This window comes from Ictalurus punctatus, chromosome 10, assembly GCF_001660625.3.
Source record: "Ictalurus punctatus breed USDA103 chromosome 10, Coco_2.0, whole genome shotgun sequence".
NCBI classification, from domain to species: Eukaryota; Metazoa; Chordata; class Actinopteri; order Siluriformes; family Ictaluridae; genus Ictalurus; species Ictalurus punctatus.
The window spans coordinates 21319584-21427500 of NC_030425.2; the positions used below are offsets into that span (position 1 = coordinate 21319584).

The following is a 107917-nucleotide window of genomic DNA, read 5'->3' on the forward strand; positions in this document are numbered from 1 at the left end:
AGATGTTCTTCCTATCTAAGGTGACCTGATTACCTCACTTTAAAAACGTTATTTGAAGAATGACTACTCTTGTTCCTCTTGGCTAGTCATCTAAGCTAATGATTCTTTAAGTAACACTAGACAGTACGTGAACAAGGCACATCAAATGATAGGTTTGATAAAAAAAGAGGATGGAACCACAAGAAATGAAAAACAAATAACTTAATTTTGGGCATGCAAAGCTGAAACAGACCAGATTTTGTACTGAAAGAAAATTAAAAGAGTGATGGTCAACAAAAAGTGCACTGTAGTTATAAATCTGACCATTTGGAGGAGCATGTGGGCAATAACAGAATACCACTGTCTGATGTACACATTTACATGCATCTTTTTGCAGGACTGGTGTCCTGTACAGGGTGGATTCCTGGCTGGGATCCACCACAACCCTGACCAGGAGAAATCGATTATTGAAGATGAATGAATATATTAATTCATTCAATTAAATTTTATTTGTATAGCGCTTTTAACAATGGACATTGTCGCGAAGCAGCTTTACAGAAACATATAAACACAGGATACAGATTTTACAGTGTGTGAATTTATCCCTATTGATCAAGCCGGTGGCGACGGTGCAAGGAAAAACTCCCTAATATGATATGAGGAAGAAACCTTGAGAGGAACCAGACTCAGAAGGGAACTCATCTTCATCTGGGTAACAACGGATAGTGTGAAAGTAAAAGAAAGTTCATTATGGTTTTTATATGAAGTCTGTTTGTTGAACTAGTCCACTGTTCACTAAAGGAGACCTGAGTGCAAAACTGCATGTGGTAATTGCAGTCCCAAGGCCATAGTAGCAACCGTAGTCCTAGCAACCACAGTGAGAATGTCCATGTGGAATTGAGGTCCAAAACCATTTCCATGGTATTTCAAGTGGTCCCATCCTAATCAATCTCCAGGCTGTAACCTCCAGTTGATGAGAGTAATTCTAGTTCCATACATTAATATGAAATGTACTATATGGTAAATGTAATATGTAAACATACATTCACTGGATACTTTTTAGGAACACCATACTAATACTGGGTAGGACCCATTTTGCTCTAAGAACATCCTCAATTCTTCATGACATGGGATTCCACAAGATATTGGAAACAATCTGTTGCGATTCTGGTCCATGTTGCTAAATTGCCAGCTGCAGATTCATGCTGAGAATCTCCCATTCTACATCATCTCACAGGTGATCTAATGGCTTCAGATCTGGTGACTGGGAAGGCCATTGAAGTACACTGGACTCTTTCTCATGATCATAGAACCAGTTTGAGATGACCTGTGCTTTGTTACATGACATATCATGCAGGAAGTAGCCAATACAAGGTGGATAAATTGTTGCAATAAAGAGATGCATGTAGTCAGCAGCAATATTCAGATAGGCTGCAGATTTCAGATGATGCTTGACTGGTATTAAGGGGCCCAATGTGTGCCAAGAAAACATTCCCCATACCATTACACTACCACCAGCAGCCTAAGCGGTTGACACACAGGAGGTTGGGTCCAAGGATTCGTGCTTGTTCATCAGGTGACATTCTCCGAGCTTCAGCTGTCCAGTTTCCACAGTGTCCAGGGCCCACAACAGCCTCAGATTCCAGCTCTTGGCTGACAGAGGTGGAACCCAATGTGCATGCTCATCTGCTATTGTAGCCCATCCACCTCAAGGTTTGACATTTGCGTTCTGAGATACTGTTCTGCTTGCCACAGTTGGAAAGAGTGCTTATTTTAGTTTACCATTGCCTTCCCGTCAGCTCGAACCAGTCCGTCCATTCTCCTCTGACCTCTCTCATCAACAAGTCATTTGTGCTCACAGAACCGATTTTTTTTTTTTTTCTGTGTAAACTCTAGAGAATGTTTTGTGTGAAAATTCCAGGGGATCAGCACTTTCTGAAATACTTCAACCAGCCTATCAGGCACCAACAACCATGCCACGGTCAAAGTTACTGAGATCACATTTTTTCCCCCATTCTGATGTTTGATGTGCACATTAAGTGAAGTTCTTGTCCTGTATCTGCATGATTTTATACACTGTGCTGCTGCCACATGATTTAATGATTGGTTAACTGCATGAATGAACAGGTGTACAGGTGTTCCTAATAAAGTGCGTGGTGAGCGTACGTTTCTGTTAAAAATAATTTACCAGTCAGTCATTCAGAGGTCAATTTAAGAACATGCTATGTGGCTATTATAATACTATCCATTAAGTCGATGTGAAAGTGAAAGTTGTTGTCACTGGCCTTACAGAGAAACATGTGATAACATCTGAATAATTTTTTACGCAGTGAATCATTGGCCTGGCAGGCTGTAGAATAACACCAACACAGTGCCACATGATAAATCTGGTGCCTGTATGGAGGGTCCTGTTGTCTGGAGTAGGCTGTGATTAAGACAAGAACAGCTGCCAAACCTCATCTGTGTGTGTTTATTCCACACTTTCATCAAACCCACTTCAGCTTGCATCAAAGCATCTCCTGTGTCCTGCTGTTATTCCGGTTGCATCTAGTAATAGATGACCGAGGATCCCCATCCATAAAAACCACAGTAGCTCCAAAACATTTACCACTTGGGGTATCCAAGTGTGGGAAATAAGGGACAAGATAAATAAAGAAGTCATCCTTAGGGTTCAACATCCAGTCTGTCAAGTCATGGATGCAACCTCATCTGTGACAAAAGAGTTATTCATTCAGGGCACAGTGCTCAAACAGCATGCTTAAAAAGTTCATGATCTCGATGTTTGGCAACAACAAACTTCCGAGAGCCAGCAATTTACCAATGAAAATCCAGATCCAAATTCCAGCTCCAAAAAGGTCACTGAGAGAGTGATGCATTTCTCAAGATGGGGCACAGGGTTTATAGAGAAGAAAAGATACGTTCAACAGAATCTCTTGCTGGTGGCACCAAATCATTTAGTTTATTCCTCCACTCTAACAGAAGCAAATAGTTTAAACATTACATTCACACTCTGGTATGTACAATACTTTCATTGGGGTATTAATTCATCTTTCTTGATAAATGATGCTGCTGAATGTATTTGTTTAAGAGGTTCTTCACTTATTGAAGTTTAAAACAATTAATCTGGCATCATATTCATCAATTCAGCTCAGTGCTGGAAATCGATTTACAGAGGATGCGGCCTCCTCAGCTTATTCTTTCTAATCACGCACAGCTCCCCATCGGAGTATATTCTATAATATCATATTAGAGTAAAAAATAAACCATTTATACATGTACTATATGAAGCTTATAAAACAGACAGCTGTAAAAAAAAAAAAAAAAAAAAAAAAAATCTTATGGCAATCGTATAGCACCCTTTCAGGGTTTTATTGAAATGAGGAGTTTGTTGGGTTTGAATCCACAGATATAAATGGATTAAAAATATACATCAGATAATACAGCCATATTAAAAGAAGTGACCTGTCCTTCTCTCTTTCACTCTCTCTTTATTCATTCATCCTGTCATCAAACAGGTTCTGCAGCAGAACTGCCGGAAGAGTTTCTTCTCACACAGCCGGTTGGACTTCACCATGTCACAGAACACCTCGTCCGCTTATGGAGTAGAGAGGGGAGAGAGAGAGAGAGAGAGAGCACTCATTCAGTTCAGTCAAGGCATGATATAACCTCCTTATACTACCTGCATTTCCAAATTTTCAATCTAAATCTACTATCAGAAGTGTTAATTATTAGTCATTAATTCATTCATTCATTAGTCATTTTAGTGAACATTTGTGTTGGTGGCCATGGTCAGTTTACACGGTGATTTAGTAAAAATATGCAAGTGTAACGTAAATTTTCAATAAAAATTCTATGATCAAAAAAAAAAAAATTGCAAGCAAATACAGGTGCATCTCAAAAAATTGGAATATCGTGGAAAAGTTTTTTTTTTTTTTTCGTAATTAAATTCAAAAATGGAACTTTCATATATTCTACATTCATTACACATAAAGTGAAATATTTCAAGCCTTTTTTTGTTTTAATCTTGATGATTACAGCTTACAGCTCATGGAAATAAAAAATCCAGTATCACAAAATATTAGAATAAATAATTTATAATAAAGAAATGTCGACCTGAGAAGATTTCTAATCAGCTAATTAACTCAAAACACCTGTAAAAGTTTCCTTATCCTTTAATCTCTCAGTCTGGTTCAGTACACACAACCACAATCATGGGGAAGATGAAAGTAAATGTTGCATTTCATTTGGAAATCAAGGTCCCAGAGTCTGGAGGAAGAATGGAGAGGCACAGAATCTAAGATGTCTGAAATCCAGTGTGAAGTCTCCACAGTCAGTGATGATTTGAGGTGTCATGTCATCTGCTGGTGTCGGTCCACTGTGTTTTCTCAAGTCGAGAGTCAGTGCAGTGTCTACCAGGAGATTTTAGAGAACTTCATGCTTCCATCTGCTGACGAGCTTTATGGAGATGCTGATTTCCTTTTCCATCAGGACTTGGCACCTGCCCACAGTGCCAAAACTACTAGTAACTGGTTTGCTGACCGTGGTATTACTATGCTTGATTGGCCAGCCGACTCGCCTGACCTGAACCCCAGAGAGAATCTATGAGAGACACCAGACCCAACAATGCAGACGAGCTGAAGGCCGCTATCAAAGCAACCTGGGCTTCCAAAACACCTCAGCAGTGCCACAGGCTGATTTCCTCCAGGCCAAGCCACATTGATGCAGTAATTCATACAAAAGGATTAAAGCCCCGACCAAGTACTGATTGCATAAATTATCATATTTTTCAGAAGGTCGACATTTCTCGATTATAAATTATTTATTCTAATATTTTGTGATACTGGATTTTTGATTTCTGTGAGCTGTAAGCTGTAATCATCAAGATTAAAACAAAAACGGCTTGAAATATTTCACTTTATGTGTATTGAATCTAAAATATATGGAAGTTCCACTTTTTAAATTAAATTACGGGAAAAAAAAAAAGAACTTTTCCACAATATTAAATTTTTTTTTTAGATGCACCTGTAAATGTCACATCCACCCAAGACATTACACCTCCACCTCAGCAGAGGTCCCCCTCTGTAGAATCCTAACTCCTATATCACTCATCAAACACGTCCTGTTTACATACTATATAATGCCACATTCGATTAAAGGTCATAACTCATAATTTATGACTTCCGACTCTGAAAAACTGAAGAAAATGCACCTTCAACTCGGAATTCCTATTTGGGAACTCTCAATGGCCTCCTCAACTTTGAGTTAAGCAAGTAACGTCAAATCAACATGGCTGCACACAGCATCAGCAGTAAACAAAAGAACACTTCTTACCTTTAAATGAGTTATGCTGTATATAAGAGTATTTGCTTTAGATCAATCAACATACAGTAGAGACATATGAGCTTGTTAAATCTAGAACACTGACTATACAATTCACTATTTTGAGAAAAATAAACATCATTCATCACAGTTAGTTGGCTAGCTTGTTGCTTTTTCTCACTTTGTAGCTCGTATGCATGGTGGTTGAAATTTACTTAATTCAGAGCTTCAACTTCACACTTCTGAAGTAAACCAAAAGCAGCATAAAGCCAGTTCAACCATTCAGTTAGTGCGAAGTCTTGCCAACTTTTAAATTCATGTAAGTCCTGAAACTTAAATTCTGTGATTGCTATTTCTGTGTTTTGACTCTTGCCTTGTCATTCAGTTATTCTTTGCATTTGCCCTTTGTCTGGGCTATTCGTGAATTTCTGTGATTCTCTGGAACTGGATTCTCACGCATGTCCCGAGTCCTGTCACTTTGTTACAAAAACCAAGCGTCATTAACATCTAGCTGGCACTGTATAACCCCATTTACTTTCTGTTAGTGGTATTATGTCTGAAAACTCTGGTTTAATCAATCCCACTTGAGCATATCTCACAACTACTACCATGTGGTATTCAACACAAAAAGCCCTTATTATTCAACACGTAAAGCTCTTAATGAATCGGGACAGTTGTGCTGAGGGTATGGAAATCTTCAAATAGTTCATGGCAGGATGTCATTAGAACTGGAGTTAAGAACCCCTATAATTATGGTTTTTATATGACAAACAACTCAAACTTGCATATGATGTATAACAGTTTAAAAAATAATTAATTTATAGTAATAATGCTTTACATATATAACATATGATGGTCAAAACAAGGTAGACTATATGGCCAAAAGTGTGTGGACACCCGACCCTCACGTTCATATGTTCTTTTTGAATATTCCATTCCAGATTAATTTGTCTTTGTGGTAATAATAACGTCCACTCTTCTGGGAAGGCTTTCCATTAGATTTTGCAGCCACAAGAGAATTAGTGCCATCAGGAGCTGATGTTGAGCGAGGTATTTTGGGTTGCAGTCGACATTCCAGTTCATCTCGAATTACTCAGTGGGGTTGAGGTCAGGGCCTCAGTGAGGTTATCTGCACTTGCGTCCATCCTAATGTCCATTACGTTTATTACGTGACAGTATAACTACAGCATACAAAGACATTCCATGCTTCAAACTTTGTGGCAACATGTGTAACAGTTGATTTTATTACTGCTAAAATGTGGTGTACAGCTGCGTAAAATGTTTGTCTCTTAGAGTCAGACATACTATCTATGCATCTCTGTTATTATATTATGGTAAATAGTCTGCATTTATATAGTGCTTTTTTTTTTTTTTAACTTAGTGGTTCTACAAAGCTCTTTATACTGTTTCTCATTCACCCATTGTTATATGTTCTCTCTGCCCTGCTGCCTGACTGCTATTTACAATAATATTTTGCTATTTACAATCCTCTACTCTTTTGCCTCTTCTCATGCCCATGCCTTTTCTATCTCCCCACTTTCTCGCCTGGCCTGGTCAGCCCAGTTGTTCTGTTATGTAAGCTTTGATAAAAGAGATTTTTGGGTTAATGTGGGATAGAATTTTCTCAAAAGCAGCATTGTTGGCATTCTGCTGTAGGCGTATTCACAACCTCTTATACCCCATACCCCATACTCCCTCTTATCCAAGTCCCTTGGTCCTTCCCAGTCTCTTACTTGTTGCTTTCTAGTCTCTCTCTCTCTCTCTCACTCATTCATACATTTACATTCCTTTTTCTTTACAATAAATTCTCTTTCCCTTCTCCTCTAGTTCACTCTTCTGCCTGCCTGTATCTCTATCTATTTTACTGTTCTTTATTTCTCCTTCTCTCTCTTTCTAATGAATCAAGTCTTACAAGACAAAGCTCCTGCAAGCCATAGTTGAGCTGTCTACAACCAGCTTTGTTAGAGACGATTTAAAACTCGAGTGGCCTCTAAAAGCTCTCTGGTGAAGCAGCCACCAAAACAAAGTTGTGAAAATGGAGTGTCAAAGCATGGGATGACATTGCGGCACTCCTGCGCTGAAGCCATGCCTAGCTCAGCTCTGTGCCAGTAAAATTCTTCCTTACACAATTGCTAAATTCCTTCTCCCTATTGCAGCAAGGGCAAAATCCAACTTCGATATCATTTCTCAGTGATGCATCTAATGTAAAATACTAGTGAGTGCCAATATGTAGTACATCATGACTAACATGTATAATTGAACACATTATTGTTTATATCCAGAAATCTTCGTCATTTTCTACCACAGTGCTGGTGAATTCTCAGTTGTGACTGGTCAGACGTTTTAAATCTGAAGAAATTTCTATAGCTGCATCTCTGACAGCAGTTCTGGCTGTAATACAAATGACAGCTTTATATTATATCACAGCATGGTTGAATGCTCGAAGAAGGTGTGCATTACTTTCGTGCAGCAGCGCAGCGCGAACAGTAGTTCTGGCTGTAACGAACGATAGGATTATATTAATGCGCTCATTCTAATACATTATTATTTGTAGTAACAGCTCATACACAGGGACTTGTATGGCAAATGCTCCACATAATCTAAAATTAATAATAAGATTTTTACAAAGATGTTTAACAAATAAAAACACAGCGTTGATGTGGAGAAGTTTTTTCTTAGGAGGGGTCTCAAGTGTCACTGCTTTGTAACATGGGGCTTGGCAAAGTTTCCCAAAAGTCTTTAGGACGGAGAAGTTTACATTTTCTAGTTTCTCAGTAAAACGATCAGCTGCATTTGTTTTTAGAGAAAGACAGAACAGGAGATGTTGGTAAATGAACATATCACGGACCTTTTGCAACCTTCAATCTCACTTTAAACCATTAAAATGTGCGATGTGTCGTCATTAATAAATCAGACATTGTAATCGTTGGCACACCTGAGCTTTCCTGCTCCAGGTGCACTGTATCAAGGCTGACCCTATTCTCTGACCCCAGCTTCCTAAAAATCTCGGATATGTGGGGGAAAAATAATCACTGTATTGTAATGTATATGTGAAAAATAAATGTATCTATTCTATAATGGGATTCACGTACAGCACACTGAGCCCACATCAACAGCAAGTGACCGATAAAACCAAATAAACTGCCTGAGGACATGGTGGTGTCACTAGCAGCCTTCCCACTGTGTCCTTTCCCTCTATAAAAGCAACATCTAGAGAGTGAGGATTTTTTTTTTAGTGAAGCAAGAGGCACTATGTCCTACAGTGCAAGTGAAAATTAGCAACAAAGCAATGTGGTTTTGCAAAACTTTCCGGCCCTGCTGAATCCGCTGTGCTTACTATTATTACAGGTGGCGTTGATTATGCAGGTACCGCCGACCAGGTTGTATCCACCTCTGCACTGAGTACAGCTTGTTCCAGGCCCACGGCAGCTTAGACAGTTCGCCTCACATCTGCAAAATGCAACAAGAAAACCACACGGTGAGTGTAAAAAAAACAAAAATTTGCAAACAGCACCCACTTCATCACAAATCAAAGTGAGAAACTTTAACTTCCTGTTTTTTTTATGGATGAATGAAGCAAGGCAATAAACTTGGGGCACCATGATATTAATATGTATGAGGGCATCGGCTGGCCGAGGCTGGCACACTGAACCCTTCTGGCTGCTCCACTGATTCTCAGCAATCGGTATGACGCACACATTCTCACACGCTCAGATATAAAGCCAGAAAATACGGATATCATATGATGAGAATGAGCTTATGGGATTGAAAATGTCGAGTTGAATTTGGCAGCGTGGGACAGAAAGTTGGTGTGCAGAATCATTATTCAATAGCATATTTCACCCAAACCTCAAATATTTCTAGTATGTACACTAGTATCAGCCAGATAACTCTATGCAAACATCATTGCATTAAGGATTCCCATTAAACATTCTGTAGGAGATCTCAAGTTGGCCTTCGGCTGAGATTACTTGACATATTAATCAGCATGCTTGTGTAACAACAGTGACACAAAGTTAATGGGAAATTGAGATGTTTGTTTAATAACTAGAACAGAGAAAAGCCATAAAACAGTGGCATAGCTAGGAAGTTATTTCAGTGCGGAGATAGGGAAATATGCTAAATAAAATCACAGTGTGATCTGTACAATTAAACTGATAAGTATGACACGCTCATGCATTTTGGGTGGATGTCATTTTATGGTGGTTTGGATTAATTGGATTAAAATAATACCAGATATAATAACACCAACATAAAGTAAAGGGGTTTATTCAGTGTCAGCTAGATTAAATTAAAATAATGTGTGAGGGGCTCCTAAGTGGCGTAAAAGGAAAGTGTTTACACTATTGTCTGCAGATTACAAGTTTGAATCCTAACAATGCCACAGCCATCTCTGAGGCTAAGGTGAGAGTTTAAGGGTGCAAAATTGGTTATGCTCTCTCCCTGTCAATCACAGTGACACTAGCCATTTGTGGGCATGTGTGGGCTCAAGTATGTGGAAAAGCACAAATAACACTTTCCTTTGAGTGTTATGCTGCCCTGTGATGCTGCATGATGCAGTTGGTTGCTTCACAAGTTTCTGAAGGATGTGATAGCCTTCACCCTGGCTGGTGGGTGGAATTGATCAAGACTAAATTGGGGATGGGGGACGGGATTGAGTGCAAATAAGTAAATAAATAACATGTGCAGGGGAAATGACATCTTACCTTAACATAAATCCAGATCTACTGCGAAAAACACATGTTTCTGGTTGGTTAGTCCTATTTCTCACCATATCAGTTGGTATTGGTAACCAATAAAATGTGATTAAACAAAGTAAAGGAAGTATTCATTTGGCATTGACCTATTATGAATATCATTATAGTACAATTACTGCATAAAACTATGCTATTTTTTTAAAAAAATATATATAATGTATACTGTATAAATAGCAGCACTGATGTGTATGTTAACTACCCATGGATAGGCATTTGGAATGGTCATAAAATATTTCAGGGGCATGCATCTAACCATTTCCTATGTACAGTGAGGAAAGAAGTATTGAACGCGTCAATTTTTTTCAGTAAATATATTTCAAATGAGGTTATTCACATGAAATTTTCACCAGACATCAATATTAACTCAAGAATTCCGCAAATATAAAGAATTCACAACATTAAAGTCCATAAATAAAATTATGTGTAATAAAGTGGAATGACGCTAAGAAAAAGCAGTTCTCCAAGGCAAGGTAAGGCAAGGAACCAGCTGAAATCTGTAAGTAGTCAGAAAGTAATTATACCCCATATCAGTGCAAATTAATATCAGCTGGGTTAGTAAATTGATGGTCTATAAAAAGGCTTTTCATTACCAAGGTGGCACACAAGAAACATCACATGATGGAGTAAAAGCAAAGAGCTCTCCCAAGACCTTCCCAACCTTATTGCTGCTAAACATAGTGATGGAATCAGATACACCCATATTTCAACACTTCTGAATCCTCCAGTAAGCACCATTGGGGCCATTATCCACAAGTGGAAGCAACATCACTCTGTCATCCACCGGCCACGCACAGGAGTTCCTCGCGTTCTGACCGAGGAGTCAGAAGAAGAGTCAGAAGAGTAGCCCAAGAGCCAAGGACCACTCGGAAAGAGCTCCAGAAACACCTGGAGGCAGCAGGTACAATCATCACAGAGAAAACAATAGGCAATGCACTCCACTACTCACGCTCACCCCGCAAGACTCCATTACTAAAGAAAAGGCATGTCGAAGCTCATTTAAAGTTTTCTATAACCCATTTCGACAAGCCTATGAAATACCCGGAGAGTGTAATCTGGTCAGACGAGAGCAAAATTTAACTTTTTGGCTGTCATACTACACACCATGTTTGGAGAAGAAATGGCACTCCACATCACCTTAAAATATCATACCAACAGTGAAGTGTGGAGGTGAAAGCATCATGGTGTAGGACTGTTTTTCATCACATGGTACTGGCAGACTTCATATAATTGAAGGAACGATGAATGGAGCCCTTTAGCGAAAGATTCTTGAGAAGAATCTGCTGCCATCCACCAGGATGAAGATGAGACGTGGGTGGACCTTCAAGCAGGACAATGATCCAAAGCATATAGCAAAGGAAACTCTCAATTGGTTTCAGAGAGAAAAAAAAAAGGTGCTAGAATGGCCCAGTCAGTCACCTGACTTTAAATCAACTGAACAAGATTTAAAGATAATTTATTTAGAAGAATGGGTCAAAATCACACCTGAATACTGCGGCCGATTAATTTCTTCATACAGGAAGCGTCTTGAAGCTGTCATTACAAACAAAGGCTTCTCCAGAAAATATTAAATATATTTCAGTTAGCGTGTTCAATACTTTTTTCCTGTGTTATTCCACTTTATTATACATAACTTCATTTATGTATTTTAATGTGTGGATTTCTTGAGTTAATACCACAGTCTGGTGAAAATTTCATGTGAATAGCCTCATTGGAAATATATTTACTTAAAAAAATGTTCACGTGTTCAATACTTATTTCCCCCACTGTCAATTTTGTAAACATTTATAACAAAGCTCAGTTCTTCTAATAGAGCTCATTTACATAAAACAAACACAGACACTGTGAGGGCACATGATTCAAAAAGCAGCAATTTTTAGGATACACCTGACTAATAGTGTAAGTTATTTTTAATTAATCACATTTTAGCAATAAAATCATTATATATATATATATATATATATATATATATATATATATATATATATATATATATATATATATATATATATATATATAAAATGTATGTATATATGGGGCAGATACACTAGGACAGGCCATATCATTGTTCCATGTTCCAGTGCTCCAGCTTCATTTGTGGGCTCTGAACTCCAGAGAGCATTGTACTTCATATTGATCAGTGAAATAGCAGCAGGAAATAAAACCTCCCACAAAAGACTCTGGCATATACATTAACAAATGCTTTTTCCTCATGACCTTGAGGAACAGTCACACCTTTTACGATGTGTTCGTCACTCCTGCAGTGGTACATGGATTTAACTAATGCCTTTTAGACTGTACATTCTTTCTCAGGGTCAAACTTTGCTTTTATTTTACGGCTGTCTGGTCTTCTTCTTCTTCTTTCTCTCTCTCTCTTACATACACACACCTTCCTACACAATCTTTTCATTCCTCCAGAAGAGAATTCATTCACCAGCCGTGACCACCTTTGAAAGCCTCTATTTGCTTTGAACATCTTTCCCAAAGTAAGAACCTCCTGATTTATAAGCCAGAGGGACAAAGTAGCTGCAGTTCTGTCTGACCCTCTAGTGACACATTACAGACATCTAAAACGTGGTGATAGTGTTGTAAATTCAAACTTTCTGCAGAAGGTGAGCAAGTGGTTTGCTATAGCTGCTCACAAATCTCGAATTCACTATTTTTGGAGAGGAAAAAAAAAAGAAAAAGAGGTGGTGCAGTAGTTAGCCTTGCACCCTCACTGCGCCTGAGTTACTGTCTATATGGGGATTCTGTGCATGTTCTCCATGTGGGTTTCCTTTAGGTTCTCTGTTTCCTCCCACCTCCCAAAAACTGGCAATCAGGTGGATTGAGGACTCTAAATTGTCCTTAAATGTGAATGAGTGTGTGTGTGTGTGAATGTGTGTATGTCTAGTTCCCTGTGATGGATTGACTTCCCATTCAATGTACAGTATACTCCCGCCTCATGTGCAGTGTTCCTGGGATAAGCCATGGATCCACCATGACCCTTACCAGAGTAAAGCAGTTACTAAGGATGAATCAAAGACTGAGCAAAATAAAATAAAAACAAACAAGCAGAAACAATGATTCCACTATGCATTATGTGTGAACAAAGGCTAATAAAGTAAATGTAAAACCTACAAACATATATTTTTGTTAAAATCCTTTTCATATGCTGACATGATAGTAAACAGGCTAAGAGACATCGTGTGCAATGACTGTTGACTCATTCATAGGAAATTCCCATAGGAGTTTGCAGAAGGTGACATCAGTATAGCATATTAATAAAATGCTATAAAAAATGTTATTGGCTTTCAGTTGGTTTAAAGGAAATGTTCAGAGAAGAAAACGACTGTACACAAGTTTCTCCTTACTGCAAATGTAGATGATCAGTCATGGGTGATGTCCAATATTCAGCCCTTTAATACTGCCTGGAGCCACAAGACTAATGTAGCTAACAAGTCGTTTAAGTCCATTTCACCTGAAGCCTTTTCCATAAATACATACACAAATCTTCATAAACTTGCTACAAACAACACCATTAATCTATATTACCTTGTTTTTAGAGAAAACTGTCTCAGCCAATATTTACAAATTTAAGTTCAGTTTCTCCTATAGTGTGTCTGTGTTGTAAACAGGACCACCTATTATTGGTTAACAACGAAGGCTGCTCTGTGGCCGAACTGTTCATCAGAAAATTGAGGAATATTCCTGAATTTAGTTTTTTTACATTCCCTTTTGTCATGCATGTTCTCTTAAAGGTGACACACACCTATACCCTGTATCAGGCTACCACTAGGACACTACTGCTCAGAGACCCTACTTGTGTTTGGTTTGGTCCTTTATGTTCCATTATGAATTTCCCATGTTTGTGGACACATATAAAAAACCAGGATAAAACAATAGCTAAAAAATGGGAAGGTAGTGGTGTTACTATCCCTCCCAGCCTGTGTCATAGTTCCCAGTGTGGCAACTGCTGCTTGTGTGTCATGTTTTGTTCATCGTTCGTCATGTGCTTTTGCTATTGTTTTGTTTTCATTTTTACTTCCCCTCCTATTTCAGTGGTTTTCATTTTTGCCTATTTCTTGTTGTTAGTTTTATATATATATTTTATTTATATTTCTTTTTCATGTTCTTGGTTATTGTATGATCTTGTTTCCTATTTCTCGCCTTCTTAGTTACCTTTGTGTGTGTTTTGCCTGTATTACGGTTCTTCATTAAATCATGTTTATTATTTACGTATTTGCGTATTTGTATGCAGGTACTTCCTTGTTTTGAGTAATTACAGGTGTGGAAAAATGATAAAAAGAAAAGTAAAGCTTTGCTTGCAGACTTATCAGTTCCAAATCAGCTACTGGTGATTGTTATGGTGGGACGAGCAGCGCCGAGCAGGAGCTCTATGGCATAGCCTAATTAAAGATGCTAAATAAAGCCTTTGTTTACAACTGGTCTGTATTTCTCAGAAAATATGCTAATCTACATAAAGGGCCGGTGAGAAATAACTAGCTAATGAAATTAGGCCTGCACCAGTCCTTTGATAATACAGGGCCGTATTCAGAGTCATCAACTTAAGTCCAACAGTTATATCAATATTTATGCAGGCAAAGTTATGCATATTCAGAGATAGGTTTAGCACCTGTTTAAGTCAGCACTCTGGGTGAGCCATTCAGATTATGCAAATTATCTGAATGCCTCAGAGGTTGCCAGAGTAGAACGCTTTTCAATAGCATCTAGACCCCCACCTTTAAACACAAGCACTTGCCTTTAAACCCCCAGAAAATCAGGCATAGATTGCTATCAAACATAATACAATGTAACATAAAAGCAAGAGAGAATTTAAAAATGAAAAATTTAAAAAGACTAATATGATGATGATGAATGAGAAGATGGCAATCATTGAAATAAACCTCTAATAGGAGTATTGTAGTATATTGATAATACAGTATTTTGATGCATAAATAGTTGTATTTGCACAATTGTCAGCACATCCTATAATCATTTTATTGTTTTATATTGTATACCAACAGTTAATTGTGCTCACAACATAATGGAGCAATGGGATACTAAATCCAGGTCATAAAAAATATATTACAATTGATCATACTGTCTTACATAAACTCTCCATTGTGGTTTAACACTACAAGGAAACTGGCAGATATTTATGTTAAAATGTTGGATGAAATAGACTTCCATTACTTCATAGCTCCAGTGCAAAGCAAAGGAAGCAAAACCAGACTTGTCTCGGCTTACTGACTACACTGCAAATAAAACGTGTACAGATCATTTCTCAAACCATTCTTTCAAAAGCTCTGAATTAATAATAAAAATTAAACATCGCTCCAGCAGTTTAAAACATGGTGCTCAATAATTGAGTAGTCCTTAAAAATGGAAGATGAAACACACTGACATAATTATGCTGCAAAGCAAAAAAAGGCATCTTGACTGGGAAACAAATACTCAATCTAGCAATAATGGTGTGTTTCCATTGTCTCAAAGGATTCCTAACCAATAGTCTCACTCCTGATGACCGTTTGAGGCTAAAATAATACCCAATTAGAAAACAAAAATTATAAACTGCCATATCTTAAAAAAAATAAAAAAAATAAACAAGACTGACTTGCGGCACATCTTCTGTGAGAATCCTATGCTGTCACCCTCGTAGTGCCCAGGGCTGCATTTCCGCACACACCGCCATTCCTCCTGCAGGAAGTCACGGGAGCAGTTTAGACACTCCTCCATGCCCGGCCCTATGTAGAAGAATACACAGGAGGGATCAGTGATCTTATGATAACAACACTGATCTCATGATCCTTTGTGTCTTTATTATGTCTTCAGTGAAAATATGATGGAGAACATCATTCAGAGGTCGTCAAGCTTGGGGCTAAATTAGACAGTGGCTTTATTTCTCAGGAAGAAAAATTCCTTAAAGCCCTTTAATCACAGGAGTAAAACCTCTTTCCAAATTACACAGTCTCCAACACACACACACACACACACACACACACACACACACACACACACACACCCAATATACAGCCTCACACACTGTGCACTTCTAGCCAGTGATGTGAGAAATAGTTTCAACTGAACTAATTAAGCTGTACAGTCAGAACATCATCTCAAGGGAACACGCACAGACACACACACACACACACACCACTCAGCTGGTTTAATCTATTGCTATATATTCCCCTCACTGCTCCAGGTCTATCACATCAGCCATGTGTAATACATGCACTCATAAGGAAAAATGCCTCATATCTGTCTGTCTCACGAGCCCATGAGAGTGTAATGATTTAAATTGGCATCTATGTGTCACAGCCAAATATAATAATGCTCTTTGTTTGAGATCAGCCTTTCGTAATGACTTCATCATTATCATAGAAACTCCTTTTTACTGCAGTGGTGAGGAGTATTTCAGTAGATGTCCTTGGGTTGGGAATTTGGGCCTGTGCTACATATTTATAATACTAACAACTCTCTAATCAAAAAAAAAATCCAATCTATTCTGTAGCACCTCAAGTCACGGCATCCATATCTATTCTTTATGTGGCATATTTTCATCAAAACATTTCTTTACATAAATAAATGTGATTTATTCTAAATCGACTCTCCGCCACATGTTCCAGCCAAATACAGAAAGCTCAGTTGCCATGCAACAAAGGCAAGGAAGGATACCCTTTTCTAACAAGCTCACTAACAACTTAGTTAATCTGCATGTCTGCAAAGTAAGACTGCTCCTTCTCTACATGCAGAGCAGTGTTTGGCAGATGTTGATCGCACATTTTGTGAAACTGTTTCTCACCGTAGACATTGCGATGACACTTTGTACATCATTAGGCTTGTGCTGTGCAGCCAATTCTGGCCAATTACCAGGCCTAATATAACACATATTACTTCAGATGGCTGTTCATTACAGATGAACAAACATTTGGAAATTCCATCAGCACCACCAAGCAGGTACAAGAAAAGTCTACATACTTTTTGTGCAATTCTCTGGTACACAATATGAGTATACTTACTGTTGGCTTCTTTACAACTGGAAGTTACTGGCCAGCAATCAAACTCACATGGTACTTAACATCCATGCATTAATTTCTCTCCCCCTGACCCCGAGGGCTTTCATGTCACCACCATGGGACAAAATATTCTTATGGAACATTAGTATAAACCATGGGACAAAATATACATAGGCAATCATCAATATCTGGCTTTGGCACAGCACCAAAACATCACTTACAGTATATGTGAGAAACACTGCATATGGTTAAAATCTTATCAGGATACAATCCAGATACAAAGATGCATGAAATAACCATAAATGTGGTGTGTGGGAAGAGTCTTGAAAACGGGTTTAAAACACTACAATGTCTAAAATGCTTTTAAAATGCTGTACAACATTTTAGTCAATTGACAGCTGAGACAATTTTAAAGATTCCACGCAAAATTTCAACATCTAATCAGTTGCTTCCAGTAACAGTTAGTAATTACTATAATAAATACTGACAATAACCACAATCTCTCAGAAATGTGTACTGTGACATCATTTGTCATAATATTTATTGCTTTATAGTGCTTTATACCACAGCATGGCTGAATTCTCGAATCTGATTTGTCAGAAGGTGTGGATTAATAAACTGTCCAGCAAGCCTCGGAGGAACAAGCCAGTTCCAGCTGTGACATGAACAATACGATAATATTAATGCACTAATTCAAATACGTAGTAACAGTTCATAAGTGGATACGGTACATAATGTAAGACTAATAATAAATGAATTTTGAAAGTCTGTTATTTAACAAAGAAAAATATATAATCATTGATATGGTGACGTTTTTGTTAGGAGACCTTCATTTAATATTTATGGAACAATCATGGTGCTGTATAATATTTTATGCTTTCCAGTTTCACTGTAACAGAACTAGCTGTGGTTTCTGAGAGACAGACAGAGAGAGAGAGAGAGAGAGAGAGAGAGAGAGAGAGAGAGAGAGAGAGAGGATGCTGACGGAAAAATTGTTTAACACGGCTGTAACTTAAGTGATAACTTGTCTTACAGATGTTCCACAACGTTAAATGTTAAGTAATCATTAAATTGTGTGAAATGTCATATATTAACAAATGAAACATTATAATCATTATAATGGCAAATCACTGTGATATAAGTGGAATAGTACACTCCAGACCATGTGGTAATAATAATAATATATAAAATAATAATATTATCCATCCATCCATTTTCTTTACCGCGTATCCTTACCGGGTCGCAGGGAACCTGGAGCCTATCCCAGGGAGCATAGGGCACAAGGCGGGGGACACCCTGGATGGGGTGCCAATCCATTACAGGGAACAATCACACACACATACCCATTCATACACTATGGACACTTTTGGACATGCCAATGAGCCTACCACGCGTGTCTTTGGACTGGGGGAGGAAACCGGAGTACCTGGAGGAAACCCCCGCAGCACGGGATGAACATGCAAACTCAGAACAAACAGGGCTGTGACGGAGGTTAAGGGTCTTAATCAAGGAGGGCTGCCAAAATTGTAGTTTTGTCTAAAAAACTTAATAACTTCAAATAAAGTTGATCTTTCTCTCATATTTTCAGTGAGATTTCACTAATAAAGTTATATAATATAAATAAATACAATTATATTTTTCAGAACTTTTTTTTTTTTTACCCATCTTTACCAATAATTCTGGAGCTGACTGTATTTTCATTTTTACTCCCTTCCTGTTAGAGAGCAGTGGGAGACCTGTGGTGTCTTCTTGGTATCCCCTGGGCAAACTCTGCAGAGGTTCTTTGCCTACATGTCATGCATTAAAATCGTGTAATGCACACCTAGCCATGAATAGAATAAAACAAAACCTGTGCAGGTGGAGCAGGAGACATGGCAGGGGCTGCACTTCATCTCCTCCAAGTTAAAGAAGGTTCCATGTGTGCACTCAGGGACGCAGGTCACTCCTGCTAAACTACAGGAAAAACAAAGGAGAAGTCATTTTTATAACATCTACATAGGAGACAGAGAGATGAAGACAGAAGAGGGCTTTCAAGTTGGGTTGTCACTGTTTTAGGTAATTTAAGTGTCCATTGCCTGCTGCTCTTTGAGTGGTTTAAACTTTAGCACAAAGATTGCAGCATTCTGATGGGGAGCCAAGGTTATGGGGGTTAGTGGTTGAAAATGAGAAGGTAAACATGCTTTCATGTTCTTCTCATTCTCTGAAGCTCAGCATGAAGAGCCTGGGATCTAAAGCTCAAAGATTTCCAAAAGCCTCCAGAAACTACTTCAACGGTGCAAACTAGAACTTTTGAACGAGGCAGATAAAGTGCTATAGGGTCCCCACCAGCTCATGACTCGAAGCATGTGAAGGTTTGCTCTGAATAAGAGAAATAAAGAAAGGATTTTTTTAAAAGTATACAGCTGCAGGAAGTGTAAACCACAGAACAGACAGCACATACTGTATAAAGATGGCCAGATGTACCCTAGACAGTAAACTAACACAGACTGCTCTTTACCTCAGTGTAACCTATTCATGCTTAGACTGGAACTTTTAAATTTCCTTTACTGCAGCTGTTCTCAGAGTTCCACTGAGCACAAATCTGATCAAAATCAAAATCAGTCAAACCATGTGGCTACAATCTTTGCTCCAAAAAGCCTATTTTATCGATTTTATAAATTTAATTCACATATATAATATTTTGGACCAAAGACTAAAAAAATACAATAAAATTACAAAAAGTAGAAAAAAGCTCTTGCAGAAAAAGAAGGACATGTAGAGTCTGGCTGCAGTAATATAAAGGTAATTTGTGTAAATATGTGTGCTTTTAAGGAATGTAATCAAAGTTGATTCAAGTTAAACGTGTGAAACATCAAGCCATGAAAAGCAGTATCGAATGTTCTATGTTTCCTTTTACTGGTCAGGGTTGCGGTGGTACCAGGCTAAGAAGGTTCTTTACCCCCAGACTTTATCCCCAGCCACAGATCACCAGATGTTCATAAGCTAGCTGTGAGACACAAATCTCTGCAGTGGGTCCTGGGAATGCACCAGGGTGTCCTTGCCTGATACAGATCTACCTGGAGCCTCCGGGGGACATCCTTGTAAGGTGCCTAAAACACCTTAACTCGATTCAGAGGAGCAATGGCTTTACTCTGAGGCTCTCTCAGATTGCAAAGCTCATTATCTTATAAGAAAGAGTAGGCCCAGTAAGCCTGCGGAGGAACCGCCACTTGTACTTTCCACCTTATTCTTTCAGTCACTACCCACAGATGAGGAAAAGGATGTAAAATGACCCATAAACAGAGAGCTAGTTCAAAGAAAATGGTTTCATAACCACTAATCCAATTCAGAATTATAATGGGTAGTCCAGAGACTGTCCTGGGCACAGATCCCCCTAACTTAGTCTCATTGCCATATGATCACAACCAGGCTGTCTGGTAAAAAAAAAACTATATATACATTTAAAAGAACTTAAGCTTAAGACATCACCAGTAGCTGAATAATGATTTTCAAACGACGTTTTCAACAGCGTATTTTGACCTTAATTTGTCTTACCTAAAGCCTGTTTTGCATGCCGTACATCTGTCAGAATCCTGCAGGCACTTCATACAGTTCTCGTGACAGCTCAGACAATGTCTCTGAACTGGAGGGTTGCAACGGGACAGTCAGAAAGACATAAAAAAGAGGGAAAAAAACAGCTAAAGTGAGACAAATAGAAAGTGAGAGACAGAAGGGGAGAAAAAAAGGGGTGGAAACTCAGCCTTTTCACATCATCTTGCATTTCACACTGTAAATTAAACACACGGGAATCTGGATACAATATAGTTTACCGGAAGTGCAAATTAAAACCGTTCAAGCAATCTCTGAAAACTCACTTCAGCAGCATCTGCCTGTTCTATGTGTCTATGTGTGTGTGTGTGCTGAGACTAACCTGTCCAAATACTGATAATGCAAGTCAGGCTATTCTCTGCCTCTTTGCGTCAGAGCTCACGATTGCCAAGATGTCCAGTCAACATGCTGATTTGTAGTGACATGAAGGCCACCTCCATCACAAGTGTTTAATCAAAATGGCGCAGAACAATCCAAAAGGCTCCAGATGTCTATTTCAATGTGTATGTGTGCGTGCGTGTGTGTGTAAAAAAATGTGTTTGCTATGTGCAAGTGTGCAAAGTGCTTATTCACTCAATATCCAGAGCCAGTTCAGTTCAGCTCAATTTGACACAGATGGTGTGCATTCGATGCGGCAGCATTTGATGGATTAAGAATCAGATAATAAATATCAGTCTTGGGGCTTAAATCTGTGCACCACTGTTACAAGCTCTCCTTGGAGATGCATTTGTTGAAGAGAAATCCTGGAAAAGAAAAACTTGCACCTTACCATACTGACATATTGAGAGACATGTTGTGCTTTCCAGGTATCCTGTTTCTTTTATCATTTGTCTCTTCAGAACAAAGACAGATATCACAAAGGCAATGCCAGAGCTCAGTTTGTTTATAATTGGACCTCAGTAGTTTCTGATGTTTTTTTTTTTCTTCTGTCAAGTCTCCAGTAACGTTGGCTGATATACCCCACATTAGCTGTGTGGTACATGGCATTTTCACTATATGCTTTTTCAGTAATCACTGAGGAGAAGCAAGAAAGAAAAGGAGAACGAACACATGCATAGAGAAAGTGTCACACATTCCCAGTTTCCCACCCTCACCCTCATCATTGAAGTATCCAGTGGGGCAGCTCTCTACACATGAGCTCTCCTCTGTGTAGAAGAACAATCCTCTCCTGCAGGACAGGCACTCATTTGATCCTCGGCCAACACACTTCTCACAGCCTCGGTGACAACGCCTGCACCTTCGCACCTGAGTGTCCTCAAAGTAACCCAGCGGGCAGTGGCTAACACACCTCCTTTAGAGAGGAGAGAAGTATTTTGTGAACACCAATATGTAGCAAAATAATCCTATAATATATACTCACCATCCACTTTTTTAGGAACACCTGCACATTCATGCAATTATCTAATAAAGCATGTGGCAGCAGCGGAATGCATAAAATCATGCAGATAACACACGGTGCCAGACAGGTTGGTTTAAATATTTCAACAACTGCTGATCTCTCCATTCTAATGTTTCTGAACCTAACCTAGCAATATATACAGTATCTCACAAAAGTGAGTACACCCCTCACATTTTTGTAAATATTTCATTATATCTTTTCATGTGACAACACTGAAGAAATGACACTTTGTAAAGTAGTGAGTGTACAGCTTGTGTAACAGTGTAAATTTGCTGTCCCCTCAAAATAACTCATCACACAGCCATTAATGTCTAAACCTCTGGCCACAAAAGTGAGTACACTCCTAAGTGAAAATGTACAAATTGGGCCCAATTAGTCATTTTCCCTCCATGGTGTCATGTGACTTGTTAATGTTATAAGGTCTCAGGTGTGAATGGGGAGCAGGTGTGTTAAATTTGGTGTCATCGCTCTCACACTCCCTCATACTGGTCACTGGAAGTTCAACATGGCACCTCATGGCAAAGAACTCTCTGAGGATCTGAAAAAAAGAACTGCTGCTCTACATAAAGATGGCCTCAGTTATAAGAAGATTGCCAAGACCCTGACACTGAGCTGCAGCACGGTGGCCAAGACCATACAGCGGTTTAACAGGACAGGTTCCACTCAGAACAGGCCTCGCCATGGTCGACCAAAGAAGTTGAGTGCACATGCTCAGCGTCATATCCAGAGGTTGTCTTTGGGAAACAGACGTATGAGTGCTGCCAGCATTGCTGCAGAGGTTGAAGGGGTGGGGGGTGAGCCTGTCAGTGCTCAGACCATACGCCGCACACTGCATCAAATTGGTCTGCATGGCGTTCGTCCCGGAAGGAAGCCTCTTCTAAAGATGATGCACAATAAAGCCTGCAAATAGTTTGCTGAAGACAAGCAGACTAAGGACATGGATTACTGGAACCATGTCCTGTGGTCTGATGAGACCAAGATAGTTTGGATATTTGGTTGAGATGGTGTCAAGCATGTGTGGCAACAACCAGGTGAGGAGTACAAAGACAAGTGTGTCTTGCTTGCCTACAGTCAAGCATGGTGGTGGGAGTGTCATGGTCTGGGGCTGCATGAGTGCTGCCGGCACTGGGGAGCTACAGTTCATTGAGGGAACCATGAATGCCCCTCCCTTCGGAGACTGGGCCGCAGAGCAGTATTCCAGCATGATAACGACCCCAAACACACCTCCAAGACGACCACTGCCTTGCTAAAGAAGCTGAGGGTGAAGGTGATGGACTGGCCAAGCATGTCTCCAGACCTAAACCCTATTGAGCATCTGTGGGGCATCCTCAAATGGAAGGTGGAGGAGCACAAGGTCTCTAACATCCACCAGCTCCGTGATGTCGTCATGGAGGAGTGGAAGAGGACTCCAGTGGCAACCTGTGAAGCTCTGGTGAACTCCATGCCCAAGAGGGCAGTGCTGGAAAATAATGGTGGCCACACAAAATATTGACACTTTGGGCCCAATTTGGACATTTTCACTTAGGATTGTACTCACTTTTGTTGCCAGCGGTTTAGATATTAATGGCTGTGTGTTGAGTTATTTTGAGGGGACAGCAAATTTACACTGTTATACAAGCTGTACACTCACTGCTTTACATTGTAGCAAAGTGTCATTTATTCAGTGTTGTCACATGAAAAGATATAATCAAATACTTGCACAAAAATGTGAGGGGTGTACTCACTTTTGTGAGATACTGTATATATAATAAACCTAGCCATATAAATGAAACAGAAAGTACTGGGAGAGCAGTGAAATACTAGAATGCTTATTAAAGCTGGAAACACAAGGTCGTCTGATGAAAAACAAAAAGCGGCTTCTCTACGGATTTTAAGTTTGACTGTGGGAATAATGGGAATAAAGCATTCAATAAATGCTCTCTCTCTCTGTGGTCTTAAATCATGACTGCCAAGAAACTCCATTAAGCAGTTTAAAAACCAACAGATTTATTTAAACAAGACGCTTAAGAAGTCAATATTAATTCTATCAAATAATGTAGATCTAAAATCCTCCCTGTGAGAAAAAAAAACACACAAAGGAGTGAATCGAATTCTGACGATTATGAAGGTTAGCATAAGTCTAACTCTCACCATGTGCCTGAGAGGGAAATTATTAATCATTAGAGCTGTATCTATCAATTATTTAGGTTTATGAATATTTTGCCCAAAGTTTTTGATATTCTATAAGGAATAGAAGAGCTGAAATTTTACTTAGTAGATGACATTACTGTGGCTTTCTAAAATTTTCTATTAGAATGAAAAGTTCTTTTTACACCTGACTTAGAGCAAGTTTTCTCAGTGAATCTATAGTGAGTCAATAGTACATCGCTCAAATGAAGTAATTATATGTGTTTTACCTCCCAGTCTTCAGGCTGCCCAGGCTGAAGTGGATGCAGTTTAAGCAGTGGTCAGCATCAGGGCTATCACAGCCCTGATCACCACACTCATGATGGCAAGGCCCTGAAGGCATCATCACAGAAAAGAGCTTCATTCTTGTCCATTAGCAGCAAAAAATGTATGGCTATTAACCAAATTTAGATGTACTGCTTGTGGTAGCATCTATACAGACTTGACATTGCAAACTGACATCCAACTGTAGCTTTGTAAATGCAAATGATGTATTCTGTATTCACCAAAATCTAATACTTTTGCAATTAACAGATTACCTGTAAATATACTCACTAATGTAAGTAGCATCTCCTTTCTCAAACACAAATGTTAACTGTTGTAGGCTCAGTGGAAAATAATGTTCTCATATAATTATCTAAGCAGGAGTTTTGATTTATAATTAACTGGATGAAAAAAGATCAATCAAATACTGTATTACGCTTAAAGCAAAATATCCAAAACAGACCAGATCAGATTTAATATGATTCATAATAACTACTTTCAGAGAGTTTCTGCCATCATTGGAGAGAATATGGGAGAATTATTAATCACAAGGAACATTACTTGTACCAGTGTACTCCTCCTCTTCCTCGTCTTCATGTTGGAGGGCTGTGCTGAGTGAAGGCTCAGGAATTTTAACACTGGGAATCTCCAGCATTCGAGCACGAGAGTGTTGAGAACCGTGAGACTGGTAGGGGTGCTCGGATGTGCCGTAGAGAATCAGTGTCCACTCCTTTAGCTTACCTGAGAAAGCCACCAAGAGAGACAGAGATAGAGACATAGCAAGGAGGATGGGGTTCAGGAGAAAAGATAAAGGAAAAAGATAGTCATGATATAGGCTAGTGCCCAAACTACACCCTGTGGGCAATTTCTGTTTGGGCGACAGCCTGTAAGCCGCTACAGAATAAAATAAGCGTTAGTCCGCTATAACAAAAGAACCTTTATTTATTTTCTGTTCAAGTCTTCAGCCGGTGCTTAAATCTCCTCTTTTATTAATCTACGATATGTGCTTTAGATAGGGATGCAAACTCATCAGGGGTGAAAAAGGTGACAAAGAACCGAGACACCTCACACACTGCTCTACTGAGTGCGCTACAGGAATGCTAGCTCAATCGGTAGACAATGTAAGGTAATAATATAGAGGAAATAATGTAAGAAAGTAATGTAGTGGGACATCAGTTCAGGGTACTTTAAAGAAAAACTGTCATTCTCATGAGTTCATTAACCATGTGACCCTGTCCAAAGACTGTCCTCTTAGACACCCCCAACACCCCCCCAAACCCCCGTTTCAAAAACTCATCTAGACAAATCAGATCTAGATGCATCAGAATAATGACCAATTTTGGATCCAAAATGGCGAATTTTGCCGAAAGGTGACAAGTTTGCATCCCTGTTTAGTTAATGTCACGGCAAAAGTCCCCGGTGTGAAAAGTATGGACACCCCTGATAAGGGAAAATCAAAAACACACCAAATGCCTTCAGCTTCAGCGAATGAAATTCGATAGATCATCAGATACAGAAAGATGACACTGACATGCAACTTAACAGACTGATAAAAGGATGGATCTTTGAGCAGACAAGGAATAAATATAAATGAAAATCTTATGTGTTTTCCAAGCCAAGATGGATGTATTGATGGACCTTCCAACCCTGAAGAGGAGTAATACATAGTTTCTAGTGGGGGCAAGGGGTTGGGTGTATGAAAAGAATTTTTCAGTATCGTCATCACTTGCATAAGGTTGAAGCTTGACTGCACATATACACAGGCATTTACAGTAATCACAGAGCACTTTTGGTGGGTGGGGCTCTGGTGGTAACTGCAAATCCTGTATATACTCACACTCCAGTTTCTACTGCTTCTACTACCTCCTAATTATCATTACCAGAAAAATTATTTGCGAAATGTTAGATCTTACTCTTCTTTTTATGTCTATTTTTATTTCTCTTTTGGCCAAAAAAGTGCCATTTTTGACTATTTTCAGGCAAATGTTTTGATAGAATCACTAATAAATATAGGTAAGTGATGTTAACTACACTCAGCAAAAAAAAAGTCCTCTCACATTCAACTGCTTTTATTTTCAGAAAGTTTTTACCTGTGTGAACATGTGTAAATATTTGTAACATTCAACAACTGAGACATAAGCTGAACAAGTTTCACAGATATTTGACGAACAGAAATGGAATAATGAGTCCCGGGGGGGGGGGTTTGTCAGTTCTTGCTGTGAGATGTTACTCCACTCCTCCCCCAAGGCATTTACAAGTTCTCCATCACGTCTGGGGGGACACACGGTTACATGTAATTTTCCACTGCAAGGACGATCAGCTGTCCTTCCTGTCTCCCTGTAGCACTGTCTTAGGTGTCTTACATTACAGACATTGCAGTTTATTGCTCTGGACACATCTGCAGTCCTCATGCCTCCCTGCAGCAGGTCTATGGCATGTTCACGCAGGTGAGCAGGAACCCTAGACATCTTTCTTCTGGTGTTTTTCAGAGTCAGTAGAAAGGTCTGTTTAGTGTCCTAAGTTACTGTAACTGTGACCTTAATCGCCTACCGCCTGTAAACTGTTCATGTCTTAAGGACTGTTCCACCGGTGAATGTGTAATAATTGTTTATGGTTCACTGAACAAGCATGAAAAACATTGTTTAAACCCTTTCCAATAAAGATCCGTAAAGCTTATTTTGATTTTCCACAATTATCTTTAAAATACAGTCTCCTGAGAAAAGGGACATTTCTTTTTTTGCTGAGTATATATACTTGTTTAATGTTATGTAGGTTGAACATATATTCTACATTCTATTTCACATTTACCTTGAAGAAAGCAAGGGTCAGTGCATCAGTGCACCTTTCAAACAGGAAAATTGAGACCAGATGAGAGATTACACATAATGTGAGATGAAATGAAAGGGGCTTCTATGGTGTCAGTTAATATCAAAGAGTTTAAAACAATAGTTTAAAAGTTTGCAGATCTGCCCAGACCCTTCAGCGATTCTTGTCTTCATTGCTTGATCTGAATGTTTTAAAAGCAGTGTATCACAGACACTGAAAGACTGTGGCAGGAAAAGTACTCAGACACAGTTGCTTAAGAGTCACTCAGGAAAACATTTTCTATCATAACGTTGGTTAAATGAAGAGATTTGGTCTCTCATTTCCAGAGAAACACACAGAAACACATATCTCAACAGTCTCTCAAAAGCTAGGATAGAGCTGTAATCTTTATAGTCCTTACCTAGAACCTCGAGGTTGCTGCGGAGCTGTGAGGGTGAGTCAGATATCTCCAGGGTCCATGTGCCTTCCGCCCGCTCTCCCCAGCAGTGCACCGTCATGAACTCCCAGTTCCTGAAGCCCTCATTAGAGTTATCAAACAACCTGCAACACAGCCGGAGAGGGATCCGAAAATAGAAGGAAACAGGTTATTGAAGAAAAAACACAATGTGGATTTATGTTTTTCTTTGCTGGAAGCTGTTCCCTTGACTAATAATCATAGATATCAGCACTGAGACCAATAATGTATTCTAACAAAACAAGAGAACAAAGAAAAAGCAAATCACAACATTTTTGTACCTGTTGATATTACAACCTCTAAAAGATTTCACTCAGAAAGACCTGATGAGGTGCTTCTGCTCTGTTCACTCTGTTTAATTAGTCATTTCAGCTGACTATGAAGCTGTCACTGTGCATTAAGTGCCAGATGAACTGTTCATACTGTAGCTGATGTCAGCTGTGTAGCTGAATTCTTTTATTGTCATGAACCATTTTCCAAAATGCACTGCACGTGTTTCCGTACATGGCAACAACATATCATCAACAGAATGACTCAAAGAAAGAGCAGACAGAAGGCTAGAATGGTTAGGCTCTAACCAATATCATATGTTCCTATTTTTATTTCATGTCTACATGTCTAATTGTATAGAATCTGAATTTATAAAATTGTTTTTAAAAAAAACAACTTTTACAGTTTAAAAAGTTCAATTACATTTTGAAAAACTTAATTGCTTTCAATCAGAGTTTGTAACTGTTATAAAAAAATATCCTCAATGTCTTAGAAGAATATACTGTGACATAATTTATCACATTATTGATTTTATATTATGATATTTCCCGTCCCTGATCATAGGCTTTGGTCGCATTCAATAAGCAATTGTGAACAAGATTTTAAAAACTGTACAGTGTATACCAGGTTTAAGAATGATGTTAGGACTGGATAAAAATTGTGTGTTAGATGAACATGAATATGTCTGTGTGACATATTGCTTCACCTCATAGGCGTAACTTTTACTGGGGACACTAGGGATGCGGTTTGAAAGTGTAGCCTGTTAAAAATAGTTTACATAATAGCTTGTGATAGAAACAGATCCAAATGTTTCTACAAAATGTTTCTCAGCATGCTGCCTGTAATAAAATAATATTCCTCACATCTAGACGTCTATAAATGTCCAGGCCACAAATTCGTTTCTAGCAGGTTTCCTTTGGCGCAAACCCAGAAGTTTGCATCACACATGGTGATATGATCACACTATTGAATCATTTATTTATTTATGAAAAACAACAATCAGTGAAACACTCTGCTGGTTTTAGTCATCATTATACTGTAATCCAATTGAACCCTTTCTAGCAGTACACTGGCATGTACATCACCTTATCAGACATTTTCAATCAGTATGAACAAATGAATTATTTTATTGCCACAGGCCTGTTATAGTATCAGGATACTGTTGGGTTTCTGTGTGTAGCGTATTGTGTGACTGTATTTAACTGTATACTGTAAAAAACTGCCACAATTATAACATTATTATTATTGTTATATCCCCACCAATTATAACAGATTAAAGCCCTGAGTGTCTACTTTCATATGAGCCATTAACCATGACTGTGGAGTGTGACATCACCAATAAATTCGATGCTGAACACGGGCACTCCATTTTTTGGCTATAAAGAGATTATGCTCTTGGTTTACTTTCACTTTTCCTTGCGATGAAAACCATTACAATTCAATTCTTCCAAAAGATCTATCCTTCTTGATTAAGCATTTAAAAAAAAACAACTGCCGTGTATTTATTCAAAGGCTGGTTAAAATGAAAGTTCATCTGTGAGAAGCTTCAGTGCAATTGGTCTGGTTTCTAACTGATCAGGTTGGAGTTTTTTTGTTTGTTTGTTTACTTAGTCAGCATTCTTGTACTTTTAACCAGCACTTTTCAAAATAGTTTTTTGTGCTTCACCTCCAAATTTAGAATGGTAGATAGTGCATCTAAACATACAAATGAGCTTGCGCTAACTGCTTTGCCCAATTTTATGCATTGTTAGCACATCAGCATTTCTGATTGAAGCACTCACAGAATCTGTCCCTGAAAAAAGAGGTGAAAGCACTCAGAACAAAAGTAACTTGTTTCCAGCAAGCTCCATTCAGTGAGCTGCCAATAGCCAAAAATAACTCTGTTTTGTACTCAGACTGTCACACTGCTGTGCAAAACTAACACTAATGCACTTTACTAATGTACACAAATCATTAGTTTTCACCCTCTGCATCTGTTCAGCATGCTGGATCTTAAACAAACTTCAGGTGTTATCTCCTCAAACAAAATATACAGCAGATGAAATTCAAAGACTCGTGGTGTTTCTGGGGTTGTAGTGAACTTAGATCAAAGAAAACTATGTCTGTTTTTACACTGGGCCTAATTAGTAGTTTGAAAAAGGTCTACAGTTTCTAAAGCTGGCGCTCCAGGCTGCTCACAAATGAGCTGTACACAAATCTCTCGTATTCTCAGCTCACACACACACACACACACACACACACACACACACACACAAACTACACATGCTATTAAGGGATACTCTTTCTCTACAGGTCACTAGGACACAGTGAGTTTACATTTTTCGTAGCATTCATTTTAAATAAGCAGAAATTAACATCTACAAAGGAATAACACATGCAATAAGTGATATGAGCTCGAACATACAGGAACACATTGCATACTTTTTGGTTCTGTTTTTTATTTAAAACATGATGTGCTGCATTTTTTCTACAAAACATTGCTTTCAACAAGGTTGAAGATGCTTGTAGGCAGTGCTGGATGTAACGCCTTTTTCTGATAGCAGTAATGTAATGTATTACATTTTAAATTTATGTAATCTGATTACAGTTACTGATGTCAATAAAATAAAATAAAAAAATCATTTGCGTGACAAATTTATTGTTAAAAAAAACAATACTAAGTAAAATGCATTTGAAAATAAATCATGTTTTGCACCGAAGATTTGTTGTTTAGCCTCGAATAATTCTCCACTTGGAGCGGTTTGTCACTACATAACTGAGCGCCAGTAAAAGAAGACAGCCTGTAATTTTATATCTTCAATGAGCGGAGGCGAGACCAATCAGACAAGGTTTACAGGAAAATACGTAGAAACACTCGTGTCTAATTGGCTGACAGTCTCCCAATTCTGCCAAATGCTAACTCACACAGTCAGTGTGAGGACAGTGGATATATGCCAATTTTTTTTTTTAAACCAGTAAATGGGCTGAACCTGAAACAGTAACATCCTCTGATGCTGAGCAGGAAAACAAGGTGTGTAAATGTCTATATGAGTTCCAGTTTACGTGAAGATGATATGAGCAGAGCATAAGGAAAGATAATGTACTTTGCATGGCTCTGTAGCAGCTAAACCCATACAGTGATAGTTTAGTTGTCCCTCCTCTTGGCTAGCGACACCAAACTAGCCTAGTTAGAAAAGTTTTATATTTTATCTGTCTGGTAGTCCTACAACCAGTGACAACACCCGAGGCAGGTTTTATGACAAATCCAACTTTTTCTGATCATGTCATACATTGGCATGCCAATAAAAAAATCACTGAAAGAACTATGAGTTTTAATTTGTAGTAGGTTTTGAAAGCAACGTGAAAGTAAAATAATTAATAATCTGATTGCTTTTTACATGCAGTAATCAGTAATGTAACCAGATTACAATTTTAAAGTAGGAATTAGTCATCTGTATTGGATTCCTTTTTTGGAGTAACTTACCCAACACTGTTTGTAGGTGATCTTGGTCTGCTCCTCTATGCAGAACATTGAAAGCTTGTATATATTTTTAGGTTTGTATATGTGGACTTCCCTCTTTACACCACATGCTTTGTGTAGGGTTCAAATCTAGAAACATAGATTTTGTGTTTCTTTGACCATTTCTGTGTTGTTTTGAGAGCATGTTTGGCTCATCATCTTGTATAAAGCTCTACTTGTGGCCATGCCTGAACCTCCTGGCAGAGGCAACCAGATTTTGGCCTCAAATATCCTTAGTGAAATAATAATGCTATCAGTCTTCACAAGAGCCCCTGAACCATCAGCAAGAAAACAGCCTCAAAGCATCACAGATCCTCCTCCATATTTTACAGTGGTGTATCAGCTGGTTATGCTCGTGTGCAGTCCTCTTTTGCCTCCAAACATGCTGATTTGGCCTCATCTAACAACGACCGCTAATTGTAGTTCTAATGACACTTGGTGACATTCAGGCACTGCATTTTGTGAGATGCTTTCGGGAAAGGCTTCCCGCAACCCGTCAACAGCTTGTTTGTGAAGTGCCGTTTAACAGCTGATCTAGAAACTTGACACCCACGGGAATCAGTGAAACTGCAATTAAAAAAAAATTATAATAACCTCTTTGAGATCTTTTTTTCCCCTCCTTTACTTTCATCATCCAAACTGTGTGGGGGTACACAGTGCTTATGGTTCCAATTCCTTCTAAATGTCCAACTCTTTCAGTCTTGTTAATTGTGATTAACAGTATATTATCTGCTTGTGTATTTTTTTCATATCCATTACTGGATCTTTGTTGTGTCAACAATGATTTGCCTCTTTTGTGTTTAACGTACTTTTTTCCCCAATAATGATGACTGACAAAAGGATTTAACATGCGTGCAACCACATACTTATACCCAGGGTAACAGGACATGAATAAAGATAACAGAATTTATTTAAAATGGTATTTTAAGCATGTATTTTCTTCAGTGATATAAGTAATTTTGGCATACATTTTGGTCCAAAAGTGTGCGACCACATTGAAAATCAACATTCTGCACTATTTCTAGGCCCCTATTTAAATGTAAGCAAATATGATATTGAACTTGTTGACTGTTTTGTACAAAAGGACAGATCTTCCTCATGCCTAATGTCATCTATTGAAGCATGTGTTCAGACAACACTGGACTTTGGATTTGATCTAAATGGATCAAAAGGTTTTGCACAAACTTGTGGAGTCCATGCCAGCTCGAGTGCACACTGTCATTAAAGCAAAAAGGGGATGTACCAAATACTAAGAAACTCTGAAATTCATGTAAATATTTCAAAGATTCTACTTTTCACTCGTTATTGTCAATAATATCATTTGTAATGAAAATCGCTGTGTTAAATTAGAAAAGAATGTAAAATATAAGCATTTTCGATAGTGGTCTCAGACTTTTGCACCCCCACTGTATATATTTTGAGAGAAAATACTATTATTTAAACAAGTATTCCTAATGAGAATGATTATTAATTGGTTAAAAGATAAATAGTTTCTGTTATTTTTGGAGCGTTAATATGAATTTTATACAATCATTTTCTGTTTACTTTCATAAAAGGTGCAAAGAATTCTGGAGGGCAGAGAATCGAATGCAAATTTAGTGTCACATGAAAAAATGCTCTGGGCTGTAAATAAGAACATCACGCCATACCCTGTGGTGAGATTGTGGCCAAACGAGCGATCACTAATAAATAGACACGAATCACCAGGAGCACCATTAGCTTGTCATCCCTTGCTACATTTGTTATTTCTAAAGTGATCTCTTTGGGGGAGATAACTGCACAAAGGAGGAATTTGACATGTCTCTGTGGTCCTGTGAAGTAAATAATGAGTGGAAGTGTCACAACAAAAAAGCTCAGCTAGGAGCTATAAGGACAGCAGGATATTGAGGCAGCCATTCGAAGTTGACTTGTGTCATTATCATCAGTGGAAGGACAAAGTCACACAGCGCTTTTCATTCCTTCAGCCACTTGTATTGCAATGTAGGAGCCAGCATATTTATCCTGATGTACAAAAAATGATAAAAGATCTAACAACACAATCAAAATAGTCTGTTGTGTGAGTGACAAATAAAAAGGAGTGTGTGTTTTAGCCCTGATGGGCTACCAGAATATCAGTGTCCCGCATAGTTCATAACTGTATCCAGTGACAGTTAAGAGAACACCAAGCCAAGAGATGATGTCAGACAGCACCACAAGAAGTGAAGGGAAGTTGAAAACCATGTGAATGAGTTACATCTGACAGGATCTACATCATAATCTCTAAGCCTGAATAGACACTCTGAATATAATGGAAGTAAGAGGAAAAGGTTTCAACGTCTGACATTGTAAGAGAGAGTGTGAGCGAAGCCAGGACAAAAATACAGTGCAAAACGTGTAGCTTATAGCTTATGTGAGCCTAGAAGGATTAAAGATGCTATATATGATTTAGTAGATACTAAGCACAATATTTCACAGCTCTGGATTTGTTAGGGAAAAAGTATATAACTCACTGAGAACAGCCTCCAGATTTGCACATGACTGAATGCATCCAAGACTGTATATGCCTGGTGGCCTGGGAAAACCCTTCATATGGTCAAATGTGGACATTTTCTGCTATATATACTTCTGTAGACTTTACTGAAGCAACAATGTTTCCCTTTTGCATGTATCTCAACCACAACTTAATTCTAGCATTTAAATATCTGGTCATCCCCAAAAAGTGAAGATTTATGTCTTTTTATTAGGTCATGTTGACATTTGAAAACTTCGTCCACACAGAGTGTGTATGTGCATTTCTCTGTTTTGATGATGATGTGATTGTGCAGGAGCATCATGGACATTTTGACAGTTGGAAACAGATCAAAGCCGGAATTGATTAGGATTCAAAGCGTGAGAAAAGCACACTAGGACGACTGAATGTTTTAGCCCTGCGTCTGTTAAACTAGTTGCTTTCTCAGCATGATTTCTTCAGGCAGACGCTAAAGGCAATGCTAGAAAGCAGACATTATAAATATAAATAATAAATAAATAATATTTTGGTCTGATATAGTGAGTAGTCACGATGTCATGGTATATTATTGGCAAAACATGATTTTTCATCATTTCTGGTTGTTTTCCAGAATTCAGCCACAGCGAAATCGGACAGGTTTTCACAGACCACCACACACATTTTGTTATAATTAAACCATATTTGGCTAGTTAAAGTGTATGTATGACTAATGTACTCACCTTTTGGCCAGGAGCTGGGAGCGTGTTCCTGATGGAGAGACAAGACTGATCTCCAGGTCTCCTCTGCGTGGGTGAATGATCAGCACCCGTACAACTACATGCTCCAGGAAGGCTATATGTTGTTCTGGTTGCCCGCTGCAGCCCGTGCTACTCATAGTGACATTTAGCTTCTGCTCTGGCCGGATGTACCTGCAGTGAGGAAGAGAGGTTCCTGAAATGTGCAGTAACTCTTGCTTTTTTGTGTACACTTGCATTTTCCTGTTCTGTATGCAATTATCTTTAACTAAAGAGCTTTAATCTTACTGTACATAAACTTGTCAAAACATACTGCTGTATTTATTTGGAACGTACATTTCCTAACTCGCATAGTATTTTAAAATGCGTTATATTCATGTTCTATGCACCTTCCTAGCTCTACACTCAGAGGAGGCTTGTCCAGAGCCCCATCATTTATATCACATATTCAACACACATTAGTCTTTATTCCCAACTTCATACAATCAAAATTATGCCTTTTGCATGACCAACTATTAAAAAAATATATGTTGCTATTTGACAGTTATAATCCAATTTCCCATTGATTTGCTTGCCTTTCTAGATCCTGTACAATCCCCATGTACATGCTGCACAATCATGGGGCAGAGTATTCACTGCTCCACTTAGCTTCTATACTGTTTTTATTACACCTAGTGGTCAAACATGGGAACTACAACAAGCACTCCTAGAGGCCCATTGGTGTACGTATTATGCTGCCCCATGCTCAGAGGAGAAGAAGCGGACAAAAGAGTTAATGGGGTTGCCAGCTTGTACTAGCTTAAAAATACTTGAAAAATGTGTATCACAGTGACCTTGTTTCCCAGACAAAGACTGTAAAAATGTTCCCCATTTTCTTGGTCTAGTTTCAAGTCTTCTGTCTTCTAGATTTTTAGACGTAGTTGGGCTAGAAATTTTGAAACCTTGCAACCTTGGTTAACTGTCTTAGCTCTACTGTGTTCATCACACACAGGAATCACACCCGCTGTATCAAACATAATTAAACAAAGACAGCTAGACCGTACGTGACTGTTGTCGGCTCTCAATTGCTTACTACAGGGTTACTCTAAAAATTCATTACATAGTAAGATAAGCCAAGTGTGATAGCCCTTGTCTACTGTTGTTCCGCCCCACCAAAATCTATGGTGATTAGCCACTGCTGTCTACATTGTTACTATTATCACCAGCACCAAAACAGATTAATAGGCATAATACATAATGGCACTTGCTGAAAAACATATCAGCTTCTTATTTTCTGGACAAGTCATAGCTGATTAAAATATACAATGTCCATATCTTTTACCTTCTAATGACTGAAGTACTATAGACTGGAAGCAGGGATTCTACCATTAAAGTGAACATTTAGATCAAAATCACCAGAACATTAAAAGGAGAAAAGTTTCCTGTACTAAATCAAGGCAAAATTTAGTAAAGAAATATCAAAGAGAACAAGTAACACATAACCCTGGGCTTAGTACAGCAGAAATGTAAGAAACAACTAGAAACATAAATCATTATTACCATCTATGCTTGGTTGTGTTGCACAGCTCATTAAGTTCCAGTTGTGCTCATCATTTTCAGACAGTTTGGGACTTATTTGAGTCCAAAGTGTTGTTTTTTGTGAGCATCATCATTTCAATGGCTTTACATCACACACTAGAATAAACACTTTTATGACTGGGTTGAGACACAGCAGAGGACAGATGGAAGCAAAGTGAGTCAATCAAATCTTGGATGCTTATTCAACACACAATTCAGATGCAGGCATCGTCCAGCTCTCCCACATCTCAGTGAGTGGGCTTTCTGAATACACAAACTCCTCTATGAAGTAACAGTACTAAAGCCTTTTGAAACAGAGGCTGGTCACTTGACTCCATCATAAATGCTGGTTCCAAGCCAAATTAGCAAACCTAGCAAGTACTGTAACAAAGCAGCAAAGGGTCATATCATAGAAGATAAACTATTTTGGCTTCCTCAGTCGGATCACATCACAGGTTTATACTTTAATGGGTACTTTCAAATCCACTTTGTTTGCTGTTCCATTTGGAGGAAAACGTTTCCTAAATGTATTTCCATTAACATACACTAGCATAATTTATTTACTTTAAGCTTATTAATAGGATCTACCTAACACCAGTTCATTTCAGATAGAATTAGAGATGTCTCTGATTTGATACCCAGGAATAGTGTCATATCTTACAGTGTTGTGAAAAAGTGATTTATTTTTCCTGATTTTTTCTGTTCTTGTATATATCACTTACTAAATTGTTTCAGAAATGAAAACAAAATCTAAGATAAAACAAAGGCAACCTGAGTAAACACAAAATACAGTTTTTAAATGATAATGTTATTTATTGAAGCAAAAAAGTTATCCAATACCAACTGCACCTGTGTGAAAATGTGTTTGCCCCCATAGTTACTAATTCCCCAAATCTATGAAACTGCATTCATAATGGGGTTCAGCTGGACCAGACACAACCAGACCTGATTACTGCAAACCCTGTTCAGACAAATCAACACTTAAATAGAACTTTTTCAACAGCATGAAGTTAAATGTTCTTACCCAGCAACACACTATGCCAAAATTGAAAGAAATTCCAGAAATTATGAGGAAGAAGGTGATTGAAATACATCAATCTGGGAAGGGTTACAAAGCAGTTTCAAAGGCTCTGGGACTCCAAAGAACCACAGTGAGAGCCATTATCTACAAATGGAAAAACAAGGCACAGTAGTGAACCTTCCCAGAAGTGACCAACCTTCCAAAATTCCTCCAAGAGCACAACAACTACTCATCCAGGAAGTTACAATAGAGCCAAAGACAACACCAAAGGACCTACAGACCTCTGTTGCATCAATAAAGGCTACTGTTCATGACTCCATTATCAGAAAGAAACTGGGCAAAAATGTCATCCAAGTAAGAGTGGCGAAGTGAAAACCACTGCTAGACCCTGAACATTAAGGCTCGTCTGAATTTTGCCAAAACACACCTTCATGAACTTCAAACCTTTTGGGAGAATGTTCTCTGGACTGATGAGTTGAAAGTGGAACTGTTTGGAACACAGGAGTCCTGTTACATCTGGCGTAAACCAAACACTGAATTCCACAAAAAGAACATCATACCTACCGTCAAGCATGGTGGTGGAAGTGTGATGGTGTGGGGCTGCTTTGCTGGCTCAGGGCTTGGGCAGCTTGCAGGAATTGAGGGAAATATAAATTCTGCTCCCTACCAGAAAGTCTTAAAGGAGAATGTCTGGTCTTCAGTCCATAAGTTGAAACTCATGCGCAACTGGATTAGGCAGCAAAACAATGATCCAAAAGTATAGGAGTAAATCCTAGTCCTAGAAGTAAGTGAAAGACTGATCTCCAGTTATCGGAAGTGTTTCATTGCAGTTATTGCTGCTAAAGGAGGCACAACTACAAATAGTTTTTCACATTGGTGATAGGTGTTGGATAGTTTTGTTTTGTTTTGGCTTCAATTAAAAAACAAACAAACAAACAAAAAAAAACCTGTATTGTGTGTTTACTCAGGTGGCCTTTGTTTCATGTTGTACGTCGCTCGAACATCTAAAACAATTTAGTCGAAGATATACACAAAAACAGAAGAAATCAGGATGGGGACAAATACTTTTTCACAGCACTGCATATCACAGAAAAATGCATTCTGTAACAAATACATGCTACAATATCAGAGAACTGCGTGTAGTGCAACAACATGAAGCAGGTTCAAGTAGTTCATGTGTTATCAAGAGTAGCCAAGTTGCTTAATGTTAACAATAACCAGTGAGCTTTTCCGCAAAGCAAACGTGAGGGAGTTGCTCTCACATCACCTGTGTGGCAATACTTCACAAAAAAGGACTCTTTTTTTGGTAAATATGGAATTGTCTTAATAAGGATTACATAAAAAAATATTTTCAACTGTTCATCCACCAATCAAATGATTTACTGTGTTACTTGTACTAATTGTGAAGCGATCTATGTTATATTTTTATATTTTAATTTCATACTTGGATCTCGTGTTCATTATGTGCTGTTTACTAGTCTTTGTCTTTCTCTATGGCCCCATACCTTTTTGAAAACCTGTAAACTATCTGTAACAGCATTATAATCTCATCTCTAACCTGTAAAACCTGTAAACTATCTAAAAATCAAACTGTTATTGTGAATGAATGTGATTGTGTATGAATGTTGTGACATCTGTAACCTCAGAAGGGTGACAATAAGAAAAATCCATTTCATTTTACTGTCCCTTCAAATGAGTAAAACATTATTCTGTGTATATGACACAGTTTGAAGCAGTTATTCAATCCAAAGTACATTAATATGGGTATAAAGAACTAAATCAAATTCTGAAAATACATAATATATACTAAACTGGTATTACATGTAAACATATTAGGCATGACACACATTCCATGGTAGAAGGAAAATGAACAAATCATGAACTTCATCTAATAAACAGCCTTTTGCTTATGGCATGGAGATATTAGATTTTTCACAGGGCTGAAAGCAGCCAATGGAAAATCAATAGGTGGCTGCGCCGGTCTAATGAGATTCAAAGCATGACCTGAGATAAGCTCCCGTCTGTGCCCAACTGCCCCAATAGTCATTCCACCACCATAAATAAAAGCTTAATCATCGATCAATACTGGTGGCAGCAGAAACCTCAGCAAAAAGAAGTAGAAAAATAAAGGTGGTTTACATTTTTCTACAGGTTTTACTATGACAAAATGCAGTTAAACATTATTACAAATAAAATGATTTTAAAAGTGACTCCTTTGCTGAAGTCAATAGAGTTTAAATGTAAGGAAACAGAAAAACAGAACTAGGAAACAGAAAAGGTTCAGAGTCAGGCAGAACCTTTCATTAGTGTCTCAACACCAACGTTTAATCCAAAAGCCTAATACACAAAGGTTAAGCAAAGTTTAATACAATCCAAAAGTAACTCATCTTAATTCCAAAAGCACTCATTGAAAATGATAGCAATAATCTTCCAGACATCACTAAGGCACCAAATAACATGCTTTCATCCCTAATCATTAATGTGGAAAATATAGTGCTGGCAGTTGGTGAACGTATCAAAGTGATCCACTGTTTTACACAATTTCATACATTGTCCTCAAGCATAATATGAATGAATCAGAATGAATGAGATTATTCTCATGTACAGCAACTAGGGATGTACATGAATATGAATATATTATTCAGAATGAACAGGTAATGCGTTCTAAACAGATACAAATACAGATTTTTCCGGAAGACTTGTGCTGATTTTCTTCATACTCATGTGCACATGTTGATAAATGCAAATCACCCGTAAAGTGCAAAGCATTGCAAGCCACAGCTCACAAGCTTTTTAAAGACATCCATAAAACAGCATAAAAGGTAATGCTCACAAGCTGAAAGCATGGAACGAGGAAAAAATGCTGAAAGAAGAGGAATTTCTCAGAGACAAAAGTGGAATTTATTTTCATTCACATGTACACCAAAATTCAGCATGTTGTGCATTCTGAAATGCTTTTTTGCTCCCCATGTTTGTAAAGAGTAGTTATCCAAGTTACCGTATTCTTCCTGTCAGCTTGAACCTTGTCTGGCCATTCTCCTCTGACCTCTGACCAGGTGTTCCTATTAAAATAGCTGTTGAGTGTATCTACTTTTAAAGATCTTAAGTGGTGAGAGGCAGATTTAATTTTCCAGCCTGAAGACACAGTCAAACAGCATGAGAAGACTAGAATCACAAATCAAGCCCTTTGTCAAGATCAAATACAGCACAACAAAACAAAAGAAGGATTTGTTCATCAAATGTTCCACTGACAGGCAGTGTGGATACTGCTAGCAATTGACCCAGACACGGAGTCAAAACACAGGAATTAGTGCCCACAATTTTTTTTCCAATAGTCCACAAGCATATCAACATGACAGATGCACTAAGAAAGAACCTAAACCGCAAGGAGACCAACATACCAACACACTAACTCAAACAATTAAACAAATGTATCAAACAGGGTCAACTAAAAAACAGCAAATACACTTCATATTACATGCAATACCACAGGCTAACTGCTGGAGTTGTGGCTTGATTCGCATTCAAGGAAGTGAATGCTCCAATATTTTTGCCCAGTTACATAGTTGCACAGAAACATCATAGTTAATACCATCCTCAAATGATAAGACATGCCAATATATTTAGCTGATTTAAAATGTCAATAATATTACATACAGCCATGTGTTAATAGCAAGTACATCTTGCACACTAGCAAGGAAAATAAGATAGGATAAAAAATATATATACCTACAGTGGTGCTTGAAAGTTTGTGAACCCTTTAGAATTTTCTACATTTCTGCATAAACCTAAAAATGTGGATAAAGAGAATACAATTAAACAAATGAGATAAAAAAATATCATACTTGGTCATTTATTTATAGAGGAAAATGATCCAATATTACATATCTGTGAGTGGCAAAAGTATGTGAACCTTTGCTTTCAGTATCTGGATTGACCCCCTTGTGTCACTGCAACTAAACGTTTCCGGTAACTGTTGATCAGTCCTGCACATCGGCTTGAGCAGTTTTAGCCCATTCCTTGGTATAGAACAGCTTCAACTCTGGGATGTTGGTGGGTTTATGCACATGAACTGCTTGTTTCAGGTCCTTCCACAACATTTCTATTAGATTAAGGTCAGGACTTTGACTAGGCCATGCCAAGACATTAAATTTATTCTTCTTTAACCTTTTTTGTTAGAATGACTTGTGTGCTTAGGGTCATTGTCTTGCTGCATGATCCACTTTCTCTTGAGATTCAGTTCACAGACAGATGTCCTGACATTTCCCTTCAGAATTTGCTGATTCAGAACTAGAATTCATTAATCCATCAATGATGAAAAACCGACCCGGCCCAGATGCAGCAAAACAGGCCTTCTGAGTGACCGCAAAAGACCTGCAGCAAGACTTGGTGGCAACAGGCACTGAGGTTTCAGTGAGCACAGTAAGGCACATACTAAACACAGACAGTTTCCATGCCAGAACTCCAAGATGTACACCACTACTGACCCAAAGGCACAAGAAAAGTCGCTCAAAATCATAAAAATAAGCCACAGAAGTTTGGGGATTCTGTTCTGAGGAGCGATGAAACAAAACCGGGACTTTTTGACAAGTTGGATCAGCGGTATATCTGGAGGAAGAAGAATGAAGAAAGAACACACTGTCCACAGTCAAGCATGGTGGTGACTCAGTGGTGCTCTGGGTCTGCTTTGCATCCTCTGGCACTGTAAACCTGCAGAGTGTAGAAGGCAAGATGGATTCATTGAAGTATCAGGAAATCCTAGGAGAAAAAGTCATGTCGTCTATGAGGAAGCTGAAGCTTGGACACCACTGCACCTTCCAACAGGACAATGATCCCAAGTATACCTCAAATTCCACCAAGGCTTGGTTGCAGAAGAAGTGTTGGAAGATTCTACCGGGCCATCACAGTCACCTGACATGAACCCAATAGAAAATCTCTGGTGGGATTTGAAGAAGGCAGTTGCAGCACACAAACCCAAGAATATTACTGAACTGGAGGCTCCTGCTCATGAGGAATGAGCTAAGATTCCTCAGGAACGCTGCCAGAAGCTGTGCATCTCGTTTGCAGCAGGTCATAACAGCAAAAGGGTGCTCTACTAAGTACTAAAGATGCTTGCCATGAAGGGGTTGAATAATTTAGAAACTGGAGAAGTCATTATAAGATGCATTTTCAGTTGAATTTGGGGAAACCACTTGAAGCATTCTTTGTGTTGAACTATTTCAATTGCTTTTGTTTGATTTGTTCATTGCAAACAGCTGAAAGTCTGTCCATTTGTACAGTAAGCCTGATTTGCAACGGGGTTGAATAATTTTGATTGTAACTATATGCTGAAATGGAGTGTTTTCCTTTCTCTAAACATAAATGGTCTGTACTTATGTAGCACTTTTTTCCAAAGTGCTTTACACTGTGTCTCATTCACCCATTCACACACACCAATGGTAGCAGAGCTGCCATGCAGCTAACTTGCCATAAGGAGCAACTTGGGGTTCAGTGCCTTGCCCATGGACACTTCGGCATGTGTAGCCACGTGGGCTGGGAATCGAACCACCAACCCTACGATTAGTGGACAACCCGCTCTACCACCTGAGCCACAGCCACCCACATAACACTTCTCATTTAAACCGAAAAGTTATATTTTGGTCTCATCCATCCACAAAACCTTTTATTTCAATAGAATTCTGGCTTATCCACGTAATATTTGAACTGCAGACAGGCAGCAATGTTCTTTTTGGAGAGAGAGGTGGCTTTCTCCTTGCAACCCTGCCATGCAAACCACTGTTCAGCGTTCTCCTGATGGTGGACTCATGAACATTAACATTAGCCAATGTGAGAGAGGTCTTTAGTTGCTTAGAAGTTACCCTGGGTTCCTTTGTGACCTTGTGGACTATTAAAACGTATTGCTCGTGGAGTGATCTTTGTTGGTCGACCACTCCTGGGGAGATTAACAATGGTCTTGAATTTCCTCCATTTGTACACAGTCTGTCTGAATGTGGATTGGTGAAGTCCAAACTCTTTAGAGATGGTTTTGTAACCTTTTCCAGCCCGATGAGCATCAACAACTCTTTTTCTGGGGTCCTCAGAAATCTTCTTTGTTCGTGCCATGATTCACTTCCACAAACATGTGTTGTGAAGATCAGACTTTGATAAATCACTGCTCTTTAAATAAAACAGGGTGCTCACTCACACCTGTTGTCATCCCATTGATTGAAAACAACTGACTCTAATTTCACCTTCAAATTAAACTGCTAATCCTAGAGGTTCACATACTTTTGCTCACAGATGTGTAATATAGGATCATTTTCCTAAATAAATAAATGACCAAGTAGAATATTTTTGTCTCATTTGTTTAATTGTGTTCACTTTATATACTTTTAGGACTTTTGTGAAAATCTGATGATATTTTAGGTCTAAACCCATATGTTACTGTGAATAAGGGCTAAAAAAAAAAAAACTCTTGTAACACAAATATTATACCCTCAATCTGTCCAGTAGAGATATAACACAAAATCTGTGTTTCAAAAGTGTTTCACTTCTTAACTTGATAAAAGGCAACAGCCCTTGAAAAAATAACAAGCAGACAAATCATGTGTAAGTGCAGGGAAATGTGAAATAAGGGTGAAAACTTGAAGTGTTTAGGTCTTTCATGACTGTAAGGAAAATCCATTGTTCCCTGGCGAGTTGTTTTTCTTGACTTCATACTGTGTTCTTACACAGAGTGTGCTTCAGTTGAATGTTTTAGGGATTGTCTCACATTAGTCTGTAGCATGATGCATTCGGGTTGATGTCAGTGGGCTGCAGTGGGCCTACAGAAGGTTGACAAATTAATGGAAACACCCACCATAAAACACCATATGCTCACATTTGTCTTCACAACAGAATCACAGCACAATCATAAATGAGTTTGATGATTGCCAGATGATTTGTACAATGACGATGGAAAAATAGAGTAGATATCAAACTAAAAGGATGACATGATGACACCTTGGTCTGAGAGCACTGCATTTCTAGCTGAAAATAAATAAATAAATAAATAAACAGAAGAGTTCTAGGAATATAACTTTTGACTTAAAATACAAAAGCTCATCAGATGAAGATGACAAGAAAAGGGTTAAGCCAATTTCACAGGAAGCACCATAGCAGGAATGTACAAGTCAATGCAAGCTAGCTAGCCAGCTAGCCGACGGGCTACAAAGTGAGTATAGCTGCTTCGGGATCCATCCATCCCACTTATCCTACACAGGGTCACAGGGGAACCTGGAGCCTATCCCAGGAAACTCTGGGCACAAGGCAGGGGACACCCTGGATGGTGTGCCAACCCATCATAAGTTCACACACCCATTCATAGACTACGGACAATTTGGAAATGCCAATCAGCCTACAACATATGTCTTTGAACTGTGGGAGGAAAATGGATTACCCGGAGGAAACCCACGAAGCACAGGGAGAACATGCAAACTCCACGCAGGATGCAGGAATCGAACCCCCAACCCTGGAGGCGTGAGGCTTTAATTCAACACGAACAGCGCGGGAGTGGGAGGGGGGGTGTATTCGATTCCGCTGCTGGTCACTTCCGGTGTAAAATTTTAGCAGTGCAGAGATTACAGAGATTACAAACTGCAGTTTTGTCGTCATTCCACACAAGAGACATCTTCTTTACACACAGCACAAAATAGATGTGTTTTCCCGCCCTCGTTCGATTGACAGGATATGATCGGCCCTGATCATCGGATGTTTTTAAACTATCGGCAGATAGCCCATAGTGGGAAAAATAGCCTACCCATTATCGGCCGATACATTGGTGCATCTCTAATAAAAATTGTGAACACAGAAACCTTGTACTAAAGAGAAGTTCGAATTACATCATCATTTTGGCCAAGCACCTGGATTGTGGAGCCACAGACAGATGAAACACATGCCTGATACTTGGATATCATCACGTATTTTACATCATCTTATATCAAAACAAGCACCAGATGTGATTTGATTCATTTTGGTAGACTGTTTTTCCATGTTTAGGTCATTTCCTTCACCATTCTGTGTATTAAATTAATGACTTGTTTATTTCAGTCATGCTCCACTTCCATAACACCATATCCCTTTTGGAGCAACCTCTGATGCAAGAAACTCAGGCTCTGTCCACATTAATCCAGATAGATCCAAAAACGGTATCCGAACACTGTCCGTCTACACTGCCGTTTTCAAATGTTTTCCAAAAATTGCATCTGAACTTACACTTACATCCCTATACTGCGCATGTGTAAAATGAATTATGCTGTGGCAAAAAGCATATTTAGCAAGGTTTCAGAGATCATGTCTTTTTTTTTGCTGCTCTCCTAGGCTCTTTACCTTCATCTTCACATTGTTGTGGCAAAATATATTTCTGTTTTCGTAAGGTAGGTATGTCAAAATATATTACTGGGCAAAAAAGACAACAGCTCACATGTAGCAGTGAGGAATGCTGATAATTTACACATGTAATTCACACGTATAATGAAACACACAGTTGTATGCATAAGTTTGGGCACCCCTGATTTTTTTTATGTGAAATGGAGTAAACACAACCTCTGCAGCAAACTATTTTAAATTATTTAAACTATAATAACCTTTTGCACATGCCACAAGTTCATAAAATATAAATTAACTGCAGTTATACTGCAGTTAATTTAACTGCATAAAAATCCATCCAGCCATCCATTTTCTATATTGCCTATCCTACTGGGTCACAGAGAACCTGGAGACTATCCCAGGGAGCATGGGGCATAAGGTGGGGTACACCCTGGACAGGGTGCCAATACATCACAGGGCACACTCACATACACATTCACACACCCATTCATACACTATTATGGACACTTTGGACATGCCAATCAGCCTACCATGCATGTGTTTGGACTGGGGGAGGAAATCGCAGGGCAGGGTTAGAGAATCGTTAGAGTCTCTAACCCCCAACCCTGGAGGTGTGAGGCAAAGATGCTAACCACTAAGCCACCGTGACAATAAATCTTATGTACACACACACACACACACATAAAAACTGACTTCAAGTGATTTACAAAAGGAAAGAATTCTCCTCACCTGGTTCTGCGATCTGACATCTTGGTGCATGTGTGCTGAGGTGGAACACTTCGCCATTTCTTGGCCTCTACCACCATGGCCTCAGCATCCACTAACCCAAATCCATACAGGTGACTAACTACACAAAGGCAAAGTAAATTTACGTTTTGCTAAAGATATCTATACATTTCTACATATCTTACATATTATAACAATCTGTACTATACTAGAGTACAATATACAAACTTATATATATATATGTATATACAGAGAGTATAAATGCACTTATAAATTAATCCTAGCGGAAATGTCCCACTCCGTATAATATTCTACATATAATGAAAGTGTTACCCTTGTGTCCTGCTGCATTGGTTTTCCAGTCACTAGCTTTCAGATGAACAGGTCTTGATGTCTTTACCAAGAGGTGCTGCACATCCCTCCATGTTATTAATGGGCTGAAAGACAAAGTATATTCATACTAATAAACACAACATTTTCATGATTACAACACAGGCACAAAAATAAGACCATAGTGGTGGAACAAGTGGGTGTGGCCAAAATATTTGCAATCGTCATCACAGACAGTAACGCAGCATGACTATAAAAAAAGGGGTTGGGGTCAAACAAATCCATTATCAAGAACTGTGGTTGGTGTGCTGTTGTCGTATCCAAGTACACTCGGATGTCATACAACAGATATTTTGTTCAAGTGTCCCCTTAGCTTTTTGGAATTGGGCTTTGAGGTTTGTACTGTTGTGCCATGAACATCTACTATAATCCGAATAGGGCAGGGGCAGCCGGAAAAGCCGGAAAGGCTTGGTGAGGGTGCAGGTTTTCATTCAAACAAGCAGAAGCCACAGTATTGAAGGCCAAGCTCAACTGACTGTACAGGTGGAATAAGGTATGGCTCCTGCACATGGGAGCTCTTTTTTATTTTTATTTTATTTTTTATTTGTGCTCATGCCCTTGGTATGGTAGAAAGACATTAAAGTATCATAAAAACTTTCTTAAAATCACGTTGCAGACTCCAGTTTGCTTTGCTCTGCTCACAGTCTCACACAGACAACACCCCCCCCCCGCCCCGCCATTTTAAAATATTGAATCGTTGTTCAAAAGAATTAAGATATTGATCTGTGCTGACATTACGGACGGATATGTCTATTCTGTCACAACCAGTACAATTACAACCATACATCCAAACATTTGGATTTTTAATTGGGTCTACATCACAATATTTTCTTTATAATATCCTCTGAACATTTTTGTGTAATACTATACCAAAGTCCATTCATTACTCTCCCTAACTCTATCCAAAAAATAAAACACTGCCATATGAAAGCAATATTATCCACCAATTACAATAACAGATAAAACTTGCTGTGAGACAGTTTTTAGAGCCACATGTTAACAGAGTAACAGTGTGTACAGTTGCCATGGGCCTCACTTGTAAAGCTTTTGTGCGTAAATATTTTCATTGGCCAAAGCAAACAAAAATACCCACCACATTTGCAAAATCTTTGGTAACACAGATTTTCTTCATATTAATTTCGATTAATGCCAATCAGCCACAAATTACCAAGAACATTCACACCCATAAAAGGCAATGTTCACCAGTAGCTGAAAACGTAACACTTCCATGTATGTATAAACACAGCAGAGGGCATTAAAACTGACTACAGAAACACTGACATCTTACATGCTGAATCTCAAGAGCCATGCAGAGAAATGTGAAAAGAAAACTATAGAAGATGCACGGCTCCCTGGGAGTGTACTCTTTTGACTTTGCTGTCGTGCTATGCCACAGTGGAATCGATAGCTGAACGCATAAAAAAACATTATCAAAATCTGATGTCTGATGTCAAGGATTAATAAAACATGGCAATGAAGAAAATGAACTGCGTCGTGCTGCAGAATTTCAATGACTGAATACAAAATCCGACACACACAAAAAAAAAATGTTGGTCTTCCATATTCCTGTCTGATGAGAGCTTTAAAAACAGTGCTTAAATATTTGCAAAGCAAATAATTGAAATAAAACTCTTATTTTCTTGTTAGAAACTGGCCTAGTAAAATACCAGAGTGACTTAGATAAGCTGCTTCATTTATGACAATAAAGCAATGATCACTGATCTACAGCAAAACACAAATTTTAATTGATATGTCTATATATCAGCAATAGCCAAACAACTTGTTAAGCTATGAGAAGTGTGTATCTCATTATGTGAGCTGGAGGATATCCAACAATAAGTTTCTTTCATGAATTCCATGAACACTTGAAACAAAATTGTAAAAAAACAAACAAACAAAAAAAAAAACCATGAAAAAATAGGGATCAAGTCAAGTCAAGTGTCACCCAGAAGAAAAAGAGGCATTAAATCTTGCTAAATAATAAGCAGTTTGTTAGTGCAGACCCCGTTACTACCCCAAAGTTGATTATTTTCCAGTAACAACAGGGCATGACGTGGTTTATTCCTCTTATACTACAGCAATCTGTTCACTCACTCACTTTCAGTAAGTGCTTTATCCTGGTTAAGGCCATGGTGGAGCTGGAGTCCATTTCATGAACAGTGAGCGTGAGCTAGAAATACACTCTGGATGGGATGCCAGTGCATCGCAGGGCACAATGCACACACACATTCACAGCTAGGGGCAATTTACTTTAGACAATCTACCTACTAGCATGTTTTTGGGAGGTAGGAAGAAACCAAATAACCTGGAGGAAACAAAAGTGGACAATCTACCTACAATCAACCTACTAGCATGTTTTTGGGAGGTAGGAGGTTGGGAGGTAGGAAGAAACCAAATAACCTGGAGGAAACAAAAGTGGACAAGACGAGAACATGCAAAGAAACTCCACACAGACACACCTGAGCTCCTGATCAAACCTGGGACTCTGGAGCTACTGTATGAGGCGGCAACACAGTGCACCACCGCACCACACCACCGATCATTTTTTTTTATACATTTATACATGATACATTATTCATTTGTGGAATGTCCACAAGAGAAGTTATACACAGCTACAAACAGTGAATTATTATTAAAAGGAATTTATTTATAATCGAACTATCCAGAGTCACCCAAATGGAGATGGGTTCCCTTCTGAGTCTGGTTCCTCTCACAGTTTCTTCCTCATATCGTCTCAGGGAGTTTTTCCTTGCCACCGTCGCCCCTGTCTTGCTCATTGGGGATAAACTTAGAAATGAAAATTTCTATCCTGAATTTATATATTTCTGTAAAGCTGCTTTGTGACAATGTCCATTGTTAAAGGTGCTATAAATTTTTATTTGTCACATACACAGTCATGTACAGGATATAACTTGTAGTGAAATGAAAAAGCTCATAACAGAAAAAGACATAGCTTTTCCAAGAAACCAGTAAGCATAAAATACTCGCAGTACGTGCAACAGACTTTGCATATGCGCGTTTTGTTAGAGGCAGTCCGAAAACCACAGTCAATGTCCATAGCATGGGTCAGTAAATAGGAGGGCAACATCAGAACAGGATAAGCCCTAATCAGAAACAGTAAGTATCAGCAAACCTGGATCAGAAATACACACCTTATGTAGAGTGTGATATAAACCTGTGATATGAATAACAGTCAGCGCTACAGTCAGAGATGCTGTTATAGGGAATTAATTAACACCTTCTGACCAACCTGTTTTGACAATTCAATAGTGCTGTGGTAGAAGGAACCAAAATGGAGAAGATCTCTGAGGCAGTTTCTGCCTTGCGCCAAACTGCTAGGCGGCCAGACCTTCCACTGACCAGTCGTGGATAGAATATCATGCACAGTGTAGATGACAGATGTGGAGTGAAAGAGAGATACAGAGTAAAGCAGACAAAGTTAATAAAAAGTAACCTCACTTGGCTTCCAGCGCAAGAGCAATGATGCCGGCCACCATTGGTGCAGACACTGATGTGCCAGTGTGTCCATCTGTACAGCGCTGCCGCAGGTCTGTAGTGATCTGACGAAAGCAAAAGCAAGAAAAACAGTGTTATTATGGCACAGCTGGCACTAACATGACTCACAGATGTTTAAACGAACCCTAGTAAGAGCCATTATGCACATGAGATCAAGATGTGTTTCAACAGTTCAAGTTTCTTTTGAATAAATCCATTTTGTGAGACGTAATCCAGATGTTTACATGTCACATGTGCAAATCTATCACTTATTCAACACCTGACAAATTATCTTAGCCAAGCAAACCAACACAGTGTTTATGACAACTGGCACAACCATTTTGTCTTGTGTACAAGTGGGTTTAATTTAGACCCAAGATATTTGTTTGGATGGTAATCTTTTTGTTACTAAAGAGAGGTTTGGGCAAATGGCTGGCTTTATAGGACTGGAATGTTTGTTTACTGCTCTGATGTAATAAGTCATAATCTGTAAACACATCCAGCTCTGAATTATTGGCACCCTTGGTACATTATAAGAAAAGAAGAGCCTTTATTTGGCACGTATACCATGGTGTGTCTGAATACTCGATTCTGACTGGCTGGAAGGTATAAGTTCAAACCATATAATGCACAGGTAATTCCAGTCAGTTTAATAACCATTATAAATGAATGTGCTGCCTATTAACAGTTGTAATCATAGTAATATACAGTTACAGTTGAATACAGTAGTTAAACTCACAGTGACGCAGAAACTTACAGAGACATGGCACAAATGCAGGTAATTCACTCACACAAACTAGAATATCATCACCCTCTCTCTCTCTCTCTCTCTAAAAACTATTTATTATAATTCATTGAAATAAATGTAATTTTATCGCACTACTTTATCTCTGTGTATGATTTAGAGTGGGCAGAATTCTAGACCTAACAACCCATAAGAAAATTAACTGCTATTTTTATCCTTTCAGTCAAATTTTGCACTGCAAACATCAATGACAGCTTTAACTTGTCAATTTAACTTGTCATTGCTCAATGAGTGCCAATAATGTAGTTTTTTCTATTTCTCCCATAGTTTGAGTGCGAGATTACGCTAATGAAGGTAAATAAAAAATAGCTATTTTATAACTTTTTTCTTTTCTTGACTGAAAATACATGACTGCATTTTCATTTTCTCTTCGTCTAAGAGAGCAGTGGGATACCTTTGTTGTCTTGTTGGTATGCCTTGGGCAAATTCTTGGCATGTTTATTTGTGGTGTGTATTTAAGTGTTTAAACCTCATGCTGATTTCACCAGGTTTATTTAACAACGTAAGCATGGATAGGTGAGCTGTCATTCAGAGGCACAGAAAGAAGAATATCCTTAAGCTGTTGGACTGTCTGCATTCAATAATACAAGATTATACACACTTGTACAGTTATCTAAGATTACCCCAGCATTCAAATAAGAAAGCTATGAAGCTTATCATGACTGAAGTTTTGAAAGCCCTTGGGTACAGTCAACCTTAACGAAAGTAAATATGATTTAGCTCATCTTCCTGGATAGTTCTGTAGATCTTTGGTTTTGAATGTCAGCCAGATCAAATATTTAGCCTTCATCTTTGGGTCTTATCTTCTCGTTGCACAAGCAAACAGACAGAGGGGAAAGGGCACAAATCTAACAAAGCATGTGAGACATCTTAGATATGTCTGTTGCAATGCGCCTGGTAAGGAAAGGCTGTATCTGGGGGGTGGGAGGTGTCTGACGGATAGAAGATGACTGCTATTTGGCAGGCAAGCATAATTCCTGATTCCAGCAATCATTAAAAACAATAGGAAACAGACAATACGGAGAGAGAAAAACATGCACGTGCGGGGGGAGTCAGGACAAAAGTAAAGTCAGTTAAAATGAATGTTACAGATATACATGATTTGGTCGTGAAAAAAAAGGAGACCAGAGGAAGTTATGTAAGTACAGAGCCTACTAATAATAGAAATCAGTGTTTTATACAGTATCAATTAGTCATACATGAGTAAAAGATATCTTTCTGGGGAAAATGGCTCAATTAAAAGTAACTGCTCAGGTAGAATCTTTAAAATATCTAATATATTGGAGTGTAACGCAATTCTAAGATCTGTATCTGTTAACTGCTCCAAATATTTGTATCTATATCTGTATCAGATTTAAACCAAAAGTGGGAGTGGCCTAAACCAGAATATTTTTTTTTCCTTTATAGAGTTTGTGGGACTGTTTTTATAACCCACTTGCGCCGTTATTTCTGTTTGTACCTAACCCTAACATTATCGAATGAATTACTTGGTTCTATAGACTTGGTTAAGTAGAACTCGATACCAACGACATCAACATTGATGCCAGCACTGCCAACAAGTCTAGTCTTTCTTGTTTCTAATTTGTATGCCTCAAATACCCTTAAAATATACACTGTATAGCCCAAAATATGTGGACACCTAACATCACACCCATATGTGCTTTATAAAGTCGGAGGCACAGACTGTCTAGAAAATCTTTGTATGCTGCAGCATTAAGATGTTCTTTCAGTGGAACTAAGGGATCCAAACCTTCCAGCATGACAGTTCCCCTGTGTATACAGCAAGGTCCATAAAGACCATGAAAAAACAACTGATCTTTCATTTTATTTTCCTAGAACAGCACACTCATCATGTTTTATCTCAAATAAGTGGTCCCTAAATTCCATCGACATGTGGACTATGAAACGAATGGGGCAAATGCGCTGGACCTTGCATACACAAACATCCCCGTACCGGGCGGAGCCCCACCCCCACCTCGTTTTCTCAGACAACATCTCTGTTATGCTAATAACAGCATACAGACCGCTCATCAGATGCTCCAAACTGGTTTTGAAGCAGGTAAAAATCTGGCCAGCAGGAGTCATCTCTGCTCTTCAGGACTGTTTTGAGCACAGTGACTGGCACCTGTTCAGGGAGGCTGCAACCGACAGCAACTCCACCATCTTGGAGGAATACATGACATCAGTGACCAGCTACATAAGCAAGTGCATTGATCACGTCACTGTCTCCAAGACCATCACCACACGCTCCAACGAGAAGCCGTGGATGACTGTGGAGGTGCGTGCACTGCTGAGGACCCGAAAGTCCACCTTCTGAGCAGGTGACAAGGCGGCCCTAAGAACAGCAAGAGCCAAACTGTCCCAAGCCATCACAGAGGCAAAGCGCGCACATGCCCAGAAAATCCACAGTCGCTTCATGGATAGCGGTGACATGCAGCGCATGTGGGAGGGCATTCAAGCCATCAGCAACTACAGGACATCGTCCACCTGTGACAGTGATGCCTCCCTTCCAGATGTGCTGAACAACTTCTATGCTTGGTTTGAGGCACAAAATGATGTGACGGCGAGAAAGACCACTTCTCCTACCAACAACTAGGTGCTGTGTCTAACTCTCTACACAGAGTCAACCCATGGAAAGCTGCAAGAACAGACAACATTCCTGGCAGAGTGCTCAGAGGATGTGAAGACCAGCTGGCAGATGCTCTCACTGACATCTTCAACATCTCCCTGAGCAGCACCATCATTCCAAGATGCTTCAAGGGCACCACCATTGTCCCGTGTCAAAGATGTCTTCAGTGTCCTGCCTCAACGACTACTATGCCACTGCACTCATGCCCATCATCTGAAGTGCTTTAAGAGGCTCATCATGAGGTACATGAAGACCCTGCTGCCCCCATCACTGGACCCCCTGCAATTTGCATATTGTCCCAACCGCTCAACAGATGCCATCGCCACCACCGTACATCCGGCCCCTCACCCACCTGGACCCACCAACATTCGAATGCTCTTCATAGACTTCAGTTCAGCATTCAACACAATCATACCTCAGCACCTGATTGGAAATCTGAACCTTCTGGGCTTGAACACCTCTCTCTTCAACTAGATCTGGACTTCCTGACTGGGAGACCTCAGTCAGTCCAGATCGGGAACAGCACCTGCAGCTCTACCACATTGAGCACTGGGCTCCAATCACATCATCAAGTTCGCCAATGATACGACCGTGGTGGGTCTCATCGGCAAGAATGACGAGTCAGTTTACAGAGAGGAGGTGCAGCGGCTAGCGGACTGGTGCAGAGCCAACAAACTGTCTCTGAATGTGGACAAAACAAAAGAGATGGCTGTTGACTTCAGGACAGCATGGAGGGACCACTCTCCACTGAACAATGACAGTTCCTCCATGGAAATCATGAAGAGCATTAAATTCCTTGGTGTTCACCTGATGGAGAACCTCACCTGGTCCCTCAACACCAACTCCTCAACTAAAAGAAAGCCCAGCAGCGTCTCTACTTTCTGGGAAAGTTGAAAAAAGTCCATCTCCCACCCCTCATCCCCACCACGTTCTACAGAGGAACTACTGAGAGCATCCTGAGCAACTGCATCACTGCCTGGTTCAGAAATTGCACCGTACCGGATCACAAGACCCTGCAGCGGATACTGAGGACAGCTGAAAAGATCACTGGGGTCTATCTTCCCTCAATCATAGACATGTACACCACATGCTGCATTTTCAAAGCCACCAGCACTGTGGATGACTGCACAGACCCCTCACATAAACTCTTCACACACACAAAATGCTGCTTCACCCCACAGGTTTTCTATGGGTTTCAAGTCAGGGGACTGGGATGGCCATGGGAGGACCTTGATTTTGTGGTCAGTAAACCATTTTTGTGTTGATTTTTATGTATATTTTGGATCATTGTCCTGCTCCAACCATAGCCCATTTTAAGTTTTCTGGCAGAGGCAGTCAGGTTTTCATTTAATATCTGTTGATATTTGATAGAGTCCATGATGCCATGTATCCTAACAAAATGTCCAGGTCCTCTGGCAGAAAAACATCCCCAAAACATTAAAGAGCCACCAGCATATGTAACCGTGGGCATGAGGTACTTTTCCATATAGCTACCTCTCTGTGTGTGCCAAAATCACCTCTGGTGTTTATTGCCAAAAAGCTCTATTTTGGTTTCATCTGACCAGAGAACTCGATCTCATTTGAAGTTCCAGTAGTGTCTAGCAAACTGAAGATGCTTGAGTTTGTTTGTGGATGAGAGTAGAGGCTTTTTTCTTGAAACCCTTCCAAACAACTTGTGGTGATGTAGGTGACTTCGGATTGTAGTTTTGGAGACTTTCTGAATCCATCCTCCTCGTACAGGACACTTGTCCAGTTCCAGGTTGATTCATATCATTTCCAGTTGACTGGAACTTCTTAATTATTGCCCTGATGGTGGAAATGGGCATTTTCAATGCTTGTGCTATTTTCTTATAGCCACTTCACATTCTGTGAAGCTTAACAACCTTTTGCCGCACATCACAGCTATATTCCTTGGTTTTACCCATAGTTATGAATGACTAAGGGAATTTGGCCTATGTGTTACCTCATAGTTATACCCCTGTGAAACAGGAAGTCATGGTTGAACAATTTCCTGTTCCTAGTCACCCAGGTGTACTAAAAATTTTTTTTAATATCAATGGGAATATACTTAAAAGATATTTTTCTCATATGAATGCATAGGGGTGCCTATAATTGATGCGCACCTATATTTAACAAAGATTTTTTTTTTGATAAACCTGTGTTGTTTGATCCCCATAAAAGCAGAGTATGTTTTTAATTTCTTTTAACAAAATATCAAAAGGTTAAACAATAAAGACACTTTTTCACAGCTTTCTTTGCTCATATTTACAGAGGGTGCCAATATTAGTGGAGGGCACTGTATGTGCATGCGATATTATCCAAGCTACCCTTTACACACATTCTTTGTTTCTGAGAACAGCATACAGTAATCAGCTGGAGCACCATAAGAGGGACTTAACTATTTTGCGATCATAGAACTCTCCGCTGCTGTAGGTGGTGGCCATGGTGGACGAGCAGACTTCCAGATACCAGGGCTTGTTGCCGTTTTCCGTGCTGCTGCTAACAGAGATGGTATAGATGCTGTTGGTGTAGCCATCACATGAGCAGTGATCTCCCTGTCGACCTCCATTACCAGACGCCCACACAAAGATGGAGCCCAGACCTTTGCGACCCTGTACACACGCTCACAAATGCACAGATACGCACAACAGGACAAAATTGCAACTTTAAAATACAAAAAATATACTCTCATTATGGTGATTCTATATTTTATGCCTCACTGTATATGTCACTTACAAGAGAAACAGGAACCTTAAGTTTCAGTTCGGTACAAATGTTTTAACTCTCCATTTTTCCCCAAACACTAAAATAATCAGTTGCACTATGTGAGACACTGACACAACTTTTCAGAACAATAAGTTGCTTCAGATAACTACACCCACACTAGGAGTATTGTCTTCACAAAACACTTCCAAGAGCCTTACAGATGTAGTTTAGTTTTTGTGCTGTTAATGTTGTCAGAATTCAGTGCAGTACTGTTTCCCGATCTGAAGCTTTTGAGTCATGAATTCCCGCTCTCAGCACACAGTTCTGAGCATGGCAAGCACTGTTTGCACTTGTCATTCATTCTCCACGTGCTTTTGTTTGCTTTAACGTGCTTTTTCTGGTTTTGGTCATGTCTCTGCCCCTGTCTCTTCATTGCACTCTTATCCAATGTGTTCACCTGTTTGCTGTTAGCACTATTTAAACCCTGCTTTGCTTCAAAGTCTGTTGCTGTGTCCCAATTTGCCCACTATCCATCCTAAATAGTATCTGAGATTAGAATTAGCGTGTCCCAAATCACAGTATGTTGAAATTAGTATCCCAAAGGTACCCTTATGGTCTACTATTTACTATTATTATATAAGTGTGGATCCGTGGACACTTTTTCAGAGGAAGAGGAGTTTTGTGACGGTTTGCTTCGCCGCATTCAACCTGCATACATGGCGGACGAGTGTAACGTCGGTCATGCGTATTTAAGAGAGGTGTAAATGAAATGTGGACAAATAAATAAAGGGAATGGTAAATGAAATGATATAAATTTTATAAGGAATAATAAATGAAGAAAAGCTGAAATGCAATGTGGAGTTTGTTTACAGTGACACTTTGTGTAACTAGGCAACAACGTTCTCTTCAGTTACATGATGTGTTAGTGTGTACCAGTACTTGCACACTCTTTTGCTACACACTCAAAATTATGTACTTTTTCTTAACAAAAAGAGCGCATACTTTTAGTGCATAGTATAAGCAGGCGAATTGGGACGCAGCATTTTTTGTGCATTCATGTCATTAATTGCAAGCCTTGCTTCCCTAGTGCCTTATTTTCTGTATTCTGGTGTTTCCTGGATTTGAATTTCACTCACGTTTTTATAGTATACATTAACCGAGTTTGATGTTGCCTGCTTGTTCTCTAACCCATGTTAGAGATGTTGATAATGATTTTTGGATTTGCACTATTAAAGCAAATGTTGAGTTTTCAACTTGGGTCATGCCTCATTTAAACACATGCTACAATCTACTGCAGTCAAGATTTTAGAACTTCTCTTAAGCCTGAAAAATGTACAGTTTGAGTCGACATTCTAATGAACAAGTGTTTAACTCAACTACCCTGAATACCACCTCTCAGAGCTGTTCTTGTTTTGTTCTGATTTTCCTTCCATATGTTTCTTTTACATTTTCATATGCCTTTGTAATGATTTCAGTCTTATGTCAGCCCATGTCCTGTTATTGGTGTTTTCCAATAACAGGAGTATGCCTTCATCCCTTGATTAGTTTGTACCCTCTTGTGTCTTTGCTTCATTGCAAACTCTTGTCAATGTTATTGTGTGTTTCTGAGCTGTCTATACCTGTGTTTCCTTGTTTTGTATTTCTTATTAAGACTTCCTGGTTTTGACCTGTGCTTGTTTTCTTGTTAATGATTATGGGTTACCTTCAGATTATGTTGTCTGACTATTCTCCCCTGTCTGGAAGAATGATGATGATTAATGGAATTACCCATAATAAAATACACACTGATTTTACACACTCATGTCCTGTCTGCAATACTCACACCAACACAGTTAGGTGTCTTTCATACTGAAAGACACCTAAATTAACTCAGGTAGGTAAGCAAGACATCTCATTTAACCCAGGTTTAGTACGTATGTTGAAGCAGGGAAAGCACCAAACCATGCTGGACTCCTGAAGTGCAGTTTGGTGAACTGGAGACTTATGCTTCAAATTAGTTCATAAGAAGAAGTAGTAGTTTCAAAAAAGCCAATTGCCAACTTCCTGCTGGAAAATGATCCCAGGTGACTCAGTCATCAATCTGCTGAGATAACTCTAAGAGTGTGCAAAGCTCTCATCAAGACTACTTTTCGTTTGTTTTGGTTACTACATAATCCCATATGTGTGATTTCATAGTTTTGATGTCTTCACTATAATTTAAAAAACATGGAGAAAAATAGAAACCTTCTATGAGTCAGTAGTTAATCGCTGATCACTGGGACTAGGGGATTCTTAATGTTATGTTGGCACTAATAGCAGTCTACCTTCTAGTAGCCTTCCCATAATGCATAACTAAAAGCATTAATAAAGTATCACAATTAGGATAATGCAAATACTCAAGTATAAAAAAGCTGCAGAACACAGCATAGTATAAACAGGCAAATTCTCATTAATTTTGAATCCTTTTGAATCCCAACTTTTAACTATTTAACTATTTTTCCTCCATATTGTCATCCATGTATCCTGATCATTAGTTAATTAAACATGAGTATGATTCATGTAAACTTATGACAGGGCTGTGTATATGTGTGTGTATCCTTGTGTATAAATGACCTTTTTAATGCCCACTTCAAAGGCCTGTTTGGCCAGTGGGCCTGGACCATCCACGGTCTTCCCATCATCATCAGGGCCCCAGCTGGCACTGTAAATGTCAATGTAGTCAGGCCGAATCCCAAGCGACTTGGCCTCCACCACATCAGTGACATCCCCATCCAGCATCCGAATGCCTATGAGAACACCCACATACATATACAGAAAAATGCAAACACATGTTCACAAATAGGCACATATTAGGGAAAAAACTTATTCAAAAATATGTTCACAGTAAAATCCACAGTGTTGAATTACCTACAGTGTTTATTCATGTCCAATTGGACACAGCTGAACACTGAAAGAGATCATGCAACACTAGGGATTTTGCTGTGTTGTAATTGCAAGCAAAGCCTTTCTCAGCTTTATCAGTGTGAAAATTCTCTGCATGCATCGAAAACAGAACATTCTCACCATCTTTACTGAGGTACATGGATTATATTTGAACCACAAGCTTTAATGGATAGATTTTGTACGTTTGTATGCTTTAATGTCCCCTAGAATATTATTATAAAGGAAAAGTTCAACAATTTTTTTTTTACACAATTTCACTAAACTAAAATGCAGACTATAAACCAAAACATGTTCAGTGTCATAAGTTTGCTTCTTCAGTTTTATGCAAGTAATGAACGTCTCTCGATCACTGTAAATACATGCCCAACTCTTGTATACAAGTGTTAAAATGAGAAATTTCATTTTAAAATAAATAATTGTGTCAAATAACAGGAATAATCTGCATTTCCAGATTTAATATCAAAGCACAACTGTATTATCATCTGAAAATATCTAATTCAAACTCTATTGCAATTCGATTCAGATTTTATTCTGCATTTATTTATTTATTTCCATGGATCTTGGATGAAAAGCCTGCTGAATGCTTTCCTTTTATTGGCTCACTATCCCAAAATATTTTACACTGTTATGTCTGTTACACTGACATGATATCCAGTTACATTTACTCTGATTATGTTATATTACTAAACTTGCCAACCCTTAGGCACTTTGCATAAGAGCTCCAGAATTTAACATCAGATTATGCTTGTACGAGTTATAACTTGTATGAGTTGTAGCTCTTTTTCTCCCCAATAAAATGGGAAATGAGCCAAAAGACATACGGATCAGAACATATGAACAGAGAAAATGCTGGCCATATGGGCATATGACCACCAATTTGTGAAAGGATTATACTGAAGATGTACCGTTATGTTTTTTTGTTTACTGCGCATTAGTGCAGAATCACTTAATGATCCACCATCCAGCTGAGTTTCCAGATTGCTACTGCTGGCAAGCAGTTCCCCACTGAACAGCTTATAATATTATTATGCCCTCTGGTACACTACGTAATTGTTTCAGTTTTTTTTTTTACTGTGGGCAGGAAAAATATATAAATTAGAGACGTATCATATGCATATGACATGTACATAAGTGACTTGTGTGCAGGAGTTGTTTCCACACAGCTGAGGCTGATTCAGCAACTGTGCTCAAATCACTGCTTGTTTTCATGCTGTTGGACAGTTTCATGAATCAGACACGCTTATGTTTGTACATCGCTCCGTGCCTGAAATCGGTGCTTATTTCTACACAACTTTGGTGATTAAGCACCAGTGTGTGTTCTAAAATGGCCCACCTGCCAAAGCTGCACAGCCTTGTTATAAACAGATTAATCAGATTAATTACTAGCTCACTAGTGTATGTTGCGGTGGTGTTTAGAGTTAAATACAGACTTGCAGAGCATGTGTGCTCGCGCATGTGAGGCTTGCTCATCCGGCCCCTGCAGGTGCCTCCACCCAACCTCTGCAGGATTTGACAACATATGTTAGGAGCTCTTGGAGCTGGAAAAGTGAGAGTACTAATAAGCGATTGTATGCATAGAGCACAAAATCAAATCCACACCTGCAAGCTATGACTCTATACCTATATCCTTGAGAAAAAATCATTAGGTTAACTTAGGACGTATACATATGTAGGAGAGTTATAGTGAGAAACAGTGGGTGTGCCCCACAATGTACCCATAATGATTGTTATATATGACATTTTTGATCTTGTGGGGACATTTTTCTTGTCCCCAGAAGGAAAATTGCTTTAATTTAATCCAGCCATAACTTTTATTTAAAGACCTAAACGAGTTAACTGGTTACTGAGGGGTAGGGTAGCTGCAGGAAATACCCCATAAAGACACGTGTGTGTGTGTGTGTGTGTGTGTGTGTGTGTGTGTGTGTGTGTGTGTGTGTGTGTGAAATTGTGCATGAGGATCAATGCGTCTCTCTCATGTATCCTCGCCCTTAACAAGCTGCGTTTCACTGCAAACTGATTTGCTGTTTCCAAAATAGCACCGGGTAAACAGGATCTCAACACTTCTTTCCCTCAAGGGAAAGACTGATTCATTTGTAAGCCGCTAATTATGGCAGATAGTCTCCTGTAAATGTGCACTTTTAGGTTTTAGTTAGATTGACGTCTGCACAGGAATTGAGTTACAAAAATATTTATTATGGCTCAGGGAAAGCCTACTGTCATGCCTCTGCCATGTCTCCATTAACCACAAGGTTTTGGGGAACATTGCTTGCTTTAGTAATCATTCATCATTCATTCAATCTGATTTAGATATCTGCATTTGTGCTGAACATTCATGGCGAAAACTGTATATGTAATTTGTTTGGCTAGATTTATATCAGTAATGATGCAATAGGATGCTGCTGTGTTATCCCTTGTATTATTTTTAGTTAAAAATGAGAAAAATGATAACACAAAAATGATAAGTTTAAAGCGTGTCATGCGAATGAGGACTTTCTCATGAGAAAAACCTGATCAGATATGAGTAAAAGATGACTCAGTAATTATCATACTACTTTCTTCCTCTTCAGAATATGTTATTTTACAACCCCAATTCCGAAAAAGTTGGGACAGTATGGAAAATTGAAAAAAAAAAAAAAAACTCCTCATTTGAAAATTCAGTTCACCCTGTACTATATTGAAAACACATTATTAACAAATTATTTGATGTTTTACTTTGTGAATTTAATTTATTTGTGAAAATATACACTCATTTCAAATCTGTTGTCTGCAGCACACTCCACAAAAGTTGGGACAGTCAACTGTTTACCACTGTGTAACATCACCTTTTCTTTTAATAACACGTATTAAGTGTTTGGTCGCTGAGTGAAGACACCTGTTAGTTAAGTTTAACAAGTGGAATTTTCCCTCCATTCATCCATTATGCATTTTTTCAGCTGCGCAACTGTACAGGGCCTTCGTTGCCTTATTTTGCGCTTCATAATGCACCACACATTCTCAATCCGAGACAGGTCAGGACTGCAGTCAGGCCAAGCTAGCACTCTCAACCATGCGCCTGTAATCCAGGCAGAATGTGGCTTGGCGTTGTCCTGCTCTGGATGGCAGCATATGTTGCTCTGAAATGTGTACATATCTTTCTGCATTAATGTTGCCCTCAGAGATGTGCAAGTTACCCATACCATGGGCACTGATACACCCCCATACCATGACAGATGCTGGCTTTTTACCTGATGCTGAGAACAGCTTTTAGCCCGGAGAACACGACGGCTGTTTTGTCCAAAAACAATTTGATATGTTGACTCGTCGGACCACAAAACACGATTCCACTGTGCTACTGTCCATCTCAGATGACACTGAGCCCAGACGTCAGCTGCCCTTCTGGACAGTGTTGATGTATGGCTTCTGCTTTACATAGTAAAGCTTTAACTTGCATCTGTGGATGCAGCGGCGAATGGTGTTGCCTGACAAAGGTTTACCAAAGTATTCCCGAGCCCATGTCAGGATATCCATTATAGACTCGTGACGGTTTTCAAGACAGTGACGTCAGAGGGATCGGAGATCACGTGCATTCAGAGTTGGTTTTCGGCCTTCCCCTTTACACACCGAGATTTGACCAGATTCCTTGAATCTTTTAATTATATCGTGCACAGTAGAAGGTGAAATGCTGAAAATCCTACCGATTTGTCTTTGGAGAATGTTGCTGCAATCGGGTCACCGTTGTCAGCCTCTTTCGTTCAGTACTTGCGCAAAAACACATTTACAGCTTGGCAACGTGACAGCCAACCTACCTCAGTCAAAGGTCTGACAGTGAATCCACCTCTAAAACATTTGCCAGTTCTTTGAATTTGCTTTTCTTCACAGAAGACCTACTAAATATTGAATAAACTGTTCTAAGCAGTGTTTCCACTTCCTTCATCAAAGACCTGTCCAAGCATCATCAATTCCCAAATCCTCTCCATGAGCAACACAACGTTGCTCCATAAGGTACGGTATCTGTCGTCTCAGTATTGCAGTGACTCCATTATGTTTTTGTTTTTACGTTCATTTGGATGGCAAGTAGCACGTTATCGATCAATATTTTGATTTGTTCAGGGTTGGACTTGTTCTTATTGGCAAGGTGAATATGCTTTCTCTCGATTCTCACCAAAAAGCTGGTTCATCGAAGTTCCCTGATGTGACCTTTTGGTGTTAAGTGGCGTTTTAGGTAGTCAAGTTTCCACTCGGTCCATGTTTTTCCGGTGGAAAACTCTCCTTTGATTTTAGCTTCAGAGCAAACTTTGCACATGACCCCACTAGCTCCGTAGCTAAATATGTCAGACATTTTAACTGTCTTACTAGGACCAGCACTTGTATCCGTTTGAACCATTTCATTTAGCCATTCTTGTTTGAAAGTCAAGCTAACATTTTTCTTAAAAGGCTGTAGAAGTAACATTTCTTCTTTTACGTTTTGTCATTTCTGCTCACTGGATGCTCGCCTACCAGTAAATTTTTGCACACAGCCTAAAATTGTGCTCTGCGGGACCTTCAATTAGTCTGTATACGGTGGGAACATTAGCTTAGTGGGAACATTGGTCAAATCGCTATTAGTTCTAAATTGCCCCTGTCCCAACTTTTTTGGAACGTGTTGCATGCATCAATTTCAAAATAAACGTTTATCAGCTACAAAAGTACATACACTTGAGTGTGTAGCAAAAGGGTATGCAAACACTGGGACATACTAATACATCATACTTAACAGAAGAGGATACTAATTTGAACGTACTACGATTTGGGACACATTAATTCTAATCTCGGATACTATTTAGGATGGATAGCAGGCAAATTGGGTTTGCGGCAATACAAAGTTCAAAAGGAGTCCAATTCTGTGGAAAACCAGGCACCTGACAACATCACCTATAGTGCTCCAAGTAACACGTCATATTAATTTACACTTAGTCTTCAGAGGGGAAAAATAAGCACATAACCGGTTGACGCCATTTGGCCAAACCTCAGTAAATTAAACACCTCATGAGTACTGACATGTCTTTGAAAGAAATATATGAGACATTTCTCAAGACACATCATGAGAAATGTGAGCAGATGGCAGAGTGGGTAAGAGTTCATGGACAGTCTAAATATATAATATTCATTAAAACCTCTGCAGTGTTTTTGTGAGGCTATTAATTGTACCTGAAGACCATAGCACACATTTAAATGTGCTTAAAACAACTGAGCAGGTAAGAAATCTGCACCAGTGCTTTCACACCAGAAGTGTGAAAGCTTTCAGCAAACAAGAAAAAGCTGACATTATAGGCAGTTCCTGATCATTGAAGGTAAAGCAGGCAATAATATAAAAGTCATGACTTCTTCAGCTTCAACAGGAAGCTTGCCAGAAAACATCACATTGAGACTAGGGCTGCATCCGAATATCCCTACTACCCTACTATACAACAGGCAAAAAGAGGTATGCCAAAGGAGTAGTATGTCCAAATTCTCAGTATTCATAAAGCAGTAGGCGAGAAATACTGGATGATCTACTGCTTCCTCTGAGATTCTGCAGTAGGGAACCAATGGATAATGCGCTATCCCATAAGCCAATGAGACTGGCACGGAAGAGCTGTCAGAATAAAAAAATGGTGGCTCTTTTTAAGTTGTAGGTCACATGACAATGCCAACATGGCAGAAGTAGTATGTCCAGACTGTATTCATGCTACACACGTATACTGGTCAGTATGTACTGTATCAACGGCCCAGCAGCAGGCAATGAATAGAATGCGCTAGGTACTGTCACGGTACACGATTTCGAACGCTGCCTGTGTGCATTGGGATTGGGATCCGGCAGGAAGAAACAAAAAATACCACATGAGCACAATGCTGTTACTTTCATGTGGCTTTTGTATGAAGCTCATAGACAGAGTAGCCAGGTCAAAGATTTGAAACTAGCCCACACAGTTCAGCCATTGGAAGATGCTTTTGTTTCTCAGTCTCTGCTGGAGTTTCCAAAAATTAAATTAAATTTAATGAATTAATAAAAAAAATCTTTTATCTTGTATATTCATTGGGCCTCATTTATGAAGCTGGATACGAACGGATTTATTCATAAATCGTTCATACAAGCATTTACACAAGAAACTTAGTATCCAAGAAAATCCCAGCTCCCAGCTGTCTGCACACTTGAACTTTTATGGAGTTTTGTGGGCGTCACTAAATGCAAATGAGCTGTGTCAGGACCACGCATTGCACTTTGCAGATTCTAAACATACTCACACGAGAACAACGAAAAATCAGCATTTCCCCAAAAATCCAGCAGAAACTTTTTGTTTTGTTTGGCTTACATTTACACATAACTTCACTAAAAGACTGATAAATGAGACCCATGGTGTGTGTTTCTCGTCATTCCTAAATGATCGCTCTCTATCATTATTAGAAGAAAATCTTGACAGAAAATCATACAGGCATTTTAATGAAATGCATCTTAAAGGACCCCATTTTGACTCACAGCAGCACTGTTTCCCAGATTTGTAGCAGATACTGATAATGTGTCCATCAAACTTTTCTAATCTTTCTTGAATGTAACAAACTCAAGTCCTACAGGGCCGCTGAATTACACCTCTTTATTTTTTGTAGTGAGTAATGTTTTTATAACACTTTGGATGGTCTATTCCTAATGATCACATGACTATCCAGTAGTTTTTAATGACACTATTCCTATCTGACCTATTAGTTAGTTGATAGTTTGTTAAATGTCTACAGATATATCCATGCATACATGAATAAACAGAACAATTGTTGAAACATACACTAAAGTCTAAATACTCCACAGATGCTTTGTTGATTTATTTTATATATTTATTTATTTTTGCTTATTTGGCTAATAGGAAATGTGTATTTTATTGATAGAAATTATGACTATATGGCTTACGGCTTGTTCAGGACAGTCAACTGAGAGGATATTGACTGCTTTCATGACTGTAGATTATCTAAAAGCAGACTGCTGAAATAAAGTGTTACCAAAGTTGCTTAAAGACAATAGCCTGCACACATCTAAAACATCTCAGAGTAAAACGAATCCAGAATTAGCTGATATGTGCACTGACATTTATACATAAAACAGTGCAAGCAAGGCAATTAATTTTTTGGGAAATCAACATACCTCCAATTCGGGCGTTGTGGGCAATACCCACAACGCAGTGCGAGTTGTTAGCCACAGCAGCCACCTCCCCAGCACATCGGGTCCCATGCCTGTGATTCAGACAGACAGATTCATAATGAAGTCAGTACTAATAAGTATGCATCCCCTGATCGTCATTCCCTAATGAGTTTATCATGACATGCAAAAGCACCCGATTGGCCTGTATGCAGTCTCATTACGATTGCTAGCAGCAGAATGATAAAAGAAAAGCAAAGTGTTTTGAGAAACAACTTAAATGAATATGACAGCCTTGAACATATTGCAGTTCTGCTGATAAACAAGCATTTAAATCAAAGTGACCTGGGACTTCTACCAAGCACATCTACTAATCCTTTAAAGGAATGGTTGGGCAAAATAAAAATAAATGAAGCTCTATTCGGACTAGAGTTGTTTAATATGGGGAGGAGGTGTAATACAATTATTACTGGTGGATCTCACAGATTTTTGTCCTGTCAGTTTTTTGAGAAATAGCTTCTAGCAAACACATGCAACACCCTGCAGACAGAAGAACACTGATCAAACACAGAACCACACAGGGGAGCAGGCACATCACAGCTACACCCTAAAGCCTCTGGTATACTTCGTTCTTTTACACAGGCGCTCAGATGTACGCATAGCCTTTCAAAGTATACTCCATTTGACATGTACACGTACACAGGCGGTCAACGCATGCACATTACGACAACTTGCACTACCCCTACTGGCCTACAAGAGTCAGTACAGAGCAGTAAAGCAGGTCTTTTGGTGTGAAGGACGACAATGAAGAAGGATCACAACAACACAAAGAACAACGCATGGGCAATCTCTTGCCACGATTATCACCCATATATAAATCCTTATACACTTTAAGGCTAGAGTTATACAAATGCGGGTACTTCCTAAACTGCACTCATTTCCGTCTCTTACGTTTAGTTCGTTTTTTTCTTCAACTATCTTCAGAATCAACGGCCCTGGGTCACTGTTGCCACCTTGTGGAACAATTAAATAGTGCAGAAGAATTAAATCGGATGGGGCGGGGCAAACTTTCAGTACCCTTTTTTTTAAAATTTAAAATAAAATCCACAAACTGAGTGTTACAAATATAAACATCAGACTAAAACTTTACACAACTGTTTGTTCAATTATATAAGACAGAAAATAACCCAATGCACACAGACACACACCAGAATATATATTATTCATTTAGGTAGTTTAGTAGTTTAATTCTGTGCTTTGTTTGTATCCATAAAAAGTAATGCATAAATGCTTATATATAATATAAACTTTTATATATAATATTATATAATAGTATTTATGTATTGCTTTTTTATGGATGCACAAAAAGCACTGAATTAAACTGCAGTCCTAAATTAATAATAAAAACTCTCTTTCACTGCACCTTATGGTTTTTGTTACTCACTGCTTTTAGGAATATTGTTTTACTTTTGATCATAGTGTTTTAATTAGACATTACAGATCTTACGTGCGTTCCCACTGCGAGTGAGGAGCAACAGGTCTCGTTACTAATAGATCACTTCCGTTATAATAAATGACAGAAGTTACACTGCAAGCGTGCAAATACAGCATATAATGACAATAAACTTAAATTACACTAAACCTTTTAAGCAACTTGCACCAGTTTCCCCAACCCCTTGCACACAGTGGAGCATTTTGGATACAAACATATGTTTGTGCTCGTGCATCACTGTCGTGCTTCCCTGCTACACAAACTCCCCTTTATAAAGTTTTATCTTCTCCATGGTGTTTAGTATAAAATGCCCTCTGCCTTAGAGGGCTGGGAGGTTGCACAATTTCTTCCCCAGTCACTTGATGATTTCGCCTCCGTCTGATGGTGACTGAGGTCATGTTGGGAGTAAAAGGTAACACTGACACAAACAGTAAACTGAAGAAAGTCAGTGTCGTTGACTCCGGGTATCTGCTAAAGCTAAAGCATCACATTACGTGCATATAACCTCATGTGCCACTGACTAGGAAACAGCTTATAATTCTGGTTAGTAAAAAAACTAACGTGTTCTAATTGAGACGATGTTACTTTTCTAAAATTCATACACTAGACCAGTGGTTTTCAGGCTTTTGTGAGCTCTGGACCCCTAGCATATTTTGAACAGTCCACAAGGACCCCCTCACTACACAACAATTATAGGCTATATATTTATATATGTTGCTTTATTTTATTAATATTTAACATTAATAATAACATTGGACATTAAAATTTTATGAAAACATTTCAAGATTTTTTTTTTTTTACATTTTATTGTTGGTGCAACATTTAATATGAATCACTGAATTATCTTTTGTTTATTTTATCCATCAATGTGACACTTGAACTTCTCTACAACTCATAGGTTTTTGCAAATTATTTCATTTCATTTGTAAATAAATTTGAAATAAAATCCATCAATGAAGGATCGTGATATTTGTGAATGCACGCGAATAACCAAATTGTTTCATTGTAAAACATCTCATTTGAATATGTTTTGATCCATTTAACAAAAAATATATATGAAGACCACAATGAAAAAACGATCAGAGACACAAAACAGTATTTTTGGAGTTGTGCATCCACGGCTGTTGATTGAGCATTGAAGAATGATCTCATAAATGTACTTGGATGATAGAAAGATCAGGGTCACAAAATTTTCCATTTAAAATAAAGTCATGCTTTGGAAAAATGATCAGAGTCCATAGCCTACTGTGAGAAAATGATCACAGTCCAGTCACAGGACCGAAATCAGCTAATAGGCTTTGAGTAATGGTGGACGCCCAGCTGAGTGAATTTCATTGTTAACTTACTGTCAAATTTCTTCAACATATCTCATTAGTAATTGCTCTCAGCAAACTTCAGTACTAGATCAAACAACATGGAGGAGTATCCTCCACAGACTGATAAACCAAAGAACACGGAGCGTCTTCCAGTGTCATGCGCGAAATACGACATTCAGTGTCTAAAAAAGTTTTCTGGACCACTCAGTCAAGCTTTTTTTTGATGAACTCCCTGTAAATGACAGAATTGTGGAAAATATTCAAGTTGAGATTGATGTATAATGCATATTCTGTGAGTTTTCAGTATTTAAGTGATGATGATGCTCAGTCGAATAAATTAGTATAAGTTCATCACTGTATTACTGTGAATACCCACGAAAGAAAGATCAGCATTTTTTCATGCTTCAATTAACACAATGTAAACAATAATGGCTGATAACTTTTGGTGTCTTCATAAAGACTATGAATGGGTCTAGTGATCATATCATCAAAATTTTCTCTGTTCTCAACTATTATGACATAAGAAGGTTCTGAACTTTTAAATTAAAATTCTGGAATTCAAGCACAATGTGAGACTGATCGTTTTATCATTGCTGCCTTCATATATAATATTATTTAAACATTTTTAAAACTTTCCCACGGACCCTCTACAATTACACTACTGACCCGTGTCATGCAGTTGGGGTGAATTAATGGACGCGGTCTCCCCTGAGCTGCCTTCCCTCTTTGGATTAAACATCTTAGCTGGTGAAGGCGAGGAGGAGGATGTCGATGACGAGGCTATCGCACATCTATTAGAGAAGGAGGGATTGGAGGGTGAAGACAATGTGATCCTCCCACCAAATATCTCTTGGCCAGGCAGCGCATTGAGCGATGGGTCCGCCTCTCCAGTTCAGGCAGAGCTCGACTTTATTGAAATGTGCCGGAGGGCAGCGGAAAGACTCTCTATTGAATGGCCGTCGTAACAGCGGGCCAGGAAGTGGAGAGAGATCTTTAGGATAGCAAGAGGCTTCTGTCACGTGCCCTGGCCAACAACAGCTGGCCAACAATGTGTTTCAGAGATGAAACATTTCTGGGATAAAGCCTTTTCACACAGGGTTCCTGTTAAAGGATTTTCCAGACTGGACGTGCACAATATGGAGCACTTAGGGATGTCAAATGACCCTCCAATTTAACTGTCAGTGACTTATCATCTCCTCCCTAGGACATCATTTTCTTCTGCCTCAGCTTCGCTGCAAGGGCGTTCTGATTGCTTAACAGCCTCAGTTTACCAGAAAATCTACCGATCTTCAGCCTTGGCAGTGAGGGCTCTTAATGCCACCTGTCTCCTCACTGCTTATCAAGTGGAACTCATGGAGGAGATGGTGAGGCAAATGGATGCGGGGACATCAAACCTGGCTCCCTGGGAAGAGAGCTGCATTATTGCAGTTTCAAACCCACACTTAGGAGTGGGCAGTTTTAGGAGCCCCAGACCTCCCATGCTGACTCAGCAGTCAGAGACTAAGCCATCTCAGCAGAGGGGAAAACCTTCCAATGTGCCAGCAGCAGCTACACACCGGCCAGGCCAACACTCGTGGAGTGGAAAAATGGCGGGCTACCTAATTCGCTCTTCTGCCCAAGATGAAAGGACGAGCAATAGCACTTGCGGAGTATCTGTTGTTATCCCCCTCCTGCAAAGAGAAGGTGTTGGACAAGGGAAACTGTCAGAATATTCTTTTCTGACCAGTTCAGTTGCAGTGTTGGTACCAGTTCCCCCTGGTGCATTTAATATTATCCACAATAAACTGGGGTTATCATCTGCAATTTGCTGTAAAACCACCACTTTTTAACAGTATGTTAAAGTCAACAGCAGAAGGGGATTCATCTCAAATTTTAGAGGAAGAAATAACCTCTTTATTGAGCAAAAGAGCAATTCGGATAGTGCCACCAGAGGACAGTGGTCAGAGATTTTACACCTGTTACTTTGTCATTCTCAAGAGAGTGGGAGGTCTCCATCCCATTATAGATTTATGGAACCTCAACGTACACCTCAGAAAGTACAAGTTCAAAATGCTCACGCTCAAAGTGCTCTCATTTTATTCGTCCCAAAGATTGGTTTACGTAAGTCATTCTGAAGGACACATATTTCCACATAGGCATTTACTCAGCACATAGAAAATTCCTCAGGTTTTCCTATCAAGATACAGCCTATAAATTTTTTGACGGTTCCTTTCAGGCTCTCATTAGCCCCAAGAGTGTTCAGCAAATGTGTCAAAGAGGCTCTAACACCGCAGACTGAACTCAGATCTGTAATCAAGTGTTCCTATCAGAGGAGCGCATCGGACAATTCTTGGCGGTTTAACCCTTTTTCAGGAAGGGAGGAAGGTCCCATTCAGACTATGGTTACGTCTTCTGGGGCTGTTGGCCTTGACAGTCTTGGTCATTCCATTGGGACTGTTGTGAACGAGAAAGTTTCAGCGCTAGACAGCGGCGCAGTGCTGTGTCCAAAATGCCACCTCAACAGAAAAGTGATAGTACCATCATTCTGCATTCATGCTCTCCGTTACTGGAGAGGTCGCTCGTTTCTTGAATCTGCAACTCTGCTGGGGCAGTTTCTCCGAGAAAGGTAGCGATAATGGATGCATTGCTCAAAGGATGGTGCGCTGTGTGCCAGGGCAGAATATGGCCCATCTTGCTTCAGAATGCATATATAAACTTCCTAAAACTGTCAGTGTTTCTGGCATTGAAACATTTGTGCAGTTTCTGTGGAACCACCATGTTTTGTTCAGATCAGATACAGTAACACAGTGGTGGTGCTTACATAAATCATTAGAGGGGCACATGCTCTCCTCAGCTCCGCAACCAGGAAACTGATTGTGTGGAGAATGAGGCATTTTCATTCATTGCGGGCGATTCATGTCCCGGGCATGATGAATGTGGGAGAGGACCTTCTGTCCAGAGGGAACCCTCTGAGTGAATGGACTCTCTCCCCTCAGGTGGTGAGCCAGTTGAGGGAGAGGTTCGGCCGAGCTGCCCTAGATCTCTTCGAATCATACAAAAACACTCATTGCCCTCTATTCTTCTCTCTGGTGAGAGATGGTGTGCCTATGGGTGTGGATGCTCTGGAGCACCTCTGCATGGCTTTACGTATTTCCTCCACTGAGTCTGATCGTACCAACTCTAAGAAGAGTAAGGGAAAGTGGTCAGTCCGTAATACTGATCACCACGAATTGGCTGGGAAAGTTATGGCTAATGAAGATAATTCAGCTCTTGTACAACCAGCCCTAGCCTCTCCGGTTACACAGGGATCTTCTCTCGCAAGTGCGAGGGGAGATTTTTCACCCCGCCCCAGACAAAATGGCTCTCTGGGCCTGGCCCATGAGAGGCTAAACTTATGCGTTTTGGGCACAAGAGTGGCTTCAACGTGCTGTGCATATGGTCAGAAATGGAGTAGATTTGAGCAATGGTGTGCGAAAATATGCACTGTTCCTTTCCTTTGTTCTGTTGCGGATGTGTTGTGTTTTCTGCAGGAACATTTGGATAAAGGCAGAGCCTTCTCTACCATTAAAGTTTATCTTGCTGTGATATCTGCATGTCATGTAGGGGTTGATACTAATACAATGCTTTGTCAGTACATGCCTTTTGTATGCTTTTTGCTTTGGATTTCTCAAGAGTGACTCTCAAGACCAATCCAGCATTTGTGCCAAAGTTAAGCGAGTCAGCTCTCATCTGCAAACCGGTGGATTTACTGGCTTTTCATTTGCCACCTTTTTCCTCATCGGAGGAGGAGTGGCTTCATTGCTTGTGCCCATTTTGTGCTCTACATCATTATATGGACAAAACCAAAGCACTGAGGAAAAGTAAACAACTTTTGATGTAATTTCTCGAAAATGACGTAATTCCAAGTTCCAACTTCCCACTTCTGAGTTAACCACAGCATAACTTCACAATGCCTTGGAATTCATCAGACCATTAGGAATAGGTTAATAGGGTGTGTGTGTGTGTGTGTGTGTATGTGTGTGTGTGTGGGTGGGTGGGTGTGTACCTAGGAAGTAAATAATAAAGGAACTATTACTTCCCTAGGCCTAAAACAGTACTAACACATCTACATCTGTCATTCTCTACATCTCTCTTGTTATCCTTCTCTCTCTGGTGCTAGTATTTTCAGTCTCAGTCTCTGCAGCACCTAAACTTGCACACTTAAGCACTCTTTTAATTGATTTTCCCCATACTTCTTCTGCTCCAACAGGCTCATTCAATTCTGCACAGATTAGAGCTCTAAGCGTGAACAGGAAAATTAATTGAGAATCTCAAACTGTTGCACATTCAAAAATCAAGACGGAGAAGAAGTTTCAATTGAAGTTTCGCCTCAGCTCTCTCTGCAGGTGTAGCGCAGAGATGATTTGCAAACATGAGGCGGGACAAACAAGAACAGACGTTAATTCAGGTGTTTATTGATGAGCGAAGCCGTTTTCAATTAAAACACAAGCCTTTCTCAATCCCTCATGATTTGGATGACTTCCATGCCTTACCTTGACAACAAAACATGCCTCACTAGTTATACGTGAAATTTTTTTTGAAAAACTACACTATGAAAGTGGAATAGTTTTGAGTTGAGACATTTGGGATTTGACATCTCTTCACACATATAGATTGGAGTGTCATCACTGAAGGCACAGAGCTTGTTAATGTCGGATCTGCCGACCTAAATGAATATGACAGCTTCACACATACTGCGGTGCTGCTGACAAAACAAGCATTTACAGGAAGCAAAGTGAAATAGGACTTCCACCAAGCACTAATCATTTAAAGAAATGGTTTGGCAGAAAACATTTTAAGCCTTGCATTTTAAAACCTGTTCGGGCTGGATTAGTTTTACATGCTGGGTGGGGTAATGCAATTATTACTGGTGTATGCCTGCGATTTTAGTCCAGTCAGAATCTGTCATGTGAGTAATTTAAAGGGACATATAGAAGTAACGCTACATAATATACTGTACATATATCCCATCTGTATTGACATGTGAGTAAAGACACTGTTATGTCCTATTGGAAAACCGTTTATCCCTAGGGATACATTTAAATTAAAATGTAATATCCAGATTTCTGTAAAGTTGTTTTGTGACAATGTTCACTGTTAAAAGTGCTATACAAATAAAACTGGATCGAAATGAAAAGAAGCTTTTTATTCAGTGCAAGTACTATTCAGACAGGATAAGATTTCCAGACACGTCTGCTATTGTCTTTCCTATCCCACTGAAACCAAACTGAAACCAAGTATTAGCTGAGTTAAAAATGCAGAACAATAAAATATAAACAGTGTTGAAAAAGATTTGTCTGAGAATCAATGCTTCCAGGAGTTTTATATAAGTTAATACGTTTCTAGCATAGGCACAGCCTACATACAGATGGGGAAATAAGTATTGAACGCATCAACATTTTCTTCAGTAAATATAATTTCCAATTAGGTCATTCACCAGACTTCGGTATTAACTCAAGAAATTTGGATATATAAAGAATTCACAACATTAAAGTTCATAAATAAAGTTATGTGTAATATAGTTGAATGACACAGGAAAAAGTATTGAACACGCTAAGAAAAAGCAGTTCTCCAAGGCAAGGTAAGGCAAGGAACCAGCTGAAATCCGAAAGTAGTTAGGAAGCAATTATACCTCCTATCAGTGCAAATTAATATCAGCTGGGTTAGTAAATTGATGGTCTATAAAAAGGCTTTTCATTACCAAGGTGTCACATTTGAAACATCTCATGATGGGCAAAAGCAAAGCGCTCTCACAAGACCTTCGCAACCTTATTGCTGCTAAACATATTGATGGAATCAGATACAGACATATTCCAAAACTTCTGAATCCTCCAGTAAGCACCATTGGGGCCATTATCCACAAGTGGAAGCAACATCACTCTGTCATCCACCGGCCACGCACAGGAGTTCCTCGCGTTCTGACCGAGGAGTCAGAAGAAGAGTCAGAAGAGTAGCCCAAGAGCCAAGGACCACTCGGAAAGAGCTCCAGAAACACCTGGAGGCAGCAGGTACAATCATCACAGAGAAAACAATAGGCAATGCACTCCACTGCTCACGCTCACCCCGCAAGACTCCATTGCTAAAGAAAAGGCATGTCGAAGCTCATTTAAAGTTTGCTATAACTCATTTGGACAAGCCTATGAAATACCCGGAGAGTGTGGTCTGGTCAGACGAGAGCAAAATTGAACTTTTTGGCTGTCATACTACACACCATGTTTGGAGAAGAAATGGCACTCCACATCACCTTAAAATATCATACCAACAGTGAAGTGTGGAGGTGAAAGCATCATGGTGTAGGACTGTTTTTCATCACATGGTACTGGCAGACTTCATATAATTGAAGGAACGATGAATGGAGCCCTATACCGGAAGATTCTTGAGAAGAATCTGCTGCCATCCACCAGGATGAAGATGAGACGTGTGTGGACCTTCAAGCAGGACAATGATCCAAAGCATATAGCAAAGGAAACTCTCAATTGCTTTCAGAGAAAAAAAAAATAAGGCGTTAGAATGGCCCAGTCAGTCACCTGAGTGAATCCAATTGAACAAGATTTAAAGACAATTTATTTAGAAGAATGGGTCAAAATCACACCTGAATACTGTGGCCCATTAATTTCTTCATACAGGAAGTGTCTTGAAGCTGTCATTACAAACAAAGGCTTCTCCACTAAGTATTAAATAAATTTCAGTTCGCGTGTTCAATACTTTTTTCCTGTGTCATTCCTCTTTAATACAGATAACTTCATTTATGGATTTTAATGTTTGGATTTCTTTATATTGGTGGATTTCTTGAGTTAATACCAAAGTCTGCTGAAAATTTTATGGGAATAACCTCAATGGAAATATATTTACTGAAAGTAATGTTCACGCGTTCGGTACTTATTTACCCCAATGTATACGTTATGTCCATGCAACCTATTAATGATAAGCATGACTTGCAGGCAGCCCTTACAGCCCTATAACAAGTGCTTATAATAAAGGTAAAAACAATCAGTTTGCATTAATATGAGGTGTATGTAGTACATATATCACTTCCAGTGTAATAAATATGTGTACATCATTAAGACATTCCCATATATGTGATTTATACAGTCATTGCTTATCCTAGGCAAATCAACTATAATTACTAAAGATGTCCTCCAGTAACTTTACTTAACATATGCCTGGAAATCTGATCCCATCTGAATAATACTTTAGCTAATTTTCCCCTTACCTCAGTTGTAGTTGTTAGGTGTAGACTTGTTTGGTGTCTGATGTTTGCTTCTTAAGTTTTACACTAAAGGTATGAGGCTAATGTACTATATGTAACAAGTAGTGAATGTCTATATAATCAAAAATTCAGAAATAAATTTATGGCTACACAATTGTTTGGTTCTTTTCCATCAAATTTGTTTCCTCAAAAGTACAGTACACTGCTTCAATTTACTTAAGATTATCCAGTTTGAAACAAATGGCACACAGACTTACCGATGTGATTTAGGACACATTATGGCTTTGAAAACAGGAGTGTGCTTATGTTTAGATTAGTGACATTTTACAACATTTTACAACATCCCTACTATTTTATAAAAATCAGTCAACTTAACTGATATTTTACCATGACTTCCAGGCAGTTATTTCTAGTCATTCCAGACCAGGCTCCAATGTAGTTCCATAAGGGAAATCTAAATCTAAACTTACTCTGCGTACTTTGCTTCTCTAGAACTCAATTAAAAATCCTGTATAGTAGCCCTACTTGTATAGTTCTCTGCTTGATATATCGCTTTGCTTGTATTTCCTCATTTGTAAGTCGCTTTGGATAAAAGGGGTCTGTTAAATGAATAAATGTAAATGTAAATAAACAGAAATATGAATAAGATGGATTGCCATCTGATATTTTTAAACAGTTTTCAAACCACTGGTAAAATCTGCAAAGAATGACATGGAAATTGTGAAAACCATTTGTTTACAGTAGGTTGCTCTGTCTATTGCACAGGCATGTTTCACAAAACTGAAAGCTTTTTTGTAGATATTTCTATGGTCCTAGTGATCACACCCAAGGATACGCTTGCTATTCCCTAAATATGTGCACTACACAGGACAAAACATAATGGCTTCCATACCAGCCAGCACAAGGATTGTCTCTTCTCTTTATGTAGTCTAAATAGCAGCTAAATGAAAATTTGAGGATATATTTATGAAAAAGATTTTGGTGGGACAAACCTCCACCACTGTTAGCAAAATATTAGCTTCACTACAAATCTAAAGAAACCAGCATCAGACAATAAATGTAAGGGTCTAAAAAGTGCAAAAATTCTCTTGACACCAGAACCCAATTGAGACCCCAATTCCTTTTGCTGACAGTGTGTTAATATTTGAAATGCAGCAAAATTTCTGTTGAATTCAACATAGCATTCCACTCACTTGTTCTCATTGCTGGAGTCATAACGTGGCATCGGGTCATGGTCGTTACCATTGACATCATAGCTGGCCAGCTGGTCCTGGGTACAAGCGAGAAGGAAAAGAACCAAACAAATCACCCCCGGCATCAGCCATAAACAGGGAAATAAATAAATATATATCATTTTATACCACTCAGGCTTTCGTCCCATTTGGGTCATCTCTCATTTTTCGCACTATTACAGAGAAGGTAATAAATTGGGCCCTACACAGGCCATAACTTATCACAGTAATCCAAAGTGTCACGTGAAGAAATGAAATGTATTTATGGCAAGGTTACATCCTGCGAAGCCAGAAGGAAGCACAGCAATAAACCCGCTCGCGCTGATTGTGCTTTCTAAAATCAACATTAAGGTGTGTCTAGCACTGTTTGCACATCCCAAAGAAATATATAAGTGCATATGGGTAGAAATTTACTTGATCTACAGCAAAATTTCAGTTAGTGTATAGTAAAAGAAATTATAATTTTTTTCTCTTTTACAACAGTCGGTTCAGGTCCACTAATTAGGTTGTTCGAGCGGCATCCCAAGAGCGCTTATACATAGTGTATCACTCTACTTGTCTGTGTTCACTACATAAAATTGCAATTCTAGCAATAGTTTGTTACACCGAAACACAGGTTGACTGACAGCCCATAGTTTGTACTATGGGCTGTCAGTCAGCCTGTGTGTTGGCATGGCAACACACAAGGCTCTATCCAGCTGTGGCTTCTTTGGGAGCTATTTTCATTGATGGCGCAAAAAGAAACAAAATATTTGCCCATATTATGTCTGAAATATCAGTTACTTGATAGTAATTTCTTGTTTCTAGAACTGTTGTATAAAGGCAATAACACAATCACAAGAGTGCTGTTGTACTCAATATCAGCATGGCTGTGATTACCTATGGCTAAATCACAGCAGTACTGATATTCAATACAACAGCACTCTTGTTCCGTGTGATATTGTTTAACTGCAGAACAATCATTTTATTTCAATGTGTTAAAAGGGAAGCAAGAGAAAATGGCGCCTTATTAGAAACATTTCATAGGTTGTAAAAACTTGTGCCGTTATAGTGCACTATAAAAGTAGAAGGAAGCTGCTCACATAGTTTTGGGCCAGATCAGGATGGTTCCTCTCTATCCCATCATCTAAGATGGTGATGACAACATTTCGGCCTGTATATCCACGCTGCCAGGCTGCAAGGATGTTCATTTCAGAGCGACACCGGCTGTTTTTATCACTGCAGTGCTGGAAAAAATAGCAGAGGTTCTATTTGAAGTGACTCCGGATTTCAAAGATACAGAGAAGTCTTTATAACTCTGATACATACATGTGGATTCAATTCAGTGTAATAAAGCTTGCAGACAAACACAAGTGCAGGTTTTCTCATTTTAATAAATCAATGTAGCAAAAAAAAAAAAAAAAAAAAAAAACAGGCTCGGCAATACTCAGAAATGGAAGGCAGGCGAATCAACAAGCCATTGGTAAACAGGAATAAGCTAGACAAACCTAAATCAGTTCCATGTGAGCAGACGATGGTCAAAACACTGATCAAAACAGGCAGCTAACAAAGGCTTGAACTCACCTTTGGCAAAGACTTAGCAAAGTAACACTGAGAATTCAGGTTATTTAAAGGGAGTAGTGCGATGGCAAACAAGCATTAGTAATCAAGTAAATGCAAGAGGGAAAGGCCCTGAGATAAGGTCATGGGATGAGGATCATGGGAGTTGTAGTCTTCAGCTATGGGAAACACTGACATGACATTCAGTACATTATGAATATCTGGATTAATTTGTAAATATACGTAAGTACATTTAAATATCCAGAGCATAGTCAAGGACCATTTGTGAATGCTGACCATGTGTTTAATTCATACTGGTATGATAAGGGACTGCGTAATTTTAATAGTAGAACTCTGAAGCTAGACTAATGAGATATGGATATGAGTCATGGGAAGATGGGATGGAATAGTATGCAATGTTATCCCCAAGCTGCTGTGTGTAACTAAGCTAAGAGTACTTACTGTAGCTACTGTACTACTCTTTAAATAACATGGAATTCCATTCAGTCTTTGTAAAGTCTCACTCTAGCATTTGCCTTTGACATTTCTGAGCCTTCTGCATTCCCTGTTTAGTCTACTTAAATTTTACCTCTGTTTCTTTCCTGATTGCCCTCACTGTTTGTTCTATTTTATGCCTGTTTGCCCATCACCCACCTTTCTGCCTCTCCCTCATTTTGATAATTGCCTAATCTCTTTGGTTTGTCTACATTGGATGATTTTAATAAAAGCAATGGCACATACCACAATAATAACACTTGAAAGAAACATATTAACCATGATAACTAATCTCTGGAAACATTCACGTTAATCAATCTTCACTTGTATTGTGTGAAACCAGTTACATGGGATAAATTCCAATGTATAACTGCTATATTGAATTGATTTCTGACATGATGCACTCACTATATAAACAATATCCATTTATACATCTTTAATCATTCTGTGTTTGTAAAGGAGAATACATGTATGTGGCTTGTCTTGACATAAGATTGCATTTTTGGGCACACGTTTCCACAAACATTTAATTAAAAAAATAAATAAATAGAAAAAAAGAGAAAAGAATACTTGTACATAAGGATCTAATTTATCATTTTTTGTTTGGCCCAAAATTACAGTGTGAAGGCTGATGGAAGACAATATTACGTATTGCCCTGGGTTTTTTTTTTTTTTATCACAATAGTAATGGGACATTTTAGCTGAGCTATACACATAAACACAAAAGCTTACAGGAATGCAGAGATACAAAAGGTTAGATTTGTTCATCAACCTTTTTAAAATTGACTTGTGCACTCCGGCAGTTGACATTCTAAACAGATAATGGCTGTCGAGCTTTGTATAGCAGTCCTATATAAAGTTGCTGTGCTCAGCTCTAATACTAAGAGTGTCCTAGAAAGAACAGGGGCAATCCAGAAATTTACATTTAGGCAAAAAAAATTATTAGCAAAACAAACAGAGGTTCTTCGCCACTAAAAATATGTGTTTGTCTCACTTTTTCTGTCACACTGTTCATATGACAAAATAAGTGCAAACAAACCAGTAGAGACATGAATTATCATGGCAAATATTTACTCACTTGCTACAGTGATTATCAGTGGACCTATAAAAACACTCACACCTGATGATACCAGTGAAAAGTAATAGTACTTCTGTATATTGTGATTCAGATATCATATCCCCCAGACCTAGCATAAAATATAATATGCATTATGACACTGTGGTGACTGCTGTTTGTTTCTGTAACTGCCTTATTGCTTTCTGGGATATGCTGTACATCCCTGTAAGGCAAAATCAGGGGAAATAGTTCTGTCAGCTGAATTTTTAAATATGGAGTCTGGTTACAGTGCTTACTTAATATACTGCAATGGGCCTTTCTTACCATTCATTCAGTTATTTATTTAGAGACACTGGATATTAAACTGGGTAATATTAGTATATCAGAAACTTTTCTGTGAAGCAAAGTGTATGCGCTTGTGAGCAATAGGTAAGTTTGAATTTGTTTAAGAAATATGTTAGGTAGGAAAGAGATGCAAACAGACTGAGGCCAAAATGAGCACTCCCACACCTACTGAAACATAAGGGTACAAACATTAGCATATGTTGCACATACATTATAAGTGCTGTTAAAATTTTAAGAGTTGGTAAACAGAGGAAAGGCTTCTCAATATTTTAATTATATATTGTGTCATGGGCAGCAGAAGGCTCTAAAATGTATAAACTACCCCTTTAATATTAAAAAAAGAAGAAAAAAAATAATCATATAAATCAATATTAGTCCTAGGAACCACATACTCAGCTAACAACTTAAAGTAGTTTTTAAAAAAAAAGAAAAAAGGAGAAACACACAACTGTGCATTGCATATAGTCTGCAATATATTTGTTATAAATAAACTACTTACAATATACCACATGTTTGACCACTTGGGATCATTGAAATAGATGAAGTTGGGGTCGCTCCGGGCATAGCGTTTGACTCGAGATTTTACTATCTGCTGCTGGATCCAGTCCACCTGAGAAAACAAACCCAAACTTCATGTGTAAAAGATAAAACAATTTAGAATCATATTGCAAAGAATGGACATTTATGAAATGTTGAAACCCTGCATAACCCCCAGGGGTATTGTACAACACCTGAATGAACCCTTGTGCATGTGTGCATGCATTCAGAGATAGTACAACAAAGTCACATAGTGAATGTATGACACAGTATTTGTCATAAATGCCACTAACATCCGAGTACATTCCCTAAAACCTCTAAGCCAATATTAGTGCAGGATCCAAACATGTATAACTAGCATTCTATTTCACTCCTCCTAACCAGGACGGGCATCAGATAACATCTGCCAACAATGCCATGTGGAACAGTACTTACTAACTTAGGTGTTCAGAGATGACTCACACCATTGGGAGGGGCAATGATAACTTTGTAAAATCTGGGGCAGGTGCATGATGACGCCCAGGTAGTGGCAGCACAGAATTCCTGGAGCTGTAAACTTTTTAAATAATTAGAAGTAAGGACCAGTCAGCTCATCTACAGGCTATGGTGATGACAATCACGAATTCGTGGGCTCACCTCTGCTTAGACAATGGAGCAACCATATGTCTTATCCTATAGCAAATAAACAGCTGGTCTGAGGATTGAATGGCTGCAGTCTAATAAAAATAAATAAATAAATAAATAAATAAATAAATAAAAACACAGGCCTCATACCAGGTACAACAAGGAGTCATCTGGTGACCAACACATACAAAGCAAGCTTAATGCAAGAGCATGCAACTCCTCAAGTTTAAGTATTTTCAAAGACACCCAAAAGACTCATAAGGATCAGTATGAGCAACCCCAGCAGACACAAGTATAACACGTGGCACCTTGGCTGAACCTGGTGGGTTCGTACTGGATAAATTATATCCACTACATGCCATGGTGATGGGATAGTTATCATTCTCAGTGAATCCATCTTCATGCCGATGAAGTGTGTGACCTGCATTGGTGTTATGAAGCTCTCCTATAAATTCACAGATTTGATATACATCTGCCACCCACAGCATATGAAATGAAAGGAACTGCAGGTACTGGTTAAACCTTCTCAGATATAAAATTGGACAAAAACTGCCACAGTTGAATTGAACTGTTAGAGTCTGTGATTGACAAGGCCTTGGACCCTGAAAAAGCTGACGGTTGGCGATGGAACTATTGTGTATTTTCTCCCTGTGAAATTGTCATCAGGACCCACTGAACTGATGTAGTCTTCTTCAAATAAGCAATGTTCTTGGCTGAAAATTGCCCATTGCCATCCCTTGCCCTCCAGGTGTGTGCTCTGCAAGATGTCAATGAAGTCCTTGTAGTCTGATAAAGAAAACATGCCATCACAGCTGTTATGTGATGACTTGCATGCTGTAATCCTACTCATCCACAGCCATCTTTGGTGTGCCTATCACATCTTGCTTTGAGTCTGTCACAGGTGCATGCAAGCTGGCAGGGGCAGAACCAGATCTCCAGATCTGGATGGAACTTGTGGAGGTCATCATTACCTGATAGACCCTCCTAGATCGTTAATTTGTTACAGAAATTATAGTAACTCCGACTGCTTTCTGGGATTTTTGCTGTGCTTAGTAGTCATCCAAAGTACTGGGTGCTTATGAACAGCTAGCTGTCTAGACCTATGAGCTTGGGCCAGATTAATTTCTGAGCCAAGATCCATATCCCCCAGCCAAGCGCAATGTGTTTCGACATTACCATCGATGCACAGTCAACTCACTGAAACGAGTCAGATTCAGCTTCCTTGATAGGGTCAATGCCAAAGCAGTAAACTACCCACTCAGTACATAAACTGATTCAACCTCAAGTAAAATAAATAAACAAATAAATAAATAATGTTGTGTGTGTGTGTGTGTGTGTGTGTGTGTGCAGAGGGAATACCCACTCCAAATCTTTTTGCCCTCCAAAAGATAACTATTTCTAATTATATTTCAAATAAAGCCACGAATCGAGGATTATAAATAATACTCTGTGTATGACTCCTCTCGCATTGGCCCATGATGATTTAAACAGGAAGCCTACATTTTAAGAATAATATATATATATAACTTTTGAACATAATCTCCCTTGTATGGAAACTTGGTTTGTGATTGCTACCAAATCTGTCCTAACAGGCAAGCCATCACTCTAGGGATGTCACGAGAACCGATACTTTGGTACCAAGTCGGTACCAGCATTCTTAAAACGTGACGGTACTTGTTTTTCTGCACTTCCTTTGCTATCGATTGTACCGAAAGTACAGAGGTTGCGATTCTTCCGGACCTGATGGGGGCAACAAAAACGTGCAAGTGTTTTAGTCGGTCCACAAGTGGTGAAGAAGAAGAGGAACGCCTACAAGCACACGGGAAAAACTACAGAAGATTAGCTCAATTTAACAAGTTTAGCTCCGCCCCGACTCGTTGAGAGGAAAAGAGAGGAAACCTAGTATCGGTCTCCGGTGTGCAATCGATGCTATCGTTCATTTTACACCAAGCGAGGAAACACCTGGAATTTGGCGAAGCACCTGAAAGATGGTCCCTATATTATGTTTGTTTGAGGCAGCTGGCATTGTGGCTGTGAAACCAGCTAACGTTATGCTCCATGTAATATTAGCGATAGCCTGTTATATGTTAACGATGTTAACGCATTGCAGTGTTATAAACTACCTCCGAATGGGCCACCATGTATCTCCATTCAGCCCGTGTCCTGTCAGCTAAATGTAGCATAATGTCACTAATAATTATTCAAATGTTCATGCTTTTAATAAATTGTTCTGGTCTGCAACCATATCAGTGAATTTAAACTAATGCTTGCATTCAGAGTATATGGTGCGCGTGTGTGTGTGCGCGCACCATATACCATTACCAGACAGTGATTTATAACTACAACACCCCCCTCCCTCTCTCTCTCTCTTTGCCAGTATCAGCCAGAGGAGGATGTCCTCCAGGAGAGTTTTTTATTTATTTAATTTTTAAATTTTATACCACACCGTGGTATCGACTTTGGTATTGAGTATCGTGTACTTTTGGTGGTATCAGTACCGACTACTAGATTTTTGGTATCGTGACATCACTACATCAATCAGTGTCAGGTAACCGGATCATCAGCACATTTCAAATGAACACTAAAGAGGAAGACACAGTGCACAGCGATACACCCATATCCCTTTATTTGAATGCGCAGCATTACACACCACTAGTTAAATGCACTTGACCAAATTCAATTAAGGTGAAATTAGTGCCAGTAAATAACAGCCTAATAATAATCATTACACTAATTGAAAAAGTCACCCAGGCACGGGCAAAGTCCCTCTCGGTAATGAATCTACTTGAATTTGTAAATCGAATGACATTACCTTGAGGAAACAAGCATTCTGCTGGTCATTTTTAAGGAAACCTTTATTATCACCTACCCAATAAAAAATAATAAAGAGTGTTTCATTGGTTACTGTCTCACAGTCATCAAGCTGCAGAATGTACGAAACCATGGAAGTGCAAACAGGTACTAACTCTATTTATACAGTAGGCACGTTCCATATCCCGTTATCCCAGCCGTGTTAGATAAAACCACTGGCGACAAATATGGATGTTGAGTGTGGTTAACGGCTACATTCAGCAATGAAGCAGCCCAAGCCTCTAGCCTGAAACTTGACATCAATGAAATTGTTTACTGAGTATTTGCCACACGACTCCAAGCTATGTGCATGATATGATCAGAGAGGTTTTGCAAAGCTGCTCACCAACTGAGCAGCACCTCAAGTTTTATTGCTCCTGAGAGTCTGGCTGTCAGGAGGAGATAATCTTGGCAGGAGAGAGGCAACTTCTGGCCCCTGGGAAACAGCTTAGCTCTGAATGCCTGGCTGCACTGTCAAATAAAGCTATGGATAAGTGGATGCCCATTTCCCTGTCATTTTAAGGAGCCTGGAGCTGCATTTATAGGTGCGGAATAAGAAAAGGGGTGCAAAGTGAAAGATGAGAGATTGCATGGGGTCAGGGAAAGAGATGACTCACCTTGGGGTCCATGTGAATGAAACTGTGTGTACCCCTGGAAGCAAAGGTAGATCTACGCACCACATGACTGTGATGGAAATGGTAGTGGTCCTCCAGACCACCAATCTGAGAGCAAAAAAAAAACAGTTACACAAACATATAAGCAATTAAAAGTTATCAAAAAAGTAGCAGTGAGGTAAAGGAAGTTAGTCCTGACAAAGAAAAAACCTGCTTTCCAAAAAATATGGTGTTATAACTAATTAACAGATATCTCAAGACGCTGACTCAAAAAGTACATTCTAAAAGTACAGTAATACAAAAAATATATAAGTTCGCATATTGCAATCAGTGGGTGGTGTGAAGTCCAGCAAGTATGAGCTTTTTCTGATAGTTTAATGCACTTTATAACATCTTAGGCTGACATTCTGGTGTTAGTTAGCTAAAGTAATATAATGTATCTGGTCCAAAAATACAAGTTCTCCTCCATCAGAAAGCTTGTGATGTTAAATAATGCACTCCAGACGAAATGGCTAAAAGTGTAGGCAGGAATGTGTGCACATGTGCGACTGGCAAAGCGCCTTTCCATCAGTGTGTACAGACTGAGATCATATTCTCTTTTTTGCTGAATTTCTTTCTGAATTTGCTCGCTAGTCTTCAGCATGATGTTCCGCTCATGTACATTCTACTCTGCGGAGATCTACATGCTATAAGCAACAACTCGCGAAACAGAAATCCTTTTTTGCTATAACAGAATGTTAAAAACCTCCACACTGTGACTTGAGATGGGGGAGGAAATGTTGCTGTGAGCTCTCGAGGCATCTTAAATGTCCTGTCATCTAGAATACACATCTACAAAGCAGGAAGACTCACGGTTTAAAACACGTGAATTTGAAGCTGATTTTGAATATAAAGAAATCACATTTCACAGAAGAGCACACATGTCTAGACATCTTACCATGCCCCCTACAAAGAAGATAAACAGACTAGTAGACAGATATTCTTTCCTGCACATTGTAGCATACCAAAGCTGTCCATCACATAAATATGGAATTTCAAATTCGCAACTTCGAAAAGCTGGGCTAGGATTCAGGAATTAGCCACACATGGAGTCAGCGATGATTTACATAACCAGCTGCATCTTTCTTGACTCTGATGATCATCCAAATGGTGTTAACTGCATTTTAAAGCTTAACCTCTCAAGAAACCCCAAAGGTTCCATACTTACAGTACATTTGCCAGTGTTGTATCTACATACATTTCCGATTAGTTCCACTGGAGCAACTGAATTACATGTGTTTAAGATGAATACATGTATAACTTGCTAGGAATACGTGTGTAGCTGCGTTTTGTTTTTGGGGTATGTTTTTGCATGTTTGCCAATTTTGTCTGATTATTGTGAAGCGATACATTGGGGGAAAAGTTGGAATATTCCCTTGATAGGACATGAGTCCAGTGCAGGGTACCATGCAAAACACAATTTCACACTTATAGTTGTGATTTATAGTCACCAGCATGTTTTTGGGAGATCAAACTGGTCACCCTGGAGCTGTGAGGCATCAACACTACCTACTACACCACCATTCCACCCATTAAACATTTTAAGCTGCAAACTGAGTTATCGAGTGTGTCGTATGGTCTTTATGAAGGGTAACTGAAAGAGGAAATCTTCCATCCCGAATCTCTCATCCCTCCTTGGTGTTATCTCTGCTGTTTTATAGCCATGTACACTGTCACGGTGGTGCTTAACAACCAGTTATGTATCTTACATCTAGTTTTACTTCCTCTATGTTCACTAACTCAGGGGTTCTGAAATTTTTTGCAGACAGTGACCCCTTTAATTGTATAGTAAATTCCACAGCCTATTAGGCGCAATATTTAAATGTGTACAGTAATATTCAGGCTTTTAGTAGAGCCATAGATTTTTTTTCTTAACTGAACATTTCTCTCATTGAACACATTAAGCCAGGGGTTCTCAACCTTTTTTAACCAGTGACCCCATTTTAAGGGTTAAACATTCCCTGTAGCTGAAAACCATGACTATGCAGCTCAAAAACATGCTTATTGTGCATGTATTTGAAATAGCCACACTGTGTGCTGTAGATGTCCAATGTAAAGGCAATTTGATTGACATGGTGGCATGATGGACACGGCACCTCTTCAGTCGGTGTAAAATGCGTTGGGTCACTCCATGAAAACTGCACCCATTCAAATGTATATAAATCAGTGGTAATAAACATGAACATTGCCGTGAATATTGCTCAATAATCATGATTATTGTACGGTGTTACACATTGAGATATACAGAAAATAATTTCAATGTCATCCTGTTCCTAACCACTGTAAAAACATAACGTCATTCTAAATTCTCCCCATTAATTAGTGTCAGAAATTGTGACATTCCTTACCTTACCTAATAAAGTAATTATTTTTTGCTTTAATTCCTACACTTTCCTGTAATAAAGGTCTTTAGTAGAGAAGCTACTTAATAGCCCGTTTTGGCTGCAAGGTCTTTTAAAGGTCAATGCCAATGTTACATTTAAACCGAATAAAAACATGGTTTCCATTAGTAACAACAATATTTCTTTGTCAGTCAGTCAAGCGCAATTTATGGTATCTAGAAAACAGAGGAAAATGACCAGAACTTAAGATTACAGATAAAATCAACATTTTAAAGCTTGTCCTGTTTGGGTATGTTGCGCTCAAAACAGCTGCAGCCTTATTCCCCACCAGACCGCACATTCAGACATGATGTGTATCATGGAGTACCTACCCATCTCCTATGACAATCATTCAACATGGCGGATCGCAAGCGTTTTGATCATCTGTGATGTTCGTATCCAGGTAAATTACACCATGTTACACTTGCGACGTTTCATGCTGGGTATAGTGAAATCACTCAATTAATATACAGTATATTGCAACTACACTATTATAAAAACTAATATAACTGATGTGGTCTTACTTTAGACTGAAAATAGACTAAAGTGTTATCTTGATATATTCAAGTTAACAGATCTTGAGACCTGACAAACGTCTGTTAACATTATTTATTGACTTGTTAAATGTGTTCCTATTTTTTTTAAATACTTTTTTTTTTGGATAAATTCTTTGTTGTTTTCGTGTCCTTCTTACATGCGCAGTAAACGTGATGCCTCATAACTCATGTTTGAGTGGAGATGTTATCTTCTGACCCATGTCAGCATCAGGGTGGGAGTGTTCTTCAAAATTCCCTTTTCTGGAATTTTACCCTCTTGTCACAGTTTGGCTTCAGTTTTCATGGAGAGGATCTCCAAATCGAATGTAGGCTAATGGAATTTTAATAATAATAATAATAAGCCGACAGTATTTCATTAGCATTTAAACATTTGAATGAAATTTATGTGCATAGAACTACGTTAAAAAGCTGGTAGAAATGCCCAACGTCTCAAGAGACCCCATGTAGGGTTTGATAATTGATATATTAGGTCCAAGTTCACATTATTTTTAAGCTGAATTGATTTTGTTATTGAGTTATTGAGGCTTGGATTAACCACATTCACTTCAGTGTACATTTACAAGATTTACTTTACAGCAAAATATTCTTGTATTATTTTACAATATTGTAATGCACAGTACACACTGGTTAAGAGCAAAATACCAGAATAAGCAACACACAGTGGCATATCTAACGTTTCATCTGACGCAAAGATTCTGAAAATCACTCTGTTATTTTTGTGCCCATTATTTCAGGGACTATTTTAGGTGAACACAAAGCATTTTTATGTAAGTTTATGTGCTAGTAAAAACTTTGGTTTTTACCAAAGTTGGGCATTTTAAGTGTGACCTAATTCAAAGTTAGAGGTGGTCGCATTATTGCACCCCATTTGAGGGAAGTGGTGGCTTAGTGATTACGGCTTTCAGCTACAGTTCAGAAGCACTGCCAAGCTGCCATGGTTAAGTCTTTAAGCAAGACCTTTAACCTTCAGCTCAGCACTGCTCATGCCTTAACTGTTGGGTCTCTTTAGACAAAAGTGTGAGCCAAATGTGCACACGTAAATTCAGTTGATTGAGAACATTTTATTTCAGTATACTACCATAAATACATAAGGATATACTGTAAAAAAAAAAAAAAAAAAAAAAAAAAAAAAGCATGTTTGCTGTCCCTACTGAGAATTTTTTTTTTATAAAAACCATCACCGAAACTTTATTGGTTTCCACTGCAAATACCATTACAAACCATCAGGTAACCATTAAAACCATTACCATTATTGGTCCTTAAAGGTATCCACTAGACATAACATGCCACCAATAGAAGGCAACACATTACCAGTAGAGACTCACACTAACCATTACAGTTTCCATTAAAACCGACACAATTCCCATTACAATTCCCTTTATTGGGTTTCTATTGCCTTTATTTCAGCAGGGGTATTATAATGCATTAAACAGTAAATATCACAGTTATTTATTGTAAAATGAATGTATTCACTGGTATCTGACATTTCAGAGTAAGGAACTCAATAATAACTGCAGCAGCTTTGATAATGCTGGGTTGGAATTTCCACCACTGTAACAAAACAAAATATCACAGACCTCTCCGTTATGCTTCACAGACCCCTGTGTGTCTCTACACTCCAATTTGAGAAGCACTGCTCTAACCAAAAATACACATTATATACCCTCGGACATGATGTCCATCCCAGTGAGAAGCTTTTGTACCCATAAAGGCAGTTTAATGTTTTCTGAAGCGTGTTCACTTCCACAGAGACACTGGAGCCACATGGGACCGAGTCTCAGATGGAGCACTACAGCAGTGTTACAGCAGAGAGCGTGAGAAGTGTTTTCTATCATATTCTTTCTGCGAAATATGACCGAAAGTACATGTAATAAATAAAAAACCTTACCTGGCCCAAATTTGTAAAGCCATATTTTGAAGCAAGTTTATCAGCCTCTTCTGAGCCTCCTCTGAGCCGCACAGCCCAGTGATTAGTAAAAACGCTCCGAGACGGAGACGTTTCACACACGAACACCAAAGTGGACAACAGAAAAACAACAAACAAACGCATTTTCCTTCCTTTCTGGTATACACTCCAGTGCTGTTAACTTTGTGCAGCGGCGAGTGAAACCCGGCCAACGGCTGAAATCCAAAAAGCTCACCAGAGCGCACGAGGGAGCGCGCGGCGACCACAAACCCGCGCGTCACTTCTCCTCAAGGCGAAACTGCTCGAAAAATACATACCACACTGGGCGAACGCCCCTTTACTATTCTCGATTACTTCCCATTCAGCAAGAAAGTCATTGGGATTATAGCAATAGGATGCAATGTTGTTGTTGTTTTTTTTACACTGAAGTGAGCGTCGAGCGCGCGCGCACACAGTAACCAATCAGGCAGCGTGTAACGAGTTCGAGAATTTCAAAGCGCGCACACTTCGCAGCGCTTGCAAGCGCGTGCCGCAACCGCTTTTCCTGTAGCCTTTTGGGGTTTGAGGTCATTTGTTGGGTTTACATACGCAAAAATAATGCTGAGTCATATACCCGAGATGGTTAGATTAATCTTGTTGTAATTGCGGTAAGTATCACTAGATGATACCAAAACAAATGACTCCACAGTCTATCCACTCATCTTCTCACTGCACATTTCATTCTATGTTCTGATGAACTAAACTACATTATGGAAACCTTTATTTGTTAGTCCAAATTGTATACACTAAACTGGTTTAACTGGGGAGTTTGAATGTTCTCCCATGCTTCAGGGGTTTCCTGTGGGTACTCTGGTTTCCTCCCCCAGTCCAAAGATATAGGTTGGTGTGAGAATGGGTGTGTGAATGTGTGCTGGATTGTGTCCTGTGATGGGTTGGCACCCCATCCAGGATGTCTCCCCACCTTGTGCCCTGAGTTCCCTGGGATAGGCAATACAGAAAACGGATGGATGGATGGATGGTTTAACTGGATATTCAATTCAGTTCAATTCAGATTCAATTCAATTTAGTTTTATTTATGTAGACTTTTGAACAATGGACACTGTCACAAATCAGCTTTACAGAAATCTGGATGTATATTTTTATTCTAATGAGCAAACCAGAGGTGGACATGAGACAACATGAGGAAGAACCCTTGAAAAGAACCAGAATGCAAAGGGGAACCCATCCTCATTTGCGGGACAATGGATAGCAGGTTCTGTTTACTAAAGATTGCTGACAATTGAAATCATATGGTGGATAATTCTACTATTAGGGTTCCATTAAGCATTTGTAGTGCGTAAAATAATAATAATAATAATAATAATAATAATAATAATAATAATAATAACTATTCAACATTGATTGATTTTAAGAAAATGTGCATTTAACCATTCAAAATGTGTTGACCTGTCTCAGGCAACAATGTCTAATGATGGGGGCAGTAAGGATTTTCTAATAATTTATTTAAAATGTATTGCTTTAATTGATCATTTACTTTCAAACTATATTTCGGTTACCATGTTTGTACTTTCAAACTGACTATGTCAATCAATATCACAAAAAAAGAAAAAACAATGAGAGAACTTAATTTTCTTCTTCCCACGATCTTCATGAAATTTGGAAGATGTAACTCCTTGATGTTTTCTCAGTGCTGTTGGTTTTAGTTTAGGTTTTAAATTAGTTAACTGAAACTGAAAGGGTTGTTGTGAAGGACAGTATACCTGTGTTTAAATGTCTTTTACCTTTAAATGGAAAGCAGTGAGGCACAAATGGCACCCCAGTCATGGAATAAAACAGTAATATATTTATATATATTATTATTATTTTATATATATAAGTATTGAGTTTTCACACAAGGTTCACTCTTTAGCAGTATGCTCAATATTGCACCTTATTTACTGTAGTACACTATTCTGGGAGTTTTGCCATTTTGTTGCCATGCCAGAAATCATAGTGGAGAGTATGTCAAAGCAATACTGCTTGAAGATGACTTCCATACATGGGAGTTGCAGGCAGATCCCTCTCTTACATTGTAATACAGAAGAATGAAAACACTGCTATATAAAAGAACTAGTCATGAATTCCATGATCAATATCTTAGCTATTTCAGTCATTTTAGTAATTTTAGTTCATCAGTAACATTTTTGATTATTTCAGTTCATCAGTAACAATCACAGAAAAGGGCAGTGGTCACTCAGTGGTTAAGACAAGACTGATCTGATGGTCGTGAGTTCAAATCCCAGCACTGCGAACCTGCCACTGCTGGGCCCTTGAGCAAGGCCCTTAACCCTCAACTGCTCAGTTGTATAAATGAGATAATGTAGGTCGTTCTGGATAAAGGCGTCTGCCATATCCCATAAATGGAAATAAAAAGAGTTGGCCCAACTAGTCATGTTATGCTCGTAGAAAAAACTGAGAAGTGGGACACAGCCATAACCCATTCTTCTAAACCCAGGTCTTTCAGATATGGCCGGCCATCTGTTACTGTACTCTGTAAACTGTATGTCAGACCGCATCCTCAATCTGTGTCTGTCCTGCTAACTTAACGTGAGCTTGTCCAGGAGCCAAATATGCACCTTTATGCTTTTATACTCATATTTACCTAGAGGCAACTATATCTTCCTCAGAAACTAAAATTGCCATCACCTAATTGTTATCAGTATGTGGATCAAATTCAAAATAACTTAGTTTTACTGGTAACTATAAGTTATCATTAACATTATATGAATTATGTAATTCTTGCAGCACTTTCTTAATAGAGTATATTAAACCATCACTGTTCTGTGATCTATCCATTACCGTAAATCATTTCAATTGTTCAAAGGTCAACGTCTACTTTTTCCACATTTTCACAGAGTCAATTTTTCAGATTGAGTGGGAGGATAACTGCCTTCAATTACTGCAGTCACACTGAGAGTGTCTTCTGTGATGCACAAGCACTTTTTCCAAAGTTAAGTAAGGTATTTGACCAAGGAAACTAAAATAATCTGATGTGGTCTTCCAAATCAAGCTCTTACAGAAATGATTGCATTAATGCAACATTTATTCATTAATACTAGTGATATTTTTATGCCTATTGTTATGTCTCTCAGCAGAAGTAAGTATCTCTCCTTCCGGATCTTGATACATGGTCAACTAACCAATGCATGAGAAGTACCGTTAAAGCAGTCAACAATGCAATACAATAAGAAAAAGTGCTGCTCTGATGCAATATGGTGTGGTGCAATACGGTGAGATACAATGTCATTTGTATTGTGTAAACAGTTTGATTTTAACTGGAACTGACAGGCACACATCTCACACTACCTTTACTGGGAAAGAGAGGGCTAAAGGTCATGCCCCCTTCCCTGATGCCAAAGAAAATGTATTTGATATTACTTCTAAATAATAGTATACTTAATACTATACTAGTAATTTAAACAGATGCTATGTGGTATTGCACTTTACCAATACAGAGATGCTCATATCACCATAACCTCCTATATTGCATCACAAATATTGAAATCATTCCTTAAAATGAAAACACTGATGGGCGCATGGTGGCTTAGTGTTTAGCACGTTCGCCTCACACCTCCAGCGTTGGGGGTTTGATTTCCACCATGGTTCTGTGTGTGCGGAGTTTGCATGTTCTTCCCGTGCTACGGGGGTTTCCTCTGGGTACTCCGGTTTCCTCCCCCAGTCCAAAGACATGCATGGTAGGCTGTAGTGTATGAATGGGTGTATGAATGGGTGTGTGAATGTGTGTGTGGTTGTGTCCTGCCATGGACTGTAATCCCATCCAGGGTGTACCCCACCTTGTGCCCCATGATCCCTGGAATAGGCTCCAGGTTCCCCGTGACCTTGAAGGATAAGTGGTATAGACAATAGATGGATGGATGGAAAACACTGATTAAAATGGGGAGAGCAGGAAGTCAATTATGGCAAAAGTGTAATACATTTTCCTGGGACAGGATAAATCTTAACTCCCCAGTGGAGCTGTCTAAGAGTTTTGTCTAAGCTTATTTTCAGGAAGACCTACAGCCCTATATTTTTTTCAGATATGGTGATGATGACTGACATGATATGATCAGTATGTACAGGACTAATTTTATACACATCAGTGCTCAGTGCATTATAGCAGGTACAATGCAAACCATTTCAAGTGTACTCATAAGGCCTCCTAAGTGGTGAATGCTGAATGCTGAAGCATTCATCCTATCATCAAGAGGCACAAAAAGACCAAGAAAGCATAATTGACCTCTGCTGTCTCAGTGGGAATGTTAACATTCCTCTCTTCTCTGTTGATCAGCCATTCATGGGCATCTGTGTGTTTATTTATACAAAAAAGACGTTAAATGGGCAGCAATTCAAAAGGATGCAAGAAGCACATGGCCTGTGCTTTATCATGCGATAAGAGAGAACTTGTTAATGAATAGGAATTAGCAAGGACTAAATTAGGAGAAAATGGTTTAAAAAGTGCACTCAGCTAAGTATAGTAGTATAATATACTTTTTATTATTATAATATAAGATAATTATATATATATATATATATATATATATAGAGAGAGAGAGAGAGAGAGAGATAGATAGATAGTTAGATAAATAATGCTAATTATGGAAGACATTTATTTAAATGCAGTAGAGTTTACTGTGCCTCCACTGACTCGAGTTTAAGGACAGGTTTGATTGAAAAATATTATTTTCTTCATATTTTCCTCAAAATATGTTGGGCAGGAAAAGTTCTGTTTACACATTTCAAAAATAGCATGTGGATTATAACCTAATCATTATAAACACAGGTGCCTAGAAAGTGCCTAGCCATAAGTGGTTCATGTGTTGTGTTGTAATGGAGAGTACTGACATGACTGGGAAATAAATGTTTTGGAGACCATACAGGCATCTGTGCTGGTATCACCTACTTTTTTGCTTAACTTCCTTAATTCAGACACACTTACCTCACTGAGGAGGGAAATAATCTTATCAGCATGGACATTTGAACACTGAAGAAAGGCATTTTATGGCCAGACTTTATTAAACAGGAATTATCCACACCCCAACACCCGCAATCTTGATTAGCAGCTCTGAATAAAGACATAAAGTTAATGTTTAATGTCTGTGTAATCTGGATTTTTACCTCTGCCTGTAAAAAAAAGCAAACAGATTTGTGAGTCACGGTTCAAATTGCAGACACCACATTTCTTGGTGTGCTGCTCAGGCGCGACAGACTTAAGCTTGCTCAATTGCAAGGTCACTTGGTTTGATTAGTAGTTAAATATTGCCTCAGTTTTTAATGATGACTTTTAGTGCACATCACTTATCTTGAATGATGGGAGCGAGTATAAGGGTGCTAAAGGCATTTGAAGTATTCTTTGCATTTGATTTGCAAAGTTTCTAGTTGGTTGTCAGGAAAATGAATTTATAAAATGAATAGACCACAATAAACTCTAATGAGGGACTAATTCCTGCTGTTAAAACACCCACAATGATAGATGAGTAAGAAGCCGAACTGTGCAGCTTGTTATAGAGCTATAATGAGCAGAGACGAAGCTCAGATTAACACGATTGTCTTAATCATTGTCAAATGGCTCAAATGTAGTTGACAGAGACAAGTTAAGTGTCTTACTTGGGGGTAATGTTACTAATAAATAAGGAAAGCTTCATCATCAATTACATAGTTTAGCATCATGCTACGTAAGCATCATCGTACTCAAGTAGGAGGTATGACCCAAAGTTTGAAGCCAGCATTGTATGTCAATTACAGCAGTTACAGTATGTTTTTGCATTGCTGAATAACTTCTGCTATGGGAAATCATGATACAGCTCACACACAAGCAGCATTACTTCACTCTTTACCTGCCTCTAGCAATGTATGCCTTTCAAAGTCCTGTGGGAGGTATTTATATAACTCTGCTGCCCACGTCTAGGACATACTGACAGGTGTGTGTGTGTATGTTGTTGTGAGCTAATGCCACAGCTCTTCTCAGTATTGGCAGGTCAGTGTGTGTGGTTCATAGCTGGTTATGGCACTGTGACACTACCCTGTGAGTCATTTGTACAAACAAGCAGATGGAAGGTTGATGTGACCAGCATGGCTTGGCATATGTATGATTTTCTTTGTAATATGGCATTTTTAGTGTCTGTGATCTTCTTTAAATGGCACTTAGATCTAAATTTTGCATTGCTAGGTCATTCATTCATTCATTCATCTTCTGTAACTGCTTTATCCTGGTCATTATCATAGTGGGTCCAGAACTCTGGAAGTAAGACGAGAATACACCTTAGAATTGGAACATCAGAGTCGTCAGGCCACCATGCACACACATTCACCCACTCACTTAATGGCAATTGACCTATTGACATGTTTTCAGGCGAGAAGAAACCGGGGAACATGGAGGAAACCCAGGTGGACAAAGGAAGAACATGCACAGAAACTCGCACGGAAAGTAGCCCGAGCTCAGAATCAAACTGGGAACCCTGGAACTGCGAGGTGGCAGTGCATCAATCGATGCAGTTAAACTGAAAGCATGTTTGATAGTTCCATCATGATCCTTGCCGTGGAAATAAATGACTTCCTGCAATAGTCTTCTGACTATAGTATCTTGTTAAATGAATTTATTTAGCCTACAGGGGAAGTGGATAAGGTTCTGTGATAATGGCTGGAAGGTTGTGAATTCAAATCCCAAGACTGCCCTTAAGCAAGGTCCATAACCCTGGACTGGAATGTACTCTACCTCTTAGTAAGCTGCTTAGATTAAATGTAAATTAAATCCTCTCCAATGAGTTTTAGAATGGAAGATAGTATACTAGTAGGCAAGTGCTGCCATCTAGTGTGTAGACTTGAATGACACACATTTCATTGACAATTTGGACCTGCTACATTCATGTCCAAAATGTTATATTTAAGCATTTAATGTGTGAATTAATATTTAAGTGATTGGAAAAAAAAAAAGTATTAATCAATGTGAGCGTGTAAAATAAAATAATACAGTGTGACAGTAACCTCTGGAAATCCTCTCACTTTTATTCATATGACTATAATCCACAATCACATTTTTAATCTGACCACCAATAGACAAAGACAAAATTCCCCTAAGGAAAATTGTAAAGTAAATTTAAAAATAAATTTTTTTTTTTTTTTAAATTTAAAAAAATAAACAGTTAGGTAACAGTAAGATAAAACTGCAGTGCATAACTCCTTTTGTTACATATTAACAATGTAACAAAAGCTGGAACGCTTCCTACAATATTAAATATCAAATTATGTATTGGAAACATTATACTGGAGAACTTGTAAAATCCTAACAGATTATTAAAAGCATTTGATTGACTATTTGATTGATTTTTGCAGATCATTATTTGAAAATGACTTTAGATCACACACTAACTACTGAAGGTCGCACACTACTAGGCATCAGATGTGACCTAGGTTGTAACTAATTTGACCTAGGGGCATTCTGTTTTAGGAAAATAATCAATAGGATGGTGTGATGCAGCCTGACATGAACTAGAGTCACTGTTCCCACACTGAAATTGATTATTTTCCTATAACAGCACAACCAGCAGTGTTGTATTCCTTTAAACCACAGCAATTTGCCAATGATTATAATTATTTCTTTATTTATTGATGATTTACATATTGTACACTTTAACGTTTAAGCATTTGATATTGTGGAGCATCCACAAATGTAGTTCCTGTTATCACTTATGTCATAGAAACTATAAAGAGTTGTTTACTCACTATTACAAAAAAAAAAATGCAGTTTGCCATGTGTATTTAAAACTCAGATGTAACTATATGGAAACCTATGGAAAAAGAGCTTCAATGATGCATCTTGCTATATTTGTATTTCATATCAAACCTAGTTTGTAATGGACAGTGTCCAACAGTCACTTTAGCTAAGCTAATCCCAAATTCCCAATTCAGCATTCCTTCCCTGCTCGAAAGCTACCATTACATTAAGATTATGCTTTAATGAAGCTGCAGGATTTAGTCCAAAAATTCATTAACTCTGGTGAATGAGAACGAAATCAGTCATGAACACCAGGTGAGGTCAGACAATAATGAGTCCAAGGGTGGAAGCTCTTTTAAACTCACCGCCTGTCCTAGTGCACTTCCTTATAATTGTGTTATGTAATTACATTATTATTACTAATAAATTTTATAATAAAAACAAAACTGTATTCTGTTTGGATTTAAAATTGAGATTATTAGTTCACACCACTAAAATACAATATGAGACAAAACCTGTACCAGGGGGTTTCAAGCAATTGAATCCTCTAAACTTGTTTATAGCTCTGGTAAGCTCTGATTAAAACAAGGTTTATGAAACAGAGGCGTTTTTGAGTATTAGTGTGGAGGAGTGTTAATCAGTCCAAAACAGTCACCATAGAAACAGGGGCAAAATAAATGCACACACAGGGACTAGTCCAATTAAAGCTATCTCTTTCTCTCTTTCTCTCTCTCTCTCTATCCTTTCTTGCTTTCTCTCCATCATCTTATACTCTTGTCCTATCTCTCTCTCACTTTCTCTATCCCAATCGTTCTCTTTCTATATGCCTTCTGTGCTCTCTTTCTCTCTATCATCACATACTCTTTCTCTATTCCTCTGTCACCTTCTCATCTCTCACTTTCTCTTTTCTGTATCCATCACTGCATCTTAATAAGTGAAATATCTTGAATATAGTCAAATATATGTGGTATTTTCTAGTTAAAGATTACAATGAACCAAATATAACACAATTTATCCTATTCCATGTTTCAAGCTTACATAAAATTTTAAGCATTTATTTCTAAAGAAGCAAAAATATCTTTACAAGATAGTTTAATGTTTGAGTAAAAGTAAAAGCATCTAAAAACATGGATAATAATGTTATAATTGATTTATAATCATACCATGTTAAGAAATACAATACAGTTTTTTTTATTATATATATATATATATATATATATATATATATATATATATATATATATATATATATGTGTGTGTGTGTGTGTGTGTGTGTGTGTGTGTGTGTGTGTGTGTGTGTGTTTATATATATATATATATATATATATATATATATATATATATATATATATAATTTTTTTATTGAAGAAAAAAAAAGTGATCCAACACCTATTACCAATGTGAAAAACTATTACCAATTACCAATGTGAAACTTCCCCCTTAAACTTAAAATCTGTTTGTGCCTCCTTAACTGCAACCAAACGCTTCCGATAACTGGAGATCAGTCTTTCACAACACTGTGGTGGAATTCTGGCCCACTCTTCTGTGTAGAACTGCTTTAGTTCAGTCACATTTTAGAGTTTTCGAGCAACTTAAACTGCCTGTTTAAGGGTCCTGCCAATTGATTCAAGTCAAAACTTTGACTAGGCCACTCCAAAACTTTAATTTTGCTTTTTTTGAGCCATTCAGAGGTGGAATTACTCTAATACGTTGGATCATTGTCTTGCTGCATAATCCAGTTGCGCTTAACTTTCAACTTACGGACTGAAGACCGGACATTCTCCTTAAGGATTATCTGGTAGAGAGCAGAATTCATGTTTCCCTCAATTATTCCCTCAAGTTGCCCAGACCCTGAAGCAGCAAAGCATCCCCACACCATCACACTTATACCACCATGCTTGACGGTAGGTATGATGTTCTTTTTGTGGAATTCTGTGTTTGGTTTATGTCAGATGTAACAGGACCCCTGTGTTCCAAACAGTTCCACTTTCGACTCATCAATCCACAGAACATTCTCCCAAAAAGGTTTGAGGATCATCAAGGTGTGCTTTGGCTAAATTCAGCTGAGCCTTAATGTTCTTCTGGGTTAGCAGTGTTTTCACCTCCATGGATGGCATTTTTGCCCAGTGTCTTTCTGATAGTGGAGTCATGAACAGTGACCTTTATTGATGCAAGAGAGGCCTGTAGTTCCTTTGATGTTGTCTTTAGCTCTATTGTGACTTCCTGGATGAGTAGTTGTTGTGCTCTTGGAGGAATTTTTTGAAGGTCAGACACTTCTGGGAAGGTTCACTACTGTGTAGAATTTTTCCATTTGGAGATAATGGCTCTCACTGTAATTGTTTGGCGTCCCAGACCCTTTGAAATAGCTTTGTAATACATTTTCACACAAGCCCAGTTAGTACTGGATAACTTTTTTTGTTCCAATAAATAACATTATCATTTAAAAATTGTATTTTGTGTTTACTCAGGTTGCCTTTGTTTTACCTTAGATTTTGTTTTAATTTCTGAAACAATTTAGTATGAGATATATACACAAGAACAGAAGAAATCAGGATACTTTTACTTTTTCACAGCACTGTATGACATGTATATAGACCCACTTTAGCGACAGGGTATGTTCCATTTAAGTTTCCTTACTCAGACTAAAAGGTGAGCACCATCTATTAGTGTTGGGATGCTGGGAACACAATGACACCTTACTGTACTGTATATCTTGAATGTTTGCATACCAAGTGTGTTCTCTCACTAATTATTATTGTCACTCGCTCTAAGTAAACAGCAGTCTGGGCTGAAATAGTGATTAAAAACAAAATCTTCTCTCCAGGAATCAGTAGAACTGTAGATACAACAACAATTTATGTGCAGAGTGTTCAGACGCCAGATAATGGTGAGCCTGCAGTTTCAAGATAACCAGACTATTACTGATAGACAATATATCACACAAAGTGGGGAAGATCTTATTGCTGTTTTTTTATTTATTGCTTGTTTGTTTGGGATTTTTTTGCTTGCCAGAAGTCTGATAACAAACTACTGGATTAATGAAATAATTCAGATTTATGTGCTATTAAAGGAAAAGGCTTGGTGATAAATAAACCCAAAATAAGATCAATAAGCAAAGGCTTTTTTTTTTGGTCACATTATCTCATGAAAAATCAGAATTCCGAGTGTAAATAAATATGCAGCCATATTAGACAACTAGAATCACATTTTTTGTGCAATTCAGCATTATTAAAGGTAGAATTGTAATAAAGAATTTTACCCAAATACCTAATACCTACTTTTGTAAATACAGACCAACCATGCTATTTTCTAAGATAATTTATTTAAAAAATGACCTTTTGGCATATATTTATAGGTTAAGGGTGTGATAGACCTCTATAACTCTATAACCATTTCAAAATTCCATACTTTTAAGCACCTTGTTATTAGAATGTAATATAATTATGAAACAGCTTTATGCAGTTAATCTCTTGACAGCATCTGCCCCCTAACCTCTAGACCTGCTCGTACAACACCCTCTGGCCCTTGGCTCTCAGAATCTCTGTGTAACAACCGGGGCAAACTAAGAACATCTGAAAGGAAATGGCATAAATCTAACAATCCAACTGACCTAACCAATTACCAAACACTTCTCTCCTCTTTTTCCAATAGCATCTCCATTGCTAAAGCCACATACTACCAAGAGAAGATTGGCAGTTCTCACAACACCCACACTCTCTTCAAAACCTTTTCTTCTCTTCTCTGTCCCCCTCCTCCCCTTTCCCCTACCTCTCTCACTGCAGGTGACTTTGCCACTTTCTTTTCAAACAAGGTTACATCAATCAGGAACCAGTCCTCAAGCCCAGACATGCATAGACCGGCTCTTCCTCCATGTAACTCCCAACTGACTTCCTCTCCCCTCTCAGAGACTTATGTCTCAAAACTCTTCCTCTCTAGCCGTCCCACAACCTGTTCTCTTGACCCTATCCCTTCTCACCTTCTTCAGTCCATCTCTCCCACACTATTACCTGCACTCACACACATCTTTAACACATCCCTCTCTACTGGCACTGCTCAAAAAACCATCACTTAACCATGCTGTGGTTGACAACTACAGACCTGTTTACCTCCTCCCTTTTCTTTCCAAAACTCTTGAAAGATCCGTTTTTAATCAACTCCAATTTTCTCACACAGAACAATCTCCTGGACACCAAGTAGTCTGGCTTCAAGAGCAATCACTCCACCGAGACTGCTCTGCTTTCCGTCACTGAAGCCTTACGACTAGCAAGAGCAACCTCTAGGTTAGATAATCTGTCCTCATCCTACTCGACCTCTCTGTGCTTTTGACACTGTGAACCATCAGATCCTCCTGTCAGCTCTCTCCAGCCTGGGCATCACCGGAACGGTTCTGCGCTGGGTGGAATCCTATCTCTCAGACAGATCCTTCAAGGTATCATGGAGGGGAGGTATTTCTGAAACTCAGCAACTCACATCCGGCGTTCCACAGGGGTCAGTTCTGGGTCCACTGCTCTTTTCTATCTACATTACATCTCTGGGACAGGTGATAGAGTCTCATGGCTTCTCGTATCATTGCTATGCTGATGACACCCAGCTCTATTTGTCCTTCCAGCCTGACGATCCATCCGTCTCTGCATGTATCTCTGCTTGCCTGTCGGACATCTCAGTCTGGATGTGGGAACACCACCTTAAGCTCTACCTGGCAAAATCTGAGCTTCTCGTCATCCCAGCCTGTCCCTCAATCAACCACAACCTCACTGTACAGCTCGGCTCGACCACACTCAAGCCAATCAGGCACATATGAAAGTACCCCATTATATGACACATGAACAGAAATCCAAATTATCAGAATGGAATGATGACAGCTCTTGTACACTCTTGTCTTTCCAAACACAACAGAGACAAGTGCATAATAGTTTTTGCGTACCCAACAAACCAATGCAAACAGATGCAAATTTTTACCTCAAAAAGCTGCTACACAAATACAGTCAAATGATCATGATGAGCTTGAATAGGTACGTCTGGTACAGTAGGGTCAAACACAATTCTCTCAAATTGCATAATTATTTACTAATATAAGTCCAGAAAACATTAAAGACTGTACTATTGCAATTGAAATCAAGTCTTAGTTCTTATGAGACTGCAATTAAGACTGCTGTAAGAGTGAACATTCCTATGACAAACTTCAAGAGAGAGAGAAAAAAAAGAGAGACTGGTGAGGGAGCAATTGTTTATAGCTGCTGTAAATGGATAACATGAACTAAGTTGTTTTGTGGACTTTCCACAACATTAGACTTGAGTATAAATGGATAAATAGTACACCATGTTGTTCTACAATGAATTTAAAAAGTGTTGGTAAACTGTTGTGGTATAAGAGGAGTAGAATACTCTGGAAAAGAGTAACTCCGCCAGTCATTGATTATTTTCTTGTTAAAAGCATGTCATGTTTTATTGTCATGGAGATGCAAGTGCGGATAGGAGAGCCAAAGAGACTATAAGCAATAATGTGGCACACACTACAACAAAAGCTTGACGGTGAGACGCTGAAAGACTGGAACTTAAATAGTGATGTTAAACAAGGCATAATGAGACACAGGTGAGTGATTAATGAGGCATGGGACTTGCTGGGGCTGATGGGTAGTGTAGTTCTGCACCCCTACCCTGACATTTATTCTGTTACATACAGTATAATGAATATTGTCAGACAGATCTGTGTATATTAGTTTGCATTTGTATATACAATATTTATTTTTATTTATACATTCGTATAAATGTGAGTTTTAGAGTTTTCTGTGCATAAGTGCTATATGAAGAAGTCATTTATTACATTAAATTACCATTGGGTGGCGCTGCTGTCAGACACTATCATTCTCCTGAACCTCAGAAAGAGTCTCTCTCTCTCTCTCTCTCTCTCTCTCTCTCTCTCTCTCTCTCTCTCTCCCACAGACACGACACACACACACACACACACACACACACATGTTGGTTGCTGGGTGTCTGCCTTGGTAACCACATTTCAGCAATGTTGTGACACTGAGATGCATGAAAATGAAAAAATGTATTCTGTTCACAAAAGTAAAACCATCGATTCCTCCATCAGTGCTTTTGTTAATAAACACAGAAACTGTATGAGAACTGTTGCAGTACTTTCAGGTGGGTTTTATCTGGCCTTTATTACTGAACTTTTCCCTGAGCAAGTGTGGTTTCACACGATTCTACTGAACTACACCACCCACAATGTTATTTATATATACTGCACATTTCACACACAGAGGCTTCATGCAGTGTTGTTCAAACTTCATTACTGTTTTGTCATGCACCTTAAAACTGCACATGCTAACGCCAGCTATTTTGCCCTTTTAATGCTGCAAGGTCTTGCTAAATTCCCGTAAAATCAAACCCAAATCCTCTTTTGTACTGATGGCCTGAAAATACGAGAAGTAACGCCTTTTTAAGGGGAACCCCAAATATTCCAAAACGTATGGGTCATCTATATGTTAGTGTGGCCAATACAAACATTGTATTATTGTATAATTGTTACAGCTACATAACATCTAATGGAAAGTAACAAAACGAGAATTTTAAAACCAGGCCAGACTCAGGTGTGAGTTACTTTTTGACATGCATATGCTTATTAATTAAAGTAGGAGAACTTACTGAGAGGAAGCTGTGGTCTCTGTAACACTTCTCTTTGGCTTTTTCAGGGTTTGGCCTTCTCACAACACTAACCAAAACATACAGTATGATGCAGCAACACCACTAATCATAATCTTTCAGGGTAGAAATCTTTTAACTAAGTTTGTACACTCTAGGGTATGTCTTGAAAACTCTTAGTAACCATGAAAAATGTATGTAGTGTACCTTTAATACTAAATTATAGTCATGATTGGAGCACTATTGTGCCTTTAAGGGTCATTTACATTCTTTGTACTTTTGTACATGTACTTGTAATATTGTTTTTGGGGGGGGGGGGGGGGGGGGGGGGTTCAACAAAAATGAAAAGATTCATGCAATTGGAATAGCCTCAAAAATATAGGAGGAATCTTTGGCCAAGAGATCATTTTGAAATTAAATGGAGATGTCCAGTCAAAATTCATTATGGACATCCTAAATACATGATACTCAATTTAAAAGATGATGTATAGGGTGTAGGTATACTATGGTTTAACAATAATTCTATGATTTAAAAAAAAGAAAGAAAAAAAAGAATAACACCTTTATGCATTCTGCAGCGACAGCTATTCATTATTATGTGGTAGGGGATCTTAGTGGGTGCATTTATTCTGTCTCAGTGCTGCCAGCTTTAAACAGTCTGAGACCCTCTGAAGTAATATTGATTATGATTCTAATTATAAGAAGAGTTACAACTGCACCCCTGATTTCTCACCTTCCTGCAAACTGTAGTCTCATACACAAACTCTGAAAACTACGATAACCGTTCATGTACACAACTCCACAGATTTCAGTTTTTGAACTTATAAGGAAAAAATACTATTACAAAAATACTTCTGGTGTCATTAATATACCTATAAGTCACAGTTGCATGGACAAAATCTTATATCATGATATGGATAATTTCATATCTTGAAAAGATACAGTCATGGGAAAAAGAAAGTACGCTCTCCTTCAATTATTTTATTTTAATTATTTTATAAATGTGGTTCTATATGTTGCTGAATTATAGGGTGTACGTTTTTTTTCCACCTGGTTTCTGAATTTTGGTTTACTTTTTGGGGAAAAATGACTATATTTTGAAATCTGTTGAGTGTGTGTGTGATTTTTTTGTCATCTGAGGTTATTTGTTTTCTTATAAAAGTTGGTGAGGACCTCATAATTGTTCTTTAGGCCCTGATACATAAAACATAGACTTGTAGGAGGGTGTACTTTCTTTTGTTTTGTTATGCTCAAAAGACAATAGTACTTACTTTTTTAGGACAAGTTTCTCATCTTTTAGTGCTGATGCTTTTGGGCTGATGCTTGTTCTGTGTCGGAGTGTTGCGGGCAGTTTTGGTCTGTGTCATGCTCCTCAATGCTTGTTTTGGTTTAAATTACAGCACACTGCTAGTAACTCCTAGCTCTGACCTTAGTGATGTAAAACGGCTCCCGAAAGAGTGACTATTGAGACATTGGTTATAGAGACAATCTAGGAAAATATCTATCATTACATTTACATTTAGTCATTTAGCAGACACTTTATCCAAAGTGACTTACAAATGAGAAAAAAGACATTTTTCTATTGTCCTATGATATGTATCTCCATATCTCACAGACCTAGTTGCATGCATGCATTAAGAGAAACAAGTGTGTTACAATTGTGCCAGCTCTCCCCTACTAATAGTAGAGTACTGATTAAATATCAAAAGTAAAACTGAAGAATTGGTGCTTTTAATTGCACTTGACCAAAAGTGCACGTAGTATAAAGTGTAGAGTAGGGGGCATAGAAAGCACAAGTTAAAAAAACAAAACAATAAGTAATTAGTCTACAAATACTACTTACAGTGCATCCGGAAAGTATTCGCAGCGCTTCACTTTTCCCACATTTTGTTATGTTATAGCCTTATTCCAAAATGGATTCAATTCATTATTTTCCTCAAAATTCTACAAACAATACAACGTGAATGACAACGTGAAAGAAGTTTGTTTGAAATCTTTGCAAATTTATTAAAAATTAAAACAAGAAAAGCATATGTACATAAGTATTCACAGCCTTTGCTCAATACTTTGTTGAAGCACCTTTGGCACCAATTACAGCCTCAAGTCTTTTTGAGTATGATGCTACAAGCTTGACACACCCATTTTTGGACAGTTTCTCCCACTGTTCTTTGCAGGACCTCTCAAGCTCCATTAGGTTGGATGGGGAGGGTCGGTGCACAGATCTCTCCAGAGATGTTCAATCGGGTTCAAGTCTGGGCTCTTGCTGGGCCACTCAAGGACATACACAGAGTTGTCCTGTACAACTCCTTTGTTATCTTGGCTGTGTGCTTATGGTCGTTGTCCTGTTGGAAGATAAGCCTTCACCCCAGACTGAGGTCCAGAGCACTCTGGAGCAGGTTTTCATCAAGGATGTCTCTGTACATTGCTGCATTCATCTTTCCCTCAATCCTGACTAGTCTTCCAGTTCCTGCTGCTGAAAAACATCCCCACAACATGATGCTGCCACCACCATGCTTCACTGTAGGGATGGTATTGGCCAGGTGATGAGTGGTGCCTGGTTTCCTCCAGACATGACGCTTGCCATTCAGGCCAAAGAGTTCAATCTTTGGTCTGAGAGTTTTTCGGGTGCCTTTTGGCAAACTCCAGGTGGGCTGTCATGTGCCTTTTACTGAGTAGTGTCTTCCCTCTGGCCACTCTACCATTCAGGCCTGATTAATGGAGTTCTGCAGAGATGGTTGTTCTTCTGGAAGGTTCTCCACTCTCCACAGAGACACGCTGGAGCTCTGTCAGAGTGACCATCAGGTTTTTGGTCACCTCCCCGTCTAAGGCCCTTCTCCCCGATTGCT

The 107917-nt window shown here is 38.8% G+C and overlaps 1 protein-coding gene across 2 annotated transcripts; it reads right to left on the reverse strand.

Moving 5' to 3' along the window:
* Positions 1-2912: 2912 nt before the first annotated feature.
* On the reverse strand, positions 2913-91144 carry pcsk6 (proprotein convertase subtilisin/kexin type 6). 2 transcript variants are annotated; one of them, XM_017479017.3, is made up of 21 exons: positions 90653-91144; positions 85791-85895; positions 81662-81772; positions 78809-78952; positions 77688-77764; positions 66465-66553; positions 59006-59178; positions 56107-56319; positions 50238-50338; positions 46722-46825; positions 46392-46509; positions 34724-34912; positions 27694-27833; positions 25035-25208; positions 24434-24536; positions 21733-21929; positions 20585-20672; positions 18900-19003; positions 15649-15778; positions 8636-8748; positions 2913-3573 (listed from the first exon to the last, which is right to left on the reverse strand). In XM_017479017.3, the coding sequence occupies exons 1-21, from the start codon at positions 90812-90814 to the stop codon at positions 3476-3478; spliced, it is 2733 nt and encodes a 910-aa protein (XP_017334506.1). In that variant the 5' UTR covers positions 90815-91144; the 3' UTR covers positions 2913-3475. The 2 variants fall into 2 exon arrangements, with proteins under 2 accessions (XP_017334506.1, XP_017334505.1); XM_017479016.3 differs by having other exon boundaries at positions 25029-25208.
* Positions 91145-107917: the final 16773 nt, after the last annotated feature.

Excerpts from the sequence above, each read along its gene's own strand:
- pcsk6 (XM_017479016.3), bottom strand. The coding sequence starts at position 90,814 with ATGCGTTTGTTTGTTGTTTTTCTGTTGTCCACTTTGGTGTTCGTGTGT. Across the intron at positions 66,554-77,687 it reads GACTCCAGCAATGAGAACAA|GCATGGGACCCGATGTGCTG; the intron begins GTGAGTGGAATG and ends TCTGAATCACAG. Across the intron at positions 24,537-25,028 it reads GGAGGAGTACACTGGTACAA|GGCCTTGCCATCATGAGTGT; the intron begins GTAATGTTCCTT and ends TGATGCCTTCAG.